General features: G+C 36.8%; 2 protein-coding genes and 1 pseudogene across 13 annotated transcripts; 1 reads left to right on the forward strand and 2 right to left on the reverse strand.

Annotated features, from left to right (window-relative positions):
• Positions 1–28390: 28390 nt before the first annotated feature.
• Positions 28391–99066, reverse strand: SGCE (sarcoglycan epsilon). 11 transcript variants are annotated; one of them, XM_030822098.1, is made up of 12 exons: positions 98847–99066; positions 72546–72668; positions 71033–71190; positions 66128–66200; positions 61562–61760; positions 46355–46517; positions 43762–43973; positions 42813–42839; positions 41893–42081; positions 31830–31873; positions 30924–30958; positions 28391–28683 (listed from the first exon to the last, which is right to left on the reverse strand). In XM_030822098.1, the coding sequence occupies exons 1-12, from the start codon at positions 98953–98955 to the stop codon at positions 28633–28635; spliced, it is 1383 nt and encodes a 460-aa protein (XP_030677958.1). In that variant the 5' UTR covers positions 98956–99066; the 3' UTR covers positions 28391–28632. The 11 variants fall into 11 exon arrangements, with proteins under 11 accessions (XP_030677958.1, XP_030677965.1, XP_030677959.1 ...); XM_030822105.1 differs by lacking the exon at positions 61562–61760 and having other exon boundaries at positions 46355–46494; XM_030822099.1 differs by lacking the exon at positions 42813–42839.
• A 100-nt stretch (positions 99067–99166) lies between these two features.
• PEG10 (paternally expressed 10) lies at positions 99167–112397 on the forward strand. 2 transcript variants are annotated; one of them, NM_001291095.1, is given in 2 exon segments: positions 99167–99449; positions 106035–112397. In NM_001291095.1, coding segments are annotated over 2 exon segments (2355 nt in total). In that variant the 5' UTR covers positions 99167–99444; the 3' UTR covers positions 108384–112397.
• Positions 112398–140816: 28419 nt separating this feature from the next.
• On the reverse strand, positions 140817–141617 carry LOC100601291 (annotated as a pseudogene).
• Between the last annotated feature and the right edge of the window lie 2562 nt (positions 141618–144179).

A 144179-nucleotide genomic window follows, 5' to 3' on the forward strand; every position in this document is an offset into this window, starting at 1 on the left:
AATAGAGGAATATTTCTTGGACAGAAATGTGTGTTCTTTCCTTTTCTCTCTTCTTTTGCCCTTACTTAATCTTTTGACATTTCCCAGATAGACAATTGTAATGATTCATTGCTCTGCCTCCTAGACTGCAGCCTTATAAGTAGAGAATAGTATAGTTATAAATCAAAAACTTCCAAGTACTGTGATCACATTATTCTTGTTCATGTAGCTTGCCAATGAGTAGAGTGCATTTTAATTTAGCTTGTAAGTTTTATCACCTGAAAAAGATTCTTCTTGATGAAACAATTGAAAAAGAAAGATGACCAGTCTCCCTGTGTATTTTTGGAAGCACTTATGTCTTCAGTAGTGATGCCCAAGTGAATATATGCTTTTCTCTCCTATTTGAACTGAAGCCTAAAACTTACCTGGTGAGCCCTGTTTCTTCATCACATATTCTTATTTAATATAAAGCACTATTTTTTACATATAATTATATAATAATTTGTATAATTTAAAAATAATTTATTTGTAGTTAAAAATATATTTTATATTTGATTTTCTTAATTAGTCTTAAAAGGTTATTGTGGAAGTTGCCACAATGATAGCACCTATATATATGGTAAATATCTTAATATTTTCTGCATCGACTCAGATACTGACCAGTTGCATTACTCAGTCATACCATTCTTTAGAATAAGATTTTTAACAAGATGTTTAGATATGCTAAAGTTGAGATAAAACTACAGAGGTTCTCTAAATTCATATTTTCTGTAATAGAAATCACAGTCAGAAATCTACCATCTGGCTTTAAAAGGTACTTGCTTGACTGAATTCTACCTCAATCGTTCCTCCTTTCCTTTGCCAAAACTTCCCATTTTTGTGGATAGCCAATAGAAGCATTAAACATTCAGCCCACCTAAATTAATGATGTTTTACAAGGATGTGGAACCCAAGTTCATTTATTATTCTATTCTCGAATGACTTTATACTAAAACCTTAAAAAGGGAATGCATCCTAGATATAGTCAATTGATATCATAAACTGGATGTGTTCCATGGCTTGCATTGCAGACAATTCAGTGTTTTGTGTAATGAATTGGATGTACCACATGGGAGTCTGCTGTATAACAGGAGATTAGGTAGTATTGTACTTACAGATTTTTGGAACAGTTGAAAGAAATTCAATTCTTCACATCATTAAAGAGAAAAATTACCTTTTTAGCTTAATAGTGAAGACTGAAATAAAGATTGACAATTTTGGTTGGCAGTTCAATCCATCTTACCACTTTGAATATTTCTCTGCAAAGACATTCAAAAATGATTGCATACATTTATGACTTAATTTGTTCATTCTTAGAATAATTGTGATTTGGGGAAACTTATTTGGCAAGGTGTATTCTGGCTCATTTTCTTATACTAAAAATGGTTTCCAGAAAAGGAAGTGGTGGTCCAAACTATATTCCCAAAATTGTGGTGTTTGATGACTGATTTCCAGAATAGATTTCTGATTTTATTTAATGAATGAATGAATTTTTTGAGGCAGGGTCTTACTCTGTCACCCAGGCTGGAGTGCAGTGGCGTGATCTTGGCTTACGGCAACCTCTGCCTCCCGGGTTCAAGCAATTCTCCTACCTCAGCCTCCTGAGTAGCTGGTATTACAGGTGCCTGCCACCATACCTGGCTAATTTTTGTATTTTTAATAGAGTTGGGGTTGGTTTCACCATGTTGGCCAAGCTGGTCTCCAATTCCTGGCCTCAAGTGATCCACCCACCTCAGCTTCCCAAAGTGCTAGGATTACAGGCGTGAGCCACTGTGCCTGGCCTGATTTTCTGATTTTAAATCTTACAAAAATTTAATGGCACTATTTGTTGTGCCTTTCCATATTAATAGTCATAGTAGAAACAAGGAGACACAAATGGAAGCTATTTAACTGGCATTCAATATGGTACCAGAACCTAAATATAACAATATTAGAATACCCAAATTCTGTATATATGTCTGTGTATATATATATGTGTGTGTATACATATATACACATATATACATATATACACATATACACAGACATACACAGAATTCGTGTGTGTGTGTATATACATGTATATATATGGAATAATTTCTTTTAAAATTATGCAAATACATATATGTATACATACATATATATACATATATACATATATATACACATATACATATATACACACATATACATATATACACATATATATACACAGACATATATACAGAATTTGTGTGTGTGTATATATGTATATATATGGAATAATTTCTTTTAAAATTATGCAAATATTTATGTTCAAAAGTAACCATTATGAACAATTTGGGGGCAATAAGAAATTGAATAAAATACCCTTTGTCTTTCAGGGATTCAGCAGTAAAATTGCCCTGAACATCTGACATTTCACATCTTAGTAAAAAAGATATTAAAATTGTTTTACTTTTGTTTTGTTTTGTTTTGTTTTGAGAGGCAGTCTCGCTCTATTGCCCAGGCTGGAGTGCAATGGCGCAGTCTCGGCTCACTGCATCCTCTGCCTCCCAGGTTCAAGCAATTCTCCTGCCTCAGCTTCCCAAGTAGCTGGGATTACAAGTGTGCACCACCACTCCTGGCTAATTTTTATATTTTTAGTAGAGATGGGGTTTCGCCATATTGACCAGGCTGTTGTCGAATTCCTGACCTCAGGTGATCCACCTTCCTCGGTCTCCCAAAATGCTAGGATATAGGCGTGAGCCACTGTGCCCAGCCAAAAATGTATTAAAATTCTTATTTGGAATTCAAAGTAAAACTAAGAAAAATGTCATAATTAAATATATTTTCCCTTTATTTTCAAATTAAGATATCTTCAATATTATACATGCCTGTGTTATATTAAAAGCTTATACGATCATTCAGTAAAAATAAAGCTTGATTCTATATCTGGCAGTTTTGTTGGTTTGTTTGGTTGTTTTAATTCTTAGGCTTTGTCTTTCTCCTTTCTATCCATCCTTAGTACTTGATTTTTGACTGTAGCCCTTTCATGAGTAGGCTAGTATTTGTTTTGTTTTGTTTTGTTTTTAACAAGTCACAGGGTCAAAGTCCTGCTGATAGACGGAATGAATATGCCTTCCTTCATAAGACTAGACTAGAGACTAGACAGGTTTTTGAAGATAACTAATATTGGGAGTGGCATGATGTGTTTTTCTTAGGTTATTCAGGAGAAAATAGTGGCAGTTATTTCTGGTGTTGAGAGAAAACTAGAACTAAGAATTCAGCACTTTCTTTCCTTGACCCCTTCCATTTTATCCCCACCTCTAGACCCTGTCATTGGGAGAGACAAAGTGATGGAAGAACATTTAGTTGAAGTCTGAGGAATCCAGTACTTTCAAAGTATGTAATGCATAAGGCACATGGAACTGGAGCCCTTTCTCAGAGACTGCAAAATTTAAAATGGAAACTATAAAGAAGTAATACCTGGGCCAGAATATCCAGGAAAAGTTTTAGAGTAACGGGAGAAGTGGGATTTCTAAAGTTGTATATTTGGATATATTATTAAGTTACACTAATATCAGTGTGGAATGGATGCAAGAATATATAGATTAATGGATAGAATCAGAAGCATAAAAACAGATTTTATCAAAAGATATTAGAATAAGGTAATGGTTTGATTTCACATTACTGGGGAAACGTAGAAATATTCTTTAAATAGCCCTGGGACTATTGCTTAATTGAGGGGTGAGAGTGATAAATTCCCATTCTTACTCTGTATACCAAAAGAAATGTAAAATGATTAATAGGTTTAAAGACATGTAATATAAACAGTAGAAAATATAGGTGAACATCTCATTCTTCGATGAGAAATGACCCATTAAGGCTAAAAGGTAAAACCAGAATTGCTACATCTATTACATGAAAATTAAAAATTTCAGTATGCCAAAAAACATAATAGAAAAAATACAAGTGGGAACATTTTAGAACATTAATATTTGATAAAAATTTAATGTCCTGGTTCATGACCAGCCTGGCCAATATGGCAAAACCCTATCTCTACTAAAAATACAAAAAATTAGCCAGGCGTGGTGGTGGGGGCCTGTAATTCCAGCTATGTGGGAGGCTGAGGCAGGAGAATCGTCTGAACCCAGGAGGCGGAAGTTGCAATGAGCCGAGATCACACTATTGCACTCCAGCCTGGGCAACAAGAGCGAAACTCCGCCTCAAAAAAAATTAATATCCTGGGTATATAGAGAGCTCTTATAGTTTAGAAACACCAAGCTGTTTTCCAAATTTCAGTTGGTTCCTAATTCTATACAGAAGGTCACTTCATTCAAATACCTCAATATTCATTACATAAATAATTTAACTTGGAAGAACATCAGGAAACCACAGTACTCAAAGTTAGGCTTTCTATGGATGCTTTTTGGGAATTGCAGGGAGGGGAAAGATTTTTTAATGGCCACTGTTTAGTTATGCCTTCCTTAAACATTTTCCAGACTAAAATTAATTAAGACTAGGTTATATTGAGCAGAACTTTGGAACCTAAATGGCCCATCTGTCTGTCTGAGAGCACAGATTCAATTTTTTTTTTTTTTTCCTAAAGAGAACCTCGGTCAAACTCTAGAGTGTTCTCTCAGAAACTACTGATTATTAAACTCAAGTTTGCCTAAAAGATGTCACTCCTACACCAGCTTAATGTCTCATTAAGACTGTTTTTCCTAGAACCCTAGGGTGGCTGAACTCCAGTCATGAACCCTCAGCTAGCTAATATCTATCTTCTATGGGTTTGACTGTGGTTAACAGTATTTATAAAGGAATATTAGGGATTTGCTTTTTATCACTTCCTCAGATACTTTAGAATGTACCTGATAATTAAGTCTGGCAAGCACCTAGCAAAGACCGCCTGGACAGTAACTTCCTGACTTACCCCTAGAATTTCTCTTGAGTTTGAAGCCATTGGTTAGCATTGTGGGACATTCTATAAACAATTCTATGAAACTCATTGTGTCAACTGTAGGAATGTTGATTACATCACACAATGGGCTCTTTTTGTGGAGTCTGAAGTTATTTCATTCTGACCTTACTGTAATATTTGCACCTCTTCTAAACAGTTCATTTGCTACTATCTTAGGTACATTGTGAGTTGGCTTTTTATGTTTGCTGATAAGAAGCAAGAGCTAAATTTGTGCTCCATCCAGAAAACAGGGTACTTTGGTATTATTTATATTAGTCTCATTCTTGATCCCTTTTTCCTTCTCATATACTTCAGATGATATTATTTGGCTATATTTTGCCTAGCCTTGTAAGCCATCTTACATTCTTTTTTGAAATGAGGCAGTCTGGTAGTCCTAAGTGTTTCTTCAGACCACACCAGTCAGGATGATCAAGAGTCATAGTATATACAAATAGTAGTAGTAATATTTTTGCCTTACTGGTTATGTTTGAAAATCCTAGTCTTCTAAGTCATTTATCTCCTCATTAGGGTCCCTGAGTTGCTCATGAAATGTCCCTATACAAATGTTCGCAGTTCTCTGCAATTCTCTTTATGAAAATAAGGCTGAAAGTTCTCCTTATCCTGTTCACCTCATGTGTTTCTTTTCAGCCAATACCGTTTCCTTTTTTTTTCTTTGAGATTACCAAAAATTCCAATGGTAGCCATGCCATTTCCTTCTCTAACTGCCAGTTGTTGCCTCTTTTGAAATTGCTGGTCTGTGGACCAGATGTCAGGCTGCAAACTCAAGATGTTGGTACACACTTGCCCTTATGACGTAGCAGTAACTTCTTCTGTAGATGCTTCTTACTGCCATGTCAACATGTTGCAGTCTGGGTGTGGTTTCATTTTAGACCAGATGGTCTCCTACTGGGATGTAGTCTCAGCTGACCCCTTTTTCTTTTATGCCAGAGAATGCTGGAGGATTCAGGAAAATTCCTGTATTTTACAGCTTAGTTTTCCTGGCCCTTCAGAAAAATATGAGACACTGAAACAACCTGATATGATGGTGCCTAGAAGGAGTAAGGTCTTCCTTATGCTCAACCCTATCTTACATACAAAGGCCTTTGTAGAAACAGCAGTATCACCTTTAGGGGGGCTCTATGCTATGAATTTCCAATGATGTATGACAAAGTGAGTAGTGACCAAATTGCTAGAGCAATGAGTAGCAAGAAGGAACATGGAACTTGAAGACGTTGAGTGGACCACGCAAGAAAAGAGGTTATACTACCTCCCTCCTTACCCCCTTTTCCAAATATCCTAGATGGAGGCAATATTAAAGAGGCGTCTTTCATGCAAGGGTCAGAAAAGGCCTCTGTGGAGATAATAGTTAAGCTCTGGAAAACTCTTATACATAGCTAAGGAATTTGAGGAAAAACAATTTTTTTGGTGGTTTGGCCAATTAGAGAATGAAGCCATAACTAATTACTTGCCATTTTCAATTTTTTTCTTAAAATGCCTGCTTATTTTTTTTTATCCTTATGCAACTTAAGGGTTTGTCTTTTTCTTGGTAATTTAGAAGTATTCCTTGTGTAATAAAGATGACAACTCTGTCTAATTTTGCAAACACTTTTCCCAGTTGCCACTTGTCTTCTGTTTTGACTGTTATTTCTTACATTTTTTGTTGTATCAAATCCATACATTTTTCATTAATAGCATAACCCTTATTTAGCCCCCCTCCCCCGCACCCCCACTAAAAGCTGTCTACCATTTTTATCTTTTGGTATGTGTCCAGAGCAGTATCCCTAAAGTGTGGAATGTGTTGCCCCCAGAACCCAAAGAGCCTACCAGGCACTAGGAGCTTCTTTATTTGCAGTAGGGAATACAAGATGCAGCAATGTGTTTTTTATTTTGATGGACATGTCTTGTCATAGGCCTGACTGCTGGACTCTTAAAAAGTGTAAGTGGCAAGACTACTAGTCTTTTAATGACTCATTTCCCATACTCTAGAGTACATGTGTCTCACCAGGACCTCCAGTGTGATAACCAGTTTATGAGCATGATGTCCTCAACATAATCAACATAATATCCTATGGGATGTTTAGATAGTTTAGATCTCTTCAGACTATTTTATGACACACAGCAAAAGAGTTACCATAGTGAAGAAGCAAATGAGTATTTTTGTCTCTTTCATGTGAATGCAGACAATTTCTGATTAGAACGGAAAGAACACATTCATTAAGCCAGTAGACATGTACCTGAGGCCTTACTACTCTGCTCTAGCGATGAAACTGTGTCTGGCACAACAGTTGCAGTCCAGGCTACTGCTTGGTTGAGTTTGTTGTAGTGTACTGATATTCCTCAAGATCCATCTGGTTTCTACAGGGCCAGACTAATGAATTAAAGTGATATGATAGGGACCACTATCCTTGCATTCTTTGGATCTTTAATGGTTGCACTAATACCTTCCATCACCCCTGGAATAAGAAATTGTAATTTACCATCTTTGGCAGTTGGGGAGGCAGTTTCAAAGTCTTCCACTTGGCCTTCGTCTTCTATGATAGCTCTTGCCCCTCAGGCAAAGGACCCAATTGAGGCTAACTTCAATTTTCAAGTATGTAAATTCCAATTATACATTCAGGAAATGACCACAGGGTCCTGGCTAAAGTAGTAGTAAATGGGGTGCATGGTCCAACAGGTTGGATCCATGGACGTAGTGAACCTACTTTGGCCAGAACCCCATTTACTACTTAGTCTTTGCGTGTGCCCACTCTGAAGGCCATGAAAATACTTTTGGTCTCCATGTATCAATGTCAAATAGTTATCAAAATGGCTGGTTACTCTCCTTTTAACAGCAACAATCACATTAGTAAATGTCTGTAAATCTATGAGGGAAGAACTGAAGAAAGCTTTGCAGTACTGTATATATTTGTCATTGCATCACAGGGTTCTTTCTCTTGGGAAATTGGCTAACTCTTTAGGTAATGGGTTCCAGATCTGAACATAGTCTCAGATCTGGGAAATCAGCAAGGAATTGCAGTGTTTCATTGGGCTACAGCTCTCAGCCTCCTGCTCCTCTATTCTTGCCTTCTGGTTGTATATGTTAAGTAACACAGTGATTCCCTGCCCATCTATTTTTCCCCTAGAGACACCATATTCTATTATCTATACTACTCCTTGCTGTTAAGACCCTTTAGCTACCCCCAAGACTCTAATGGTAAAGCAACTCTGACAATTATGTGCCACTACCTGGCCTCCATTGTTTTGGGGCCTATCAACCCATTGTGAATAACAAGACTAGTTCTGTGTATATTCCCAACCCATGTTTCAGAGTCCCAGGCTTCACATAAGGGTCCTAAATTTAGCATAATAGACCTGCCTTGGCTGAGCATTTAAACATCTCTGGTGCTCTGTAACCCTAGTTATTAAATCCTGAACTTACTTCCTACTGAAGGTATAGTTCCTCTTTGTAAGCATCCTGAAAGATCCTGTGGCTATAAAACTTAGCTTATGTCTGTTAACTGCCTTCAGCTTCTCATCCTCCATCTACAGGACAGTCATACAACTGAGCGATAACCCATTGACTTAACTGTCCCTGTAGGTGCTGTTCCTCCCAAAACCTTCAAATGCCTCAATTGTCACATTAGTAAGGGTGCTTCCCTCCACCAGGACATTTTCCCAGGTCACCACTAATGGAAATTTCAGCAATTAAGCTATCACCTATGCCAAGGACTTCATGATTCACATTCTGCTTAATAAGGGCTTTTCGTTGCCTGCCGAGCATGAGTGAGCCAGTCTCCTAACCTCATCTTACCATATACATTCTCAGACCATTCCAGGTACCAACTGTGTCACTTTGGGTTCCCTAGAAGCAGACAGAATCATATGGGCAATCCATTTACTTAGGAAAATACTTGTGAAGGATAAAGGGGAAAGGTACCAGAGGTGGTCAGAGAATTGGGTAAGAAGAGCTTCAGAATGCAATGCAGCTTCAAGAAAGTCTTGGCTAGGATGATGGGGAGCTCCAAAACCAAGATTACCATTGGAGGTGTCAATCATTGAGTGGGAATGAGCTGGCTCTAGTACCGCTTCCATGCCCAGTCATTGGCTGGGATCAGCAGCCCAGGGAGAGCCAGGACTTCCTCACAATAGGTTTTTTGAAGGGAGAGTTGAGCGGCACATTTTCACGTCAACCACAAAGAATGAGGTGAGCATTTATAGTTAATAACAAATAAATGCAGAAATTTACAGTTAAATTCATGGGCTTCATCAAAACGTCAGAAATAAAACTAGGAATAGAATCATATGTGAAAATTCTTAGTACAGTGTACATAGAATTTTAAGCAAGGAAAGAAGGGAAACAAAATATAATTTAATTTTTATCTAATTTCTGATACGGAAAGAATAGCTCAAGCATATAAACAAAAGAAAGCAAAATGAATGTGATTATAATACTTATAAAAAAGAAATATTTCTTAGTCAAAAGAAATGCTGCAAACAAAATTGAGTCAAATTGAAAAAAAAATTGACAAATAGACCACTTTTAACAAGAACTCTTACAATTTTTTTTTTAAACACAGGTTTTCTCCAACTTATGGCTGTTTCATAGTTTATGATTCCATATAGTACTTTAATTCCGTTACTTTGGTCTCCATTACATAAATAGTTTAGCTTGGAGGGTGCATCAGGAAGCAACACTGCTTAAAGCTAGGCATTCTAATGGAAGCTTTATTGAGTTTTCTCTCTGTTTTTTTCAAATGTGCCATAGTGGGCTTTTGGTTACACCTTCCTTAAACATTTAACAGAGTAAAATTTATGAGTCTGTGCTATATGGAGCAGAAATCTGGGCCCTCAATTGACCATTTGTTTGTGATTAAGAGCAAATTCAGTTTCTTCCTGAGGAGAACCTTAGCCAGGTCTTAACTACCCCTCGGCTCATCATGGTGTGGCAGTATGATGGCTCTTCTGGTTAGGCTTTTTAGCATGTAGAAATATTTCTCCTAACCCTGGGGGATCCTCTAGCAGTTTATACTTCAATTTGTACTCTCAATCATCCAAACAGAATAGCTATACTCCAGATATTTACCACGGGTGTTATACACTTTCACATTTATTCTGCTAACTGTGATGTTTAGTCTTACTGCTTCCATCCTTTTTTTTTTAAATCTTTCTGTTACAGATTTATTTCCTATTGGAACCAAGTCTGTGAGTTCACACCCACATGCCAGATTTTGCTTCATGATTGTCAGAGGCTAGTACTCATCCATCTTGTTTTATATGTATTTTTTGTTGACTGCTCTTTATTATAGTGATTTATTTTTCTCTTTTCTAACATGTTGAAATGGCCTAGTTTTTATTTATTTTCTATTGATTTGAGCCTCCTATACCCTGCTTCTGTCATACCAGTGGTTACCTTATCTTTCTTCAGAATCTTAATATTATCTGAGTAGGGCCATGTAAAAGAAAGACATATTATTGAAACAAAAATGAAAATTGCCATGAGCCCATTTTTTACCTCATGAAGCATGTGTACACTTCATTTTTGGCAAGGTACTAGCCTTGAAAATACCAATGCAGTAAGGGGATTTCAGAAAGAAGACACCAGAGAGTTTGTAAGCCCCTCTCTCTCAACATTCTGGTCATCTTTAAAATACCAGGGAGGCTATGTGGAGAGAACCGAAATAGTAATGTCTACTATTGCCAGCCTATGCCTGCTAGCTGCTTTTTTCAAAGGCAAGGTCCTTTATTATTTCCTTGTTATATATGTATTTTGAATAGGGAATATATTTAGATGGTTCAAAAATAAAATATTAAGGGCAGATAGTGAAAAGTTTTATTTTTCCTCTAGAATTCCTCATCTGCCTAGTTCCCATGACTGCTACTCCCCAACTACACATAGCCAGTCTTACTATCTTTTTATGTATTCTTACAGAGTTCCTTTATACATTATAAGGAAATGGAAATATATATTCCTTTAACATTTATCCTAAATTAACTTATAAAGTTCATGTGATTCCAACATGAATATTGATAGGTTTTTAAAGAAATAAGCTTATTCTGAATTATATTTGGAAAAATAAGAATTGCAAGAAAACCTCTGATTTAAAAGAAGAGCAGTATGGGAGGGTACTTTCACCAGAAATAAAAATGTATTATTTTATAACATTGTGTGACATAATATAATAGAAAGCCTCTCTAATTAAAACTGTGTGAAGCTGATGCATGCATAGCTAGTGATACAGAGTAAAAAGTACATAAATCGTCCCATACATGTCTATGAATTTAGTATATGCTGTAGGTAGTAACTCAAGTCAGTTGCAAAAAGATGGATTGTTTAATTAATAATACTGGCAAGAAGGTTGTCATTTTAAACAAAATTAAGTTGGATCCCTACCATACATCATAGAAGTATAGAAAAACTACAAATGATATCCTGTATTACTTTGGAATGATAAAGTATTCTTTATTCAAAAACTATTCAAAATCCAGAAGTCATAAAAGATTGACAAAATCTGCTATATTAGAAAAAATTTTTTTGCAAAGCAAAAACAAGTAAATCCAAAGATAGACTGAGGAAAGGCATTTGTATCTTATAGACAAAAGGCTAATCTCCCCAAAATACAAAGACTTCCTAGGCATTGATGAGAAAAGAACAAACGACAGATAAGTGAAGTGGGTGCTATGGTCTGAATGTGTATGAATTAGTATGTTGAAACCTAATCACCAATGTGATGGTATTTGGAGATGGGGCCTTTGGGAGATGATTAGGTCATGAGGGCAAACCCTCATGAATGGGATTATTGCCCTTATAAAACAAGCCCCAGGGAGTTTCCTTGCCCCTTCCACCGTGTGTGGACACAGAAAATGGCCATCTAGGAATCAGGAAATGGACCCTTTCCAGACATCAACTCTACCAGCACTTTGATCTTGTACTTCCTAGCCTTCCATACTGTGAGAAATAAATTTCTGTTGTTCATAAGCTACCCAGTCTCTGGTATATATTATAGCAGCCCAAATGGACTAAGACAGAGGGGAAGCAGTATAAGCAAACTGTTCACAGAAAGGGAAATATTAATGCCTTTTAAATGTATGACAAGATACAAGTTGATAAGACACTGTGTTGAGTGAAGGTTATGGCAGGACAGCACAGATGCATTGCTGTGGGAATATAAATTCCTAGGGTCCCTATGGAGGGCATTCTAGATATACATATTAAAATAAAAAATGCATATACCACATCTGGTAACTTATACTCATATTGGTGGAAAAGGGTATATAAATAAGGTCATTCACTGCAGTATTACTTGTAACTGATTGTACAATTGATAATTGTAATTGGAACTAATATCATCAATAAAGGAATAGTGGATTGATGATGTGGTAACCATAACTATATAACACCATGTAGTGGTAACAAAGAATGGGGAGATTATGGGAAATTTCCTAGGGAAAAATCCCAAGGAATATTGCTAAGTGAAAAAAAAATTTCAGAAATCTGAGTATATTTTGTTTTTAAGAAGAGAGGGTCTCACTCACTCTGTCACCCAGGCTGGAGAGCAGTGGTGCAATTTTGGCTCACTGCAGCCTCAACCTCCTGGGCTCAAGTAATCCTCCTGTCTCAGCCTCCCAAGTAGTTTGGCACCTCTGTGCTGGGCTAGTTTTTGAATTTTTTGTATAGACAGGAGTCTATCTATGTTGTCCAGACTGGTCTCAAACTCCAGGCCTCAAGTGGTCCTCCCACCTCAGCCTCCCAAAGTACTAGGATTACAGGTGCGAGCCACCACACCAGGCATGAAGTGTGTCTCTTGTAGACAGCATATAGTTGGATCATTAAAAAAACTCCATTCTACCAATCTCTGACTTTTTTTTTTCTTTTTTGAGATGGAGTCTTACTCTGTCGCCCAGGCTGGAGTGCAGTGGTGTGATCTCGGCTCACTGCAAGGTCTGCCTCCTGGGTTCATAACCATTCTTCTGTCTCAGCCTCCCAAGTAGCTGGGACTACGGGTGCCCGCCACCATGCCCAGCTAATTTTTTGTATTTTTAGTAGAGACAGGGTTTCACCATGTTAGACAGGATGGTCTTGATCTCCTGACCTTGTGATCCACCTGCCTCAGCCTCCCAAAGTGCTGGGATTACAGGCGTGAGCCACCGCACCTGGCCCAATCTCTGACTTTTCATTGCAAAGTTTAATCCATTTAAAATACAAGGATTTACTTCTGCCATTTTATTAATTATTTTCTGCCTGTCTTATTATTTTTTTTGTCCCCTATTTCCTCCACTACTGCCTCTTTTCATGTTTAGTTGATTTTTCTGTAGTGAAAGGTTTTGATTCCCTTCTCACTTATTTTTGTGTACCTTCTATAATTATTTTCTTTGTTATTACTATGGAACTCATTTAACATCCTAAATTTGAATTGATAACTACAATAGCATACAAAATCTCTGCTTCTATACAGCTGCATCCCCTTTTATGTTATTGATGTCACAAATTACATTTTTATGCATTGTGTGTCCAATAATATAGATTTATGTTTTACACATTTGTCTTTTTTTTGGGCGGGGATGGAGTCTCCCTCTGTCACCCAGGCTGGAGTGCAGTGGCGTGATCTCGGCTCACTGCAACATCCACCTCCTAGGTTCAAGCAATTCTCCTGCCCCAGCCTCCTGAGTAGCTGGGACTACAGACGTGCACCACCATGCCCAGTTAATTTTTCTATTTTTAGTGGAGACGGGGTTTCACCATGTTGGCCAGGCTGATCTCCAACTCTGGACCTCAGGCGATCCAACCACCTTGGCCTCCCAAAGTGCTGGGATTACAGGAATGAGTCACCATGTCCAGCCCACGTTTGTCTTTTAAATCATGTAGAAAATAAAAAGTGGAGATATAAAGCAAAATTACAATAGTATCAGCTTTTTTATTTGCTGATGTATTTAACTTTACTGGAGATCTTTATTTCTTTATATGGCTTTGAGTTACTGTTGAGTGTCCTTTACCCTGAAGTACTACCTTGAGCAGTTCTTGTAGGACAGGTCTATTGGTAAGAGAATGCTTCAGCTTTTCTTTATCTGGAAATATCTTCAATTCTCCTTTTTTTTTTTTTTTTTTTTTTTTTTGAGACAGAGTCTCACTGTGTCACCCAGGCTGGAAAGCAATAGTGCAATCACAGCTCACTGCAGTCTTGACCTCCCAGGCTTAAGTGATCCTCCTACTGCAGCCTCCCAAGTAGCTGGTACCACAGGCCCATGCCACCATGCCTGGCTAATTGTTTAATTTTTGTAGAGACAAGGTCTCCCTATGTAGCCCAGGCTGATCTTGAACTCCTGGGCTCAAGCAATCCTCCTGCTTCAGCCTCCCAAAGTACTGGGATTACAGGCATGAGCCACCATGTCCAGTCACACACTTCCCATCCCCATTTTTGAAGGACAGTTTGCCAGACATAGAATTCTTAGTTGACAGGTTCCCCACTGCCCCCACCCCTGCAGGATGTAATAACTATGAGGATCTTGATCCAGAAAACCTAAACTGCCTTGAACTTATTTTTAGTAGAAATTTAGATTTTAAGGGTGCTGCCAGTGAGGGCTCAAAAGAAAATAAGAAACAGTATTTGAACCTGCGTGAAAGGAGGTTCTTGTGATATAGTGGTAGAAAGCTTAGGGAAATTGTTTCCTGGAAATAGAACTCACAAATGATAAACTTAGATATGTAGTTAAGGATATTTCCAAGCAAGATATTGAAGATATGCCTGGTTTGCTTACAGTAAAAAGTGAGAGAAAGGAGACAAAAAGTAACCAAGACTGTATGACTTTTAAAATTCCAGCTTCTCTGTGTAGCAAAATAAGCCTAGAATCAGAAATGGCTGCCAAAAGTGTGGCACAAAAAGATGGTCGAGTGTATGACTGTACAACCTTTTACTAAAACCTGAAAAAAAAAATGGTCAGAAGATGAAGTTGTATAAATGACACTTACAAGAGATTAAGGTTGTGCCTTACAGATCTTCCCAAAGTAGGGGGCTTCTAGGAAACATAAAAGTGGTGTCCCTCATCAGGAGGCCAAAATAGAGAAGGAATTCTCTCAGAAACATCTGGGATTGTGGCTTTTGTCTAATGAAGTTAATATCCATGGGATGCCCTTAACATTTTTTCTTTCATTTTGACCTTGGAGAATCTGATGATTATGTGTCTTGGGGTTGATCTTCTCCTGGAGTATTTTACTGGGACTCTCTAGATTTCCTAAATTTGAATGAGATTACAGGCATGGACCACCATGCCTGGCTAATAATTTTTATCTTAAAGTTTATTTTTCTGATATCATATTCCAGCTTTCTTTTGGTCAACATTTTTCTGGAATATCTTTTCTTCTGTAATTTCACTTTCAACTTATTTGAGTCTCTGAATCTCAATTGTGTCTCTTGAAGACAACATATAGTTGGATTATGTTTTTTTGTTGACTTGGCTTGGTTGTTGGTGGTATATAGGAATGCTAGTGATTTTTGTACATTGATCATTTCTCTATTGATCAGTGATATTGAACTTTTCTTCATATGCTTGGCCACATGTATGTCTTCTTTTGAAAAGTGTCAATTTATGTCCTTTGCCCACTTTTTAATGGGGTTGTTTGTTTTTCTGTTGTAAATTTGTTTACGTTCCTTATTGATGCTGGATATTAGACCTTTGTTAGATGCATAGTTTGCAAGTATTTTCTCCCGTTCTGTAGGTTGTCTGTTCACTTTGTTGACAGTTTCTTTTGCTGTGAAGAAGCTCTTAAGTTTAATTAGATCCCATTTGTCAATTTTTTGCTTTTGTTTTGATTGCTTTTGGTGTCTTTGTCATGAAATCTTTGTCCATTCCTATGCCCAGGATGGTATTGCCTAGGTTGTCTTTCAGGGTTTTTATAATTTGGGGTTTTATATTTAAGCCTTTAGCCCATCTTGAGTTGATTTTTTATATGGTGTAAGGAAGGAGACAAATTCCAATCTTCTGCACATGGCTAGCCAGTTATCCTAGCACCATTTGTTGAATAGGGAGTCTTTTCCCCATTGTATGTTTTGTCAGCTTTGTTGAAGATCAGATGGTCATAGGAGTGCAGGCTTATATCCTCTGTTCTGTTCCATTGGCCTATGTTCCTGTTTTTGTACCAGCACCATGCTGTTTTGGTTACTGTAGCACTGTAGTATAGTTTGAGGTGTCAGGTAACACAGTGCCTCCAGCACCGTTCTTTGTGCTTAGGACTGCTTTGGCTATTCAGGCTCTTTTTTGGTTCCATATGAATTTTAAAATAGTTTTTTTTCTAGTTCTGTGAAGAGTGTCATTGGTAGTTTGATGAGAATAGCATTGAATCTGTAAATTGCGTTGGGCATTATGCCCATTTTAATAATATTGGTTCTTCCCATCCTTGAGCATGGGAAGTTTTTTTTTTTTTTTTTTTTTTTTTTTTTTTTTTTTTTTTTTTTTTTTCATTCTCTTGAGCATGGAAGTTTTTCCATTTGTGTTGTTTAAGGGCTTGAGAGCCACAGAACCAATGGTAAAGATTCCAGTTGAAGTCTGAAAGCCTGAGAACCAGGAGCGTCAAGGGCAGGAGGTTGATATCCCAGCTTAAGCACTCAGGCAGAGAGAGAATTTAACCTTCCTTCATGGTTTTCCTATTGAGTTCCTCAGTGAACTGGATGATGTCCACCTTGGGGAAGGCCATCTACTTTACTCAGTTCACCAATTCGTTTGTGTCTTCTCTGATTTCTTTGAGCAGTGTTTTGTAATTCTCATTGTAGAGATCTTTCACCTCCCTGATTAGCTGTATCTTAGGTATTTTATCCTTTTTCTGGCAATTGTGAATGGAATTGCCTTTCTGATTTGGCTCGTGGCTTGGCTGTTTTTGGTGTATAGGAATGCTAGTGATTTTCGTACATTGATTTTGCATCCTGAAACTGCTGTAGTTGCTTATTAGTGAAAGGAGCTTTTGGGCTGAGACTATGGGGTTTTTCAGGATGTAGAATCATGTTTGTCTGCAAACAGAATAGTTTGATTTCCACTTTTCCTGTTTGGATGCCCTTTATTTCTTTCTCTTTCTTGATTGTTCTTGCTAGGACTTCCAGTACTATGTTGAATAGGAGTGATGAGAGAGGGCATTCTTGTCTTGTACTGATTTTTAAGGAGAATGCTTTCAGCTTTTGCCCATTCAGTATAATGTTGGCTGTGGGTTTGTCATAGATGGCTCTCATTATTTTGAAGTATGTTCCTTCAATACGTAGTTTATTGGGAGTTTTTAATATGAAGTGGTGTTGAATTTTATCGAAAGCCTTTTCTGCATCTATTAAGATAACCATATGGTTTTTGTCTGCACTTTTGTTTATGTGATTAATCACATTTATTGATTTGTGTATGTTGAACCAACTTTGAATCCCAGGATGAAACCACCTTGATTGCGGTGGATTAGCTTTTTGATGTGCTGCTGGATTCAGTTTGCAAGTATTTTGTTGAGGATTTTTGCATCAATATTCATCAAGGATATTGGCCTGCAGTTTTCTTTTTTGTTTTATGTCTCTGACAGGTTTTGGTATCAGGATTATGCTGGCCTCATAGAATGAGTTGAGGAGGAGTCCCATCTCCTTAATTTTTTGGAATAATTTCTATAGGAATGATACCAGCTCTTCTTTGTACATCTGATAGAATTTGACTGTGAATCCATCAGGTCCAGGTCTTTTTTTGGTTGGTAGGCTACTTACTACTGATTCAGTTTTGGAGCTTGTTATTAGTCTGTTCAGGGAATCAATTTCTTCCTGATTCAGTCTTGGGAGGATATATGTGTCCAAGAATTTATCCATCTCTTCTACATTTTCTAGTTTGTGTGCATAGAGGTATTCATAGTAGTTTCTGATGGTTATTTTTATTTCTTTGTGGTCAGTGGTAACATTCCCATCATCATTTCTGATTGTTTTATTTGGATCTTCTCTCTTTTCTCCTTTATTAGTCCAGCTAGCAACCATCTATCTTAATGATTTAAAAAAAAAAAAAAAAAAAAAAAAAAAAAAAAAAAAGCAGTTCCTGGGCCAGGTGTGGTGGCTCATGTTTGTAATCCCAGGACTTTAGGAGGCCGAGGCGGGCGGATCACGAGTTCAGGAGATCAAGACCATCCTGGCTAACACGGTGAAACCCCGTCTCTACTAAAAATACAAAAAATTAGCCAGGCGTGGCAGCGGTTCCCTGTAGTCCCAGCTACTCAGGAAGCTGAGGCAGGAGAATGGCATGAACCCGGGAGGCAGAGCTTGCAGTGAGCCAAAATCACGCCACTGCACTCCAGCCTGTGTGACAGAGGGAGACTCCATCTCAAAACAAACAAACAAACACCCCAATTCCTGGATTTGTTGATCTTTGGTTTTTCATGTCTCAGTCTCCTTCAGTTCAGCTCTAATTTTGGTTGTTTCTTGTCTTCTGCTAGCTTTGGGGTTGATTTGTTCTTGCGTCTTGAATTCTTTCAGTTGTAATGTTAAGTTGTTAATTTAAGATCTTCCCAACTTTTTGATTTGGGCATTTAGTGCTATGAATTTGCCTCTTAACACTGCCTTAGCTGTGTCCCAGAGATTCTGGTATGTTTTATCTTTGTTTTAATTATTTTTAAAGAATTTCTTGATTTCTGCCTTAATTTCATTATTTACCCAAAAGTCGTTAAGGAGCATGTTGTTTAATTTCCATGTAATTGCATGGTTTTGAGTGATTCTCTTAGTCTTAACATCTGTTTCTTTGTGCTCTGGTCCCAGAGAGTGTTTGGTATGATTTCCATTCTTTTGCATTTGCTGAGGATTGTTGTATGTTCAATTATATGGTCAATTTTAGAGTATGTGCCATGTAGTGATGAGAGTGCATACTCTGTTTTTTTGGGTGGAGAGTTCTGTAGAGGTCCATCAGATCCATTTGGTCCAATGTTGAGTTCGTGTCCTGAATATTCTTGTTAATTTTCTGCCTCAGTGATCTGTCTAATACTGTCAGTAGGACTCCCTTTAATATTTCTGGTAGGGCAGGCTTTCTGGCATTTTTTTAGTTTGTGTTTATCTGGAAATGTCTTAAATTCTTCTTCAGTTTTTCAAAATAAGTTTGCTGGATATAAAATCTTTGGTTGATGATTTTTTTCTCCCAAGGACTTTGAATATGTCATCCCACTGCCTTCTTGCCTACATGGTTTCTGATGAGAAATCTACTGTTAATCTTGTTGAGGAGCCCTTGCACATATTGAATTACATTTTTCTTGCTGCTTTCAAGAGTCTGTCTTTGTCTTTGTCTTTCAATAGTTAGATCATCATGTGTCTAAGTGTGGATCTCTGAATTTGTACTTCTTGGAGTTCATTGAGCTCTTGAATGTGTAATGTTTTTCATCAAAGTTTTAGAAGTTTTGGCCATTGTTTCTTGATGTATTCTTCCTGTCTGTCTCTTGCTCTCTCTCTCTTCTCCTTCTGAGATTCCCATTATGCATATGATGATATGCTTATGGAGTAAGACAGGTCTCTCAAGCTCTATTTATTTACTTTCATTCTTTTTTCGTTTTATTCCTCAGACTGGATAACCTCAATTGTCCCATATTCAAGTTTGCTGATTCTTTCTGCTGCCTGCTCAAATCTGCTGTTAAATCTTTGGGCAGGAGGATTGGGTTGCTCAAATCTTATACATTTCAAAGAAATGTTTATCTTCAGGCCTGGCCATTGGCTGGCCCCTGGAAGGTAGCCTGTGAGCCCTTGGAATATTCTTCCTGATACGAGTTTCTGTATGCCAAAAGCCCTGAACCATGCTGTATTTATGGTATTTATTGTAAACATCTGTTTTTGTATGATTAAGCCCTTGGGCTACACTGTACCAGTTTGACTGGATAAGTTTATCCTAGAAAATTGATTTATGATGAATGCCTGGTTTTGCTCTGTGGTGAAGACTGGATGGAGTCTGAGTAGCTGAGGTCATTCATATGGGCACTGCATGCCTACGTGACTGACCCCCAACAAAAACTCTGGATACCAAGGCTTAGGTGAGCTTTCCTAGCAACACTTCACATGTGTAGTCACACATTCCTGCTGGAACAATTAAGGGCATCCCCTCCACTGGGAGGGGATACTTGGAAGTTTGAACCTGATTTCTCCTGGACTTAATCCATGTAACTGCTCCCTCTGTCAACTGTGATATATCTTTTTGCTGTAATAAACTGTAACCATGAATATGGCAGTGTCTGAGTTCTGTGAGTCTTTCCAGTGAATCATTGAACCTGAGTATGGTATTGAAAATTCCCAATACAGCCCCTGTAGTGAAGTTTTCATCTCAGTTATTTTCCTGTTTCAGAATTTCTGTTTCTTATAATTTATATCTTTTTATTGATATTCTCTATTTGTTGGGATATTAGTCTCATACTTGCATTTAGTTCTTTAGACACAGTTTCCTTTGGTTCTCTAGATATATTTAAAATAACTGATTTAAAGTACTTGCCTAGTAGGTCCAACTTCTATGTTTCCTGGGCAGTTTCAATTCATTGATTTATTTCCCATGTATGGACCATGCTTTCTTGATTCTTTGCACATTTATATGTGGTTTTGTGTGTTTTTGAAAACTGGATCTTTTAAGTAATATGGTGATCCTGGAAATCAGATTATCCTCCCCACTTCTGCTCCCCAAAGCATTGTTTTGTGACTTTTGTAAACTAATCCTATAAAGTCCATATTCTTTGTCATGTGTAGCCACTGAAGTCTCCGCTTAGTTATCTTAGTGGTCAGCTAATAATTAAGCACATATTTTCTTACATGCCTTTGCAAAGGAGTTCTGTGTGAATGTTGGGGAATGCTTTAAAAACTGAGACAGGCAGTTGATAGCTCTGTGTTAGCATTCACTGTCTGATTGCACAGAGACTCAGGGTTATCCCAAGGTGAGAGAGCATAGGGCTTTCTTAGGTCTTTACTGAGCAGTCACACAGCCCTACACATTCATGTGTAGATTCCAAAAAGATAATGAAACTTTTCAAAGCCTCTATGGAAATCTCATTCCCTAAGCTTTTCCTGATACGTTCTTTGGTTAATCAATTGTTTGTCCCAGCTGTTATCCACAATTTTAGGCAGCTGGAAAGTTTATAAATTGCCTGTGTTTTCAAAAATACCCCAGGGAGAGCTCTGAGTCAGGTCAAATAAAGACAACTTTGCAAGTGGGTCATCAAGGGAACTACCAGACAGGTAAAATGACAGTTCTCTTCATTAGAGGCTTAGAAGGAACTCTACCTTTGTTCCGTCTCTTTTGGGAGCTACCAAACCGCTGCTTTTCACCATGATTGCAGAATGTTTTCAAAGCTACTATGGTGCTGGAGAGGGAAAGATGAGAATAGGGCCAGGTAAAGTGCCATGAAGCTTGCCGTTCTTACCAAGATTCTACTGTTTTTCCTGAATAAACCCACCCTGGATTGCTAAAAGTGTAGCAAAGTTTGGTTAACTTCTAGAGTTTTACATTTTTTAGTGCTGACAATTTTTACCAGTTTTTTTATTGCATGTTATTTTTCTACTTCAAATGCTTTATTTCCAATGTTTTTAGAATAAAATCCGAACTCCACAGTCAAAGTCTATAAGACTAACAGGACTCTGTTTACATCTCCAGAATCATCTTTAATCCCACTTCCCCCTCATCAGTATGTTCCAACAACACAGAGATCCTTCATGTTCTTGAGAGTCAAGTGTTACCTAACCCAGCTGCCTGTAGTATATAAATAATTGGTTTCTGACCATTCTGTTGGTCCTCCACTTTTTTTCTGTTGGCCTTATTTTCACCCCAAATTCAAGTATATTGGATAAGAGCCCCCCACTCATTTGCCAGTCTCAGTAAAATTAAATTATATCTCACAGGTCCTACTGAGTCAAAGGTCTAAACCCTGACCAGAGAGAGGCAGTGTTCTGATTAGCCAGACCTGAGATCTGGTGCAAGGTGTGGAGTCACCTTAAATGGAAGTACCTGGCTGGAAATTAGAGCAGAAATGTTTGTGTAGAGAAAAAATGTAAAGTTGCTAGAAGGGTAAGTTGATACTGGGCAGAAACCACAACCACCTGTTTTCATTACATTGCCTTTGGGTCTGTGCCCATGCTGTTTCCTCTGACCAGAATGCAAAGCATGAGTGGCACATGATTAGTCTTCAAATCATGTCTTAAATATTTTCTCTTTAGATAGACCTATTCTGATCATTTAATCCAGGTAGCTTCCTTTCCTCATTCTCTATTACAACACTTTTTTTTAACCTTCATAACTTTTATATTAGACATTAGGTTAATTCTGTCAACAAATATTTACTTAGCACCAACTAGTACCAGATAGTGTACTAGACTTTGTTCATTATCTTCCATAATACACTATGTTTTATTCACCAGTGCATAGTTCAATGCCTAGAACACAAAAGGTCCTAAGTCAGTATTCACTCAATGAATGAATGAAAGGGCCCTGATACTCAATCCAATAACATTTTTAAATGTTAAAAAAAAAAAAAGGAAAGGGGGTATGTTATTCTACTAGGCCAGTTATCTCAATCTTTCTTCATTGTCTTAACATTTAATTTGCTTTAGGCACATGCATGGACTCCCAAATTAAGGTAATAAGAATCTTAATCACATAAAAATTAAACATAATATGAAAACTACATGATAAACTGCCTAAAATGAACTGCACCCTATTAATTGAATGCAAAGTGAGATGATCTGATCACAGAAATCCTTGGAGCAAATGAACAACCTTTAAAAATGTAAGATTTATTAAGAAAGTAATAAAATTTGTACAAAAATAATAAGTAACGTATTTTAATTTTGTGAAATGTCAATAAAATACCATCTCAGACTTTCTCTGATCGTTAGATTCTGGCAAATATCCAACTTCATGTACCTTATCGTTTTTGCTATTGGAGAAATAGTTGCGACACACTTTAGCTGCTGCATGAATGTTCAGATGACAAAATGAGCACCAGTTTTCTCATCAGATCCTGTGGTTTCAGTAAAAACCCATATCCAGATGACTTACCAATCATAGCACCAGTCTGAACCTCTACTCTGAGTTTCAAATTCATATATTCAATTGCCTACTAATTTTGGTTTTCTCAGAGGTACCTCAAGTTCACTTTGCATAAAACTAAGCTCATATCGTTTCCTCAATCCTGATTCTCATCCACTATTGTCTATTATCTATCACAATTGCCACCATTTGACCAAGAAAAACCCACACATCAGAATTGGCTCCTCTCTGTTCCTCAACACTATTTCCAAAGAATCAATGTAGCAACAACTGCTGCCTTTTTACCTCCTAAATAGCTCTTGAGTCTCCCACCACTATCCTAGTCAAAGCTACCATTTCTCCAATTATATCTACAATAGATTTCAGACTGGTATAACCACACCCATTCTGCCCAACTGCTCTATCTGTTCCCTATATTATTGTTGGATTATTTGTACATATAAAAAGGTCAAATATGACCACATCCCATTTTTCATTCTTAACATCCTTCGGACTTTATTTTTCTCCTTTAGGTTCATGCATGGTTTTGGCCTACCTTGGGTCTCGCCTTCCCCTATACTTCACCATCTCTTGCCTAGTCTTCATTACTGTGGCTACATTGGACTTTCTAACGGAACTCTAGACTCACTAGGATCTCTTCTTCCAAAAGGGCTTAAATAATTCTCTTCTATCTGCCTCAAATATTTTTTCTTATTCTTCATCATCTTAGCATTTTCTTCCTTTGACATTTCCTTAAATTTTTATTGAAGATTTTCTAATTACTCAAGTAAGATATGAATACATTCTTCCTTACAAAAAATTAAAACATTGCAAATAAAGTCAGGATATAACTTTCCTAATCTTAGCACCATCACAAGTTCAGTTAGTTTTGTTTTTCTAAAATCACCTTTGTTCCAACTGATGGCCTTAGAACTCTTGAGTCACTTGTCACCTGAGGCTACTCATCTTAGGCTGCAAAGCCACCAATTATTTCACAATGCACATAGTGTTTACTCCTGCCCTGCCCTTTTGCTCATACTTGGAATACTTCTTCGCATACCAGCACTGAAACATATCATTCTCTTAGTTTCTTTTCAAATAAACTATATTTTGTGTTGCAGTTTGAATTAACAGGGAGTAATCAGCCAAGGTGTTGCAAAGGATATCAATTGCATCATTGTCAAGAGTCCTCTCCAGGGAACACTCATTCCTTCAATTAACCATAGTCCATGGGCTGGCTTTTGGTATTACAGGATCAAAAGCCTGATTTTGCCAAAATCCCATAAGGAAAGCTACCATTTAGGGGTAGACTCACATTAGACACATAGACTCATAGGCCAATTTTTAAATATATAGTGAAAAATATCACTTTCCTAGTGCCATGACCAGTGCTGTGTCTCCTCAAAAGAGATAAACATGAGAATCCAAACTTAAATTAGAAATTGCTTGGTGCATATGAAATCAAGCTTAAAGGCTCTTAGAACATATCGTCAAGTCTCTTCCCGGGAAAGTGGTACCAACTTAAAATCTCACTGGCTGTATATCCATGCCAATTTTAATACACCGCCCAACACTAGTTGTCAGGCAGACTTCCATTCTCATTCTTTCAATTGACATCAAATGACATTTTTTTAATTTCATTTCCAACTTTTAAGCTCGGGTACATGTGCAGGATGTGCAGGTTTCTTATATGGGTAAACGTGTGCCATATGGTTTGCCGCACAGATCATCCCATCACCCAGGTATTAAGCCCAGCACCTACCAGATATTCTTCCTGATCCTCTCTGTCCTCCCATCTCCTGCCCTCCAACAGGTCCCAGTGTGTGTTGTTACCCCGCCATGTGTCCGTGTGTTCTCATTATTTAGCTCTCACTTATGAGAACATGTGGTATTTTGTTTTCTGTTTCTACGTTAGTTTGCTAAGGATAATGGCCTCCAGCCCCATCCATGTCCCTGCAAAGGATATGATCTCATTCCTTTTTATGGCTGCATAGTAGTTCATGGTGTATATGTACCACATTTTCTTTATGCAGTCTGTCATTGATGGGCATTTAGGTTGATTCTCTCTCTCTGCTGTTGTGAATAGTGCTGCAGTGAACATACACGTGCGTGTATCTTTATAATAGAATAATTTATACTCCTTTGCGTATATACCCAGCAATGGGATTGCTGGGTTGAATGGTATTTCTGTCTCCAGGTCTTTGAGGAACCACCACAGTGTCTTCCACAACGGTTGAACTAATTTACACTCCCACCAACAGTGTAAAAGCATTCCTATTTCTCCACAACCTTGCTAACATCTGTTATTTTTTGACTTTTTTGTAATAATAGCCATTCTGACTGGTGTGAGATGGTATCTCATTGTGGTTTTGATTTGCATTTCTCTAACAATCAGTGATGTTGAGCTTTTCTCGCCCTGTTGCCCAGACTGGAGTGCAGTGGCATGATCTTGGCTCACTGCAACTTCCATCTCCTGGGTTTAAGTGATTCTCTTGCCTCAGCCTCCCAAGTAGCTTGGATTACAGGTGCCTGCCACCATGGCCAGCTAATTTTTGTATTTTTAGTAGAGATGGGGTTTTACCATGTTGGCCAGGCTGGTCTTGAACTCCTGACTACCCCTCAAGTGATCTGCCCGCCTCGGCCTCCCAAAGAGCTGCGATTACAGGCTTGAGCCACTGCACCTGGCCAGCTTTTTTTCATGTTTGTTGGCTACATGTACGTCATCTTTTGACAATTGTCTATTCATGTCCTTTGCCCACTTTTTAATTTTTTTTTCTAGTAAATTTAAGTTCCTTATAGATGCTGGATATTAGACCTTTGTCAGATGTATAGATTGCAAAAATTTTCTCCCATTCTGTAGGTTGTCTGTTTACTCTGTTGATAGTTTCATCTTAGCATTTACTACTCATTCTTTTGGTATCAACCGAACTTTAGGGAAGCTTCTCTGACCTTGCTGACTAGGTCAAGTCCTGCTGTGATAAACTTTTATACCATCAATTACATTCCCTCATAGCATTTATCACTATTACGGTTGTATTTTTTTTTTACATTTATTTGTACGATGACTTAATATCTGTCTTTTCCAGTAGAATGCAAACTCCTCAGGAACAAGCCTATGTCTAATTTGGCTCACCATTGCATCCTTAGAACACTCTCTGACTTATAGTAACATATTAGGCATTCAGTAAGTAAGCAAATGGTAGCGGTGTTTCATAGGAAATTCTGAAATGCAAATTTTTGAAGCTGCCCTATTTTTGGATGGCTTGCTTAAAGGCTTTTATTCATCCTTAATTGGTATGGTCGAGATATGAGAATAGCTGAGATCTTGGACCATTGATCCCAAGTGTCACTCACCTCACCTGTTTGCTATGTATGTACTTGGAGGCACTGACCTTGATGTTATTTTCTATTTAATTTTCTTCTAAGTATTCTCTTAGCCTCAAATTTAGCCTTAATAGCTTTACTTAGTGCTCTTTTCTGTCATCAGTGTAGACTTACAGATGTGAATTTTTAATGCATATTTTGACCTAAATAAATGTTTAGGGGCTTTCAATTTCATTACTGCCATTGGCACTTCTGTCTAAAGATCAACAATTCCTTGTTGCCCACTGCCCAGTACCATTACTGATGTAGCCTCCAAGTACTGAAGGGGGATAGAAATAAACACACAAGTTTGGTGGGAGAAGGCCTTACTAAGGTCAATGTTTAAAAGAATCATGGTCCCTTAGTCAATTCTAAAGAATCAATTTATAGACATGGAACCTGTGGAACCTGGAACCTGGGAAATCTCGTAACCTTAGGTACACACCATGTGGAAATTGAACCTAGACCTTCCTCAAAGAGACGCTGTCATGTATATGGGTAAATATACCCTGGAGGATGGAAAAGCCACAAACTTTTAGGAGTTATTTGGAATCTAAATCTGAGTTTACTTGAATTCCTGAAAATGTAGAGAACCACTATAGTCAGTATTTTAGGGCAAGGGATTATGCTGGCTAACTGAAAAGGTGTTTTAAGTTTACCATCAGGACCCAAAACTTACCATATAGTCATTTTCCCACTAGGAGAGTATAGTTGGGATAGAAAAGAAATCCTCAGCATGTGGCAGAATCCTCACTTTGTTAAAACAACAACAACAACAACAAAAAACCTTAATAGTCCTTAAGGTTGATGCTATTAGGGTAGCATCAACCAAGGGGAAATTATCTGGACTCTTTTCCCCATCAAAATATTAAGTCAGAAGCAAGATCACTTTTTCATGGGGAACTGCAGCGATTAAAGCTATTATTAAAGATTTGTAAGATGCTGGCCAATGATTTCTCTCCCCATTCAATACCTCAATATGGTCAGTGCAAAAACCAATGCTAACTCCAACTGCACTTTGCAATCTCCAAATGGCTTCTTTACCAGAATAGATGAATAAAGTTCCTGATTTCTTATCTATAGTCCATGATATGTCGATCGTGCATTACTTTATTCTTGCTCACTTGGACTATTAGAAGCAGTTTGATTTCACCTGGCAAGAGCAACAGTTTGTTTACTCTGCGTCTGTGCCAAAATCTGGTCCTCTGGAGCCTTGACAACATTGCATTCCTCCTAGGCCATGACTCTGATGCAATACATTTACAACCTCAAGCTGATTACTCCTGGAGAACAGCAAGTGGCAACGCCTTAGTTAACTTAGGAAGAAATTAGAGTAAGAGATACATCTTTAAGAAATAAGAGAACCTACATCCTCTGTCCTAGAAAGAAGAGGGAGGTTCTAATGTCAACGATATGACAGACCATTCTCCCTAAGTGGAAAACAAGTTACGGTACCTAACATTAACAGGGAATCTTTCTGGATTTCGGAATTTTTGTGACCTCTGGCCACCTAATAGGTGACACAAAAATTTGCCCAAAGTAGATTAAGAGAAGGTTTTCCAGCTAGTCCAGTCTGCAAGGAAAGCTGTCCTGTCAGGTGATGTGATAGCCACACTGATCCAGTAGTATTCAAGATGTGTGAAGCCGGCCAAAACTATAGAGCCTTGAACATAAAAGAGTTACTGCAAGGTACTCTGGGGTTTTGGAGCTAACTGATGTCACATTAGCAGTAACTATTCTCTTTTTGTGTAACAGCTCCTATCTTGCTTCTAGATCCAAATATCCTCCCATTCCAGTAGGTGTAGCTAAAGAAAAAACAAACCACCAAATATCTGATTATGAAGTCAGGTAAGTATGCAACCTGGGCTGCCCTGAGTGATTGGGTGTCATCAGTTTCACAATCCATAAAACTAGGTTTATTCGAAAACACTCCAAGTGGTATATAAAACGACAGGATTTACAGGCCACAAGAGTTAAAGTATTATTTAAATAGGTTGCTCAACTGGAACACTGAGGCATAGGCATTTTATATATTTATAGGAAGCACTAAATAAAGTCTTGTGGAATGAGAATGAACACATAAACCTGTTTCTAGCGATTAAAAGATTTCTACTAAATAGGAAGCAAATACTTTATTGCAGTAAATTTCACCAGTAATTAGGCTTCATTAATAATATTTATTTTAAAGATCAGCTTTTATTGTAACAAATATAAAGTCATCAGTGTTTTACAAATTGTCAAAAATGCTTTAAGTACAAAAAAAATACATTAGTAAAATGAAAGTTATATTGTATTATTTGGTATACACTTAATACTGCCAACATGCATAACATATGCCAGAAAAGCTCATGCATTATTGGAAGAGAAAAGAAATGTGATATAACTGCTATATTGTCTGATTATAAATTCATTGCTTCAGTCAGTTTTCTTTCTTCAGGGATACCATTTACCTGCAATGTGTAAGAATGAATATGGGCAGGAGTTAGTCAGGGCATGGATACTTTTAGATTTTGAGCAAAGCAAATTATGGCAAGGAGAAAGTTTCCATCTTCTTAATACAATGTAAAATAATTACATTGCATTATTTCTCTGTATTTGGTTTTTTTAAAAAACAGAAAACAAAAGAAAAAATTCTAAATCAGTCTTCTTCTTGGACCAGAGCTATAATATTTTGTATTTCCCAAAAGGTACAGTCTGAAAATTCCTCCCACAATAAACAAAAAGAATGGAAGTTGACTGCAGGATGTATAACTGTACCTTTTAATCATGGCTTTTAAAAAAAATATCACGTGGGCTGCTAGGGCAGAGAAAATGAGAAAACCTGAAGGGGCATCAAACCTAATGGTTTGGGCCTAGTCCAAAAGTTAGTGCGATTGTCAGCTTTTAACTGCTCTATTATCCCAGCTAGTGCTCAAGTCCAGGAACACAACACCAGCAGCTAGTTCATTTCTTAAAGCTTTGATGGGAATTTCAAAGAAAACAAGGAACTAAATGAAAAAAAAAAAAAAAACTTCAGGATATACTTTCCCCTGATAAATTCCATATAGGTAGCTACAAATGAAATTACTTGATATCCAAGATGCAAACTCTTGTGCCTAAATTACCTTCATAAAGAAAACTGACATGGGCATAATGTTCTGTGGTACTTGGAAAACTCCAGTTACTGTTTGATGATAATCATGCATAAATGTAGCTGCCTCTTTGCAGTATTAGGATAATCAGGGTAAAAGAAAAGAAAAGTTGCCGTACTCACAAAAATATATAAACAGCACTGAATCCGTGCATTTGCAGATAGAAGAATTTAGAAATTGAGAAATAAACTTTTTCATTTAAATGAACAGAATGGAAATAAGGAATGTAAACTGCCCATTAGCCCTTCTCTCCAGGAGGCATGCCTCCATTTAGTTTTTTTTTTTTTTTTTTTTTTTTTTTCAGAGTCTCACTCTGTTGCCCAGGCTGGAGTACAATGGCACAGTCTTGGCTCACTGCAACCTCCACCTCCCAGGTTCAAGTGATTTTTCTGCCTCAGCCTCCCAAGTAGCTGGGATTACAGGTGTATGCCACCATGCCCAGCTAATTTTTGTATTTTTTTAGTAGAGATGGGGCTTCGCCATGTCGGGCAGGCTGGTCTTGAACTCCTGACCTCAGGTGATCCACCTGCCTTGGCCTCCCAAAGTGCTGGGATTACAGGCGTAAGCCATCGCACCCAGCCTCCATTTAGTTTTAAATGTACCAGAGGCACAAACACACCAATCTTTCATAATTATAAAAAAAATGCTAGGGTGGTCTCTCTCCCTTTGGCACTTAAGATATTTTGGGGACTCACTAAAAAAACAATAACAACAAAACAACCAAGAGGAGATAGTGTACTTTAGTCAATAATATGATCCAAATTGCAGAAAAATGTAAGAAAACAAGAAGGTAATAGGCTCTAGTATTAACTAAAAAGGAGAGCAAGGCTTTCTTCACTCAAGCAAAATACCTGCTCCCTAAAAATCTGTTTCAGAAAAATAATTTTATAAATTTGGTTAAACAACCTTAAAATCCCCTAGGAAAACTCTTTGGCTCTTATATTTATTTAGGCATAAATTGTCCTTGTATTTGGAAATGCTCTGTATTACTAAAATGTAGCAAGTTAACAAGAGTACTTGCTAAAAAATCTATGTGACTACTAAACAAATTGCCCTACTATCATCTACTCAAGTTTCCTAATTCCCCTAGTGGGTAAGTAAGTAATATCTGGATTTTTAAATACTCAAAATAAATATTTACTGTTTTTCTAGAAATTGCCTCCTTCCTACTCACTCCATGCCTGAAATAATTAAGAATCAGAAGATAGACATCTTAGGAGAGATGGAAGCTACAAGGTTAATAACGAAGAAGTTCTATCATTTCTATCATAGAAGTATTCTTTTAGAAATTTTCCTTTAAAAAAATAGCCGTGAAATTAGTGATAGTAGGGATTCATTTATCTTTTTTCTCTCTTTAGGTGACTCATTTTTATAACAAAGTCTGTTCCTTCATCAATCTTCTGAATGCTTACAAAGTAGCACCAACACATCAATATATTGAACAGTCTTGTTGAAACATGTTAGCATTTAATTAAAACAAGTAATCAAAATTGTAGGGAAAAATTCTGATAAACATTATCTTGTAATTAAAATCTGATGAACAATTTCATTATACTTGCCTCAAATCTTTGAAAAGTTGTCAAACGAAAATCTCCTTAAATTCACGAAAGCAGTAATAGAGAAGATAATTTCTGAATGAAAACATCCAATACATTTCTGTATGTGCCTGAAGTTTTTAAGAGACTTACTTAATAGTTTCCCTACCACAATGCCACTATTCATACTCAGAATTCCACACCCAACTTAGATTTTTAAAACTTCTCTTGCTTTTCCAAAAGAGCTACAAAGGCATTAATGGTTGCCTGGCAATTAGAACTAGGAATCGACCACTAATTAGAAGACAATCATGAATAAGTTATCTACTCAGTATATAGATGAATGAAATAATTGGCTGTGGAAAATTTTTAGGGACACTTGAAAGAAATAAAGAAAGCAAGTCTTAGGGAAATAGAATAATCCAAGGAGAATTGTCCGCCATCTTGTTGTCATTGGTCATGTTATAACAGCTTTTTAAAGCGGCTTTAAAACCAGGCCAGCCATTTCTCATTTATCCCCCTGAAGCCTCAGTGATTAGCCACAATGGTTTCCTTTTGTGAGAGTCAGTTTCAAGCTGCTCACTTACTGAGACAAATCCTGGATGCATCCAAGCTAAGAATCTTTCATACCAAGGAGAAGAATAGGGAGCTTCACTGAAGGAAAGGGGTTTCATTCAGTCTTCCTTAATTAGACAGGACCTCCATGGATGCTTTTGCTCTAAGATCATTTACCCTGTGTTTATCATTCTGATGCCAATCTATGTAATAATCTAAGCTATTATTCTGAGGTTTTAAGTCTGATTAAGGAATGACACAAGTGTTTTGCCTTATTTGGTGAAGCTAAAGCTTCATAAATTATATACTGCCATAATTATCTTTTAATCTATTAGATTCATTCATAAACATCAATTTATTATTCTTAGCACTCACCTGTAGTCTGCTGTTGGGGAATCTGAGTCTGATGTGGCAAGTTCCTAGAAATGATGAACATTTTTGAGTAAAACTGTTTGTTTACACACTTGTAAATAGAGAGCAGACATACTAGAATGAAAAACTTTACGGGTAAACTATGACTCCAGTCATGTAATCCAGCACAATTCCCCTCCCCTTTCATGAGCTTACAGATGAGGAAACTGAGGTCTGAGGAGAATAAAAATTAACAATATTTGATAACATGCATGAAATTTTCACTACGGGCTATACTCTAAAGTACCTCACAACAACCCTAAGAGGTAGGTGTTAATATTTTTCCCATTTTATAGGTGAAGAAATAGCCTTGGAGATTCAGGGCCACATAGCTAGGACATGGTAGGTAAAGATGTGAACACAGTGGCTTGTGCTCTTAACCTATACACTTTCAGATCCAGATCACACATTTTCATGGAACAACATATATAACCATCTTCATTGACTATCCCAAACATCTGTGCTCTTTTATCTTCATGTCAGGAATGACACTGGCCATGCATCCAGATGCATTGGTGGAATGCAGAAGTCATCCTTGTTCCTTCCCTCTCCTTCAGTCCCCACATTCAACCACTTAGGGACTTTTGACATTTCTTTTTGTCTCATTTGGATCTGCCCCATTCTTCCCCATCTCCATTGCTAACTTGGTTGAAGCCATCATCATTTCTCACTTAGATCCTTGTAAGGGGATTGACTTGTTTCCTCATTTACATTCTTGTCCCCTTATAGTCCACTCTGCACATTGCTGTCAGAATGATCTTCTAAGGCAGGAGTCCCCAACCCCTGGGCCACGGAACTGGGCTGCACAGCAGGAGGTGAGTGGCCTCATCTGTATTTACAGGTGCTCCCCATCGCTCGCATTACCACCTGGGTTCTGCCTCCTGTCAGACCAGCGGCAGCAGTAGACAGTCATAGGAGTGTGAACCCTATTGTGAACTGCGTATGCGAGGGATCTAGGTTGTGCATTCCTTATGAGAATCTAATGCCTGATGATCTGTCACTGTCCCCCATCACCCCCTGATGGTACTGTCTAGTTGAAGGAAAACAAGCTCAGGGCTCTCAGTGATTCTACATTATGGTGAGTTATATAATATTTCATTATATATTACAATGTAATAATAGAAATAAAGTGCATAAAAAATGCAATGCACTTGGATCACCCCAAACCATCCCCCACTTCTAGTCTGACATGAAACCAGTTCCTGGTGCCAAAAAGGTTGGGGACCACTGTTCTAAGACACAAATCTGATTATGTCATTTAAATAGCACACATTTCAATATTTCCTTGTATCTATCTGCAGATTAAATTTCAGATTTCTTAATGTGGCCTGGAAAGCCACAATATATCTCACTCCTACATGGAGTGCCCCATGTCTGCTTGAAGCCAACAACCAACCACCATGGCTACTACCATGTCCTGTACCCAATCAGCTCCCATTTGTTCTTACAAACTCAACTCAGAACTTGTTACAGCATACAGGTATTACTCTTATAATTTAAAAATTCCCATAAGAAATGTTATTAAAATTTTTTACATATTATTTTTAACTAAAAAAATCTCAAGAACCACCTTCCTATGCATCCTCACTCTCTAAGCAACCCACAATTAGGTTACCATTTAGCATGCTTTCATTCACATGCTGATTGTCATTGTATTCTCTGTACGTAATATTTAATTGCCCTAAAGTATATTAACAATAAGAACCATCATATTTTGTTTAGTATCCTCAGCAGTAAGCATTATAAAGTATATACATTTATTAACTTACAGATTCAGTTTCACATTTTGATACTAAAATTAGTTTATGAAAATCTACAATTTAGGTTCTGTACGGAAGAAACTCTAGGAGTCAGTCCTTTGTAATAAAGTTTGATCCAAGCTGGGGATTTTCGGTTTTTTGTTTTCTCTTTAGCATTGGGATGCCTCTTAATTGAAACCCTAAGCAGAACTGTGATGTACAAAAGAGATAAATGTGAGGTTGCCTGGGTTGAAACAAGGGAGTTAGGAATCCTGTCCGCTTTGTTTTCTTTGTCCCTCATGCTGGCCCCTACAGCAATTCTAAGAAATCTGTAAAAAACAGTTTGAAAACCACTGATATGAATTATTTCAGCCAGGCAAATCTTATGTTCCAAATACAACAACCTAAAGTGGAAAACAGTGCATGCTAGTTAAATACTGTTTAAACTCTTAATTTAATCTATAGGTAACACCTTTGAGCGATTTTTTTTAATGTTTCAGTTCCACTTTAAAGATATTACCAGGGAAATAATAAACTCAACTCTAACACAATTTGAGGAAGTTACTTAATAATTCATCCCAATGATTATATTCTTTTTTATTGTTACTTATCAGCCTTATCCTTGTGTAGGCGAGAGTAGTATTTCTTTTTGAGCTTGTTTGTTCTTTCAGAATTTCACACAATGTATTTATATTGGTTTTGGTCACAAAAGTAAAAAGATCAATTTATAAACTACAAAGAGGGAATAAGTTCTACATTTAAAGATGGCAAGGCAAACATCTTTACTACAGAAGTCAAAATGCAATTAGATGGGCATCTCACACAGGGTGGGAGGATGTCTTTTATTTTACCTACTCAGGTATAACTGATCTGGGTCTTATTCTACACTCAAAATGAACACAGTGCACCTTCTACACATAGGCACACACCACACACAAGCACTTCCTCGTTCCTTACCGTCTCTAGCTCTACCTAGCCTGTTGGCAGATTGAATCAACACATTTTGACAAAATACAAAAATTAAACAGGATAAAGAAAGTATAGAATGTAGGTGTTCTAACATAGGTAGTGGTTAGTAAACAAAGACACATGTTTTCCGAAAGCACTAGATTAAAGATCCTCCAAATTCAAAATCAGCATTTGGATGAGGTAGTTGGATGCCCCCCACTTCCCTTGTTGGCCCTCCCAACTGACCTTTCTGTGGAATTTAGCTTGGAAACCACTGATCAAAGTCAACCTATGCCCTGTCATTTCTTTTCTAGCCTCCGTTTTTTCCTCTTTTGCTACATTGCTAAACTTTCTAAATCACAATGGGCTGGGCTAGGTGAAAAGAGATGGCTGGTTGAGAAAAATGCCACACACAAACTAGCAAGAAATTTGGAGAAGATGCATAAGAAAGCAACTGTGTGTCTTACATTGATTTAGGGACTGAAAATATAGTGCGTGTTCTGAGTGGTTGTGTTTGAACAATGCACATGCACTCCTTGCAATTTCAAAGGAAACTTAGATGAGTTATATTAAAAGTGCTTATGTGTGCAAAAAGGTGCTCAACCAAAAAAATACTGAGATTCAACTTCCCCTGATTGGGTACAATCTATCTCCTGTTTTGAAGGAGACCCTTGAGTCTCCAAGATGTGTGCACATAGCTCTGTTTTTGTGGCTTCCCAAACTTGTAACTAAATGCGAACCTGTAAGTATTAAAGTGTGAATACATCTATGATAGGCATATTTAAAACTGTGTATTTCATTTAAGAGTTGAAGGGACATACTTTGTAATAGCGCTGCTTCAGGCATATTGGAAAAATGCCTTCAACCCCAACTCTGCTAGTTAAGATGCAGAGAATGCAGGAAGAAAGTGGCGAATTCTCATCTTTGGTGAGAGCAGGCTGCTAAAGGCAATTATACAGGAGGCGGGGGTCGACTTCAAATAGAGGCCCTATAATCCTTCCAAGGAAGGACCTTAATAAAGTCATAAAACAATTTAGTGATTATTAGACTAAGTGAAAAATTATTATGTATAAACTGCATTATGTAGAAATTTAAGAAAACTGTAACTAAATTATTAGCATTAATTATTTTCTCAGTTTATGGTCATTAATTTCATGCATTTAAATAGAAAATTGTGTTAGTTATTGCACAAACTTCATTCTTTAAGAATGTAAGAGTAATAACTTGCAAATTAATAAATAAGTGAGTTGGGGGGAGTACACAATTATTTCTTATTTGTACAACCATTTTAAAGTAACTTGACATTCTTGGATACCCTATACCATAATTCTGTGAGTAAGGTTGATGATTATCAACTGATTATATTGCTACTTGTTTCAGACTAAAAAGCAAAATGATGATTTGCATAAAGCCACAGAATCCATGCCAGAGTTGAAAGAAAATGACATTAGTAGTGTGAAATACAAAACATTTCTCTTTTCAGTTAGTATGGTGACATCATTTAACAATAACAAATAGGTATATATTTTTGGAAAACAATGGCTCTGAGATATTCTTGGCTGCTTGATACTTCTCAACAGGACACCATAATCTTAGTCCCCTGAAACATTGTCTTCAACTGATATTAACTTTTATTAAAACTTAATTTTTATTTATGGAATTTTACCATAAAGTTAGTTGTCATTGTGACCAAAAGCAGGACAAATGGAAAAACATTTAAATAAAAGCTAAAATGATTAGATACTGTCTTCAATTAGAAGACTTAATTCTACTTTTATACTTGTTAATTTTCAAAAGATTAAGTATAACCTATCTCCTGTTTTGAGAGAGACCCAATTATCCTGGATTAGGAATTATGTTTAGAATAATGAATAAGGAAAATTTTTGTGTAGCAAATTAATATCTTCCTGAAAAATGTGTGGAGTACTATCCCCAATTATTCATTACCTAAGGGGCCTCATGAAGATGCCTACCACTCCAGAAAAATCAATTGGTATTGATGTTGGCATAAGAAAAGAATAGTGAAGAGGCAGATCTTTCCCCAAAAGACAGCATACCTCACGACAGATTTAATAATAAATTATTTTTTAGAAAATCAAATATTTGGGATCCTTCAGTCAATGTCCCTTTCCCCAAGCCTAAGACTACAAAATAACATTTTTTCAATGGCTTTTAGCTGTTCCAGGCACTGTTTTCTGATTAGCTCTCATCTCGCAACCTCTCCACACCATTTTCCTCAGGCAGTTTAGGGAGGTATGGAAGAGTCTAGAGGCTGAGAAGTATAAACTCCCAAACAGCTCCAACCTCCTAGACAATGTGCATGGACTGCTCCTCTTTCAGTTTCACATGGGAGAATTTAGGAAAAACTGTTCCCCTTTTAAAACTCCATGTAGAGGAATGTGAATAACAACCCTTCTTACTCAGAGCTCTGGATTTTCCAATCCTGAAACTTAAGTCTTTTGATTATTAAGCCAGGAATTCTCAGTCTTTGTTGAGAAGCTCTCTGCAGGAGCTCTACCATAACATACACTCCCAACAGACTCCAAATTCCCATACTCAGAGCCCCGGAATGTGTACTGTAAAAGCTCTATGGTGATTCTGACACAACGTGGTTTGGGAACAAGGCTAGACTCTCTCTTGACATTCCTTTGATGACCTAAAATGTTATTACTTGGAATTAAATTTTTTTCATTTAAATAATTACAAAGGGCAATCATTGAGGTACACCGGTCAAATATGTAATAGATTTTTGATGTGAAGTCTTTGGTCACAAACATAACCCCAGTCACAACGATTCTTTGGGCAAAGTCAATTTACTTTCAAGAATTACTTTACAATGTGATTTCCAGGAATGAATTGTAATAAATAAGACGAATGTCTATAGGGGAAAAATTATTCCTGCTATTAATGGCAATACTTATTCACTAGGCTACAAAGATAACTAAGTACAGATGCAGAAAAACTTACTATATGAGGGCATGAGGGACATACTACGCAATACCTGGCTATAGCTTCTCATGACTGTTGAGGTCATGGGACGCAAGAAAGGTCTAAGAAAATGCCCAGACCTGAGGAGGCTAAGGAGACATAGTGATTATTGTGTCCTAGATGGAATCCTAGAACAGAAAAAGGACATTAGTGGAAAAACGAATGACATCTGAAAAAAGTCTGAAGTCTAGGTAACAGTAAAGTACCGATACTGGGTTCCTCATTGTGACAAATGTACCATGGTACTATAAGATGTTAACAACGGGAGAAACTGGTTGAGGTGTACCTGGGAACTCTCTATTATCTTTGTAACTTTCCTGTACCTCTACAATCATTCCAAAATAAAAAGTTTATTAAAGAATAAATACATTAGCCAAGATCAAATTAAGTTGGCCTTACATTTCTAGACTGTGATAGTTTTAACAGCCTATTTATATTGTCTCTGTAATTTGAAAAGCAAAAGAAACACAGTACAAAATGAAACACCTCATTTCTAGGCATGTGCTACATCTCCAGGTTCTGCTCCAGCTTCCCTTTCCACTGCCTCTTTATTCATTTTGCTTATAACCTGAATCAGAGATCCTTCTGAGGTCAATGACCGACACTATCTATCCCTGCCTAGATATCAGGATAGGTAAATAATCTAATCTCAGTTCTGACCTAATTTAACTTGGTTTCTTATCAGTGTCTCAAATTTATCATCTGAAAGTGATTAAACATTTTTTCTTACTGACTAATTTATGGTGCCAGTCTAGAGCTCTGTGAAACATTCTACCAAAAAGAAAATATTACTATGTAATTGATAATGGTGGCAGCCATTCATTACATAACATTGTGAGTTCTCTATACCTCTGATGTAAATTGACTTGTTTAAAGGAACAAACTAGTTTTATGCAGTTTTGAAAGAAAGCTTTGAATATTCTTGAGTCTTTGCTTAGAAGCCAATATAAACCTTTAGCCATATCCATGTCTGAATATTTCCGGTATCAATCTGAAGAATAAACATGAAATCCTTTGGCTAGCTAAAAATTGTTTATGAATGATAAATTCAGTACACTTAGTATGAATGTGAAGATGAAATGCATGCCCTTATAGGAAGGGTAAATTAATAAGTACAAGGCAGCATTATCCAAGTATATACCTGGTTATTGAGTACTGTAATGCCTCCCCAAATATAATATCGCATTTTAATCTTGAGAATTCATTTCAATCCAAATGACCAAAATATTTGTGTGTGTCTACTCAGTGATGAAGTAAAACTTTTAAAACATGGCTGTTTTTCTGGTAAAAAGTAGAAGTTGAATTTGCATAAAGGACAGCTACGATGAACCCCATACAATAAATTCCCTATTATCTGGCATGGTTGGAAAATGAGGTTAATCACATATTCTGGCTTATAGGGAGTTACCATAGAGACTGTGCACATATTATCCATTTCTAAGAATAAAAGAAAGATAATATACACTCAACACTGAAACGACACCGAATGTAATTTAATTTTCCTCTGATGAGTCAGACGCACTTGATGATCCTGCAGTGCCTCAGAATAATCATTGTGAACATCATCAATTATCTATGTACCCTATTTATATAGAAGTGCTAGTTAATGGAGCTTTTCCATTAGCAGAAATCTGAATAATGTGCAGGTTTTCTGGACTTAAAAATACGTATGTGTTTAAATTATTGCAAGTTCAATATAATAGCCTATTGCATTTGCAAGTAGAGAGATCTGATCAACCTAATGACAGTCTTGAGGGGTTATGGAAGGACCAGAAAGATCCATTTGGTGTAAACTAGATAGAAAATTTTATTTTGCTTGTATATTAGTAGCAACATTGCAAAATTCTAACCACAGGGAATCAAAATACTTTTTAAGGAGCTATTCTTATTTTCAATATATATGGTTAGAAAGGGTTATCTTAAAATGACAGCAACCTTTTTCCTCTCTTAAATTTCACTAGCAATAGAGTTTTATTGATTTACAAACATATTCAAGTTCCCCTAGTCATTATAACTAGTTTTCTACTCTAAAATTCTACAGCATTGTTACATTATCAATAGAAGCATTTCTCAAACTGTGTTCTTTGAAGAGTTACCTATTCTGAACTTTTCCTATCACAAAGTGTATCAGCACACTAAGGGACTGAAGACTGTTGTAGCTTAAAAAGCAGAGAAATAAAACCTTTACATTACAGTACTCGATAACCAGGTATATGCTTGGATAATGCTGCCTTGTACTTACTAATTAACCCTTCTTAAAAGGGCATGCATTTCATCTTCACATTCATACTAAGTATACTGAATTTATCATTCATAAACAGTTTGGTTAGCTACAGGATTTGTTTCATGTTAGAATTCTGCAATGGTGCTACTACTTTTTTCCAAGTGTATTTGACCATTCCATTTTTGAAGGATATCTGTCAACATTTCACTGGCACGCTAGGGTAAACAATATCAGAAATAATAACCTTAAAGAATAAGTACAAATTCTTTTCATTTTGAAAATGAATGACAAAGCCATTTCATAATTTTCATCTAAAAAAGGGTAAGAGGTTGTTAAATTGTGAATTATTACAATATTCTTGAAATTTTACCAATTTTTCTCATCAGTATCTAATCCTGGTAAACTGGGTTTTATGATGACCCATAATAGGTGGGCTGCTGACCACCAGAGAGCATAGAAACCCATCCGTTGCATTCAGTACAACTAAATTTTGTAGACTTTAATATTTATATCCCTGATATATTAATGTTTCAAAAATTCAAAATTCTAAACATATGCAATTTCACCCATTTCTTAAATTACCCACTACCCATTACTTACTCTCTCACACACACATGCACATAAACAGGCACCTTAGTCTGTATGACCCTAAGTGATGTTAGAGAACTTTAGAAAAATATTCATAATACTTTTGGGTTTCTAAAGTATTCTGGATAAACTTATCTAGTCTATCTATACTACTTATATTAATTATTATTTAATCTTCAAATTACCACATGCATTCTACCTGGTTACAAAACAAGCACTCAATGGGAAAAATGTACCCAGCAGAGTTCCCAGGTAAATGTGTTCACTTTAATATTATATCCTAAGGGGTGTGTATGTGTCTGTGTGTGTGTGTGAGAGAGAGAGAGAGAGACTGAGAGAGTGAGAAAGAGATTTTTCTGCATAGCCATTCCATCTATAAAAGTAAAGTGAAAAAGAGGAGGACCTCAAAAGCCAACTTCATGACTTCTAGTGCTTGGGGCAATTGAATTCAACTCATTTTAACATATGATTAAAAAGAAAAAAGGCCGGGCATGGTGGCTCACACCTGTAATCCCAGTACTTTGGAGGCCGAGGCAGGCGGATCACCTAGGCCAGGATTTCAAGACCAGCCTGGCCAACATGGTGAAACCCCGTCTCTACTAAAAATATAAAAATTAGCTGGGCATGGTGGCAGGTGCCTATAATCTGAGCTACTTGGGAGGCTGAGGCAGGAGAATCACTTGAACCTGGGAGGCAGAGGTTGCAGTGAGCCAAGATCGCGCCATTGCACTCCAGCCTGGACAACAGGAGCGAAACTCCGTCTTAAAAAAAAAAAAAAAGGAAAAAAAGAGACATGTTCTTATAAATAACCGTTTTACCCATCATCCCCTTATATAAAAATGTGGCCACTAGGCTACATTATATCAGCAATATATGATGTAGCATAATGCTGCATTACAGCATTATATAGCATGGTCTCCCAAATGCAACTGTACAATATCCTCACCCCTCACCCTTATCTACTCCTTACAAAGTCCTTCCAGGCTTTCTAACCCTGATCCCTATAGCACTAGACAAGGTTTGCACTAATAAAATAGGTGTTTATAGCCCAAATTGGAGCTGCTTGCTCTGATGTACAAGCAGATCATAAAAAACAACCCAAACACCCTTAATTCTGAGGCAAAAATTTAGATTACAAAGGTCTATGGTAATAACATTTCAATAGGTTTAAACCAAATAATTTTAACATCTCTAAAAATAATCAATTTGAAATGCTTAGGATATGGTTCTTTTTTTTATAATTAACTCATCTTTGAGCAAACATGTAATGTTGAGTTTAGTATCAGTGTCAATTTCTTAAATATTAAGGTATATGTAGTCTTGTTTGGATTAGTGGAGGGAAAAAAAGCGCATTTCCTAAAAGTAATTGTATTGTATATGTCAGGAGAGTAGGGGTGGGATTTACACAATTAATGTCCTTTTGTTATTTTCTCTTCCAGTTATAAACAAACAAATGCAACAACAGAAAGCTCTGTTCTTTACAGATATTAGTAAAAATATACATGCATATTAATAATTGTGGCTCTAAGTGGACACTTACTGCTGCGTTTGCATCAATGGCATGTTTGTGCTATCATAGTTGTCTGTGTGTAAAGGAGGTATGATTTCCCCAGTCACAGGGTGGAACACAGGAAGCGTTGACAGGGGCCATGCTATCTCTCTATTCTTGGACATGTCTCGAAGCTCCTTGGTAGATTTCTGAATAGCACTGTGATGGACCAGTTGGATGCTAGGTCAAAAAGAAATAAAACAATATATATTTAAAATCATATATTAGCCTGGTGGGTCATCAATTTGAAAAAGTTATGAAGTATTTTTATCTTTTAAAATAACGACATTATTGCACTTTGGGCATTCAATAAACTATTTCAGAAAGTCATACATCTCACATACTTTTAATATAACAAAACTGAAAATTATAAACCGATTTTAAAATACATAGGTGTTTTATTAAACTAAGCTATGAAGCATTGTATTAATATTACTGTCCTAAGTAACAAACTAGTTTTCTATTTATTTTCTATGATTTAAGATAAAACTACCATAGCTTTTATATTTTTGCTTCTGGTGGGGCATTTATAAATACTCACAGAAGTTTCATTTTATGGTAGGTAATTACTGTAGATTCTGGAAAACTTGTATGAAAGGTCTTTTCATCTGTTCTCTGGTTTATAGAAATGCAGATTGGAAATCACATAATATAAATGGTAAGTTAATATTCTGAATCTGAAATATTTTAGGTTTAATTTTTATCTGTGTAATCTTAGTTTTCAAACCCTTTTTAGTTTTAGTTTCTACCCCTCCTAAATATCTCTATTTAGAAAGCAGCTTTCACATTTATGAAATAAACTATGAAAGATGACGAATGAAAAAAAGCTTGACACACATGTATGGAGCATGATGGGCAACTGAGAGGTGGGAAAAAATGATGAAGAAAATAACAGGAAAGAAGACACTTACTCTGGTGTTTGCATGTTTCTCTTTTCCCTAGAAACAAAACAAAATTTATGAATTAAATAATAGCATTGATATTTGGAACATTAAGACTATATGCTCATGGGATCTTGCATGATGTGGAAATGCTGACATTGTCCCTATTAAATGCAACCAGGCAGCGTTTGCCACCAGGTTTATGACATTACTTGGATGAGTACACATAGAGCGATGGAATACTGATGAGAAACACATAGAAAAATGAAAAAAATGGAGATTAAGAATCAAGGCCTTGATTGAAATAAATTCTGTGACATAATGAAATCAAGCTACATGTAAAAATGAAAGAATCTGTTACTTGCTGCTTTATTAATTTTTTTATCCTTTGCTTTGTTGCCCTGACTTCCAGATAATCTTGGGAGATTACCTTAATTGACGTAGATGTCCTGAAGGTACTAACTAATCATGAAGTGAAGACTCGTTACTCAAATTATACCTTATTTTCATTAATTTACTGCTAAGTTGGGTTTTAAAAATATATTTTAAACATTAAATGTGTTACCCTGTTTGACAGCAGAATGATTTCAAGAGTTTTGACCATTACTTCTGATCAAACTAACACAATTTTTTTAAGTGCAATTACCGTGTCGGTAGATTCTGCAGTTTCTGCTCATACAAGATGGCTTGTATAACCAAAATATCTAGCCTCAATTATTCTTGGGACTGTTTTGCCAGTGCGAATTTACATCTAGCCTTAATAATTTTTGAATAAAGTAATTATATCCCCTAATTTGATTTACTAGACTCAAAACTATTTTAATTCATTTTAAAGGAATAAAGTATTGCAGTTTGGACACAATTTCAGTTCATTTACAAAGTATTTTATGAACTAAATGAAACTTCGCTTTTAATGGAATCTTCTATGTTGTTATCTTAGCAGGATCTCTAATTTTCTTATTAGTTTTAAAGTACTCACACGCCTTCCCGTCGGCAGCACATGATATAAGCAAGTATTAGAAAAAGGACCAGTGCTACTGCCGAGGGCACAGCCAGTGTAATTAGGAAATCCGTGTAATAGTCTCTGCTTTTCAAAGAATCAGAAGGGGGTTTGTATTCTCCACCATCAGGTAAAATCCCCTCTCCACGAATCACTTCCTGATAGGTGGACACTTGCTTTGTTTTATCAACCTGATACAAAAGAAGACAATTACACAACAAATTAATCGTTGCAAACATTATGAGATTTTAAGATCTGGATACACTAAAACATTCTTTGACAAATTATCTAAAAAGCCATCTTTTCCAATTACTTTATCACCTTGAATTTTCAAGTATTTATTGGAGGTAGGGAATGTAACAAATGAAAGTAATAAAGGCTTTACTTTGGTCTACTTTCTATGTTCTTCCTAAAACATGTATACATATACATTTATGTGTGTACATATTTAATGTGTGTGTGCCTATGCATGTAGTTGTTCTTTTTCAGTTTCCTTCCTCTAAAGCAGTAGTCCTTTACACTACCATGTAAGTGTCTTACTTCCTAGTGGCAAAGCTGAAGTGCAGATTTTACCAAACCTAAAACTGGCTGAAAACAGGTATGCACGTATGGTTTCTAAGTTTAGCGAAAGAGAAAAGGAAAAAAAAAAAAAAGAGGGACAATTTCCAAACGTGTTGTCCTTGATCTTTCTGCCTTCCAGCTGACAGAAGTAACTTCTATGTTAGATAGTCTAGGGAATATGGAACCTATCCCAGTCTTACTTAATTCTGTCCCAGTATCAAAAAAAAAAAAAAAAAAAAAAACTACAACAGTTGCACTATGTTAATTTACCTCCACATTAATTGAGCTGCTTTCACTGAGTTGCATTTAATTATGCTAAGGTTTTTATTGAAGGACACTAAAAATGTAGCCATGTGAAATTTGCTACTAAAATAAAATGCTGGGGAGAATTACTTGTAGCATTATTCAGTATCTTCTCCCAAAAAACTCCACTTGAAAAATTTTGTTAATAATACAGTGTTAGTAAAAACTTTTGTTTTCTGCCAAGGAATTGATGTGCCTCCTTTTTAAGAATGAGAACTAAATATGAATTTCATTTATTTGTGTCCTGCACATTAGGCGGCTTGTTGTCCAACACAGCCTTATGCTTATTTTTGGGGGGTGAAATTTAGGTCCTGATTTTCCATTTCTTTTATATTTTATTTATTATGTTTACTGTATGACTCTTATTTAACCTTCTGAAATCTTTTGTGGCAAGATGTGACATAAAAATAAATACATGTAAAATAAAAATTCCCAACCTTTCCACTTATAAAGCCTTAACAGATAAAAATCTTCAAGGCATATATCATTTTTTAACTTTTAGAGACTGGGTAATAGTCCTAAATATAAACTCATTTTCCAGAACAACCACAAGTAAAATGGCATTGTTAGGGTCTGCTGTCCACTGATGATGCTGGGAGAGGAATCTAAGTTATGGTTGCAGCTGCTTAGTCTCCTGCACCCTTGTATAGTTAGCACCATGATTGAAATATTGAGCAAATTTGCCTATAATAATAATTTTACTTGATTTAGGAAGGCAAAGAAGGCCATTTTTCTAAAGGCCATGAGACAAGAGGCATGAGAAGAGTTCAAGGCAAAAGGCCACAAGGAGTGCTAAGTGTTGCAATGTGAGTAATATGCTCTCCAGGATGCAGCTGGCTCTCTAACACATGAAGTGATAGTTGTGTTTATGTGTCAATAACTTTGTTCAGATGTCAACTTTAAACTTAGATCTAATTCACTAACCACCAATCATAAAGAATTGACAGAAGTTAAATCTAAAAGATCACTAAATAATGAAAACATCAGTTGGATACATTAATAGGTAAAGAAAAAAGAAAAAACAAAGAATTGAAACAACTCTCCTGCCTTTCAGATAACAGGATCAAAATATTATATACAGACATATAAAATATGCAAACATATATAAAATATTACACATATCTTACATATATTTGAAACTTTACATTTTCCTAAATCTGTTAACATGCAAATTAAAATGTGATTTGGAAAGAAATATTATGTTTATGAATTATGAGTAAGATTCTAACTTTCTTCACTTGGAATTGTCTCGTTTCTTGGACTTTCCCTATAATTTGAATTGTCAGAACATTAAATCATAGCACAATATTGCTTTATTTTCAGATTTATTATTGTACTCAATCCTCTCCTTCCAAAGTGGGTTAGTGGCAGAATATTTAAGAAGAATCTTTCTGCACACATCATACTAACTCCATTATCTGTGCTCATTAGCAGCTATATGGATGTCCAGGGGGTTCATTTGGACCACCTGCCAAGCTAATCCAGCCCCAGCAACTAATCAAGGATAGAATAAGTACCAAAGTGGATATATTCTTTCCTAAATGGATGCACTGTTAACGAGCTTACCAGATCCTTAATCTCAAGGGAAGTCAACTGCAGTTAAAGTAAACCCAGGATTTATTCCTAAAAGCAATTCAGGTTTTAGTCAAATGTTAATTCCAGCCACATCATTTTTAATTAAACTTGCAAAAACAAAATAAAAACTTACCAATGAAATTTTGCACCAGTCAATGTAAAATTGAGCACGAAATTTTTTATCACATGTTATTACAGGCTCCATTTCTTGACTACATCTCAGTTGATTCTGTGGATTTTCAACTTCTCGTAAACAAGAAGAAAACGGGACATCTGCACCAACCATGACATAAACACTGTAAAAATGTGAAACTCTCAGGTTATCCTTTAAGAAAATTGAAAACACTAAAAAACAATCTACCTTAAAAGCAGGATTTAGCCTTTTGAATTGAGAGATTAACTAGACTCATCCCTGAGTTAGGGGCCTAGGCTTTAAAAACAATGATTCATGTAGGGGCTTCCTTTCATTCATTCCTTTATTCAACCAATATTTACTGAGTGCTTTGGTATACCAGATACTCTCTCCATTCTATGTTAATTTCTAAAAACTTTCTTTCATCCCATTTATTTTCATTCAATATAAACATGCATCATATTCTGATTACTATATTTAGTAATTACTATATTTAGTAGACTATTTACATTAAAAACATTATCCTTAAGGTAAATTAGGAAATAACCCCACTACTACAATAATAAATAACTAAGTAATACATTTCACTTAATTTTCTTGTAATAAAACTCTTAAATTACATCCCTGGAGGTATGGAGCTTTGGGTAGACATTACTATTTTACCTATCAGTTCTGTTAGTTTTTCTACCACACAAACCCCTATATGCTTGGTCTCTCATTAGAAGGCCTTACAATCTTTTATCTAAGACATTAATATAAGAGTAAAACTATTGTTTGGTAAACACAAAGAGGCAAACAAAATCTATTTTGTTGGTGTGGGGGAATTATGGGGAAAGATCTCTACTTAACTGGCTAAAAATTAGATTTCACAACAGAAAATAGTGACAACAGTATTTAAATAATCTTGGAGCAGCTTGAGAAGATAGGAATCTCATTGGCCTTTCAAAAGAAAAGAGAAAACCAGGAAATACTACAAGTAAATACTATTCCTTTTCATAATTACAATGCTAAGAAAAAAATGACAATGTAAAATGAAATAAAACCATCAAAATTCCAGCTGCCTACTTTGCAGAAGTTGACTAACTGATCCTAAAATTCCTAAGGAAGTTCATAGCACCCAGAATAGCCACACACACACACACACACACACACAAATTTGGATAAGGAAAAACAAATTTGGAAAACTCACAATTCCCAATTTGAAAACTTACTCACAGCTACAGTAAGCAAGTCATCTGGTACGGGCATAGGGACAGACATACAGATCAATGGAATAGAACTCAGAATCCAGAAGTAAACTCTCACATTTAATAAACTGATTATTATCACAGGTACCAAGACAATTCAAAAAGGAAAGAATAGTTGTTATAACTAATGGTGCTGGAAAAACTGGATATCCACATATCCTGTCCTACCTAAGAAGGCAAATGAGAAGCATATGTGAAATTCATGGTCTTGAGGCATAGGCTCACTAAAAGATTGAAAACTAATCATAGAATTACAGAATTCTTCCCCTCCCACAACACCCGACCACCATATTACTAAAGGTCTACTTATGGTCATTCCTTTTACTCCATACATTAGTCCAGCTATCAAGAAAAAAATTATAAAATATACTATACAGCAAAAAACACAGTTTGAAAAGACTGAACAAGCATCACACCAGAATCAGATATGGCAGAGATGTTGAAATTATCAGATCAGAAATTTAAAACAACTATGACTAATATGCAGAGGGCTGTAATGAATAAAGTGAAACTACTTTGCAAGAAATGTTAAAATAACTTCTTTTGAGAGATGGAAAATGATATAGGTCAGAAACTCAGATCTACATAAAGAAAAGTAGAGCATCAGAGAAAGAGTAAGTGAAGATAAAATAAAACCTTTTATTTTTCTTAATTGATCTAACAGATAACTTGTTTAAAATAATAATAGCAACAATTTATTCACCATGTATCCATAAATGTATATATCTACATATATGTTTATATACACTTATAGATAAGCAAAATAAATGACAGCAATGATACAAGAGAGATGAGGGAGAGACGGGGATTATTTTGTCATAAGATACCTGCAATACCTAGGAAGTAGTGTAGTGTCATTTGAAAGTGAACTTGGATTGGTTATATATGTATATTGCAAACTCTAAGACAATCACTAAAAGACAGTTTAAAAAATACAACTGATATGTTAAAAGAGGAGAGAAAACAATCATAAAAAATGCTCAATGAAAACTATAAAAAGTGGGAAAAGAGTGGAAGACAAAAATAGAAACAAAAAACAAAGGCAACAAACAGAAAACAGTAACAAATATGGTAGATTTATTTTATTTTATATTTTATTTCATTTTATTTTTTTATTTTATTTTATTTTTGAGACAGAGTCTTGCCCTGTCACCCAGGCTGGAGTGCAGATCTCAGCTCACTGCAACCTCCGCCTCCTGGGTTCGATTCTCCTGCCTCAGCCTCCCAAGTAGCTGGGACTACAGGTGCCCACCACCACACCCAGCTAATTTTTGTATTTTCGGTAGAGATGGGTTTTCATCATGTTGGCTAGGCTGGTTTTGAACTCCTGACCTCAGGTGATCTGCCTGCCTCTGCCTCCCAAAGTGCTGGGATTACAGGCGTGAGCTACCATGGCTGGCCTCAATAATCACTTTAAACATCAATGGTCTAAATACCCCATTGAAAAGACAGAGACTGTCAGAGTGGATTGAAACACAAGATGCAACTTTACTCTGTTTACAAAAAATATCTACTTTAAATATGAAGACACATATACATTAAAAGGAAATGGGTGGAGAAAGATATACTATGCTAACAATAACTAAAAAGCAGGAGGAGCTATATTAATTTCAGACAGAGCCAACCTCACAGCAAGGAAACTTATCAGAGACAAAGAAAGGCATTACATAATGATAAAGAGTTCAATTCTTTAAGAACATAAATCACTCCTTAACGTGTATATGCCTCATAACAGTGCATCAAATTACATGAGGCAAGAGCTGATAGAAGTGCAAAGAGAAACATATGAATCCACTATTATAGTTGGACATTTCAACATCTCTCTATCAGAAATGGACACAACCAGCAGGCAGAAAATTGGTAAAGACATAGTGAAACTCAGTATCATCATCAGTCGACAGGTTTTAATAGACACTTAGAGACTACTTCATCCAAAAATAGCAGAATACACATTCTTCTTTAGTTCACATGAAACATTTAACAACATTCCAGACCATAAAAAATTAACAAATTTAAAGGAATGGAAATCATACACTGTCTGCTCTCAGACCCTGGTAGAATTAAACTGGAACTCAGTATCAAAAGATAACTGAAAAATCCCAAACTACTAGGAGACTAAACAACATACACATGGATTAAAGGAGAAATCTTGGATGAAACTTGAAAACATTCTGAATTAAATAAAAATGAAACCATAACTTACCAAAATGTTTACAAGTCAGCAAAAGCAATACTTAGAAGGAAATTCATAGCATTGAATGCATACATTAGAAAAGAAGAAAGATCTAAAATCAATCATTGTAACCTCCCCCCCAGGAAACTAGAAAAAGAAGAACAAATCAAATCCAAAGTAAGCAGAAGAAAAAAAAATTAAAATCAGATAATCTGCACAGGCCTATATGTAGTAGGGAAATTGAATCAATAATTAATAATCTTCTAAAACAGAAAGCATCAGCTCCAGATGGGTTCACTGTTGAATTCTACCAGACATTTAAAGGAGAAATTATTGCCAACTCTCTACAATATTTCTCAGAAGACAAAAGCCAAAAGAATACTTCCTATCTCATTCTATGAAACCAAAATTACCTTAATACCAAAACCGGAAAACAACATTACATGAAAAGAAACTACACACCACACCAGCATCGCTCATAAACACAGGTGCAAAAATCCTCAACAAAATATTAGCAAATCAGATTCAACAATGTATAAAAGGAATTATACACAATGATCAACTGGGACTTTCCCCAGTTATGCAAGGCTAGTTCAACATCCAAAAATCAGTTAATATCACATCAACAGGCTAAAGAAGAAAAATCACATGACAGCATCAACAGATGCAGGAAATGCATTTGACAAAATCCAATGGCAATTTGTGAAAAAAAAGTTCTCAGTAAACTAGGAATAGAGGGGAATTTCCTCAATTTGATACCTACAGCTAACATTACTCTACATGATGAGAAACTTGAAGTTTTCCCACTAGTATCAGGAAAAAGTTAAGAATGTTGCCTCTCATCACTGTTTTTTAACATCATACTGGAAGTCCTAACTAATGTAATAAAAGACAAAAAGAAAATAAAAAGTATACAGATTTGAAAGGATTAAATACTATCTTTCTCTGCAGATGATATGATTCAAAAGAATTGATTAAAAACTCCTAAAACTAGTAAGTGATTACAGCAAGGTTGCAGGAATCAGTAATAACCTTCCAAAACAGAAAGCATCAAAATACATGAGGCAAGAGCTGATAGAGCTGATACTAAGATTAATATACTAAAGTCAATCACTTTCCTATCTACCAGCATGAACAGGTAGAACTTGAAATTAAAAACACAGGCTGGGTGTGGTGGCTCACACCTGTAATCCCAGCAGTTTTGCAGGCCAAGGCAGGTGGGTCACCTGAGGTGAGAAGTTTGAGACCAGCCTGGCCAACATGGCAAAATCATCTCTACTAAAAATACAAAAGTTAGCTGGGTGTGGTGGCACACGCCTGTAGTCCCAGCTTCTCAGGAGGCTGAGCCAGGGGTTGAACCCAGGAGGCAGAGGTTGCAGTGAGCCGAGATTGTGCCACTGCACTCCAGCCTGGGCGACAGGGTACCCTCCAAAATAAAATACTTAAATATAAATATAAGTCTAATAAAATAGGTATAAGATCTGTATGAGGAAAACTACAAAACTGATGAAAGAAATCAAAGAAGACCTAAATAAATGGAGAGATACTCCATGTTTATGGATAGGAAGACTAAATATTGTCCATATGCCAGTTCTTCCCAAATTAATTATAGATTCAATGTAATCTCAATCATATTCTCAGGAAGTTAATTTGTGGATATTAACAAACTTATTCTAAAGTTTATGCGGAGAAACAGAAGACCCAGAATAGCCAAAACAATATTGAAGGAGAAGAACAAATTTTGAGGACTGACACTACCCAACATCAAGATTTACTATAAAGCTACAGCAATCAAGACAGTGTAGTATTGGGAAATAATTGACAAAATAAATCAATGAAACATAATACACATTTAGAAATAGACCCACATAAATCTATTCAACTAATCTGTGGCAAAGGAGCAAAGGCGATACAATGGAGGAAAGACAGTCTTTTGAACAAATGGTGTTGAAAAAACTAGACTTATACATGTAAAAAATGAATCTAGATACATATGCCCTTCACAAAAATTAATTCAAAATGCATCACGTATCTACATGCAAAATGCAAAACTATGAAACTCCTAGAAGATAATAGAGGAGAAAATCGAGATGACCTTGGATTTGATGATGACTTTTTAGTTACAACACCAAAGGCACAATCCATGAAAGAAAGAATTGACAAGATGGACTTAATTAAAATTAAAAATTTCTCTTCTGCAAAAGACACTGCCAGTAATACAAAAAGTCACAGACTACAAGGAAATATTTGCAAAATGCATATCTGATAAAGGACTGTTATCCAAAATATACAAAAAACACTTAAAACATAAACAATCCAATTAAAAATGGGCCAGAGGCCGGGTGCAGTGGCTCAAGCCTGTAATCTCAGCACTTTTGGAGGCTAAGGTGGGCAGATAACTTGAGGCCAGGAGTTTGAGACCAGCCTCGCCAACATGGCGAAACCTCATCTCTACTGAAAATACAAAAATTATCTGTGTAAGGTGGCATGCTCCTATAGTCCCAGCTACTTGACTTGGGAGGCTGAGGCATGAGAATCGCTTGAACCCAGGAGGCGGAGGCTGCAGTGAGCCAAGATCTCACCCCTGCACTCCAGCCTGGGTGACACAGTAAGACTCTGTCTAAACAACAACAACAACAAAAAGCCAAAGACCTTAACAGACACCTCACCATAGAAGTTATACTCGCGGTAAATATGCACATGAAAAGATGCTCCACTTTACATGTCATCATGGAAAGACAAATGAAAACAGTGAGATACACAACACACAGATTGGCCAAAATCCAGAACAGTGGCAATATCAAATGCTGGCAAGGATGTGAAGTAACAGCAACTTTTATTCATTGCTGGTGGGAATGCAAGATGGTGTAGCCAATTTGGAAGACAGCTTGGCAGTTTCTTACAAAATAACATACTTTACCATATGATCCAGCTATCACTCTCCCTATATTTACCCAAAGGAGTTAAAAACTTATTTCCATACAAAAGCCTGCACATGGATATCCATAGCAGCTTTGTTCATGACTGCCAAAATGTGGGGGCAACCAAGATGTCCTCCAGTAGGTGAATGATAATTAAACTGTGGTACATCCAGAAAATAGAATATTCAGTGCTAAAAAGGAATAAGCTATCTAGCCATGAAACGATATGGAAGAAACTTAAAAGCATATTACTAAGTGAAATAAGCCAATATGGAAAGGCTACAGACTATATGATTCCAATTATATGACATTCTGGAAGAAAAACGACTATGGAGACAGTAAAAACATCAATGATTGCCAGAAGTTGGGGGAAAGGAGGGATGAACAGGTGGAACACAGATGAATTTTAGAGCAGTGAAACTACTCTGTATGATACTATAATGGTGAAAACATGTTATTATACATTTGTCCAAACCCACAGAATATAAACCACCAAGAATGACACCTAATGTAAGGTAGGGACTTTGGGTGATAGTGATTTGTCAATGTAGGTTCATCATTTGTAACAAATGTACCACTCTGGTGGGGGATGTTGATAATCGGGGAGGCAATGCAAAAGTAATCTCTGCACCTTATGCTTAATTTTTCTATAAACCTAAAAATTATCTTAAAATAGTATATGCACAAAAAAATCAAACACTTTAAGAGCTAAAACTATTAAACTCTGAGACGAAAACAGGCGTAAATATGACCTTGGATTAGGCAATGATTTTTAAAATATGACACCAAAAGCTCCAGCAGTAAGTAAATTGAACTCTATCAAAATAAAAAAGTTCTGTGCTTCAAAGAACACCATTAAGAAAAGTGAAGACAATCCATGGAATGGGAGAAAATATCTGCAAATCATGTATTTAATAAAGTCTTGTATATAGAACATATAAAAGACTCTTACAACTTAATCAAAAGATGAATAATTCAATTAAAAATGGCAGAGGATATGAATAGACCTATTTCCAAAAATGATATACGGATATCTAATACGCATATGAAGAGATGCTCAACATCACTGGCCATCAGCAAAATAGAAATCAAAACCACAATGAGATACCACTTCACTTTCACTAGGATGGCTGTAATCAAAAAGACAGATAATAGCTAGTGATGGTGAAGATACGGAAAAGCTGGAACTCTCCTATTTTGCTGGTGGAAATGTAAAATGCTTCTGCTTTGGAAAACAGTCTGGCAATTCCTCAAAATGTTAAATACAGAGTTACCATATGACCCAGCAACTCGATTCCTAGGGATATACTTAAGAAAAATGAAAATATATGTCTACACAAAGACTTGTACATGAATGTTCACAATGACATCATTCATAATAGTCAACAAGTGAAAACAACCCAAATGCTCATCAACTTATAAATGGATAAACAAAAGGTGGCATATCCATAAAATAGAATATTATTCCATGATTTAAAATGAAATACTAATTTATTCTACAACATAGATGAAACTTGAAAATGTTATACAAAGTAAAAGAAGCCAGTCACAGAAGACCACATATTATATAATTCCATTTATACAAAATGTCCAGAATAGGCACATTTATAGAGAAAGCAAGTTCCTTAGTGGCTGCCTAGGGGTGGGGGTCGGGGTGACTTCTAATGGGTACGAGGGTAGGTGTGTGGTGTTGGGATAATAATAACTTTCTAAAATTGCTTATAATAACGATTGCATGACTTTGTGAATTTACTAAAAATCACGATTTAAAATTGTACATTTTAGATAGGTGCATTATATGATATGTGAATTATACCTCAATAAAGCTATTATTTTTAAAAAATGAAATGAAATAAAAGTACAGCACAAAAGTTCAAAGCTATGTAAATGTAAATATGAAGTCACGACCAAGCCTGAGATGACAACTGTGTTCGAGAATATGTTCACACAAATTCATTTGCTCTTACATCAAATTTATATTAGGATTTAAGACTCATTTGAAAGATTATCTTTTAAAAAACCTATCGTACCTTTGGGAAACAAATAGTAAATAATGGGCTAAAATTAAAGATCAAATTAAAAATTCAGAACAAAAGTAGATATGAGAAACCATTGGTATTTAGATGATCAGCGTATATAAACATATTCAATTTAAAACAAGTTACTACTTTTAAGCCTCGCATACATTCAGTTTCTATCCTCTTAGTAACTACAAAGGCAACACCATATTTTTCCTTGGTAATTGTGAAATATATTTGTAAGGACAGAGATTAAATGAATGTTTCTTACAACTGTTAATGGCCCTCTTGCTTAGACAAGACATTGATTTGTATTAGCAATTAGTAAGATTTTTAATTAATTCCTCTCAAGGTAACATAAATAGGCATAAGAGATTTTCATGCTTTGAAATGTTTTTTTCTTAAATTATAAAACCAATATAAAAACATTACAGAAAACCTGAGGTATAAAAACAAAACTCATTTATATTGCCAAAAGAACTATTCATTTTCCAATGTACCTTGCAGAATATTTTTCAAATGCATATATTTTAACCTAATTGCAATAATCTCTAAAATACAATTTTGTATACTTTTTCACTTATTGCATCATAAGCATATTCCACATTGTAATCTTTGTAATTATAGTTTTGTGGCAATATAATTTCTTTTTAAGTACACATGATGTATTCTGCAATTATTTCAGAGTTGGACAACTAAGTTGCTTCCAATTTTTTGAAGTTATAAATAATATTACAAAGACTATCTCTGCATATTCTTTAATGTGACTATCCTAAAAGGGAGGTCTAGAAGTGGAAACATTTTTATGACAGTTGACACATACTGCCAAATTACTTTCATCTCTACTTGGATGATCCATAAGCTTTTCAACTTAATATGTTCCAAACTGAGCTCATCATTACCCCACCCCACCTCCACCTGTTCCTCCTTCTATCTTCTTCTCTCTCAGTGATTGACATCCCCAAATGCTCAAGTCATGAACTCAAGCACCATCTCTTTGACTCCTCTCCTTCTCTCCACATATTCAATCCATCATCAGTCTCTGACATTTACCCTGAAATAACTCTCATACACACCTGTCCACTTTGTTTTGTCCCACTGCTACAACTGTAGTTCTAGTCACCATCACCTTCCACAGGGAGTGAAGGAACAGCCCCTTAATAGTGCTCCTTGAACCCAGTCTTTGCCACTGTCCTCAGGTAGCCTACTGGCTAAATGAATGCATGAATGAAAAGCATTATACCAGTTTAAAAACAAACGGAACACAAATGTCATGCTCAAAAGCAGGAGATATTGGATTTGTCTCATTAAGTTTTTTTAAAAAGCATATTTATGGCTTCTTTTGTAGAATCACTAAGTTTGAACATGCTGGCTTTTTAAAATATGTAATTTTGTCTGAGTCCATGTGTAATAATAATAACTATGCTACACATGCTAAAATTATGTTTTTCATAATCTGTTGTTTTCCTTTCAGCTAGTTGTTATGTCAAAATTTAAAATTTGTATGAAGTGAAAATGAGAATGATCTTTACCTTTATGACCCTAGCACATGTTTTCAAAATTTCAAATGTGTATAAACAGATGAGACAGGAGGCTATTATCAAATATAAGGCTCTCAATGAATGCTAACAAAGCCTGGTACTTCAAAAGATTAGAGACTGGAGTGCACTAGATAGAGTTCTTTCTTGTGAAGAATTTTTTTTCTTCCAATTTGAACAATTCAATTTCTCTTCTTTGAGGTAAAATGCATTTATTGAGGCCTTTAGATTTATAATGTGAAGAAACAAGTAATGGCAAATAATTTAAGTCAAAACTCCACCTTTTCCAGCAATAGCCAAATAAATGGATCCAATGATTGTATTTTTTCCTAATTGCCCAATTAATGAATATACCTTGTTATTTTATGTATATAGAAGATAAAAGACAGTTTAGAGAAGAATATGTCCATATATGTTACATGTTGCCTGGGAAATGTTGAGCTCTCAAAAGCAGCAGCACGAAACTTCCTGCCTTTTCCTCCACCCCACTTCTTTTTAATGTACATATCTGCAATTAATCAATCAAAAAATAAGATACAAAATAAAGAGTAAAAGATGTATGGGATTATAGCAAAACACATATAATAAAATAAACAAGTGAAAAAGTCACCAGAAATTAGGAAAACACTGAAAACTTGAAAGGACTAAATTCTCTGGCAAGCTAGAGCACTGCATTTGGCACTTAATTGTCTTGTACCCAAATTAAAATTAAAAAAAAAAACAACACAGTAAATGTCACAGTTCTCATCATTAGAGAGGGGAAAGCATGACTATTCCTTAGAGACCTAAATGTTTTATTGGCACTAAATTCTAAAAGAATTTTTTCATGTGTTCATGTTCCTCTTGTTCAGGTATCCTCTGGCAGTGGAAAATGGATGCTATTGGGTCCCCTAAAATCCCAGCACCTATATCCACACAGCATTTCCTCCATTCAGTGTTCCCTATTCTACAAGTGTGATCTCTCTAAAACAAAAATTTTAGTACCAACCATTTCCTGCACAGGTCCCTAATGCTTCAGGATGAAATCCAGATAACTTTTCCCAGAAGACAAGGTCTTACATGGTCTGGTCTTTGCCCCTTCTGGATCTATTTCTCCATTTCTACACTAAGTAGATTTCTGAATCCACTATGCTCTCTCCTACCTACGGTACTCGCCCAAGCCCTTTCCCCTGCATAGCATTCCCATTTCTCATTTTCTCAGCAGGCTAATTTGTACTTATATTTTCAACTCAGTCAGCCTTCAGCTCCTCTATAAACCTTTTCCAGCTGTAGACCTGTAGTGAGAGAGGAGCCCTCTCTGTGATGCCTCAATTGTGGTACTTAAAACACTGATTTTAGTTATCTGGTTATTTGCCTGCTCCCTAGTAGATTGCAATCCTAGATTGTGTTTTTAAAATCACTGTACTCCAAAGACTAATAAAATATTCTCCCATTAAAAAAAAAATAAATAAACCTTAAACTATAAAAGAAAAAATGATAGAACTCAGAAGAGTAGATATTAAACATATAGTTGCATTGACTTCGTTTTTTTGTTATAAAAATTGATACAGGTTTCCAATTTTATTAAAGCCATTTGCAAATATTTCTATATCACCACTGTTCCATAAAAGAAAGGATATTTGTACCAAAATTATAGGAGGGACATCATTTAAGAATAAAGGGCAATTTGGCCAGGCACGGTGGCTCATGCCTGTAATCCCAGCACTCTGGGAGGCCGAGGCGGGTGGATCACGTGGTCAGGAGTTCCAGACCAGCCTGGCCAACATGGTGAAACCCCATCTTTACTAAAAATACAAAAATTAGCCAGGCACAGTGGCAGGCGCCTGTAATCTCAGCTAATCAGGAGGCTGAGGCAGGAGAATCGCTTGAACCCAGGAGGCAGAGGTTGCAGTGAGTCGAGATCCCACCACTGCACTCTAGCCTGGGTGACAGAGCAAGACTCTGTCTCAAAATAAATAGATAGATAGATAGGTAGATAGATAGATAGACAGACAGACAGACAAAGGGCAATTCTGTAAGTTACCATAGATAGAGACAATTTCAGAACTCTACTGAAATTGGCCCAGGATCATGACTTTCCATCAGACCAATATTGGGCAGCCATTGACTTCCATTCTTTTCCTCAAGTATAACTTCTCACTGAGGCCTTTGACATACAGCAAAAAGCAGACAATCCGCGGGAGTACTTTGTGAGATGGTCTAGAGAATAAACTAGGATTCTCTGTTGTTGATTGAAACTGGATCCACATGCTTTGGTAACCAGAGGAAATAGTGGTAGGTTTGACAATCTCTTAGGAAAAGTGAGTATATTCTTTAATCCTCACACCCCATCATTCCCTTCATAGCCACCATTTACACTACATCACTCGCCTGTGGTTGGCAGCCATGACATGCCTGGAATGAAATATGAACCTACTCTTCTTCCCACCAGCTTTATCCCAGGCTAAATACATCCACGAGGCCTTAGCCTCTGGCTCAACATCAGGAGCAAAAGTAGCACCAAGACCATGCCCAGAAACAGCACAGTTGCCTTGGGGTTATCAGTCTGGCAAGTGAAAAGGAATCTTTTCAGAGGGCTCAGCCTTCCTTTGCAGGAGCTTATTCACTTTGAAGTAAATCTTCATAATCATTTTCTGTTTGATTTAGGAGAAGTTTGAAAGCTGTCAGTGAGTTCTGCAGAGATTTAAAAAAATGCTCATCAAGAAGGATGAGGAGCTGAGATGCTGCAGGTTGGGCTCTCGGGGACTGACACTTAATGACACTTCAGGCAGTAGAAGGGTAGTAGATTTACTCTGAGGGTCTACTACTGAGGGCTACTCTTGGTCATCTGCTGTTTAACTGACTACACATATCAAATATGAAAAAATTTGCACTCAGTACTTGTGGCTGACATGTGTAATAGGAAATAATTTCATGGAGATCTTTTTCTTAAATCTGGGACTAAGACTTATGCTAAGTATTACACAAAACACATTTATTAGGTGCCTAGTTAATACTTCTGAAGTGTATGAATATATTTTTAAACAAAAATTTTTAAAAGGGATATAATTCCTTTGCTAGCTCTGAACCTATTTCTTGATCTGTTTAATATTTCATTTTTAAAGGATTTATATAGCCTCTGATATTTTCAAAAGAATGTAAAAAGGCAGAAAGCATATTAAGTGAATTAAAAATCATAATATACACAGGTAAAAAGGAAAGAATTAGTTAAGCATTGGATTTTTTTTCTAAATTTAAGGCAACAGGGCTAAAAAATTGTTTCTATTACCATGATATTACATAACAACTAAAGAAAACATGCAAAATCATTTGCAGTGACAAACTTTTCTTTCGAATTATAACTCAAGTAAGATTTTATTTTATGAGTATTTGTATACAGACACTGGAGTAATAGAGTTGGCATTGTGTACAATTTATAGAAATGCTATTTTAAAAGACTCCATATGAATATTTTGTAAAGGTTAAGACTTAACATTAAATTAAAACTCATGGAAAGCATTTCAAGTTGGGAAGGGATCTGAGACAAGAGTCCAAATAAATGCCACGGGACTGATTCTCTCAAATATCTGACAGCATGTGCCACCCTCTAGCAGGTGTTGGGGGTCAGTCAGTTAGTGATTGAATTCTCAAACAAGTACTTGTAGGACAAAAATTCTGTTCTTAATATAGAGTCACATGCTCAGGCCCAGCCCTAGGCTCAAAGAATCAGTCTCTAGGGGGAACAAAGGCCAGGAACCTATCTATATTTTTAGTAATGTTCTATTGGCAATTTTCAGGCTAGATATAGTTGGAAAGCAGTGCTTTCGGTCACAGTTTGGTTTATGGAGTTACTTAGTTCAATTTAGTTTAGTTCAGGTTCTAAAAGTACCTCAACGGGTGGGACCTGCACTACTAACTGGAGAAAAAGTGAGACCAGAATAAAGCACAGCAATGAAAAACTCTACCAATGCCTTGTTTTTGTGCTGTTTCCTCCAACATTATTTGGTCATTGTTTTAACAATTGTGGAACACATTACCTTAAGAAAACTGTTTAAAAACCTCCATATTTGGAGAATGCCTTCAGGGAAGATTCATCTCATTCCACGGTTCTGCTTTAATTACTTTATAGGAAAGAGAACCATGTTGTGACTATGAAGTAAAAATTTAAGCTCTAGAATTATGTTTTCATATAGAAAGCCAACTAGCACATAGACAAGAGATAAAGCAACCATTTTCCTCAAAGGACTTCTATGTATGCTTGACTGATTTCCAAATCCATTGCTATAAAAAAGAAGATAAAATTTAATTCTGAAATTTTTAAGTTGGACTTTACAGCTCACTGTTTTTCCCCATTTGCCTTTTACCTACTCCCACAGACTGCATCCATGTGTACATAGTTCTCCTTTAAAGCTATCCTTAAATTTAATTCTTACTAATCCAGGTATTCTAGCTAATTCTAGATATCACCTGTATAAAAGTGTTTCCAGGATTATGGGTGAAGAAGTTGAAAGGAGAATATGCTATGCAAAATGTGATTTATTCCAGAGAGTATACTTTTATAGGATTGAGGGAGGAAAAGAAAATCTGCCTCAACCTACAGATTAAAAATTAAAGATCAAAGTTTGTCTTGATAATAACTTTACCCAGGCAGGATTGTTTCTTGACCTCTACAAGGTCAGAAGTCATGCTTTCTACCTGCACAGCTTGAGAACTGACAAATACCTTTCAAATGCATTATCTCACTTAATCATTATAACAACTCTGAGGCAGAACATAATCCCCACAGGTACGGATGAGGAAGTTGAGGCACTGAGGAGTTCAGGGTTTGCCCAGTGTCACCCAGCTTGTGAGTGACAAGGTCAGGCTTTAGGCCTTTGTGTCACAGGAATGGGTTTCAAATCCACCCCAGCCATCAGTCACCGACACATGGTGGAAAGAATGTTAAAGACGAAGAAATAGTTTCCTAGAATAAAGTTACAGCAGTCTGCGCATCCTTCTGCAGCTAATAACTGGGGCGTCAATTTCCTTTGAAATTCATGGCCCTAAATAATCAGCTTCTTTATGGAAGGTACAAAAGACTTAGTGCTATAATTTATGATGCTGATCCTCATCTACAATTAGATTTCACAGACCAGGAACTTGAGATATAAAAAACCATTAACACAACATCTTTGTCAATATAGAAAATTACTAGTATGTTCATATCTTTATAATATCTATTTCTTATTAAAAAGAAAAATGCAATAGGCCATCTTCCATCTATAATAAGTTTGATAAGATCACCATATTTAAAAATCTATATTTAAGGCAATGAGATAAAGGTCTGCTTACCCCTCCTTCAGGTCATTAATGGGAAGTGGCACCCTGCCACCCCTGTCTAGGGCCGATGTGATGTTTATGGCATTCAGGCGCTCTGGCTGCCACACATTTTTCACTGCCCCAAGAAAGTCTCCAAGAACCTCACTGGCCAACATTTCTTCTACATTCATATTCTTAATGAAGAATTCTGCTTGATATGGCAACGGGAAGTCTAATTTTGGTGAAAAAGGGCATGCATATCTTTAATGAAGTAGTCTTTTAAAAAGGAAATGAAAGAACAATTTGTAATTTGTTGAGTTCTGTCATAATCCTGGCAGCAGGAAGCAATATTAATACTGACTTTAAAGGCTTTCTGTATAACAGAGGATGTATCTAAAAACATAACCGACATTAGAAACAGAACTTTATCTACAATATAGTAAAATCCAAGGCTCACCAGAGGCTCATCAGGGCAATTTATAGTTATAGAATTTGGCAAAACAACTAAGAAAAGCTAAATCTGCATTTTAAATTTATAATATTACTAAAATATTACTTTTTCTGAAATAAAAATCAATTATATGTCCAAAAGGAATTCTAAAAACCAGAACAATTCCACAGTTTTTAATCACACTATAATTAGATATTCTAGAAAAATTATAAAGTTCTCATGGAATTCCACTTCACATTGTTGGAGATTTAGTGTTTTTTCCTCCGCAATGTGTCATCAAAATTTCCCTCTCGATATTTCATGATTAACATCTTAAAACAACCCCATGTCAAATTCAGCCTTTCAATATGAGAAACTTTAAGTAAATATAAAGATAATTTGTTACTCAAATGCTACTCAATTACAAATCATCACTCTCTATATTCTAATTGTTCTCTTATGATAAATAATAGCTTTCTGTTTATTTGATAATATTTCTGTAAGAATAAAGGTTAATTTTTTAAATGTATTTACTATGAGGCAGGCCAAGCTAGGGGACTTAGGCGAATTAGAACATTTAATTCTCACAACAAGAGGGTGAGTAGCTGCTTGTGTTTTTCATTGTACTTTCATATGTGAAAGCTTATCTTTAGAGAGGTCCAGAAGCTTATCTCATAATGTGAACTTACCTTGTATAATTTTTATCTATGCTAAAATAGACTGCATATATAAGGTGCTCAGCAGAGCTACCAAAACATAGTAGGAGCTCATAAAATATTAAATGTTAGCTCTAATTATAATAATATGAAAAGGTTGATTATCTGAATTTGTACTTTAAAAGGACAAGAAAATGTTTCTAGGTGCTACACAGATTTAAATTCCCCAGTAGTAATTACACTATGTATAGCCTCTCATTTATTTCAATAAAATACATGTATCTGTAAGATATTCCACTTTTATTTAATGAACAAAAAATAAAAATTACATTAAGTACCTGAAATCTTGGTTAACTTATTTCTTATGGAGCATCCTATTAAAGGACATTTGATGCCTGAGATGAAGTCAAAGAAGAAACTACAGCTTCAGAATTTTCAACAGAGTTTTCTAGAGTGTGGTCATCACTTTTTAAAGATTTAGTTTTTCAAAGCCCTAATCATAGAAAGTTCTTTGCTTATGTCCTATATTGTCACTTGTTCTGCTTACAATTTTGTTAGATTTGCTTAATGTACAGCCCATCTGCAATCTAAAATATATTTATTCTCATTTATGCAAATAAATTTCCTGTTTTATAGACATATTTCCTGTTTTATACAGATAAATAGCTTAATCATGCTACATTTATCTGCATACCTAGAAATAGTCATGCAGAAATGTGTTATGAGAAAGTTTCTTGGCAATAAATAATAAAATATTTATAAATAATACAAATACAGCTTTTGAATATGCCAGAAGTCTAAAATCTATTCATTTCATTCAATGTTTTTACATCCAGTTTTCTTAAAAAGTATCAACAACCTTTTTCTTATGATCAGTCCTACTTTTTGGAGAATTATTATCTGGCTTTTCCTGTTCCACGTGACCCCGCTTCATGGCTCCTTTTCTGAGACCTGCTGCAAAGCCTGTGGTTGCCACCACACCCCTCAGAGGCTTTGAGCTGGGCAGCTGCCTGCTATCTACCCATCCAAGAGCTGCTGCCAGGCCTCCCAGAGATGAGTCACAGCAGCTTTCTAACTCTGGGGAAATCCCATGCCTGCTATATTTGGAAATCACAGAGGCCAAGAGAACAGTAGGCCAACAGGTTGGTGGCAGGCCTCTGAGGCACTAAACCCAATTTAGAGAATCACTTTATGTACTCTCCTTGAGCTTCATGCGGTGTGAGTCTACATGACTAATTTCCCATTAGGTCTCTCAGAACAGGAGACAGCTGGGCAGGGAGTTGGACAGAGCATGACTACCCTGATACACAACTTTTGTTATTTCTTTTCCTAAGTCTAATCTGGGATAAATAACATGAGTGTAGGCCATGCTCAAACATGTACATCCTACTGCACATATACATTTCTGTCTAGACCAGCAAGGACAAATGCATGGACTTTAGTGCAGTGGTTCAAATAGGTTTGGGCCACTAACCCTACATAAAAAGCAGAGGAACAAGCACTGCCTGGAGTAAAGGTGGAGGCTTCTAAAACCTGTCTACTACTCCTTCTCACTAGCACACCTTCCAAACCCGTTATTTAGACAAAGAGCCCTGCTGCCAATTTTCAATCCTACAGTTGTCTAGCAGTCTTCCATTAGTATCTACTTGACCACGGGTCCTCATATATCAACAACAACATCTATTGAGATGCCTTGAGTAATCTGTATCTACAGCACTGAGACTAGATTTGAGAAGGAAGAAGTTCAAACTATAGACCAAGCTTTCAATTTGTAGGGACTTTTACACCTGACAGAGTTTCAAGTCCCTTTGAGAGCATGATGGTGAGGTGAGATGGTCCAAGGCCACTGTAGTATAACTTTATAACTATAATGATGAATTCCCAAGGAGGAAGGAAACTTTTCAATTATTCTGCTCATTAAGTGTATTCCAATTCTGCAGGGCCAGCTTAGACAGCATGTAAGCATCCAATCACCACTGCAGTCAAGAACGAAGTCTCCCTGATCCAAACATAAATACCTACCAAAAGCCTTTGGGGAGTGGGAGAGTGGACAGGGACTCTTCTGTCCAGGCCCACAGAACTGGCACTTGGACTTGCTTTTCATATATGAAGGTCATTTTAAATTTTAAACTTGCACATTTGTTGTCTACAATTGATACCGGTAAACACCTGGGGGAAAACATTCACTTAAGGGGGTTAAAGTCTTCAAGCAATCTCTCCATACATATGTTTAATTTTACAGAAATTCCTTCTTTCATATCATGTAAAAGTAATTTTTAACCCAGCCTTGACTGCATTATCATTAATGCTAAATTAGTAGATTCTGATAAAATGTTTGGTGTTTGCTCATTTGTTTTTAGTTGCACTAGTAAATAGAAGCAAAAATTCCCCTATCAAGAATGTACAACTGTTTTCTTGTTTTTAGAGGGAAAAAATTCTGAATCAGTTTCCCTCCTGTCATCCTCATAAATGATATCTAACATAGGGAGGATTATTTCATGATTTATACATTTCAACTACAGGCCAGGTGCGGTGGTTCGTGCCTGTAATCCCAGCACTTTGGAAGGCCAAGGCAGGTGGATCACATGAGGTCAGGAGTTTGAGACCAGCCTGGCCAACATGGTGAAACCCCATCTCCACTAAAAATACAAAAAATTAGCCGGGCGTGGTGGCAGGTGCCTATAATCCCACCTACTCGGGAGGCTGAGGCAGGAGAATCGCCTGAACCCAGGAGGCAGAGGTTGCAGTTAGCTGAGATGGTGCCATTGCACTCCGGCCTGGGTGACAAGAGCAAGACTCCATCTCAAAAATAAAAAAAAGAAAATTAACTACAAAGTATTTGGTGGCATTTTCCCAGTCGATTGATTAAAATACTTGAGAGTGTAATTCTGAGAATACTTCCTTATCCCTAACCTTCAAAATTCTTAGGAAATCACTTACAATCTGAGCATAAGAAACTTTAAATTGCTGAAAGACTCTACAAATTACTAATACACTATAAACTATTTAGGAAGGAAATTGTACCCTAAGTTATGGCTTATTTGTTTTCCAGAAACCCTATATTATCACATACACTTAGACTATTACCTACAGTAAATTTTTAAATAAAATAATAAAACTAGTTAGTAATTTTTTTTTTGAGACAGGTTCTCACCCTGTCAGCTAGGCTGGAGTGCAGTGCTCCAGCCTTAAATTGTGAATCCTTATCCCGTGAATCCTTATCCCATACCTATAAGAGAAATGCTATTGTTAGTCCCATTTTAAGGTAATGAAAAAGGCTTAGAGAAATAAGAGGACTATCTGTTTGGCTTCCTATCTGAGCTTTTCACCATCATAACACACCATAATATTTTATAACAAATTACATATTACTTAGTTTTCTTTCCTACATCTTATTTCATCAGTTATATTAGGTATGTGGCATTTTAAAATTCTTAACTATATTTTATGTAGTTATAAAACAATGAAATACTTCTTGTAAATAAGAAATGATCAACATATTTTCATACCTACCTTCTGCAGACATTATATTAATTATCAAATTATGCCTTGCAGTCTCAAAGGTGCGCCTATTGTAGGCAGTTATCTATTATAAAAGGAAAACCATATTAAAGAAGTGAAATGTTCTTTGTAAAATGAAATTCATTAAGGATTAAAATGAAAACAAATTGTCATTCTTTCCATTTTCATTATTTGTTGATATACTTACAAAATATTCCTTCTCTGGGCAATGAGAACTCAGAGCTTTTAGCAATATTATGGGAAAATAAATAATTAGTCAGGTGTATTTAATGTACTGAAACAAAAAGTTAAAATCAGAAAGACTCTTTCGTAGAAGGCCATTAAGCACTGGTAGCAATGCAGATGCATCATTAGTAAATGGATTAACCATTATGAATTACTTACCGGTGATGTTCTAAGATTTCAAAAAAAACCCAATAATTTTTGTACTTTTAAATGGAGTTTAAGAATTATAATGAAAAGTACACTTTAAAACAAGCACATCTTTGTGTTTTTTGCATTTAGTACTAAACTGCACCCCAATCAGTCAAAAAATGTCATAAATAACCCTTTGGAAATCATATCTCACTTACGATGGGAGTAAAGTAGTAAGGATCATAGTCCATGAAGCTTATGGAACATGCTCAAAAACACAAATCAATCTCTTCATACGGGCAAATATTAGTAAACATTTGCAGAGCCAATAGACTTACATCAAAGTCAATTCAGAAACAGCCAGTGCAAACAACACACAAAGCAAAGGCCAACAACAGGATATGGCTTCAAAACTTAAGGCCTATTTAACTTTATAACAGATATTAAATCATTCGGACACATCTGCAGTACCTCAAAAAAAAAAAAAAACAAATGATTGTGTCAAAATCTTAGAATCCCAGCACTAACCTTCTGGCAATGATTGCAGCTGGAGGTGACACTGAGACAAAAGAGTAGGATAAAACTGACTTCAACTAAAAATAAATATCTTGTGCATTTTAAAACAAATATCAAAGATTTTCATACATTACATGAGTGTCAAAAAAAATAAGTTGCAGTCATTGAAAATACTGAGTTAGAACAGTAAGAATTTTGAAATAAATAATTCCAAACCTTTAACAATGTTTAAAAGGTATATATTTTGAAAGGCATATTACTCCATAAAGTTAAAAGAACCTCCCTCTCCAGGATTTGTCAAATTTCCATCATATTTAATTATTTCCTTGCTGCTATCTGTTGGGACACATGATCAATTAATTTCACACCAGACATTAAAATTAAGAGTAGCCATTAAACAAACTAGGAACTTTTGCTCAAATGAAACATACAAAAAACGCAAAATGATTTTGTTTGAGAAACTTCATCATTTGAAAAGTTTACCCTGCAAAAAATTTAATCACATTTTCAATAAAAAGTATGATCCTCTACTATTTGTTACAATATCATGAAGCTTCAGCTCAGAAAAAAAAAATAGATTTTTTCAAATTAATAGCAATATTTTTATGGGTAGCCTTCCCTTAATCATCATAAATTTCATTATTATAAGTTTCATAAATTCCAATAAATGTCTTTATTTTTAAATAATGCAGACTACTGAAGGGAGTGAAGAATATTTCATATCAGGAGGAAGAATTTTATTATCTGATTTTATAGTTGATGCTTAATTTTAACAGCTACAACAGAATGTAGTCCTTCTATCATTTCCAATGAGACATTTAACTGCTGTAATATCCTCAGATTTTACTTATTATGATGATGTGAAGACCGTCAAAGCAGAAGAGTATGTGTGTGTCTATGTGTGCATGCTTTATTTTTGATTCCCCAATTTCTAAAACAGAGCTGATCTATTTTAGATACTTACAATCTAAATATTTCAGATAAACATCCACTGAATGAATGAAATAGTAGACTTATATGATTAAATATTATATATTTAAGATATAAAAATTCTTGACTAACTTAATAGAATATTTTAAAATACCATACCTGTTACTACACATGAATGTAAAAATGAGCTATTTACAGATAAGTCACTACATTATATGAAAGATATGGTAAACTTTCATTTTTATCTTTTTACTATATTTTTATACATATTCATAACACTGTATGTTAGTCATAAAGTATATCATGAATGCACTCACAATGAACTCTTATGAAACCAACTCAGTACATGTGTTTCTCTCCTAGCCTAAGCTTTTACCCCTCCCCAACCAGAAGTAGTCATTCTGGATTTGGTGTTTAACGATCCATTCATTTAAAATACAGTTTTATTATAATTGCATGAATGTTTAAAGCATATGGTTTAGTTTGCCTGTTTTTGAGCTCTACCAAAATGGCAAACTATTACATGTGGTCTTCTAGTACTTTTTTTTAAATTGAACATTGTGTTTAAAACATCCATATTGCTGGGCAAGCTTAAGTTCACTATTGCTCTGAACATTCACTGTGTGAATACACCAAGATTAATATATTCTCTTGCTGATAGACTTTTGGGTCTCTATTGTTTTGTGGCTTTCCAGTGTTGTGCTATACAAATGTTGCTTGATGAGCATGATTGTACATGCCTCCAGGAGGGCATTCGCAAGTACTTCTTTGGGGCATATTGCTAGAAGTAGGACTGCCAGATAATAAGGTACAGGGATACTCAACTATATGAGATATTCAGTACTGCTTTCCAAAGTAGTGATGCCAACTCCCACATCCACCTGCAATGCATTTTACTGATGGCAAAATTTTCATTGTGATCTCCATCTGAATATTCCTCATTACCCATAAGAGTAAGCTACTTAAGTTTATTAGCATTTATGTCTCCTCTTTAGCGAAATATCTGTTTCTTATTAAATTGCAGGATTTCTTTTTTATTTTAGATACTCTTAGTCAGCTATATGTGTTGAAAATATCTTCTCCCAGTTTGTGGCTTGTCTTTTTAAATCATGCTCTGGTTTAATGGTTGATAAACAGACATTCACAAATTTCATATAGTGAAATTGATAAATTTTTTCTCTTAAAAATATTTAGGTCTTACTTAACAAATCCTTCCCTATCCATAAGTCAAAAAGAGATTTTTCTACATTTTAATATCATTGTTTAAAAATTTGCATTTTACATGTAATCCCGAATCTACCTAGACTTGAGACCTGGCATATATTCTGTTAGATTTATTCCCAGTACCTCAACTTTTTGTTGCTATTAAAAATGGTATTTTTAAAAACGTGTATTTTCTCAATACATGCTATTCATGTATAGAAATGTAACAATAATTTATAATGATCTCACAGTTCACTGCTAGCCTTTCTTAAGGTTCTTAATAGTCTACAGACCATTTATATCATTGATGGTTTCCATTTCTTCTTTTTAAATCCTTAGGGATTTAATTTCTTTTTCTTTCTTTACTGTACGGGCTGGGACCTCCAATACATTCTGTAATAGATTTATCAGACAGAGTAATTCTTGTTTTGTTCCTGAATTTAAATGAAATTTCTCTAACATTTTACTGTGAAGAATGATGTTTGCTATTACTTTTGGTAAAAACTGGCAAATTAAGGAAATTCACTTCTATTCCTAGTTTGCCAAGAGCTATTTTTTCTTATCAAGAATAGGTAGTAAATTTTAATAAACACTTTTTCCATATCTATCATGACAATTATGCGTTTTTCCTTCTTTAATCTAATAATGTGGTAAATTACATTTATATATCTTTTATAACTTTTACTGAATATTTAAAAAAATTAATTTGACAATAGCTCAAACTAACTTGCTTCTTCTAAGTAACTGTCTATCTTATAGCGACACTGCCTTAAGGAATACAATTTATAGATAGAAATCACTGAACAGTTAATACAAACTTCAATTCCAACTGAATTGGCCAATATGGAAGCTCACATCCAGAGTACACGGCTGACTAACACTTTGGAGAAAAATTCATAGCATGTTATCCTCTGAAAGGACGTATTCTTTTAGTTTATACATCCATTCATTTTTTTTAAGGTATTGTATTAATTCCCACTAAAGATTCAATGTAACAACTGTTTCGTTTTTGTTAATTTCTAGTATCTCCCAGCTACAATGCTAGGTGCTGGTGAGGACCTGATGAATGGTAACATCACCATCACTTCTAGAATAAAGGCTAAACACACCAGGATGGCTTACAGAGCCCTCAAAGATCTGCCCCTACCAGCATCAACGCCTCCCATGTCCATCATTTGCCCACTGGGGTACATCCTATTCCAGCCACACTTATAGTTCTCTGAGACCATGTGACTTTTCTTATACCTCCAAGATTTTGATGTGTTGTTTCCTCTGCCCAAGATGGCCTTCCTTCTACTTTGTGAAGTAAATTCTTTACCTTCTTACAACTCTGCATCAAACAGCACCTTCTTACTATAGCAGTTATTACAGTGTTGGCTAAGTATTTGTTTGCATCCCAGTCCTCCAACCCCTGAATTGTAAGAAGACATGGCAAGATTCACCTGTTATTTATCATTCTATCCCTAAGCACCTATCACAATGCTTGGCACATAGTAGGGGTATATAAGATGTCTGTTGATGGCTATATTTCAATGAACATAAAACTTGAATTCAAAATACAGAGCAAATAAGTCTATCAAGTCTACAATTATTTTTTCAAATAGAATTCATATTATAATAATCTATTTCTTTTAAAGTCATATTTTTTTTCACAAATTTAGACTGTCATTTTTAATATAAAAGCTGAGACAAAAACTTTATAAACAGAAAAGAATGGCACATTTCCAAATGTTATCTACTGTGTTTCCATGCACAAAATATTAAAAACCACCATCAGGTAACTTTAGTTTCAACACTTAAAACTCAAATTACAATACACACACACACACACACACACACACACACACACACACACACATATATATAGTTTTGCTCTTTCTAGGTGTAAATTACCTCAATGATTGTTGGCTTCCCCACATTTTCAGCTGTTGGGGACCCATATAGGACTCCATCACTATATGGTGTCCTTTGGATATATCGAAGCCATCCAGGTCGGTCTGGGTAACCCATTAAATTTGTATTAAATGTTATGGGATCATTACTAATCTCGCCTAGATAAGAAACAGAGAATTAAGACATAAGACAGTTATTTTCACACATGTTGCTTTGGTAGTTTCAATCAAAACATTCTGTCTAAAATTTTTTTCTTACATTTGTAGCCAACTAAATACACACATACAAAACCCATCTGGGAATTTAAATTAGGGCACCACGTTAAAAAAAAATCCTTTTGGTTGTTTAATTTGTCTCAAAATCTGATGCAACAAAGAAAGCAGATTCATACAATTTTCTTGGAAATATATTTTTCGTCACCTAACAGTGAGATAGTTCTGCCAGTGAGACAACTATCTTTCAGGATAATTCCCTAATCATGCTGATGTACTCATTCTTTTGCAAAATATTCCATTCATGAAACTCTGGACACTATCATATGAGTATTAAAGATACTCCAAAATTATAAGTCTCATCAAAACAAAAATAATGTAATTTTAAAACACTGGAGGATAGGATGAAAAAGATGTTACAAATCCATAACAACTGTACTAATGACAGCATTTATTAATCACAAGCAATAATAACAGCATCATTTATTAGCACATCCTGGCCCTGTGTTAAATGCTTTACAAGCCGTATTTAATCTTCTTGAATACTATTAGGAACATGGCTAACTACATTGTGGGAGAGTTTTCAGGTACAGTATTCATCATATAATCTTCAAAAAGAATAGTTATATTAATTCTAATGCTAAAAACATTCTTATACAATATAATTTTCAGAAAATTCATTTTTATTTGCTGCTTAAGGAAGAGTTATAATGATATCTTTTCTCTTGCTATTCTTTGTATATCTTCATTAACTTGATGGCATTTATGATCATTCAAAATAACATATTTAAACCAATAGTGAATTAAATAAGACTTCATAATTGGTATCACTTAAAAGGAAAAATTAATCTCCATAATATTATTATGGAGTTATATAAAATCTCCTATTGTAAAAGCTTTTTAAAAGCTCTTACCTAATGCCATTTTTCATTCTCCTCTACAACATATGTATAGTTTTCCAAAAATTAATGTACTATGTGAGAATCTAGGTCTTAATATAGAAAATCATAAGTTTACAGCTATAATTATTTTCATGTGAATATAGGTAGGTCACTTGTCAGAGACATAAAACTCAAGACTGAGAATCCAGAAATATGCTTTCTTTAACATTCAAAAATAAATTATTTTTGTCTGTAATTAAATTCCTAATCTGAAAATGAGAAATGTCCTATAACAATTTATCACATATTTAGACCATTTGAAATAATGTTAATGATATTTTATCATATATGTCTAGATTGTGCAAATTAAACAAAAAATTTAGTATGTTAACTGCTTTTTTTTCCTCACAAAGAACATACCAGGTTTTGGGTAAGGTGGAAATTCCCCCTTAAAATATTCTCTTTCCAAAACATGAACAAAGAGGACACCTGCTGATGGGTATACATTCCGATCAGAGTGTACCTTGGAGAAAATACTGTACACTGAAAACGAAGAGGAAAGATAAGTGACAGAAAGACAAATAATGAGATACACCCTTGATAATTCAGCTTACACTGTTTATAAAGAGGGGTCTCACTATGTAGACATTTCTGGAAAAACTGAAGCAACATGCAAGGAAACCGTTAATAACAATTTGTTTTAAATGGAAGTGATTTCAGGACAAAATGAGAAAAAATTCTTTTGATTTGTGTTTACAGCCTTTTCAAACACTACATAGACAAAATTATGCACATTTAATATTTTAGACTGTTATTAAATAATGAAGCTATCCATAATATCTTTTTGGTAATTTCTTTTTATTTCAAGTTATTACCAACAAAATACATCATGAGAACTGACCAGCTACATAATTGCTACAGATTTTTTTCTTCTTTCCTTTTTTTTTTAAAGCAAAGTACATAGAGTAATTTTTAAGTGGTAAGAATCCATACTATACTAATTGTTTTCCAGACAAAGCATGTCAGACTATATAACACTATCAATACATGTAATGTAGTTTTTACGTATACTTATAAAAATGCATTGGATACTTTTTCTGGGTATTCATTCCTTGCATCTCTCATAGAAATGATTTATTCAATTTTCCCTGATCTTGATATTTAATAATTCAAACAATATAATCTATTATATTATGCTGCATCCTAAATAAGCAATAACAATTACATAATAAAATTCAGGCAAAATAATTTGTTTAAGTGAAATAAGCAAATTTCATGATTTACCAGTTACTTAAGACATATGATATGAGTACATTAAAATGGCCAATTGTTTTGATTAGTTTCCACTTGTTTTTGCTCTGATAGCATCTTCTCCACTAACACATTATTGCCATTACTCTTGTCACTTCTACAATCTCTTTTGGGATTCTATTTTCCTGATTGGCTAGTGGCTGCAATTTTTAGATAGATAAACCCTATCAGGCCAGTTCTTTCTTTTAAGTCATTAATGGATTTGTAAATATGGTAATTAACCTTATGAACCACAAGGCTGCTCACTCCAAGCTCACAACTTACTAAAAGTCTTGGATAGCAAGATCACTGAACTACATTTTTCAGCACAAAAATAAAAAATCCCACAAAATGTTTCTTTGTCTGTGAAAACTTGTTCCTGCAGTTCGGTGGATGGCTGCCAGAAAAGGGGGAACCGAGCTAAAATATTTGACTTGTAGCTTCACGTATCTACAGATTTACTGCTAAAAACATAACTTCAAAGGCAGTATAACAGAGGGAAGGAAGCTACAAGTTATGTTTAAACTAGGTATGTAGAGAGATCTATTCTTTCCTGATTTGTTTTGTACTAGTATTCATAAGTGATCTTCCCCTGTGGCATTTACAGTACCCAACTTCTACTCAAGAACAATGTACTTACCAGCAGGAATAATCCCATTCCCCAAAACAAGAATGAATGAATCACAGAAAAATAGTAAAGATGAGAATTTTATACTTTTTTTTTTTTACCAGTTTGATACCACAATGTACCCCGAATGTGAAGTGCTATGGGGAATATGAAGATGAAAGAGACCCAAGAGACCCTGCCACTGCCTTCCAGGAGTTCACCATCTGGTTTGGGAGACCAACATCCACCTAACTAGGTATTATCCCAGAGGTAAAACTGCTTTGGCAACACCTGGAAATACGGGAGGAGCAATTAAGGTTGGACAGATTCGGAAAAGATTTATGGAAGAAGTGGAATTCAATATGGCTCTTAAAGTACTACAGTAGTAGGATTCTGAAACTCAGAGATGTGGAATTTCAGCATTTCAGCAGTGAACATATGTGCAAGATACAATACTGGATACTGTGGGGGCCTTTCAGGGAAGGGAATTAAGTCAGTAATGCTGGATCCTGGGGTAAATTTAAGGTAGGGAGAGGCAAAACTGGGAAGAAAAGAAGAGTCAAAATAGGGAGTTTTGAACTCCTGCTAAGAAGTCATTTCACTCTGCATATCAAAGTATTTAAATTCAGGATCACAACCCTACATCCAAAGCAGAGAACATTTCAAATAATCTAAAGGAATCCCTTTGTAGTTTATCTAATTATCTAATTTATTCTTTCGAGAAATTAAAAATACCTTGAAGTACAGCACTAAGTTTTATTTACTTTGCTATTTTCTCGGCAGCTAGAAGAGAGTCTGGTATATTTGAATAATTGTATCAATGCCTATGGAATGGATGAGTACATTCTAATACAAAGTACAGCAGAGGTAAACACAAGTTTCCTATTAGTGAACTAAATATATATAATACTTAGAGGGGTAGCATTCTGTAGATTATCATCCTTCATTGACATTATAAACTAATAGTCTCCCTTAGTATTTGCTGCTATAAGGTGGTAAAAGCTAGCTAACAAAGCAAAATGAAAGGTTGTTCATATTAAATAATACTGAAATGATTCCATTTTCTACATTGCCCTCCACAGGTCCTGAAGTGGAACCATTAAAGAAAGGGTACCTACCACTCCATATCATCTCACTTCAAGAACTTGCATAGAACATCTCAGTTTCTGCTTTTATAAAAAACATTTCTGCATTCTACAGAACCAAGACACAATCTACCATGGCCCTCCTGGGTTTGAAGATGACAAGCACATTTCTTTATTCATGTGTACTCAATTGCCTTTCAGCAATCTGCTGAACTGCATACTTGCTGGTCAGTTACCTTGGCAACTCCACAGTAAAGGCTGCTTCACTTTAAGTATAGTATGCCATTCACTTTGAGAAAAACATGATACAGATGTATGACACATTCATCATCTAGAAATGGAAAATGACTAAGCCACTATGTTTTGTTTGTAAAAATAATACTTCCTTTCTGTAGCATCAGTTTAAATTACAGGCACCCACACAACATTTTAGAGCAGTGCCCTTTGCCTTTCCCTTTCGCATTTGTTACTTGCAAAACAAATAGCTCTTCAACAGAGGCAATTTGGGCAGTATTTACACCTATGCTTCCTTTCAAAAACAACAAATGCCACAGAGAATTCGAAGCTATAGGTTCTTGTTCTAAACATGAGCTATATAAAGCTGATTGGGGTCCACTCCAACACCCACAGAGGCTATTACTAACAGTTAACACATGTTGCACTCACATATGCCTAGGCAGCACTCACAAACCGTAAGCTTAAAGCATGTTGTTTTCCTTAAGAGCAAGTCTTGAAAATCAAATTTAAACACTCTAAGAATCCACAAGACTAAGATCTAATAATATCTGAAATATACATGTGTACAGTGCCATGCTAATCAAGCCAAGGTAACAGGGTCTGGCCTCTCTGTGTATCGCATGGTTTTGCAATCTTCTACGGCTGCAAATCCATTACCTCTGCAAACATAAGCCACTAGATATAAATGAAACTGGAAACCTATGGGTGGTTAAATCCATGCAATTCTATCACTATTAATGGGAAAAAAAATGAAAACCAAAAGTCCAACCCACAAGAGGTCAAAAACATCATCTCCAAATAGCAAGCATAGCTAGATTTACAAAGATTAAAAACTTCTGAAGACAGGTAGTCATAAGGAACAGAATTTTTTAAGTAATAATTACATATCTGAGTAGAGAAAGCCAAAGGGGTATGTAAGCCAGTAGCTGGGATCATTATCTCACTCTCCCTAAACATAGCTCCAATGTATCTCATCACCATGTTACCAAAACCTTGTTCACAAAACTGTTATCTGTATGTTTCATTCACAGGGTATAGAATCTGCAGCCATTTCAACAACTCTATATTATGTGACAGCACAGAGCCCAGAATCAAATAACAGACCATGAAAGCAGTAGCAAAAAAATTGGGACCTCATGCTAGCTAAACAATGTCTTGTTTTCCTTTACTAATAGTCCAGTAGAAACTTTCTCTCTCCATAATGAAGACGTAAGGGTGTGCATGTGTGCTTATTACAATTACCTTCAAAGCAAGTTTGAATGTATTTAGTAAACATTAAATTTTGAAAGTATTATGGTGGTACGTTGCCAATGAATCCACAGCATATAACTTCACAATTCTCACAATGATTATTCTTAATGGCATATGCATAAGCACAGGCACACACACAGCACCTTCGCTACAAAAATGTCCAGAGAACACTTGCCAGCCCTTTTTCTGCATCACCAAGAACAATTACATGGCTATAAAGATAAAATAACAACTGAGTATAAGACCCTGCAAGTTTGAGCTAGTTTTAAATGTTAAAGCCATCTCTCTTCTGAAATCTTTGAGAAGAAAGTCATAAAGTATTGTCAATATTTATGTCCAGGTGACTTTTATTAGGTACCCAGTATGTTTAGGTCTCTCTTATAGATGCTTTATTAATAAACTAATCACTTTAAAATGTCCATTTATATCATCATTTTCTAATTTTTAAGGTTTACAAGGATCTAATAAAATCTCAGTTTACCAGAACCACATGAAATGAATTGTTCCATGGAGCTGATGTTTCTGAAGTACTCTGCAGTTGATTCTTTTTCATGATGGTATAAGATCATCATTTTGGACATCAATTGTTGCACTCTGCTCTATTATACGGTGATACCCGTATGGACTGTTTGGTTGCCTTGTCATTTACGGATCACACTGTGGGTCCCAGTCTGCTAATGCTTTTTAAGGTTGTGTATTTTACAGATTTTGTTTTCTCTTCTGTAGACAAGTTGTCAGCTGTCATTTCTCATTGCTAGCAGTATGTTTCCCATAGCAGCTTCTCTATTCCCTCTAATTTGCTGTTATTAATCGGCTGCAGGTTTAGAAACCAGACTACCAAATGAGGCAGGGTTGCGCATTAAAGTAAAATCAAATGCGTGCTGTTTAACGCACATAGGGCTCTGCTAGATGTAAAAGACAGGAGCCTGCATTCGCATCATCTATTTTGGCTGCCGAAAGACTCTTTTGTGGCGTATTTCCTGGTTCTTAGTTGACGCAGTACACTTCTGAATAGATGATCTTACTATACTTGAGAGAGAGCCATTACTTAAGGCGATGGCAGCAGAAACTCTGTTATAAAATACATTCACAAATAAATAGGTGTACAATTGAAAGTCTTAATTCAACCCATATATTACATAACCATGAACTGTCAAATAAAAAATGGATTGAATGCATTGTATAAAATAATTACTTACATATTCGATATGTGGGAAAAACACACTGCACAATTTAAACAAAGAGATCTATGGATTAAATGATATATTGCCCTTAGTTATAGCTAAATCAGCCTAAGATACTATAACACAATATAATTAATAAGTAACATATTAATAAGCAATTAAAGTCTATTTCTAAAAGCATTTCAATTTTATCAATTTGTTTCTCACATGAAGAGTTTGAAGATGGAAGCTATTCATTGGGAAGCGTCGCAAAGGTGTTTTAACTAAGTTCAAATTATTTAAATATGATAGTATATATTTCACAGCTAGGAAACTAGTTGTTCAAGTAATTTGAACTTAGTTTAAGTATTGCCTTAACAGTAAGTATTATCTAAAAAAATGTTTTGGATAAGAATGATTAAGAAGGTTTTAAGGTATGTCGAGGATATAAAGAGAGTACTAAACAGCCACCTATCTGCTGTATCTTTTAAAATAAATCGTTGCCTAAGCAACTAGGTTTCATCATCCCTGATAATTAAAAATGTTAAGTACTGACAGAAAAATAATACTTCTTGTCTCATATTTTATAGTTTTAACATCTAAAAACTCTTTATGAGATTCAGAGTCCCTGTATACACAGGAATTGATTACAATAGGCAAATCTCACTTGCTGTCTCTGCATCAAAAGAACTCATTTCAAGGTTTGCATAGCCTGATACATTTATGGATTCCTTTCTAATTTATTTTTTAACATGTTGTTACTACAGTCAAATTGAAATTTAATTATTAAACCATGTAATTGCTGTAGAGAAATATTTTAAGAGATATCAATATCCAGCCAGTTAGACAACCTGTTTTTGTTTTTCTCACTAAGATTTACCTTGTGTTTTATCAATACAACTTTATGAATCTTGGCTTTGAATCAAAAGCTTTTCTCAGCAGTCTGCCCTTCACCTTTAATTCACTCAACATCAAAGTACTGCAGGCCATTCATCTGGCATTGGCCAGCTATTGTTTTTTTTCAGTCACAGATAGTTCATGCCTTGGCTGTGGAATCCATCACTGAGAAGGCATTACAGTGTCTTTGTAAGCTTCATTTCTCTAAGAGATATGGCCACTTTTCTTTACATGAAGTAGGAGAGGAAACCATTAATTGAATCTTCTACAAAAAAGCAGAAGAGTTTCTTCATGATATTTTTCCCAACTAAAACCACTTACTTTTAATTTTTCCAAAGTGAAACTAAACATCTTGATTATTGTGTGATTTCATGTGTGTGAGTTTTTTAAATGTCAGTTGGTAAAAGGTTGCAAACCATTGCTAATTGGTGATCAATAAGCTTAGTGTCATAGCATGCTACATTGAAAAGAGCTTTATATGTCATCCTGTCTGGGCATGCCAAATATTTTCTTTATTAAGAGACAGATCATAACATTATTTCCTACCTGCATATGGCCTCTGCCTCCTACTTAACCCAGGATTCCTGACAGTTACTAACAATCAGAGTTTGCATGCATTTGCTCTCCTGGAGAGTTCAGTCCATTTTATAGATAACAAAATTGAACATAGAGGGACTAAGTGACTGCTTCAAGCCTATAGACCCATAACTAGAAAATAGAAAAAAGGAAGAGTGGGTGTGTCAAAGAAGCTGATGGCCCTCAGCTTGCTCAAGTAGGTCTTCCTACTCCCATTCCAAGGAAAAAAAGAAGAGATTTCATAGTCCATACCTGGAGTATTCCTTATTACTTTTGTAACCACTTACTGGGTGCTGGGGTAGAATGTCAAAAGTGTTGTTCTAAGGCATTCAAATTCCTTGGAATCCTATTTACAGAAAAAGTACCATCCTACTGCTTTAGCTAAGAATTGGAATATTCTTTGCTGGGCCTGGCAGCTCACGCCTATAATCCCAGCACATTGGGAGGCCAAGGCGGGCAGATCACCTGAGGTCAGGAGTTCAAGACCAGCCTGGCCAACATGGTGAAGCCCCATCTCTACTAAAAATATAAAAAATTAGCAGGACATGGTGGTAGGTGCCTGTAATCCCAGCTACTCAGGAGGCAGGAGAATCGCTTGAACCCGGGAGGAGGAAGTTGCAGTGAGCTGAGATCATACCATTGCACTCCAGCCTAGGCAACAAGAGCGAAACTCCATCTCAAAAAAAAAAAAAAAAAAAAGCTACACAAAACATACATTTGTTAAATTTATTTTATATATAAATGATCCTATCATCTTTTGTGCTCTCTTGAAATTTTCAAAAAGAGATGACTGGGATTCATGGTCAAGAACATCTCAAAGAACATTCTATATCTGAGACAGCATTTAAAATGGCCTTGCCATACAAGCTACTAGTATTTGTTATTATAATTTTAAAAGTGATGAAACAATTCTCCTCATACAGTTGACAAAACTTACTCCCTGTATAAGGTATCTTGATAATTCAGAACTATAATGGTAGGATATAAATAGGATGAGAAGAAAGAAAAATAATCTAAAGGATGAGATCAAGCTAAACTGAAGAAATAAGAAAATGTGATAATCTAAACTCGTTACCTCCGTAGATTCAAGATGGAGTGATCATTTCTATTCTCTTGTGTCCCAAGGAGAAAATCAGTGTGAGGTTCAATGACACTGTGAAGTTTGAAACAGGAAGAGACTGGCGTCTCTTAGAGATTCTAGATGACACTATATGTCAAGGTCTTGAAATGCATTTCCCTGAGAACAGCACCATAATAGATGACTCTGCTGAGTGTAGCAGCTGTTGAGAGAGTATTTTTTTTTGGCAAATCAAACAACAAGAGGAGAGAGAGGCATGCTCAGAGAGGATAGAGCTTCCAAGGATCAATGCTAAAGAGAAAAGACTGAAGAAAAGGGATGACTGCAGTCTAGTGAAAAATGATGTGAAGTCTAGAGGAAGAGTCTTCAGAGATCGTAGGTGAGGGACAAGGAACCAGCACATGTCCCAAGTCCTTTGGAGATGACAGAGCAGAAGTGCAGTGCAGATTGCAACAGTGAAGGACACTGAGGACCCATAACCAGAAAATAGATTAGAAAAAAGGAAGAGTGACTGTGTCAAAGAAGCCGATGGCCCTCAGCTTGCTCAAGAAACCAGCCAGATAAGGGTGTAATCAGGGGTGATTCCCTTGAGGGAACTTGGGAGAATCTGATGGCAATATCTAAAGAGAATGTGGGGAAAAGAACTATGAGATCATGGGCCTGTGTCCTGGAAAAAGTGCGTCTAGTGATTTTTAAAACAAATTTTTGTGATCTTTTCATGAGAAGTTACTTGTATGAAACTCTATGTATGTTTTCTTACAGATCTTAGCAATGAAAATTCCTTTAAAATACACAAGTATTTGTAGGTTTGTTTCAAAGTCACTTGGGAAAGAAGATGTTGGGAAACTGTCCCATTGTGAAAGAGATCTGGGGGTAGAAGTGTCCAGCTGAAGAATAATTTGGCTCCAGCTATAAAAATGTTAGTGACGCCCAACTTCATTGATGTATGAAGAAAATGAAGTGAGCCAGGAATCAATCCTACAAGTACCCAGCAGGTTTCATCTGGCATTATCATCTTATCACATAAAATTACTGTTCTTTTGAAAACATTGTAACATTACTATTATTTTTATAGACATTTTGGTTGCTCCAAAGTTAGAGAAACTACTATTCTGCTGATGTTCATGAACACATATAGTTAATATTCTGTGTGAAGGATCATAAAGCCAAAAAAAAAGATATATTAAGTGCAAGTTCATAATGGTAACTGGTATTTTGAAAACAACTAATATTTTGACTGTTAAGTAATGCCTTTTCTCCCTAATGAAATGCATTATTTCAAAGGTCCTGGAATATTGCTGATGGTCACATTTATAGATACTGAAGAAAAATTTAGAAGGATCAATCAATCATTTACAGGTCAAGCCATTTTCCCAATAGAAAACAAGTGCCACTAAGTAATAGCAAAACATATCAATTTGGTTTTGCAACAGGAATCATCCAAAATTAACCGAAATATGATTATTTTTCCAAGGTTACATACATGCTATTTAAAATGATACATGTTAAATGCACGTTTTTCAATATTATAAATAACTTGTTATAGTAACCACAGTAGGACAATTTTTATAAGTGGCAAGCTAGTGACTGGATAAAAGTTAGCTTAAAAACATAGGAATGGTTTTTAGTTTTTCTTTAAAAAGGGCAAAGCTACAGCCAAGGAAAAGGACTTGAAAAATAATGGATTAAGAATACAGAGGATCAGAAGTTTTAGAAGATTAGGAAAACAAAATTTTATTTTTTCAGACTTACTAACAACAACAAAAAAAAGCCACACATGACTAAAAAAGCAAAGAGACTATTGGAAGCAGACATTTAATTGGCTCCCCCAAAGGGATTTAGATTTACAACCTAAACTCACCATCTTTCATCCCAGCAGCCATTTTTCTGCTGATAATAAAATTGTTGGCCTGTCTGGTCTTCCAGTTAACTGTTCCATTTATGCCATCAGCACAGCTTAATAAAAAAGCTTTTCAGAATAAAACAAATGTACAAAAAAATAAAATTAATGTCATGTTAAAATGACTGTCACAGATCACCTACAATTAACTGGGATCAGATTCCTTCCAGCCCAGCTAACTGTTTAATTCTAGTCAGCAAATTTTTGTTGTATGTCGATACAAGGAGTATGTGGGGATACAAGACAACCAAGGCATAGTTCCTGCCCCTGAAGGAGCTTACAATCTATGGGGATTGGCAACTCATGTACATATACATATACATACATACACATATATATACACACACACATATATAATAAATCATACTAATTATACACACAAGTGGTAGAAAGCATACGTGCTATAAGAACGCTAATGGGGAAGCAATTATCTCTGGCTAGGAATGTTGTGTTAAGTTTAAATAGCTTTTAAATTCACAGTTGAATTTTCCTTACACTGGCAGCAATGACTAGGATAGGGGTTAAGGAATACTAAATAGGGGCTACTGCAAGAGTATCAGATAGCAGTCAGGGTGAAGCACAAGGAAACAAAAAGTGGTGCCAATTACAAGACAACATGGAGATAATACTGACAATACTTTTTCAAATTGCTAGGTGTAGGGATAAAAGGAGAATCAAAGACGCCTTTGAATATTTTATCTAGAATGACACAGAATAGCAATACGTTAGGAACCTCAGAAAAGTCAGTTTCAAGAGAAAGATGATTAATTTGATTCATGATATGTTAAACTTAGGGTACTAGTTGGACATCTAGGTGAAACTATCTGAAAAGAAGAAGATAATGTAATGCGGCTTCACATACAGATTTAAAGTTCTTCTCCAGAGAAATGATTATTGAAGCCAAAGCCCTAGTGTGATTCCTTAAAGATACCATGTCCCTGGTTACACATACATCAGGCTCTTACATAGAAAGTGATCTGGAGCAAATATATGTTCCTGTTCTTGACCCATTCATCGATCCTGTTTTTCATCATCCAAACTGCCAATCTGCTGTCTACTTTCTGATTTTTCACCCTTACATTTTAGACATGATAGATGTGGGCACCATTTTTTCTGATTACAATATTGGCTCTCTATCCTATTCTCCCTTGGGCTACTTTAGGTAAGTCCCTTGTGGATTCAGCTCAGCCCAAGAATTGCCCATGGGATTTGTCCTAGCTTCTGTGTGTTTGTTTTTTTGTGTTTTTTGTTTTTGTTTTTGTTTTTTTTGAGATGGAGTCTCGCTCTGTTGCCCAGGCTGGCATGCAGTGGTGCAATCTCGGCTCACTGCAACCTCTGCCTCCTGGGTTCAAGAGATTCTCCGGCCTCAACCTCTGGAGTAGCTGGGACTACAGGCGTGCACCATCATGCCTGGCTAATTTTTGTATTTTTGATAGAGACGGGGTTTCACCATGTTGGGCAGGCTGGTCTCAAACTCCAGGCCTCAGGTGATCCACCCACCTCGGCCTCCCAAAATGCTGGGATTACAGGTGTGGGCCACCGCACCCAGCCTGTCCTAACTTCTGGACCTGAAATGCAGTAAGAAAGAATGCTCAAAAGGTAAGAGGGACAGCAAAAGCAAAACAACGTTAATAAATACATTAACATATCAAAAGCAGAGGATGATTCAGCAAAGAAAGAAGAGAGAAGCAGTCGCAGAGGTTGAAAAATGAAGTCTGAAGAGTCACATAAGCCAAGGGAAGAGAGATGTCAAGAAGCAGAGTGTGATCAACATCCTCACTTACTGCAAAAAGGTCAAAGAGGATGAGAGCTTAGAAAAGACTGCTAGATTTGAAAAGTGAGAAGTTACTGGTGACTCCTTGAAAGTGGGGTTCCGATAAAGTGGTGAGAGTAGAAGCCAAGCTGCAAAAGGTCAAGGTGTAGATGCAGAAATTACAGTTAATCTTTCAAGAACACTGGTCAGAATAGGGAAGCAAAAAGATCAAATGATAGACTGAAGAGTAGCAAGGTGGACAGAAGGTTGGTTATTTTAGTAGGGATGACATGTTTTGTATCTAAATAGAGGAAAAGATGTAAGGAGGGGAAGAGATTAAGGATAAAGAACAGGACCATAACTGGTAAGATACAATCCAAGAAAAGGTAGAATGGGTAGGACCAAGCATGTGGAAGTAAGGAAAACACTTTGGGCATGAGAAAAGGAAAGGAAAGTGAAGACAGCAACAGTTAGTGGGGTACGGCAAACTTAACTTTAAAAGAGCTCCCCACCTTAATAAATCAGAAATAAAAGGCATATTTCCTTTTCAAACTGAATTTTCAGTAAAAATCTGAACTTAAACTATGAAAAATCCAACCCTTCAAAATGAGAAAAGAATACAATTCAAAACCCAGATTATTACTATTATTAGTAGTAGTAGTAGTGTTTTTAGAGATGGGGTCCACTATGTTGCCCAGGCTGGACTAGAACTCCTGGGCTCAAGCAATCATCCTACCTCAGCTTCCCAAGCAGCTAGGACTACAACCACTGCTGGGACCACTGCAGCCGGCTAAAACCGAGGTTACTGATTTAATCATTACACACTGTATGCTTGTATCAAAATGTCACAGGTGCCCTTTATATATGTACAACTATTACATATCCATAATTAAAATTTTAAAAAGTTGTTAAACCCAGGTTATTAAAAACAAAACCTCAGGTGATCATGTCAGTGACACCTAGGAGTACAAATCAAAATCCACAGCACCCCCCAAAATAAGCTACTTAATTTGTATTCAATTTAAAAAATATGTCAAATTAAGAATATTAATTTTATCTACTAAATGACCAATCTTATGAATTTCTCTAATAAACGGTTTATTTAATAACTAGTTATGTATTTTTAAATCTAGATGAATAATACAGGAGGCATTTCCCAATAATTTAAGCTAAAACAGGATCAGAAATGCTAATAGTCTCTTGTGGCAAAACACTCCACCCCCAGGGTTTTCCTGATGGCTATGTTCCAAAAGCAACATGCTGGTTACATAGGAATCACGTAGGCAGCTCCCCCAAAATACATATTCACATGTACCCCCAAAATATACATAGTAAAAAATTCTAAAACACATATTCAGGACTCCACCATGGAGAGTCTAGGTAGGTGGGTTACACAATTCCATCAGGTAATTCACACACAAAACTGTGAACTCTAGAAGACAGAGGAGCCATTACAGAACCCAAAGAAATATAAACTATTACCTAAAAACCCTACCCATTCCAACCTCCAGCTGATTTACAGATACAACCAATTTGTAAAAACATGCAAGACCTTGCTGGATAGTGGAATATCCCAACTAGAAGGACAAGAAACAGGTGGCCAAATTCTTCTCTACAATGTTCCAAAGAACAATGTATGTGTGGATATGACAAGCAACATTTAGATTTAACTGCTTCCCATCACCAGCTCCTGAGCAAGGTGCTTTCACATATACTGTCTAACTCAATCCTTACAAAACCAAATCATCTATTAATGTGTCTGAAGATTATAGGGGCTTAATCTTAAAGCATAATGAAGTAAATCCTGCAGGCAAGCAGACACTCTATAGAACTCTCCATTTCTCCATGAACTGGGTAGTTACCATAAAGAAAGAATGGGTTGAGTGCCCAGACAGCTTCTCTTTTGTTCCTTCCTTTATTCTAGCTCAGGAGTTCTCAGACTATGTTGTGCATAAGAATTACTGTTCAGAGTTTTATACACAAAACTACATATATTATACCTTATGGGCGATTTAAAGGATTTACTAGGATAACTTTAGGTCTATGGAATTTTTTCTTACACTCTTGCTTTTAAAATCCGACTAACCCAGCATAAGATTTAACACCACTACATGTCCTTGGCTAGTGAATCAATGCATCATTGCTCATACTTTCCAGGTCCTGTATAAGGGCAGTCTAGTTGGCTGTTACAGGATTCAAAAAGCAAATTGAAATGGTGTCTCAATTGTTTAAACAGAGTGGCAGGGTAGAATAGTTTAAACACAACACACAGATGTTGCTCTATTTCAAGGCCAGCACTGCTTTTGAGCACATTCATTTTTTAAAAGTTTGTATTGATCCAGATGAAGTCCTACTTTGACCACAGAAGACTGAAGTCCAATAAATCTCAATAAAAGGACAATGTTTTATGGCTCTACTCCCCAGGCAATATCACTAAAGGCAAGACACGATGCCACGAATGACGTGCTTAAACCAAGTCCCACATATTGAGGGAGAAACTTTAATAATAGGAAATAACTACTTATTTTTAATTGTATGTCCAATATCATGGATCTACTTGACTAACTTCTCGTATAGAAAAGTATTATATTCTGTACATTGACAAGTACAGAATACTCATTGAAAAAGGCTAGTATTTTAAAGTTTAATTTTCATTAGAAAAGGAACAATGCATTTTTTTAATGTGAGAATGAATTTCTCCAGGACGGAAAAATATGACTCAATATTTAAAATATTTATCCTACCTACAAATTTTCAAGATTAAATCTAATGTGTCAAGATATGTCAACCTTGTAGAGACTGGTTCTTGGACTTCCTCCAAAGACACTGGACTATCCTCAGGAATCTAAAAAGGAAGAGAATGCCACTGTGCTCACCAGGTTCATGGTAATCTACGTTACAATTATATCTGGGTGTGAGTTTAATTCTAGTTCATAAACACAAAAACAAAAAATCATATGCATCTTGCATTTACAAAGCCCAAGCTAAGAAGGCATTCACACAATTAGCCAGGATATCACTGTACATAATTTAATCATCTTTTCAATGTTCCCCCTTCAAAATCATCAAAGCCTAAATTAATCCAAAGGTGGCTGGCATGCCTTCACCTTCCCTAGAAACCATACGACAGTTAAAGTTTGTCTTAAGATTCCATGATTCCTTTTGAGTCTTCTAGCAGCATGACTACATTTCATCTGGCCTGGGGCAAGCACTCTCTGAAGAGATATTACTGTTTCCCAAACCTGAATAATTTGCTGACTGGGGGAGGAGAGGATTGCTATTTAATAAAAGTAATTGAAGAGCTGTGAATAGTGACTGATTGCTGATGAGCTAATCAGAATATCAAGGAATGGAAATAATAAATAATAACTTATTCAGACATCACTGTCCAAGTAAACAACCGGATATGCCAAATGAAATTTCATCTGATTATCATACTCACCTTAAAACCAAACTGTCAAGTCTTTCTCTGTCCACTACTTCATTTGTCTCTTTCATATTCCACTGTAAGGGGGATGGAAGACTTTGTTTTCAGAAGTTGGTTATATAGCTCACGTGTCCGGCCTCCCTTCCCTTCTCTTACCATCCCCATCCAAGTTGTTACGCTGCTCCCTGACCCTCTACATTTTTCTCTTCCCTTCTTTTATGCAATTCTCCTTATTTCTCTTAAAATTGTTTCCTACATCAAAACATTGTTTTTACATTTTTCCCTCTAAAAAATGTAAGTTGACCATTACTTCTCTTCTTTAGCTACAATGTCTTAAATACTAAGTGCTGGCTACTACACCAAGGGTTGTACACACATTAACTAATGTAATCCTTACAATGACTATGTGAAGTAGGTAGTATTCACTATATTTTACAATGAGACTACCAAGTTTAAGGAAACTATGTTAACTCACCCCAGGTCTTATGTTTACTAAGTGGCAGAGTTGAATTTTGAACCCATTTCGTGGCTGACTGCAAAGTCTATGTCATGAACACATCAATACTACCCCCAAATACAGTCATGCATTGCTTAATAATGGGGATACTTTTTGAGATATGCATTGTTAGGTGATTTTGTTGTTGTGCAATCAAAGAATGTACTTACACAAAATGATACACACATTTTTATTTATATATTTTTTTCATATAGAAAACCAAAGTTCCCATCACCATTACTATGCTATTTCTGTGCAGTGGAAATTAATCTCATGCACTATGGGCACCAAAACAAGAACAAAAACAATTTGGTGAAAGAAGAAAGCTTTAAGTTTTGGAACCTACGGGGCAAAAAAATGGCTTTACTGAGGAGGACTGTCTACCCCAACCTCTCAAAGGAGTTGGGAAAAGATAATCCTAAAAGAAATGTTACAGCAAGGCTTTAAATGAAGAATGCCAGAAGAAGCTAAAAAAAAATAGATATAAGAGACTTTAGGGTGAAATAAAACTGTAGTGCAGAAAGGTAGTGTTTAACATCAGTCTTTACAGACAGAGTGTCTGGGTTCAAATCCTAATTTTTGTCCATTGGGCAAGTTACTCAATGTTTCTGTGCCTCATCTGGAATAGAATAGTACCCATATCAGTGACATACTGTTGAGTATTAAATGACATAATGTATTTAAGAACTTTAGAAGAATGCCTAGCATATAATGATGTCCCCCCAAAATGCAAACTATTATTACATTTACTCTTCAACTAATTTGAATAAAATTTTGGATTTCTTTAAATACAATCATTTTTAAAAATATATCTTCAAATGAAAAAAAACTGTCATCACTACAGGTGGCATTATATAATAATACTGCACTCTCACTTTTTTCCACAATAATGACACATATGAAAAATGATATTCTATAGAAATATATAGTACAGTCAACTGTAGAGGCTACTCAGAAGAGGCAACAGCCATACCCAACTCCACTACATGGTTGCCCAAGGACTAAAAAAGATGGCATCTCAGCCAGTCCTCATTCTCTGCACTCAGCCAAGTTGAGGGCTGCAGTTTAACCCTTTTGAGGGAAGCCTGATGTAATAAGAAATGAATTACATCGATATTTACATTCTGACTCTCATAAGTTTTTAGATATTTATTCAGAGGAAACAATGCAACAAAAGCAAAAAGTTATGTGTGAGCAAGACTCAACTGCATTAAACACAATATCACAATTGAGTGGAAAGTTAAACGTTAAATATAACAAGTTTTGGTTTGACAGAATAGTTAATGGGGAAGGGAAGGTTACTAACTTATCTTGGTATTTTCTGCTCCTTTGCTCAAATAGCCTGAGAAGATAAGTTTGGGTTTCCACTCATGGGAACAGAACTATATATCTCAGGTGAAACAGGAACACCAGTGGGAACTTTAACAAAAACAATGTATACAAGCAACAGTTATATGCACCATTACAATTTAATGTCCTCACTTGCACAATGTTGGACTATTGTGAAAATAATAAAATTAGTGAAAAGCAGAATACAAAACAGTATACAGGCAATGTAAAATCTAGTGTAATAGTGCAATCTAGTAGAAAAGGATTAAAAAGCCAAGTGTATGAGCTATTGGGTTAGGGACGTAAAGCTGCAGGAAAAATTTCTGTTCACAATAAAAAATATAACAACGCTCACATGATATTTCCAACTAAGTAACCTCTAAAAAAGAAATATTCTTATATTGTATGTTTGCTTTAATTTGTTATTAATTTCCTTAATTATAAAAATCCATACATTCTCATTGTATTATGATACTTTCCAATAGTATAACCAGGAGGATACAAAATATAAACGTTCTCTCTCATATCCCTGTTGCCATCCCACCAATGCCACTGCCTAGCATATCTACCCTTAATCATCTTGGCATCATTCCATATTCTATGTGTGTACACACAAAAACACATACCATGCTCTTTTTTGCATAATATGATCACATTTTTTCACTTAGAATATATCTTGAACATGTTTACATGATAGCACATTTTAAGGCTACATCATTTTCTGCTATGTGTCTCAATCATAATTTATTTATCATCACCTCAAACTAAGCTTGTCCAAACTAGGACCCATAATCTTTCCCTTAAAAACTGATCCTATTCCAGCCTTCTTCATCCCGTGTGTGGTACCACCATCTGTCCTCATGTAGATGAAAGAAATCTGGAAATCATCCTTGAAATCTCCTCCCAAGAAACTTAGCACCAAATTCAATGCAACACTCACTCCTGTTGGTTTTTACCCCCTAAAATATCCCTCCTATCTTCATCTCCCCATCCCCACCCTAGCCCACAAGGTCATCATCTCTATCCTCAGTTACTAAAGGAGCTAACTTGTCTGCTGCAAGCTATTCTGACCCCTCCAACCTTTTCCTCACAAACAGCTAAAGTGCTCTTTTTGAAATGCAGATCTGATCATGTCCTGGTTAAATCCCTGCAAAGATTTTCCCATTGCTCTTAGTATAAAGATTAAACCCTTTAAGGTTGTCTACCAGGTCCTGCAAAAGTTGTTCCCTGACCTACTCTCTAGCCTCATTTAACATTGTGCTCACCCTTTTTCTGCTCCAACTCCACTGGACTTCTTTTAGCGCTTTCTGTTTACCATATTCAACCTGCCCCAGGGCCTCTACAGAGGTCTTCCTTTTACCTCATATATACCGCCCCTCCTTACTAATATTTACTCATCCTTAAGATCTGAGTACTTTCTTGGAAAAGCCTTCCTTAAACCCCCTATCTGGCCAAATCCTCTACTTACAAGTTCTAGTCAGGTTCGTAGCACTTACCATAGTTTTAAGGGCACATTTATATGTGTAATTGTTTGATTAATCAAACAATCTTGAAAAAAACCCTGTTCTTTGTCAACCCCACTAGCGTAAAAAGTTCCACGACAGCCGAGCTGTGTATTCCCTAGCATCCAGCATGGGGTCTCAAAACTAGTCAACACTCAAAAAAATGAATGAATAAAGGAATTACTGGCAGGGTGTGGTGGCTCACACCTGTAATCCCAACACTTTGGGAGGCTGAGGTGGGAGGATCACCTGAGGTCAGGAGTTCAAGACCAGCCTGGCCAACATGGTGAAACTCCATCTCTACTAAAAATACAAAAAAATTAGCTGGGCTTGGTGGTGGGTGCCTGTAATCCTAGCTATTTGGGAGGCTGAGGCAGGAGAATCACTTGAACCCAGGAGACGCAGGTTGCAGTGAGCCAAGACCTCATCATTGTACTCCAGCCTGGGCAAGAAGAACAAAACTCTGTCTCAAAAAAAAAAAAAAAAAAAAAAAAAAGAATTACTAATTAGTAAAGATGACCAGGATTTTTTCTAGTTTTTTAATTATGATTATCAATACTATAATAAAAATCCTTATCTGTATCTTTGAGCACCTTCACCATTATATCTGTAAGCTAGACTTCTAGCACTAAAATGGTTAGACAAAAAATAATACTGTACATTTCAAATTCTGATAAGCACATGTAGTAATCTGTTCTTCTGTTTCTACTTCTGCAGTACTGGTCTTTCATGAGAATCAACCCTGTAACTACAGAAAATGAAAGATGTTAAAAGTGCTACACTGATTAACTATTTCATAGAAGAGAAAAGCCAATGTCATTTTACTGCACAGCAAGAAACATGAATTTGCTAAGAAGGAGAAGCAAAAAACCTCAGGGCTATTTTTTCTCTTACTTTGCTTTCCAAGGTAAAAGAGCAACTATACTTCCATGCATACTGCTGAAGAAATAGGTAACAAATATTCCACTTTAACTGCTGTAAGAAAATTACTATGATCCCTTCTTTCAAATTTGCAGCGAACCCCAAATCTCCATAATAATCAAAGTGGTGACCAGATAAGGAAGTGAAAAGCTAAAGAATGGGAAAGAATTCATACCAGAGCTGCCTAACTCCTATACATTTTTTTAAATGAGCGGCTTCATTTATCAGAAAAGAAAGTCTGCGTACATGTCACAACAGATGCCGTGGCGATTCCCGTGGTACAGGATGCCAAAGATCTATTCCAAAAAATTGATTAGTCTAAGACAATTAGATACAAAGTGAAATGTGCTAAACACGAGTGGTTTCTAAATAATAAAATGCACTTAAACTGCTATTGCATAAACATTGCATAAAAATTCTTACATGAAGATACAAAAAAAAAAAAATTCTACCAAAGAGTGACCAAAGAAGAAAACAGCACTGTAGCTTTTACGAACATATTATTTCCAAGAATATAACAATAATCATGCCAGCAACTAATGTTTTGAGGCTACCTATTTATTTCCCAAGGTAACATCTTTAAGTTTTAAAATGTAGACACTGGGGATTATTACTTCCAAAGCAGGGGAGCCGGAGCCAGAGCAAGCAAGCACTGCATTCAAGGAATTACAAGTAGCGGCCTGTAGATCAGCTGAGCGTTGACAAGCCAGAAACTCATCTTTGAGCTTTTCTGTCTTGGAAATATGATCTCAGCCCAAGAACGCCTGTGGCATCTTCAACAACAGGGATGCAAGCCATCGCATATTGCTGTTTGCATTATTACAATCCCACAAAAGTGCACGGGGCCCTTTTATAAAAGACAGAATAAGGAAAAGAGAAAGTTGTTCAACATTAGAAATATACTTCATACAGCCAGAGTGAAAGTGACTGCATTTCTGACCTAACAACTGGAGTGGAGGAGAAAGTTCTAAGTATGAGGCAGAAGTGAAAGCTGCAGGGAAAAGTTAGAAAATATGACAGAAGAATTTTTCTATTATTTCTTCACCTCTCTCATTGGACTTCTTAGTTTGCAAGAACTAATAACTCCATATATATAAAAATAGCTTCTGTAGAATCCGAAACTACTCACAAAAGGGGTCCTGTAAGGAAGCCCTATATACTCCACAAATTCATTTTAAGAAATCATATTTTCAAAGTTTGATATACTAACCAAAATAAACAATCAATAGGCAGATCACCATACAGGAAAGAAAAATCTGCCTTAAGACATGTTTGAGACAGTAAGAATGTGCCCTTAAGCCAGGCAGAAACCAGGCTAACCTGAAATGGACAGAAGTTAAAAACATTTGATAAAAATATTTTATTTTGCTATGTAAAAGCTAAAAATTGTAACTGTTAAATTTTGTAGGGAGATACATCACAAGGGAGGGGAGGTTGCAGAAGGGACCCTATTTCCCCCTGGAGAAGAGGCAGCTGAGCTCCAGCAGCCAGTCTGCCCCCTCTAGCCCTAGGTACCCTCGGCATCCATGGCCACTCAGCCCCAGTAGCCTGCTCGGACAGAGCAAGAAATTCCAGGAAAGAGTAATTCTAGGAAGCAAACTAAGCAAGTTAAGACACTTTGCAGGGGGAAAAGGAATCTTTCATTTTCTTCTCAGGTTTTCATGTTTGAAACAGAATGGGAGAGAGAGGAGGGTGTGTGTTAAATTACCCTGTTGCAGCTATTTTCAAGCTGTAAGAAATGAACTTGTAACACATAGGGCTATTTAGACAGTTTATCAGAAAAAATAAAATGTTCTCATCACAATTATCTTTCAGGTCTACACTAAAATGTTATCAAGGTCTTCAAGTTAAATATTCATTGCAAGAAAGGTGAATACTTCTGATATTTAAAGAACAGAATAAATAAAGTTGATTGTTTTGTTGAGCTGCAATGTTAGGAAGGCCTCATGTTGAAATCTATCTGTACCTTTAACCCACCGATGCTAGTTCTACTTTCCGAAGCAAACATCAGAGAGTTCATGTTGACTGTTTAGTCTTCTCAAGTTAAACACTTCCAGACCCTGTGAGGATACCTCCTATGACAGGATTGCCAGACCCTTCAACATCCCCATGGACTGCTCTGGAAGTTGTCTAATTTGTCAAAATCTCTCTTTAAATGTGACAGCCAGAAATGGACACAATACTACAGATGTGCTTGATTACAGCAGGGTACTATTAATTTTTGTGACATATGGACACTATGCTACTACCAGAACCTAACTAATTTTTTTTTCTTTTGCAACCATATCATGCCACTGGTTCACATTAACCTTCATTTTCCTAAAGAACTGCCACCATACAAAGTCATCTCCATACTTCCATACCAATGAATTATGATGCATTTACTACTATAAAATATTTTTTGCTTTCAGCACAGCATTGCAGCCCACTTAAAAACCATGTTAACTCTAAATTGTTATCTATTTCTAACAGCTATCCCTTTTCAATTCATCCATGGATTTTAAAGCAAGCCTCTTAGATCTTCATCAAAGTCATTCGTACAAATGCTGAGGAAGAGAAAACTCAGGGCAAAGGCTTATGATCCTTAACCAGGGACAATACCCTGACCCAAACCCAAGAACGTATACACCTCGCCGGTGCTGGTTCAGTCTGCCTCCCGCTCACACAGCAATACTGCTAATTAATCTGCACACCACCTCATACACAAGAGCATCCTGCATCCTTGACAAATGCTTTGCAGAAAGCAGGATTAACCTACCTTTCAAAACAAAGTGTAAGAAATCTATACATATTAAAATTATAATTATATAAAAATATTTATGTACACAGAACAAAGACTAGAAGGGATACAACATTAATGGAAATGGTTGCTCCAGAGTCAAGCTGTGGAAACTGGAGATTTGTTTTTTACTTAATACTGTCTTTAATAGGTTACATTGTTTACAGAATTTAAAACACTGGGAATTATGAAGAGAGAACTTGGCTTGGAAGAAATCCATGTGAAACAGCATTTAAGAGCATTGAGACTCTATCTGATCCTATCAACCTGAAAACTTGAATCAGAAACATATTCACTTGAAAAGACTTGTTGATACCTAGAAACATTGGCTTTTTCTTCTTTATTTTTTTTGTTTCTCGTACTGCTACTTTAGGCTTAATATTTCCGGAAATCAGGGAGATAACAGACTGGAGAACTGGATTCCGAAGTTTAGAAAAAGCCTAAATGGAGTGTGCGTTAGTCTATGTATGCCCCTCACATCTGTTTGTCTGTCTGTCTCTGCTGGGGAGGTTGAGAGGGATAGAAAGAAAACAGCCATCATATTGACATTTCTGTGAAGCTATGGACTAAGCGGTCTCCCCTCCAGCCCAAGAATTTCTAACGAACACATAGACCCATATCATCAATTCCCCTAGAGTCATTTTTTTTACACTGGAGGTAGGAAATAAGTGTTAGAATATGCATTTAGGTGTTTACAGAATATTGAAGGGTGAGTTTTAAGGAAAGGATTTGGGTAGAGTATGGATAATTAGCAAAAAAGAAAAAGGAAGAAGGTGGCTGGGTATTTTGGAGAAAATGTGATCTATAATTACTGCACTTATTAGAATCAGAAACAATCTGAATATTTGACTTGGGAATTTTTTTAACAAGTCAGGATTTCTTCACTACTTCAATATTTTGTGTACTGCATGATTTTCACCAGTGGAAAACTAATGTTAGAAATTGGATACAAGTTATCTTTATTTCTTTGAGGTTGTCGCTAGTGTTAGAAACTGGATACATGTTATCTTTATTTCTTTGAGGTTGTCGCTAACCAGTTTTTTCTGGTGTTGTCCCTTATTTTCAATGTCTGTGAGACAAGTGAAAATGCCACTTTGCTTAGAAATGCAATTTATCTACCATACTATAGGTTAAGTAAAATATATGAAGCAAATCAACAGCTTTTAGATTTATGGCAAACTGTTGTAAAAAAGATAAAATGTTCAATACAAAGTCCACTTACTCTTTGACAACTGGAAATTCTACTTTGCTTAGAAATAAATTTTCCCTACCATACCAGAACTTAAGCCAAATACAGGTGGTAAGTCAGCAGGTTCATAAATCCATAGCAATTGTCATTAAAAATGAATAAGGTGTCGAAATAGAAAGTCCAGTTATTATTTGACAACTGAAAATTTTACTTTGCTTAGAAATATATTTTCTCTATATTAGAAATTAAGCCAAATATATGTGGTAAGTCAGCAGATTCATAGATCTATAGCAAATTGTCATTAAAAAGGGATAAAATGTCCAAATAGAAAGTACAATTACTATTTTACTAGTGAAAATTCCAGTTTGTTTTGAAATCGTTTTTCTAAAACCCTGGAACTTAAGCTAAATACATAAGGTAAATTCAACAGCTTTATAAATACATGGCAAATTTTCATTAAATGGGTAAAATGTCCAAAGAGAAAGTCTAGTTATTATCTAACAAGAGAAAATCCCACTTTGTTTTGAAATACAATTTTCTTACCATACTAGAAGTTAAATATAGGTGTTAAATCAACAGCTTCGTAGATCTACAGCAAACTCTCATAAAGATAGATAAAATGTCTAAATACAAAGCCCAGTTATTATTTGATAAAATAAATAATACACATTAACTCCTCTTAGCTGTATATGCAACCGTGTGCAAAATGGGCAGAAATAGTCAACACCAGAAATAAATATCTGAGAAAATCCAAAATTCGCATAGATATTAAATATCCAAAATATGTTTAAAGTTCTTATCTGTTAATTTTCTTTTGGTTTTGAAAATTTTTGTTGTTCTAGACAACACAAAAATGTTACCTAAAGTATTATTGCTCTATTAATGTTATCTCTGTTTTATTTTTAATATTGTTTTGTTTTTTGGATAACAAAAAGGTTTTATCTAAATTACTTACATACTGATGCTGTTTTTTCCCTTAGAAAATTCTATTTCTAAGCAAAGTGAACATATTTTCATATGTAGAGGAATAAAAAGCTACAATATGTTAGAATAGTGAGATGAGAGAAAATTCCTCTCAGTTTTCTGGTTTTAAATATTTAGGTACTAAGGTCGTTCATTTAAAATTTTAATTAAAAAATTAATTAATATTATTTCCTTTAAAGAAAGCGCTGCAAACTTAATGTTATTTAACATTTAAAGGCTCTTTGGAAAGAAAACAATCGAGGAGAATTAATTTGATCTTGTTTTTAACTTTTAGAAAGTATTTAACTGCAATCCTATGAAAAATATTTATTGTATAGCTACCTATACATGCGTAGAGAATGTCTGAAAAAGCAGACTCTATAATGTTTACTGGTGTTATTGCAGGGTGAATAGGTTACAGGTGACCTTTTCTTTAGAGTTTTCTAGGGTTTTCTCTCCTGAATTTTGTACAATGACCTGAAATTACTTTTATTATGGTAAAATACTAATTATGTTTTTTTAAAAAGTCCTGGTTAGCATTTTGAAATGAAAAAATCAAATTGGTTCAAACTTGTTCAAACTTTTAAAGTCTTAAGATGGATTTTAGAACTTTAATTTGTCCTACTTTTCATCTATACTGGTTTTAAATCTCAATTTTTAGAAAAATAATGTCTCAGTTAACTAGGTGAAGTAACTTTCGAATTTAAACAAACAAACAAAACTGGTAAGAATTTGACAGCGGTCACCAGAACAGTATTCTACCAAGCATAAGAAATCCTGGAATTATTCTATCTTGTAGAAGAGGGTGAACATCCTAAAAATTAAATTAAAAGGCACTTCTAAAAAGTATAATTGTGTTCACCCAACTTCCTAGGGAAATGTCTTTGTTAAAAAGCTGCATTTCATTCATTCGTATTCCAGATAGTGGGTATTTTATCTCTAATAAAAAATAAAATCTCAGTAAATGGGCTACAGTTTTGTTTATTCCTAGAAAGGCTCGCTTTTAAAGTGCGGGTGTCTCCAACGTTGTTATGACAATAAGTCAAATTCTTATTGATATTCCAAGTATAAAATAATCCGTACCAATGTTACTAAAATGTGCTCAATTTTGCTCTTCAAATATGAAGGGGTTTCATCTGTGTTTCCGAAACCTAACTCAGCTGTAGACAATTTGGTTTTCCCTTTTAACTTAAACTTGTTTTACTAAGATCATCAACAGATTGTCAGTTTCCCAAGCGCCTAACACTGAGGCGCTTAGATGGGAATCCGCGTTAAGGTTTTATTTAGCATCCTTCCTCATCAGAATTTTAGCGTCTTATCAGCCACTGCAATTTTCCCCGACATAAAATATATATGTTCATAGTACAAATACACGCAAATATTTGTGGCCGAATCTCGGCAACCCGCTGGAAGGGATTAAACGTGCGGTTGCCGTGACTAAACGCATTCATTCACCCTACAAGATTTAGAAAAATGTAACGTTGCAAGGGAAGCAAGGTCTCTGTGTAAACCTCGTAATCGCCACCAAAAGTCCGTAGCTGGGAGCCTTCAAAGCCCGCCAAACACACTGGAAGCATCCACAGCTGTTTTAAATTGGTTTTGGTTTCTGGAAACAGCGCACTCGGTACGGCAGCATCTCTGGCCTCCAGCCGGGGTTAACCCTGACCTGGACGCCCTGTTTAGCTCCCAGCATTTCATGATTCCGCTTCCCTGCTCCGTAAAACCGAAGAAAACCGAGATTTCCGCCACCGAGAAATGCACTTAGCAAGAGGGGGAAATTTGGTGTTTTAAATGTCACATTTTTGTGTTCTCTATCACTATCAAGAAAAGGAAAAAAGATGTGTTTGTGTAGCGGGGACGCAGCTTGACACCCATTTCCTTTGGCTCGCATCCCGGCCGCAGAGCCCAATCGCGGGGAAACGGGCCCCCCAGAAAAACATGCAACGACCCCCAGCTCTTTGCTGCAGGGATCGGGAGAGGACTACCCTGGGGCTGGGCGGGGAGGAGGATGTTGGGAACAGGAATTGGAGATGGAATTTCTGCGCCCGCAGAGCAGGGAGGGGCCCGCGGGGGCGCGGAGAGAAAAAAAAAAAAGGCCAGGGGTCAAGCCTGGGGAGAGAGAAGCTGGGCCGGGGAAATGGGGTACAGGGTGTACTGAAGGAGGGGTACGGTGGGGTCCGGGACAGAAAGAGAGGCTGGTGCCCGGAACCCGAGCGGGGGAGGGGGAGGCGGCGGCCTGTTGGCCCCGGGACCACCACGTCGCGCGCAGACCACTAACCTGTCAGCAAGAATGTGCCAGTGGTCGCGGGGCTCATCCTGCGTGTCCCCCGACCCTGTCCCGTCCAAGCACAGGGGTCTCCCAGCTCCCACCACCGGGGCAATTGCATTCTTGGCCTGGCTAGGCCGTCCGTCCTCGATTCTCCCCTCCCCTCCCTTTCTTCTTCCCTCCCAGCTTGGCCAGTTCAGCATCAGCATCCCGCACCCCCTCGGTAATCCCGTACTCCCTCTAGCGGCGGGCCACTGTAGCGTGGCCACCGCCCCCACCCCCATCCCCCATCCCCCGCACCCCCCTCCACCCCCTAGCCCGCGGAGCACGCTGGGATTTGGCGCCCCCCTCCTCGGTGCAACCTATATAAGGCTCGCAGTCTGCGCTCCTGGTACACGCGCTTCAACTTCGGTTGGTGTGTGTCGAAGAAATCTGACTGCGCCCTGAGGAGAACAGCGGAGAAGGTCCACCGAGCCTGGCGAAAGGTCCGCTGAGCGGGCTGTCGTCCGGAGCCACTCCAGGCTGCGGAGCACCCAGTTGAGACCGCGCCTGGCTCAGGTGTGGGACCCCATCCTTCCTGTCTTCGCAGAGGAGTCCTCGCGTGGTGAGTATGCGGTGAGGACGTTTTTTTTTTAAAGATCATGTTCATTCCCTGTGCTTATCGGGAGCTGCGGGAGATGGAGTAGCACCCCAGAATGTCTCCACGCAAATCTTGTCACGCCTTCACTGGCTGTACCCCCCAAAAAATGGGGAAACCAAGCCTTCAAGGCTTGGGTTTCCAGGACCAAGTCCAGATATGGACTGTAGACAGAGATGAGCTGCAGACAGTGATGAGCTGCAGACGGTCAGGAGCTACAGATCGACTTGCAATTTGCTCTTCGAATGCGCTACCAAGTGCCATGCTTTACAAACTGATAAGCGCTTCAAATGCGCTACAAACTGGCGCTTCAGATGCGCTACAAGCACGCTTCACGCGGGCGACAAACTGATGGGCGCTACAACTGGCGCTTCATTGCGCTATGAACTGATGGGCGCTTTATGTGCCACAAACTGACGGATGGGCGCTTCAGTGGTGCTACAATCCAGAACGAGGAGCAGCGATATAGGAGCTGCAGACAGAAAACTGAATTGCGCTTTACACGCGCTGCAAAATCTGAGCTGCAGAAGAGTAGCACTACAAAAACGCTACAAAAACGATGCGATTAGCCAGCCCGACAACAGCGCTTCATTGCGCTCTGAGGCACATGAACTGCAGAGGTACATGAGCTGCGGAACAATTAACACCTAAGATGCACTACAAAGTGGTAAGAGCTGCAGAGGTACAGGAGCTGCAGACTGTTTGCGCTACAAATAAAGCAGCCGTAGTGGGACATGAGCTGCAGAGTACAATTCCTCTGTTTTCTTGGAGCAGGACCCCACCCTTTCACCTTTTGGAATGGCTCCCACTCTATTTTTCTGCAGGACGGTTCTCTGCATGATGGTGCTGGTAGACAAAATGGAGCCCCGGGCAAAAATTAGTGTTTAACATTCTGCCCACACCATTCCCGCTATAGCAGTGGAGTGGAGGGGCGCTGATTCAAGTGGAAACGGGAATCTTTTTGGTGATGGCAGAGCAGCCTGCCTGCCTACTTGTGCTTGATTGAAGTGGCGGTGTAGTTGTGGTGGCGCGAATCAGAGTCCAGCAACAGTTTGTGGAAACTGTGGGTTTGCTGAGTATGGCGGGGGAATTGGATCTGTTGATTGCTCTTGCTGCATGAAATGAATCTGGCTTTGGCGGCTGGTGGGAGGGGTTTGGGAGGGGGGATTCTGGCGCAGGGGGGCGTGCAGATACTCTGCAGCCCTGTAGCAGCCAGTCTCAGGCCTGCCCCGCCCATCCTAGCGTGCCTTCTCTGCGGTGCTTAGCGCCTCCTCCCACAGCGCCTCCTCAGAGCGCGCCTCCCCTGCAGCGCGCCTTCCCAGAGCGCGCCTTCTAGATGCGGCCTCCTCCGGCCCCTCCTCCCAGCTCCTTAGCGCCTGCCTGCCCAGGCCCCACCTCTCTCTGGCCACCTCATTCTGAGGTGAGCTGCTCAGGCCCCGCCTCTTCCAGGCCCACCTTTTCTGTGGTGAGCTGCCCAGGCCCCGCCTCTCCCAGGCCCACCTCCTCTGAGGTGGACTGTCCAGGCCCCGCCTCTCCCGGGCTGCCCCCCCTGGGAGGTGAACTGCCCAGGCCCCGCCTCTCCCAGGCCCACCTCCTCTGAGGTGAACTGCCCAGGCTCCGCCTCTCCCGGGCCCGCCTCCTCTGAGGTGAACTGCCCAGGCCCCGCCTCTCCTGGGCCCGCCTCCTCTGAAGTGAGCTCACCCTCCTCTGAGGTGAGCTCAACTAGATCCCGCCTCCTCAGGCCCACCTCCTCTGAGGTAGCCTGCTCAGGCCCCGCCTCTCCAAGGCGTGGCCCCTCCCTAAGCCTGCCTCTGCCGGGCTGGCCTATAGTCCCACCTCCCTCAGAGCCCGCTAGCACACATGCGCAGTGTGAACCCTCAGCCCCTCCCTTCAGGCCCGGGTCCTCTGCACCTGCGCACTTTTCTTGCCTGAGCCCTGGCTGTACAGCCCCGCCCCCCTGCGGTTTCTCTGCTGTGTGGGTTTTGCTTTTTGGCTGCTGGAGTCTAATAGAATAATAAATAAAACAATAATAATTATAACTGGAATTTATGAGCACTTTTAATATGTTCTTTGCATATATTCAATAACATAATCCCACAATTTAAACTCCTGATAGTGGCTTATGAAGGGACCCTGTAAACTGACATGGCTAGTGCCTCTAAAGGCAATTTAGCCAAATGTTTTTACTGCAAATGAAAACCAAAACTTAACAATTTATTTTTAAAAACTTTAAAACTATTTTCACATTTAAGGTTTTTTTAGAGGCACTAGTGGACCTTTTGGAATCGGATGTTTTGGTGGATACAAAATTGATGCTGTTGGTTTGGCCTCTGAGTGAGGATAAGGCTGTTATTTGCGTGCCTATGAAGCTAGGTGTTTTCTTTGGATCTCTAGGTGATTAACCCTAGCCTATTTGCCTATGTATAATAAATTGTGCCTGCACATGGTAGGCATTCATTAAATATGTGTTAAATGACCAGAGTAAATAGGTTTATTCAGTGTCTTGCTTGGTGTCTGTAGGTCTTTTCTGATTTGCTCCTTTCCTATGGTGCTTTGCTGTCCTGGGTTGCCTTGTTTGCGTTATCTCTCACATATAACAGAATAAAAAAAAAGTGTATGTGTTTTTAAACTCCAATAATATAAGCTGTAATTATAATACAAAACAACTAAATTAATTTAAATTATTCCAAATAATTAGCTTTTTTCATAAAAAGCTAGTTATTCCAAATATTAGCTTTTTTCATGAAAAGCTACTTATTCCAAATAATTAGCTTTTTTCATAAAAAGCTAGTTATTCCAAATAATTAGCTTTTTTCATAAAAAGCTAGTTATTCCAAATAATTAGCTTTTTTCATAAAAAGCTAGTTATTCCAAATAATTAGCTTTTTTCATAAAAAGCTAATTTAAATTTGGGGCAAGCGGATTATTAATGGAACATATTGGTATTAAAGTTTGTGTAATGTAACATAAAGTCACATTACAAAATATAGATTGTTTCAGCTTGCATAATTAAACATCTGTATAAAACAAATTTATAACTGATTGCCAGTAAGATGTACCATGTAAGAATTGTGTTTCTAGCTGAATGAAGAAATTTTAAAACCTGGTTCCATATATTACAAATCATGAGCCAGGACTTTGGTAGGGGAGGAATTGGGGGCTTTGGCTCCCAAAAATCTCTGTCACGTACCCCCTCCCCACCAGAAGTACACAATCTATGGAAAATTTGTGCTTATCATAATTACAGCTTTAAGTAATTCCCCCTCCTCTTTGTATATTGTATATTTGCATATTAAAGAGGTTCAAAACAACGGTAATAACATGCATATTAAGAGAATTTGCATTTCATAAATAGTACAAGATAGTACTAAAAAATTGGACATTTGAAAATATGAAGCAACTAAGAGTTGCTTAATGAGATGTCATTTCCTAATGGGATGTTTATTTATGGTTTTTGGCTACTATTGCTCTTTGGTGTGTTTGTGGAATAGAAATTATTCCAAGCTATTGTGAATAATCAGTAATTAACCAAATGTATTTAATTCCTAAAAAGACTAAAACTGAAATTATTATCATGTAAAGATGGCATCTGTCCTAGGCAGCTTGGCTTTATGCAGTTTGTCCTTTCAGTTTTCAGGAATGAGACCTTTTGACCCCTCCCCTCCAGTGCAGCCCCTACTAAGGGGGAGTTTAAGGAGCCATACATAGTTCTATAATTCAAATCAAGTAAACATGCTTCTTGTGCCAGGTTAACCTGTGCTACCTCAGTCGCTGTTTAAACATTTTTATACACACTGTTAAGCTGCCTGCCCATTACCCTATTACTTTTAATGGATAAACTACTGTTCCCTGAGCAGTTGTCTCTTTTAACGTCCCACCCTAAACTTGCCAACCCTCATATGAAGGCCTCAGGCTTGTTATTGGCAAAGGTCAGAAGTCTTAAGCTAGTGACCTTGCAGGCTAAAGCAGGCCTTGAATTTGTTTGACCAGCACTACATTAAAAAATAAAAAAGAATGAAATGTCTGGTGGGGGGGATGGTAAGGGGGAGGGCATGCACCCCCAGTTTCATTGTTGCAGCCCCTCCCATCTTAACTCTGGTCTCTTTTCACTTTTAAATTACCTTCCTTATATACCAAAGGTATTTGACTTTTTAACCCTTATTGATCTTTTATTTCCCTAAACCATGTAGTAATTATTTGCTGATTTCCTAATGTATTGTATTTCTGTCCCATCACTGTTTTTTGCAGATAATAAAACCATCAGACCTGGGCTTCAATAAAGCCCCCCTTAGTGGCTGTGATTGACAAGTGGTCAGGCTGCACCAGGCCATGCTGTGAATGCTCTTTAGAAGTCCTGTCTCAAGGTTTTGAAGGTATTAATGTCTAGATGACAAAAGTGGTACCTTAGTCACCTTACTTATGCTTATTAGTTTTTCGTTAATGGGACATGAAAACTCCTAATTTAATAAGGAAAAATTGCATTATGTTGTGATGTTATATTGTCAGGGTCACCAATACAATTGTCTTTAAGGAGTTGGAAATGATACTGAATGTCATGGGTTATGATGTGTTTATTGTGTTTTCTCATTTTTTCTAAACTTGAATATTTTATCTTGAATGTCAATTATTTGTTGTTTTTGTAGCCTAAGTTACTAAAGTAATTAAGTAGTGGTGTTAAAACTGTTAAAATGTCACACTACTCCCTGTCTCTTAAAGACCCTGCTTGCTGTATAGCCACTCCTTGGAGAGCCTACACCAACTGCAAAGGACACAGGGATACTATCTGTGGGTGGTGACATTGGGGCATGGGAAGTACCTAAAGGGTTTAGGAGTTGGAGAGGAAGGAGCATTTCTTTACAGCCAGGGGCTGGGCATCATGTTTAATTACCACTTTCTTTTTTTTTTTTTTTTTCTTGTACTCCATTGGTTGAAAATAGTAACTATTTTTCACCTAACTTCTCTAATTACCAACTGTGTATCTTTTTGGCCTTATTCTATGTAATTTATTTGGCATCCATTTTTGCAGGTAAATCACATAGTGAGTATCCAGAGAGGACCAAGTTACGTATTTAAACTTTTATTTATTTAAAAGTTTTATAAACTTTTTAAACTTTCTTTAAAAGTTTTAAACTTTTTAAAGTTTTTAAAACTTTTTTAAACTTTTACATATTATGTTTTAAACTTTTTATATATTTAAATTTTCCAAATATGGGACTTGAGATTATTAATAAAATTTAAAATAATTAAATCATTCTAAATGCATTTAACCGTATTTTCAGGAAGTACACGGGCAGACACTGTGTCAGGATTTTTTATGTGTGTGATTTATTGTCATTACACTCATAATTAGAATGTTTAAACACATGCCCTACCCCCACCTCCCCACACACATCCACTCACCCCCTAGGAGTGCAGCCCTGTCCCACCTTAATATTACAAACCTTCATTTGGGACTGTGCTGACAAATCTTGGTTAAAAACTATGGATTGCAAACTGGTGACCTGCAAGACAAATAAGGCCTTGAATTTGTTTGACCAACACAATATTTTTAAAAAAGTAAATATCTTCAGGTGGGAAATGCATGCCCATGTTGCTATAGTTGCAGCCCCTCCCTCTTTTAATCCCAATCTCTTTACACAGATAGTCACCTTTCTATTTTCTAATTAATAATTTGTTAATATCAGCTAACCGTTGTTGAATACTCACTACATAATTTACCTGCACTATTTAATTAAGTCCTCATAATTAGTTTGAGGTATACTATTATTGGGCTTCTTTGAATGTCCCGTTTTATAGCTTTTCCTAGGAGGCATCAATTAGTATTTCTTGAATGACTGCATAATGACAAGGGAAACTGACATACACATATTGCTGCTTAGTGCCATTTCTGTCCCATAGATAATTTTCTTTGGGGATTTAAATTATGGTCAGAAAAGTAATTTAGGCAGTCCTGTGGTTTTTGTGGTGGTGACTGTTCGATTTGATAACCAGTTACCTTCTCTGTGGCAGTGGAATTAGGGTTGTGACAGTTGGCCAGAGTACCCTCCTGCCCACAGGGCTGATGAATACATGCATTGTGATTTTAATACTCCCCTCTTGCTTTAATGAGATTCTATTAGTTGTAGTATTAACTATTTTTGGCCTAGCTTCTTTAATAACAAAAGTTATTATTTTGGCTTTAATTTGCATAATTGATTTGCTATCCATGTTTGCCTTGAAGTTTCTTGCTGTGTTTGAATACAAAACTACTTGTTTAGAGGGTTTCAACATTCTTTTATAGTTTATAAAGGTAAGCATGCTGTTGATAATGTATTGTTGAATCATAATGAACAGGTGGCCTTTGAGGAAGACAAGGTCATTTGAACATCAAAAAGTAGTTTGCTTTTTGTTATCTATGGTGCTGATTAATAACTTTCTCTTGAGAGTTTATTTTCTTTGTTCACTAATTATTAATGTAACCACATAGAGCAAGGGATAATTTAAATACCAAATCCTTTGTGTCTGCATTTTGCTACTTTGAATGTATAAGTTGGATTTATACATACATTTATCTTTATTTACAGAAATAAGCGGGTTTTGAAAACAAAAAAAAGAAGGAGTGGAAGAGGGGGCCAGGATCCAGGCCTCCATCCCCACAGAAGTGAAGCTACAGCTGGGAGGTCTCCTCCCACCCCAACCGTCACCCTGGGTCCCGACTGCCCACCTCCTCCTCCTCCCCCTCCCCCCAACAACAACAACAACAACAACTCCAAGCACACCGGCCATAAGAGTGCGTGTGTCCCCAACATGACCGAACGAAGAAGGGACGAGCTCTCTGAAGAGATCAACAACTTAAGAGAGAAGGTCATGAAGCAGTCGGAGGAGAACAACAACCTGCAGAGCCAGGTGCAGAAGCTCACAGAGGAGAACACCACCCTTCGAGAGCAAGTGGAACCCACCCCTGAGGATGAAGATGATGACATCGAGCTCCGCGGTGCTGCAGCAGCTGCTGCCCCACCCCCTCCAATAGAGGAAGAGTGCCCAGAAGACCTCCCAGAGAAGTTTGATGGCAACCCAGACATGCTGGCTCCTTTCATGGCCCAGTGCCAGATCTTCATGGAAAAGAGCACCAGGGATTTCTCAGTTGATCGTGTCCGTGTCTGCTTCGTGACAAGCATGATGACCGGCCGTGCTGCCCGTTGGGCCTCAGCAAAGCTGGAGCGCTCCCACTACCTGATGCACAACTATCCAGCTTTTATGATGGAAATGAAGCATGTCTTTGAAGACCCTCAGAGGCGAGAGGTTGCCAAACGCAAGATCAGACGCCTGCGCCAAGGCATGGGGTCTGTCATCGACTACTCCAATGCTTTCCAGATGATTGCCCAGGACCTGGATTGGAACGAGCCTGCGCTGATTGACCAGTACCACGAGGGCCTCAGCGACCACATTCAGGAGGAGCTCTCCCACCTTGAGGTCGCCAAGTCGCTGTCTGCTCTGATTGGGCAGTGCATTCACATTGAGAGAAGGCTGGCCAGGGCTGCTGCAGCTCGCAAGCCACGCTCGCCACCCCGGGCGCTGGTGTTGCCTCACATTGCAAGCCACCACCAGGTAGATCCAACCGAGCCGGTGGGAGGTGCCCGCATGCGCCTGACCCAGGAAGAAAAAGAAAGACGCAGAAAGCTGAACCTGTGCCTCTACTGTGGAACAGGAGGTCACTACGCTGACAACTGTCCTGCCAAGGCCTCAAAGTCTTCGCCGGCGGGAAACTCCCCGGCCCCGCTGTAGAGGGACCTTCAGCGACCGGGCCAGAAATAATAAGGTCCCCACAAGATGATGCCTCATCTCCACACTTGCAAGTGATGCTCCAGATTCATCTTCCGGGCAGACACACCCTGTTCGTCCGAGCCATGATCGATTCTGGTGCTTCTGGCAACTTCATTGATCACGAATATGTTGCTCAAAATGGAATTCCTCTAAGAATCAAGGACTGGCCAATACTTGTGGAAGCAATTGATGGGCGCCCCATAGCATCGGGCCCAGTTGTCCACGAAACTCACGACCTGATAGTTGACCTGGGAGATCACCGTGAGGTGCTGTCATTTGATGTGACTCAGTCTCCATTCTTCCCTGTCGTCCTAGGGGTTCGCTGGCTGAGCACACATGATCCCAACATCACATGGAGCAGTCGATCTATCGTCTTTGATTCTGAATACTGCCGCTACCACTGCCGGATGTATTCTCCAATACCACCATCGCTCCCACCACCAGCACCACAACCGCCACTCTATTATCCAGTAGATGGATACAGAGTTTACCAACCAGTGAGGTATTACTATGTCCAGAATGTGTACACTCCGGTAGATGAGCACGTCTACCCAGATCACCGCCTGGTTGACCCTCACATAGAAATGATACCTGGAGCACACAGTATTCCCAGCGGACATGTGTATTCACTGTCCGAACCTGAAATGGCAGCTCTTCGAGATTTTGTGGCAAGAAATGTAAAAGATGGGCTAATTACTCCAACGATTGCACCTAATGGAGCCCAAGTTCTCCAAGTGAAGAGGGGGTGGAAACTGCAAGTTTCTTATGATTGCCGAGCTCCAAACAATTTTACTATCCAGAATCAGTATCCTCGCCTATCTATTCCAAATTTAGAAGACCAAGCACACCTGGCAACGTACACTGAATTCGTACCTCAAATACCTGGATACCAAACATACCCCACATATGCCGCGTACCCGACCTACCCAGTAGGATTCGCCTGGTACCCAGTGGGACGAGACGGACAAGGAAGATCACTATATGTACCTGTGATGATCACTTGGAATCCACACTGGTACCGCCAGCCTCCAGTACCACAGTACCCGCCGCCACAGCCGCCGCCTCCACCACCACCACCGCCGCCGCCTCCATCTTACAGTACCCTGTAAATACCTGTCATGTCTTTCAGGATCTCTGCCCTCAAAATTTATTCCTGTTCAGCTTTTCAATCAGTGACTGTGTGCTAAATTTTAGGCTACTGTATCTTCAGGCCACCTGAGGCACATCCTCTCTGAAACGGCTATAGAAGGTCAGGGCCACCCTGGACTGGCACACATCCTAAAGCACCAAAAGACCTTCAACATTTTCTGAGAGCAACAGAGTATTTGCCAATAAATGATCTCTCATTTTTCCACCTTGACTGCCAATCTAACTAAAATAATTAGTAAGTTTACTTTCCAGCCAGTCCTGGAAGTCTGGGTTTTACCTGCCAAAACCTCTATCACCATCTAAATTATAGGCTGCCAAATTTGCTGTTTAACATTTACAGAGAAGCTGATACAAACGCAGGAAATGCTGATTTCTTTATGGAGGGGGAGACAAGGAGGAGGAGGACATGACTTTTCTTGCGGTTTCGGTACCCTCTTTAGATCACTGGAGGACCGAGGCCTTATTAAGGAAGCCAAAATTATCGGTGCAGTGTGGAAAGGCTTCCGTGATCCTCTCGCTGCACCCTTAGAAACTTCACCATCTTCAAACTCCATTTCCATGGTTCTGTTAATTCTCAAGGAGCAGCAACTCAACTGGTTCTCCCAGGAGCAGGCAAAACCCTTGTGACATGAAACATCTCAGGCCTGAAAAGAAAGTGCTCTCTCAGATGGACTCTTGCATGTTAAGACTGTGTCTTCACATCGTGGTGCAAATCACATGTACCCAATGACTCCGGCTTTGACACAACACCTTACCATCATCATGCCATGATGGCTTCCACAAAGCATTAAACCTGGTAACCAGAGATTACTGGTGGCTCCAGGGGTGTTAGATGTTCATGAAATGTGACCACCTCTCAATCACCTTCGAGGGCTAAAGAGTAGCAGATCAAAAGGACTCCAAAATCCCATACCCAACTCTTAAGAGATTTGTCCTGGTACTTCAGAAAGAATTTTCATGAGTGTTGTTAATTGGCTGGAAAAGCACCAGCTGACGTTTTGGAAGAATCTATCCATGTGTCTGCCTCCATATGCATCTGGGCATTTCACCTTCAGTCCCCTCATTAGACTGTAGCATTAGGATGTGTGGAGAGAGGAGAAATGATTTAGCACCCAGATTCACACTCCTATGCCTGGAAGGGACATCTTTGAAGAAGAGGAATTAGGGCTGTGGACACTGTCTTGAGGATGTGGACTTCCTTAGTGAGCTCCACATTACTTGATGGTAACCACTTCAAAAGGATTAGAATCCACATAATGAGAAAGGTCCCTCTAGAGGATGGAGCTAATGTGAAGCTGCCAATGGATGAAAAGCCTCAGAAAGCAACTCAAAGGACTCAAAGCAACGGGCAACACAAGAGTTGTCTTCAGCCCAGTGACACCTCTGGTGCCCCCTGGAAGCTTTGTGCTAACCTGGTACTGCCTGACTTCCTTTAGCCTGGTCCCTTGCTACTACCTTGAACTGTTTTGTCTAACCTCTCTTTTTCTGTTTAATTCTTTACTACTGCCATTGACCCTGCTGCAGGATTTGTGTCATTTTCCTGCCTGGTTGCTGAGACTCCATTTTGCTGCCACACACAGAGATGTAAGAGGCAGGCTTTAATTGCCAAAACACAGTTTGAGCAGTAGAAAACAACGTGGTGTACATCTCAAATTGCCTGACATGAAGAGGAGTCTAACGGTGAAGTTTCACTTTTCATCAGCATCATCTTTCACACGTTCATTATCATCCGCTCGTATTCTTGCATGTTTAAATACTTAAAATGTTTAGTATAATTTTTAGTGTAAGTGTTTTGAAGTGGTGACTCGGCTTTCAAAAATTTCCATTGAATTACAAAGTACTATCCAGTTCTTATTGTTAGAGCTAAACTAAGTAAAAATGATAAGTAACATAGTGTAAAATATTCCTTTACTGTGAACTTCTTACAACGCTGTGAATGAGAGGCTCCTCAGAACTGGAGCATTTGTATAATAGTTCATCCTGTTCATCGTCAATTTTAACATCATATATAATTTCAATTCTATCAATTGGGCCTTTAAAAATCATATAAAAGGATACAAAATTTCAAAAGAGAAACCTACTTGCTTATTTAGTCCAAAACAACTTTTTTTTCCTTCAATGGAATCAGAAAGCTTGTCAATCACTCGTGTTTTAATTACTTTTAAAATGGTGCATTTGTGCTTCTGAACTATTTTGAAGCGTCACTTCTGTTTACCTCAAGTATCAATTCATCCTCCATACATTTGAATTCGAGTTGTTTTGTGTCAAATTTACAGTTGTCAATTGATCTTCAAGCTGCAGGGTGCCTAGAAATGGGCCGTTGTCTGTAGCCCTGGCATGTGCACACGGACATTTGCCACCACTGCAAGCAAAAGTCTAGAGAAGTTTGCCAACGACAAGAATGACCAGGGAAAATACGCTGCTGTGGGTTAACAACTCAGAAAGTCCCTGATCCACATTTGGCTGTTTACTAAAGCTTGTGATTAACTTTTTGGCAGTGTGTACTATGCTCTATTGCTATATATGCTATCTATAAATATAGATGTTAAGGATAAGTAATTCTAAATTTATTATTCTATAGTTTTGAAGTTTGGTTAAGTTTCCTTTCACTCAATTGATTTATTTTGTTGTTAATCAAATTTATGTTAATTGGATCCTTTAAATTTTTTTGGCATTTTCCAACAAAAATGGCTTTATTCATAAGAAAGGAAAAAATCAATGGAATTTGATATCTAAAGAAGTTAGAAAGGGAGCAAAATAAAAAACGTTAAGGATATAGATGAATTATTAAGCAAAATCAGTAGTCGAGTTTTTCAAACTGGCAAAATTAATTAATTGACTTTTGGCCCAAATTTACATTGTTAATTAAATCAAGAAGGAAGAAGATCTAAGAGCTCTCATTGATAGGCAAGCCTAGAGAGAACTAGCTAAATTTATCATGCTAGGATATTGAAACAGAGAAAGTTTACATACATTTCTGAAGGGTCATTTTAGTTTGGAGAGTGAGGTATTTGTCTTAGATAGTGGAAAAAAGGAGAATTAGTCTGATCAAATCGTGAAGTAATACAGTGAACTTGCAGGTGCACAAAATAAGAGGGCCACATCTATATGGTGCAGTCTGGAATTCTGTTTAAGTTTGCAGGTACCTCTTGGACTTCTGAATTGATCCAGTTGTCATCCACCACAGACATCTCACATCAGATACAGACAGTTCCAAGATTGACAACAGAGAACAACCTGCTGGAAAGACCCGGGCAGAAATGGAGAGCCCTGCGGGAACCATGCTACATTTTCATCTAAAGAGAGAACGCACATCTGATGAGACTGAAAGTTCTTTGTTGTTTTAGATTGTAGGATGGTATTGAATTGGTCTGTGGAAAATTGCATTGCTTTTATTTCTTTGTGTAATCAAGTTTAAGTAATAGGGGATATATAATCATGAGCATTTTAGGGTGGGAGGGACTATTAAGTAATTTTAAGTGGGTGGGGTTATTTAGAATGTTAGAATAATATCATGTATTAGATATCGCTATAAGTGAACATGTGTACTTACCTGTGACCCTTTACCCTATAATTGCTATCTCCTTAAAGATTTCAAATAAACTCGGAGGGAACTGCAGGGAGACCAACTTATTTAGAGCGAATTGGACATGGATAAAAACCCTAGTGGGAGAAAGTTCAAAGGTGATTAGATTAATAATTTAATAGAGGATGAGTGCCCTCTGATAAATTACTGCTAGAATGAGCTTGTCAACGATGGATGGTAAATTTTCATGGAAGTTATAAAAGTGATAAATGAAAACCCTCGCTTTTACCCCTGTCAGTAGCCCTCCTTCTACCACTGAACCCCATTACCCCTACCCCTCATTCAACTTTATTGCTGTATTCTCTTCACTCTATATTGCTCTCTATTTGCTAATATTGCATTGCTGTTACAATAAAAATTCAATAAACATTTAGTGGTTAAGTGCAAACTGTGTCCTGATCATTTCAGCATCTACTAGCATCGAGGGAATGGGGTGGGGTAGGGGTAATGAGAGAGTAGGGAGAGTGGGAGAGGCTAAGAGTGGGGACACTAGAGTAGGGTGGAGCTGTGGGGAGGGTGGGATTGTGGGAAGGGTAGGGAGGTAGGGAGGTGGAAGGTAGGAGGGTGGATAGGGTAGGGGTGGAATTGAGTTTGGGATAGTGGGGGGGTGGTATAAAGACATTATTGATTACAACCTAGTATGAATTACATAGCCAGAATACTCCAGGAAATCAGTTATTCCAGCTGCAAAAGTTTAACATATAAAATAAAGATACACAATTAATAGCAACTCTGGTTGCTATTATCACAAACTTTAACATCAGTTTTACTTTAAATACTTGAGATTCATTAATAGAAAATTATGAAGTATTAGGACATAGAAGAAGAGTTTCAAAGGGTTGCTGGGTTCATATGACATGATAGTCACATAAATATGACTGTTTATTGGGAAGATAGTGACTAAAAGGAAAAATCTAGAACCAATGAAAACACACAACTAAAAACTGTCTACCCTCAGAAGCAGGCTACCAGAGTAGCTATCCATCAAGCAGAGCTTGCAAACTCCAATTGTGTGCAGAGTGGTGGGTGGGTTTGAAGAATTGGGAGTGAGGGTCCTCGGCCAAGAACTACTGAGTTATTAAGTACCTGCCCTGGGGGTTTCTTACAATTTAACCTGATACAAAAGTGATTAGCCAAATCAAGTTGAAAGAAAATGGAAACATCTTATTCCAATTTGTTACACCTAGACTCCTCCCCATCTGGGCCCCACTTCTTTCCATAATCCTTGTGATTAAACAAAAACAAAAAAAAAGGTGCTCAGCCTCAAGATTATGTTAAGTTATGCAGCTGTATGACAAAGCTAGTCCAGAACAATAAACTTATTTACATAACAATTGCAATATTTTTTTGAAACCTTTTATGAAATGAATAAAGACTCCCTCTTATCTAGTGTAGTGGAAGCTAGCAATTAATCAAAACAACTAATTACAATCAAAACAATTGCAATCAAAACAATTGTTTAGAATGATGACCACACTATGTTAACTTAAAACACAAATGTACATTCATTTGGTCAAACTTCAAAGAGGTCCATATTCCACCGATTGGAGCTCTGAATTGCCCTTTTGAATAAATCATCAGTACAAAATGTTATACAACAGTGGGAAAATAAACAACTTTTAAAAACATAAAGGCAATTAAATATTCATGACGATAAGAATCACTCTTGATCCATACCTCAAAAAATACACTAACGAATTGCATAAGGACTATCAGAAGGAAGAAGAACTTATTGGTATAAGGAGGGTAAACTAATACATCTAAGATGAATTAAATTAATAAAGATAACATGCACAACAGAATAGAAACATATTTGGTACATACCTATAAATGATTTGATAATGAATTCATTACCCAAACCACCTCATATTTTCCTGGAAAAATTAAGTAAACACCCAATCCCCACCCTTTATTCCTTATCCTCGGGTTCCACATCTACAGATTCAACCAACCTCAGATGGAAAATACTCAGAAAAAAAAAGTAAAAAAAATACAACGATAAAAATAAAAATAATATAATACAACTATTTACATAGAATTTACATTGCATTAGGTATTACAAGTAATCTGGAGATTAAAGTATACAGGAGGGTGTGCATAAGTTATATGCAAATACTATGGATTTTATATAAGGGACTTAAGCATCTTCAGATTTTACTATTGGCAGGGAGGGACGTCCTAGAACCTATTACCTTCATACACCAAGGGACAACTGTACATGAAGAAGAATCTGGAAGGACGGATAAATAAAATAAGAAAGAGAGCGTATGTGTGTGTGGTATGTTCCATAAAAATTTATTAATTTCTTTCAGTGTTCAAGGCAGTAGGCTAGGTCTGGGGGAATGCAACTCAGGGCACAGACCTTGGACTGCAACACCTAGTGCGGTTGAAGGGTGAGCACCCAAGGGTTCTCTAGCTAGGGGTCTTAGTCCATTTTCGTTGTTATAAAAGAATACCTGAGACTGAGTAGTCAATAAAGAAAAATAGTTTATTAAGCTCACAGTTCTGCAGGCTGAGAAGTTCAAGGGCATGGTCCTGGCTTCTGGCAAGGACTTTCAAGCTTTGTCACAACATGGCTGAGAAGTCAAAGGGGAAGCAGACATATGCAAATGAAAAAACCTGAGGGGCATCCTGGCTTTATAACAACCCACTCTTGAGGAAACTAATCCAGTCACTACCTCAAGAACAGCAACAAGCCATTCATGAGGCATCTGCCTCCATATCCCAAACACCTCCTACTAGCTCCACGCCCATCAACACTGCCACATTGGGGATCAAATTTCAACACGAGTTTTGGTAAGGACAAACAAACCATATCCAAATAATAGCACCCGAGTACCCCAACTGCTCTTAGGCACCATAGTTGCCCAAGTCATTTGTGAGTAGGCACTGTTTAATTATCATTTAGTGCAGACAAAGGATATTTGACATTTAAGATTTTTTTCTAGAATACATTAAATTTCTTAAATATTTATTTTTACTAATGTTTTTCAATTGGAGATTAGAAAGAATGAACAAGAGAAATGATTCCTCCCTCCCAAACTGACCTCCCAAGCAACCCTTTTTGTGGGAGGGAAGGCAGACAATTTAGTTCATAACAAATATGTATTATAAGAATTAACTATATATGTAAGTATGGAATTAATCAACATTTAGAAATTCTACATAGACTGGGTGTGGTGACTCATGCCTATAATCCCAGCACTTTGGGAGGCCGAGGCGGGCAGATCACTTGAGTTCGGGAGTTTGCGACCAGCCAGGCCAATGTGGTGAAACTCCGTCTCCACTAAAAATACAAAAATTAGCTGAGCATTGTGGCAGGTGCCTATAATCCCAGCTACTTGGGAGGCTGAGGCAGGAGAATCACTTGAACCTGGGAAATGGAGCTTGCAGTGAGCCAAGATCACACCACCACACTCCAGCCTGGGTGATAGAGTGAGACTTCATCTTAAAAAAAAAAAAATCCTACATAAAACTAAACCGGCTAAACTACACTTTCCTATTTATAATAAAAATAACTCACACATTCCTTTGGAGTAGGTATAGAACACCACCTTTTAACCTCTAGGTGGGTGTCTGTGATGGTTCATTTATCATCTCGTAGGTAGGAATGTGTCTTCTTCAAAGTGATCCTTTAGGCTATCACTGTGGATTGGAATCACTGTGAGGACTCTCATCACTGTGAAGTCCAGGGTATTAGGTCAGAGACTTGATCTTTCAATGTCAGGGGAACAAAGGACAGCAGGTCCTCTGAAGCAGGAACAAGTGTCATCAAGCTCTTAATCAGGATTTTTATATATCAATATATATATTGAAGCTCTGACCCCCAGTGTGACCTATTTGGAGAAAGGGCCTTTAAGGAAGTAATTAAGATTAAATGAGTGCATAAGGGTGGGGTCCTAATCAAATAGAACTAGTGTTTTAAAAAAAAGAACCACCAGGAACACCCGCACAGAGGAAAGGTCATGTGAGGACATAGCAAAAAGGTAGCTATCTGCAAGCCAAACACAAGGGTCTCACCAGACAACAACTCTGGCAGTACGTTGATCTTAGAATTCTGACATCCAGAACAGGGAGAAAATTAATGTTTGTTATTTTATCCAACCAGCCTATGGTATTTTGATACAGCACCCCCAGCAGACTAATACAATATTGTATTTTGTATTCTATAAATTTTCTATTTATTATGATATAATATAGAGGAGTATAACATATAATATAACATAAGAATACTAAATATTAGTATATATTATATCATATATTATATAGTTATTTAATGTTTTATAATAGTATAATATAGTATAATAGATGTAGGTAAAATAAGCATAAATATATTATTATATGTTATATAGTATTGCCTAAAGACAGGGATATATTCTGAAAAATGTGTCAGGCAATTTTGTCATTGTGTGAACATTATAGAGTGTACTTACATAAACCTAGATGGTATAGCCTACTACACACCTAGGGATATGGCTATTGCTTCTAGGCTACAAGCCTGTATAGCATGTTACTCTACTAAACATTATAGATAATTGTAACACAATGGTCAATATTTCTGTAGAAAAGTTACAGTAAAAATACAGTATAAAAGATAAAAAATAGGCAAGGCGCAGTGGCTCATGCTTGTAATCCCAGCACTTTGGGAGGCCAAGGCAAGCAGTGATCACAAGGTCAGGAGTTTAAGATCAGCCTGGCCAACATAGTAAAATGCCATCTCTACTAAAAACATAAAAAATTAGCCAGGAGTGGTGGCGGGCACCTGTAATCCCAGCTACTCGGGAGGCTGAGACAGGAGAATTGCTTGAACCTGGGAGGAGGAGGTTGCGGTGAGCTGAGATCATGCCATTGCACTCCAGCCCAGGCGACGGTGCGAGACTCCGTCTTGAAAAAAAAAAAAAAAAAGATAAAGAAAGAGTACACCTATAGAGGGGACATACAATAAGTAGAGTTTATAGGACTGGAAGTTGCTCTGGGTGAGTCAATGAATGAGTCATGAATGAATATGAGGGCCTAGGACATTATTATATATGACTGTAGACTTTATAAACATAGTATACTTAGGCTACACTAAATTTATTTAAAAATTTTTCTTTTTTCAATAATAAATTAACTTTACCTTACTGTAATTTTTAGCTTCATAAACTTTTTAATTTTTTTAGCTTTTTGACTATTGTAACATAGCTTAAGACAGAGATATTGTACAGTTGTATAAAAATATTTTCTGTTTTTATATCCTTATTCTATAAGCTTCTTTCTATTTTTTTATTTTTATAGATTTAGGGAGTACAAGTATAAATTTTTTCACATGGATATATTTTATGGTGGTGAAGTCTGGGCTTTCCGTGTAACTGTCACCCAAATAGTGTATGTTGTACCCAATAGGTAATTTCACATCCCTTATTCCTTTCTCTCCCTCCTACCTTTTGGACTCTCCAGTGTCTGTTATTCCACTCTCTATGTCCATGTGTACACATTTATTAGCTCCCACTTATAAGGGAGAACATGTGGGATTTGCCTTTGTTTCTGAGTTATTTCCACTGAAGAAATACACACATAGTGAGGCATATACACACTGAAGGTATATACACACATACACCATAAAATACTACTCACATTTTCTTTATCCAATCATCCATTGAGGGACACTTAGATTGATTCCATGACTGTGCTACTGTGAATAGTGTGGTGATGAACATACAAGTGCAGATTTCTTGTTCATACAATGATTTATTTTCCTATGGGTAGATACCCAGTAGTGGGATTTCTGGATCAAACAGTAGTTTCTGTTTAGTTCTTTGAGATATTTCCATACAGTTTTCCATCCATAAATGTTGTACTAATTTACATTCGTACCAACAGCGTATTAGCATTATCGTTTCTCCGCATCCTCACCAACATCTGTTGTTTTGTTCTTGTCAATCATTTTAAGCTCCCTCAAAACATGGGAATCTGTTGTTTTTTGACTTTTTAATAATAGCCATTCTGACTGTTGTGAGATGGTATGTCACTGTGGTTTCATTGGCATGTCCCTGATGATTAGTGATATTGAGCATCTTTTCACATTTGTTGGCCACTGGACAATTCTCATTCTGGTCAGTTATTCATTTGATCTTGTGAATGTCATGGTGAAAGGAACACCATAGTTACCAGATGAAATGAAAACACTCACAGGCATCATAGACACAGAAATTTGTCACAAGATGGAAAAGACATTGATTCCACTTTGAACCAAAGTTTATAGAACACTATTAATGGAAATTAGTGGAAATGGCTGCTAAAGTAAAAGTTAAGGTGAATGATCTAATCTGACTTGATTTATTGAATCCAGAACCTTTATGCTAAATCCCCCTGGTAATATAAACTAAATAAAAATCCCTTTATACCACTACTTAGTAAGTTAGTAAAGGTGTGCTACTCATTAGATGCTAATCTCACTTACTGAGGAATGCAGAATTGCATACTGTTTCCACAGTTCAGCCAGTACACCCTAATCTCAGTCTATAACTCCCTACCATTCTTCCCTGCTAATCAACCCACTGTCTTCCAAAAGAGCCCATGGCAATAAAAAAGAAGCCAAGTTCCCATGTCCTTAAAGAAAATTAAGCCCAGGAATCACCTCCCCCATTCCTATCTGGAGTATAAGATTAGAATAAAAACCCACAGTATTACCAGTGTATTATTTGGCCACTTTTTAATGGGGTTGTTTGTTTTCTTGTTGAGTTGTTTTAGTTTCTTGTAGGTTCTGGATATTAGTCCTTCATCAGATGCATAGTTTGCAAATATTTCTCCCATTCTGTAGGTTGTGTGTTCACTCTCTTGATTGTTTCTTTTGCTGTGCACAAGCTTTTCAGTTTAAGTCCCATTTGTCTATTTTTGTTTTTGTTGCCTTTGCTTTTGAGTCATAAATTCTTTGTCTGGGTCAATGTCCAGAAGTTTTTCTTTGTGCTTAGGATTGCTTTGTCTAGTCAGGCTTTGTTTTTGTTTCCATATGAATTTTAGGATTGTTTTTTCTAATTATGTGGAAAATCATATTGGTAATTTGATAGGAATTGCATTGAATCTGTAGATTTCTTTGGGCAGTATGATCATTTTAACAACAGTGATTCTTCCAATCTATAAGCATGGAATGTTTTTCCATTTGTTTGTGGAAAGAATACTGATAGAAGAATCTACAATTTCTTCCATCAATATTTTTTAGTTCTCCTCATAGAGATCTTTCACCACCTTGGTTAAATGTATTCCTAGGTATTTTCTGTGTTTTTTTTAGTAGCTATTGTAAATAGTATTGAGTTTGTGATTTGGTTTTCGGCTTGATCTTTATTAGTGTATAGAAATGCTACCGTTTTTTGTATGGTGATTTTGTATCCTGAAATTTTACTGAGTCATTTATTAAATCTAGGAGTCTTTGGAGGAGTCTTTCAGATTTTTTAGGTATAAGATTATATCATCAGCAAACAGATAATTTGACTTCCTCTTTTCCAATTTGGATTTCTTTTATTTCTTTCTCTTGCCTGATTGCTCTATTTAGGACTGCCAGTACTATGTTGAATAGGAGTGATTAAAGTAGGCATCCTTGACTCGTTCCAGTTCTTAGGGGGAATGCTTTCAACTTTTCCCTATTCAGTATGATGTTGTCTGTGGGTTTGGCATATATGGCTTTTATTATTTTGAGGTATGCTCCTTTGATGCTTGGTTTTCTGAGGGTTTTTAACATGAAGGGGTGCTAAATTTTATCAAATGCTTTGTCTGCATCTATTGAGATGATTGTATAGTTTTTGTTTTAAATTGTATTTATATGGTGAATCACATTTATTGGTTTGCAAATGTTGAGCCATGCTTACATCCCTGGAATAAAACCCACTTGATAGTGGTGAATTATCTTTTTGATATGTGTTGTGGATTTTTGAATCTATGTTCATCAGGGATATTGGCCTGTAGTTTCTGTTGTTGCTGTTGTTTGCTTGCCTGGCTTTGGTATCAGGGTGATACTGGCTTTGCAGAACAAGTTAGGGAGGAGTCCCTTCTCGATTTTTTAGAACCAGTTCTTCTTTGTACATCTATCAGAATTCAGCTGTGAATCTGACTGGTCGTTTATTATTATTACTATTACTGATTCAATCTCAGTACTCATTATTGCTCTGATCAAGATTTCTATTTCTTCCTGGTTTCATCTTGGGAGGTAGTATGTTTCCAGGAATTTATCCATTTCCTCTAGATTTTCTAGTTCGTGTGCATAGAGATGCTCATAGTAGTCTCTGATGATCTTTTGCATTTCTATGTAATCAGTTGTAATGTGTCCTTTTTCATTCAATTGTACTCATTTGAGTCTTGTTTTTTCTGGGTTACTTTAGCTAGTGATCTATCAACTTTGTTTATCTTTTGAAAGAACCAATTTTCACTTTGTTGAGCCTTTGTATTGTTTCTTGGGGTCTAAATTTCCTTTATTTATCCTCTGATCTTTGTTACTTTTTCTCTTCTGACAGCTTAGCTTCTTTCTTTTTAAAATTTTTTATTTTCTTTTTACTGTTAAACTTTTGGTTAACAACTAAGACACAAACACACACATTAGCCTAGGCTTACACAGGATCAGGAGCATTAATAGCATTGTCTTCTACCTCCACATCACGTCCCACTGGAAGGTCATTAGCAGCAATAACACACATGAAGCCGTCATCTCCTATGATTACTGTGCCTTCTTCTGAATACCTCCTAAAGGATCTGCCTGAGGCTGCTTTACAGTTAACTTTATTTTCTATAAGTAGAAGAAGTACATTGTAAAATAATGATAAAAAGTATCTTATAGTAAATACATAAACCAGTAATACAGTCATTTGTTATCATTAGAAATATCTACTCTACATAATTGTATGTGCTATACTTTTACACAACTGACAGTGAAGTAGGTTTGTTTATACCAGCTAACCACAAACACATGAATAATGCATTGCACTACAATGCTGTGATAGATATGACAACACTAGGCAATAAGAATTTTTCAGCTCCACTATAATCTTATATGCAGGCAGTTATTGACCAAAATGTAACCATGAGATGTATGACTGTATGTGCATATGTATTTGGTATTTATTATAGTAAAATAAATACAAGTAATCTCAACAGGTTATTATATTAAAACCAGTGGAATGTCTGTAGTGTATTCACTACACTTAGAATCCCCTGTAATTCTACAGCCTTGCTTTTGACTCTGACACAGGAGGTCTTGGAATTCAAGAGCTCTAGAGTGATGTAATGGAAAGCATTATGTTGGCAGAAAGCCTCAGTAAGAAAGTGCAAATGCAATGTGATGGACCTTGAAGGAGCATTCATCATCACCTACATCTCCTTGATGCTCCAGGGAAGAGAAGAGGAAACTTTCCTTACTGAAATTCCTCTGAGAGTCTGAGTTCTTGTTACATGGGCCATAGTATGAAAGCAGGATGAGACAAAGAATGATTTCCCTCTATTTACTCCAGCTCCTCATTCTATTAACTGGTTGGGTTTCACAGCCAAGGCTGTACGGTGTGGTGGGGGTGGCCATCACTCTTGGAGAAGAGGCCACCAGTACCTTGTCAAGGCAGGCCCACACCTACCCTTGAGGCAACTCCCCCAAAACATGCACTGCTCCTTTCATTTAAGACCAGTGATGGGCAGTTCAGCTTTTATTCCCAGAAACTTCTGAAATGGATCATAATAGAATATTCGTTAATTTCAAAAGTACTTCATAGTCTAGGCCAAAATTTTATCCCATTTACTATTTCAGTCTCAAATTATGCCCAGGAAGGCACAAATGAAATTCCTAGACAAATTTAGAAATCTATATGATATGGAGGCCATGTTAGAATGTATGAAACTCCTACTACTATAAAAGTCTCTGAAGTTAAAGCTAAAAGTCAAAGTTCAAATTTTTGCATTAAGTCAAAGTTCAAAATTTTGCCCACACTAGTTTCTTATTCCACTGTTTAACTCAGAAGGGTGTCACAGCTGTTCAGCTGGAGTATTGTTGCCTTAAGCTTGGGCTATTTGGTGCTGAAGGGATGATGCTACTTTCTTCATCATATCCAAACTGAATTAAACTAATCCAAGTCTCTCATGTGTCCCACTTTTTTAGAAAAACAGATCGTGGAACACATAAGAATATTACAGTTGCATGCACAGACACACACACACACAGACACACACTGTCCCCTTACCCCTTAAAGATTTTAACCAAGCAAAATGATGTTTCTAAGCCCTAGTATATGGTTTGAATCAGTTAGTTTTAACTGCATATAAAAGAAAACCTCAAAGTGACAGTGGCTAAAGTAAGACAGAAGTTATTCCTCTCTCAAATACTAGAAGACCAAGAAGAAATAGTCCACGGCTAGTGAAGTTGTTCTCCAGTATCACCAGATACCTAGATTCTGATCTTTCCATCCTACCAACTTCTAGTCTAAGATTGTTGCTGGTCAAAAGCAGTAAAGGCAAAAAAGCAAAATGGGTCCTGCTATGCTGAGTCAGGTCTCTTTAAGCTAAAACCCAACATTCTTTGCTTAGATTTCATTACTGAGAACTCAGTTATGAGTGGGAGTATAGCGGGATGGGAAATGTAACATTTCACTTTAAATGTTTCTCTTCCCAGCTAAAATCTACGATCCATCCCTAAGGAAAAAGGAAAGAACAATGATGTTAGAATAGACAACTCAATTTCTACCACATAGTACAATCCAGATCCACATTGTTTTTGACCTACTTATGTATTGGTCTGTTCTCACGCTCTTAATAAAGACGTACCAGAGACTGGGTAATTTATAAAGGAAAGAAATTTAATGGACTCACATTTCCACATGGCTGGGGAGGCCTCATAATCATGGTGGAAGACAAAGAGCAAAGGGACATCTTACATGTCGGCAGGCAAGAGGGCACGTGCAGCGGGACTCCCCTTTATAAAACCATCAGATCTCATGAGACTGATTCACTATCATGACAACAGCATGGGAAAAACCACCCCCATGGTTTAATTACCTCCCACGTGGCCCCTCCTACAACACTTGGGGATGATTACAATTCAAAGTGAGATTTGGGTCAGGACACAGAGCCAAACCATATCAACTTGTATTGAGGGAAGGAAGGTAAATGAAAGGAATCATGAGAAAAAAGAGGAAATGGTATTGATTTAGATCTTGACTGTATGGCAGTAGTGAATTTAGAACATGCTATTCTGAGTCCCAAACCTATTAAATTCACCTCAGTTATAAGTATAAAATTGAGGAGTATATCTTGCAGATATCAACAATATAAATATATTGTTAAGATTATTAACATAAATGTTATTACAGCCAGATAGGCAAGGAGTCATAAACCAATAGAGAAATGAAATGCAGAAATATGAATATGTGGAAATTTAAAATGTGTGAAAAAGATGGCATTGAAGATGAGTGGAGAAAGAATGGACTTTTTAATGGGTGTTGTGGCAGATTTTATTTTCAAAGATGACTGCACTAAATATATATCACAGCCCACATGCTCTTCTCATACTGTGACACCAACATACCTCCCCCTGAGGTATGTGGAGTCTGTGTTCCCTTCCCTTGAACCTAAGCAGACCTTTGTAACTGTCTTAACTAATAAATAACAGTGGTAATGACAGTTCATGACTTCTGAGGCTAGGTCATAAAAGGCATTTTATCTTCTGTCTTTGTCTCTGAAATGTTTCCTTTGGGAGAATCCAGCCTTCATGCTATGAAGACAATCAAGCAACCCTTTTGAGAGGCTCATGCGAAGAGAAACTAAGGCCCCTGGTAATGGCGAACATCATTTTGCCAGCCATGTGAATGAGATACCTTTGAAGTCGATGTCCTAGCCCTAGGTAAGACAGGTTTCCAGATTAATGCAGCCCCAGAAGACATACGACTGAAACTGCATGAAAGACCTCAAGTGAGAAATGTTCAGTGGACCTTTTCTCAACATTTTTGACCCACAGCAACCATGAGAGATAAATAAGTATTGTTGTTCTAAACCATTAATTTTAGGGTGATTTGTTATATCGATAATTAACATAGGTGTTGATAAATTTGCTTATTCATAAGGAAAAAAAGCAAAAATCAAAACTGAGTTTCTGCCTCCTGCTATACACAAAAGTCACATTCAAGTGAATAAATGCCTTTAATTTGAAAAGCAAACTTTAGAATTCTAGAAGTTTTAGAAGAAAATATGAAAAAATATCTGTATGATATCAGGATAGGGAAAAAATTCTTAAAACATAAAAATGCTAACAATAGAGAAAACGTTGATCCATGACTATATTAAAATCTTTCATCAAAACATACCCTAAAGAAAGTAAAATGATGAGCCACAATTGGGGCTGCATCATAGTTAGACTTCTACCTCTTCCCAGTCCTCTACTTCCTTCTCCTCCTTTCCAGAGGGGCTGATGCCAAGCACACTAAATTCAATCTCAGATTTTATGTTTCATAGAGCCAATGATTTAAAATGTCATGTTTATCATTTCCATGAATGTTTCTATAGAATAACTACATATGTACAGATTCAACATTAAGAGTATATTATACCTGTTCCAAGTATTGTTTGAATTATATCACAGCTTGCATTATTGTGGTAAAATGTACATGTAGTTCCACTCCACCTATTTTAACAGGTACATGGTATTCTGTCTCAGTGATTCATACATTTCTACTTTGGTGTCCTGTTACAGCAAAACATCTCAACACTTGCTGTTCTCACCCTTCCACTGTATCCCTTTCTTGCCTGCAAGGAGCAGGCTGATCTTTTACTTCCCCTTCTCATTTTCCCTGCATCTTCCTCTTTTCCAAATCTAATTCAGAGCTTTACCTAAATGGCAGATGTTAGATAAGGAGGAAATATTTTATTGGTAAGAGGACACAAACTGGTAAGTATTTAAAAAATAATACTCTGCTACACTGTTGACAAAAGAAATTCATATTTACTAAGAAAATTTGTAGAGGCAGGGGCCATAGTTTATTTCACTAACCTTCTTTTAAGTTTCCTCCAGGCAGGAAGGCCTGCTGGAATGAATCCTGAAAGATTTGCTTGTCAAAATGTATGTGAAGAAATGAATCTGAGAAATGCAAGAGATGGACTGTGATGGACATGGAGTAGTCCTATACTCAAACTCTCCATTACCTTATTCGCACTTTTCTCCCCACACTTCTGTACAAAACTTCATGATAGCCAACTGAATCTCATCAGTTTCCTCAGCATATCCTATCATCATTCCTCATGGTCTTCATTTAAGCCTTTAAGTCCAATTTGAAAAGATTTTCCCTTTAGTTATTTGAATATGTGTTTTTTAGAGTTTTCTTTTTTATTATTTTTTCTTGTTTGTTTTTGCTTTTTTGAGATGGAGTCTCGCTCTGTCGCCAGGCTGGAGTGCAGTGGCGTGATCTCAGCTCACTGCAACCTCCGCCTCCAAGGTTCAAGTGATTCCCCTGCCTCAGCCTCCAGAGTAGCTGGGACTACAGGTGCGTGCCACCATGCCCAGATAATTTTTTTTTTTTTTGTATTTTAGTAGAGACAGGGTTTCACCATGTTGGCCAGGATGTTCTCCATCTCCTGACCTCATGATCCACCTGCCTTGGCCTCCCAAAGTGCTGGGATTACAGGAATGAGCCACCGCACCCAGCCATGTTTTGTAGCTGAAGAAAATTTAGACTCATGGTTAACAACAGAGCATAGATTTGAATCACATAGTATTTGAATACTATTTCTTTTTCCCTTCTTCCCCCCTTCCTCTCTCCCTTCTTACTTTTTTCCTTCTTTTCTTTCTTTTAACATTTTAGCGGATTTTTCTCTAAGTAATACAAAAGTAATACATTCTTCCTTTTGTTCTTCTGCAAGGCTTGCCCCTAGGAGTAACAATAGTTGCTTTCTGAATTTTCTAAGCATACATACATACTCACAAACACATATCACATGCATATACACATACTTTTTAAATTTAGTAAGATCATATAACTTGTCTTTTTCTTTTCATTTTTCTTTTTCTTTTTCTTTTTTTTTGAGGCAGAGTCTCACTCTGTTGTCCAGGCTGGAGTGCAGTTACACGATCTTGGCTCCCTGCAGCCTTTGCCTCCTGGGTTCAAGAGATTCTCCTGCCTCAGCCTCCCAAGTAGCTGGGACTACAGGTGTGTGCCACCACAACTGGCTAATTTTTGTATTTTTAGTAGAGATGGAATAGGGCAGGACCACTTTCTATTAGAGTTCCATCTGATTTAGGAGCTGAATGATGTTGAACAATAGGTGTCTAATTTATTTTACCATTGTATTTAAATTGGTGCCTTTTTTTTTTTCTTGAGACAAGGTCTTGCTCTGTCGCCCAAGCTGGAGTGCAGTGGTGCTATCTCAGCTTATTGCAAACTCCGCCTCCTGGTCTCAGGTGATCCTCCTGCCTCAACCACCCGAGTAGCTAGAACTACAGGCACACAACACTACACTCGGCTCATTTTTGTATTTTTAGTAGAGACAGGGTTTCACCATATTGGCCATGCTGGTCTCAAACTCCTGACTTCAAGTCATCCAACTGCCTCGGCCTCCCAAAGTGCTGGAATTACAGGCATGAACCACCGCGCCCGGCCAGGTGCCTATTTTATTATTATAAATAATGCTGCACTGAATTAGTAATTCTGTAGGACTAAATCTTAAAGTAGCAATCAAGGGGTGGGTTGAGCGAGTGACAATGAGCAGTCAGCCCTAACTGGGAGACGTGTTTTATTACTGAAATTGCTTAGAATTGCTGGTGCATACTGGTAATACAAAGAAGAATAACTTTTGGTTGGTTTTAATCTTATTTTTTTTAACTCTCTACAAACTCCTTGATTACCTATATCCTGGGCAGATCTTCCCACTGACCTGCCCCTGGTGGGCCACTGGGCTTTTAAAATGGGTATTAATTGTTTCAAAAAGTACACACATTTGAAATTGATGATACCCTTTCCTTAGTCCTCTCACCCTCAAGAGGTCATAAAAATTTGCAACCCCAACAATAGTATGAGAGAGTGGCAGATTTATTATACCTTCAAAAATGCTAGATATTATTGCAGCCATCAAAAGGAAAGAGATCGTGTCCTTTGCAGGCACATGGATGGAACTGGAAGCCATTATCCTCAGCAAACTAACACAGGAACAGAAAACCAAACACTGCATGTTCTCACTTATAAGTGGGACCTGAATAATGAGAACACGAACACAGGAACACACACTGGGGCCTGTCGAGGGGGCGGACAGAGGGAGAGTATCTGGATAAATAGCTAATGCATGTGGGGCTTAATACCTAGTTGATATGTTGATATGTGCCGCAAACCACCATGGTACATATTTACCTATGTAAAAAAACCTGCATGTCCTACACATGTATCAGGAACTTAAAATAAAATAAAATTTTTTTAAAAAAACCAGAAATTTCTGCTTACAAATGCTGGATATTATCAGTGTGATTTATTTTTACCAATTCAGTAGACAAAAATATAAAATAATTGCTGTTTTAATTTTTTTAATTATTGGAGAGTTTGAGCTGCTGGTATTATTGGTCTTTTGTGTTTCTTCTTTGGATAGCTTATTTTATGGTCACACATTTTTCCACTTATTGATGGTCTCTATACTATATAACAAGCTCAGAAAGTTCTGTCCCATTCCAAAATTAAAACATACTTCAATATGTTTCTCTATTTATTTTGCAATTTTTAAAAATATTGATACTTTTGACCATTCTAGAACCTTTTAAAATTATGATGTTACTTAAGAATCATTTATTTTAGATTGTTAGTCATTTTTCTATCATAATTTACTGAGCAGACCAGTAACATCCATGGGTTCCCCAAGAGATCCACAGATTCAGGGCAAATCTGTGAATCTGAATGGAAAAAGATTACCTTTTATTTTCACTAACATCTAATTGATATTTATACTTTCCTTCAATGATGAATAGAGGAAACAAACTACAGTAGCAATAGCAGTATCCCTGACTTGGCTACCAATAGAAATCAGAGATTTTTATATCAAATTGCAATTACAGATATCTAAAAATATTGTTTTTAGTCATTATTACTTAGAAATTATTGCAGTTAATAAACTTAGCACATCATATTTTGGCCAAAGTAATTATATCAGGAAGTAAGGTTTATATTCTTTGCTCAGATGGAGCTCCCATGATGTTTGATAATGTCTCTAGTTTTTACTACTTTTAGGGAAAAGAAAGTGCTTCACATCATCATTTAACAAGTTCATGTACTCACAACAAAACTCTTCCTACAGTTTTAAAATAAGTTTTGTCAACAGCCATAAAACTCATTAACTTTATCAGAAAAAGGTATATGAATCATTACATTTAAAAATTTTTGTCAAGGAATGGGCAAAGGATATAATAATCACCACCAAACAGAAGTTTGCTGGCTTTTAAGAGAATAAATCTTGCTATGATTGTTGAGGCATAAGTTGTACATTTTATGAAACAATAAGAACAAAAAATACTTTTTGAACATTGTCTTTGTCCAGTTTGAGCTGCTATAACAAAATACCTTAGACTGGGTAATTTATAAACAACATAAATTGGTTGGTTACAATTCTGGATGCTGTAGTTCAAGATAAAACCAGAAGATTTCAAGTTTAAGATAAATTCAAGATAAAATAAGCAGATTTCATGTCTGGTGAGTATCCAGTCTCTGCTTCAAAGATGGCACTTTCTAGCTGTGTCCTCATATGGCAGAAGGGCAAACAGGCTCCCTCAAGCCTTTATAAAAGCACTAATCTAATTTATAAGGTCTCCACTTCCCAAAGGCCCCCAGTTTGCCTCCTAAAGGCCTCATCTCTCAATACCTCTTGCACTGGAGGTTAGATTTCAACATATGAATTTTGGTGGTAAAACCATATTCAGATCATAGCATTTCACCCTGATTCCCCCAAATTCATGTTCTTGTCACATGCAAAATACATTGATTCCATTCCAATAGTCCCCAAAGTCTTACCTTATTCCAGCACCAACTCAAAAGCCTGAAGTCCAGAGTCTCATCTAAATGTCATCAAGATCAGAAATTGTTGAGACTCAAATGTGTGATTCATCCTGAGGCAAATTTCTCTCCAGCTGTGAGCCTATGAAATCAAAGAAGTCATGTCCTTCCAAAATACAATGTTGGGGTAGGCATAAGATTGACATTCTCATTCCAAAAGAGAGAACTAGAAAGGAACAAAAGAGTAATTGATTCAAAGTCCAAAACCCAACAGGGCTAATAACATTAAATCTTAAGGCTTGAGAATAATATCCTTTGACTTGATGTCCTGCCTTCTGTACACACCGGGGCACAACCAAGCTTTGGGAGTGGGGCCTTTGAGGATCAGGCAGCCCCACCCCTAAGGCTTGGCTGGGTGCACGCCACACAGTACCTCTCATACATTGGAATCACATGCCTGCAGCTCTCCCAGGCTGCAGTTGCATCATTCTGGAGTCTCAGAGCCTACTCCCACAACAACACTAAACGTTGTGATGCTCTCTGTGATGACCCCAACCTATGCCTCTGCTGGGCATTGCCCTCATGGGGACTCTCTGCAGTGGCCCCACCTCTGTGGCAGTTCTCTGTCTGGATACAGAGGCTTTCAAGAGCATCTTCTGAAATCTAGCTGGAGATAGCCATAGCCACACAGTTCATGAACTCTGTGGACCTGTGGAGGTGGCACTGTGTAGACACTGCCACACGGTTTACCACCTGTGCCTTCTGGAGGGCCCACCAAAGTTATACCTGGGCCTGGTTAAGCCGCAGCTGGGATGACCAAGGATCACTGCACATGAATGAAGTGAGTGGAGCCTTAAAATTGTTCTCTCCTCAAGCTTCTGACATTCTGGGCCTATGATAGGTGCGGCATCTCCTATTGTGGAAGATCTCCACAATGACTTTGGTGTCATTCTTCCATTGTCTTAATGAATAGCACCTGGCTTCTAGCCATACTAATCTTATTTAACAGTCACTTGGCCACAACATTGGTGTTCTCTCCAAAACTTGCTTTTTCATTCTTTACTGCCATGCTTAGAATTTTCCTAACCTTGAAAAATGGAAGTTCTGCTTCCATTTTTATTATAAATTCTATCTTGAACTCATTTCTCTCTTCCTACACTTTACTATAAGCAGTTAAGAAAGGATATGCCACACCTTCAACACTTGGCTTAGATATTTCTTTCACCAAATATCTTATTTCATTACTCACAAGTTGTACCTTCCACAAAACACTAGGACCGTAGGACATGAACACAGTTCAGCCAAATTACCACTTTATAACAAGGATTGCCTTTCCTCCAGTTTTGAATGACATGTTCCTCATTTGTGTCTGAGACCTCATTAGAATGGCCTTTACTGTTTGTATTTCTACCAACCTTCTAATGGCTACCATTTAGGCAATCACTAGAAGGCTGAGGCTTCCCTACAGCTCTTCTCTTTTTCCTGGTTCTCACAAGAATCATGTTTTATGGTCCATTCATGGGAATGTACTTCAAAGCCCTTCTAGCTGCTACCTATCACCCAATTCCAAAGCTGTTTCCACATTTTCAGATATTTGTTAAAGCAGCCCCCACTCTCATTACCAATTTTTATCTGAGATTGTTTGAGCTACTATAATAAAATACCTTAGACTGGGTAATTTATAAGCAGGATAAATTTATTGTTTACAGTTCTGGAGGCTAGGAAGTCCAAGATCCAGGTACCAGCAGATTCAGTGTCTGGTGAGGGTTCATTCCTTTCTTCAAATTTAGCATCTTTTAGCTGTGTCCTCATATAGCAGGAAGGCAAACAGGCTCCCTCAATCTTCCTTCTTAAGAATATTAATCCTATTCATGAAAGCAGAGCCCTCATGACCTAATCACCTCCTAAAGGTCCCACCTGTCAATACCATTGCTTTCGGGTTATATTTTTCAACGTATGAATTTGGGGGAGACACTGACATTTAGACTATAGCAAAGACGATGAAAGAAATTATTTTATGACCGTGTGAGTCTGCTTGCACATATTTTAAAACATATGAAATAATTAAGTCTTTCAATGAAAGATCCTAAATAATTAACATGATTGCTACAGAAAAAATTACACGTTTTCTTGGATAAGCTGCTGATATGGAAGAAGAGATTTGAGGCACATCCTGGTAAATTTTTAAATTCTGGAAGACGAATTCTACCAAGATACAATATTATTGGTAAAATGTTCTCAAAAAAATCTGAATATACCTGGAAACACTTTAAAAGTCCTCCAAAGTTAGTCTTTCTTGATGACAGTAAGGCTTATTAATTATATTTTCATAAATTATGCTTTTTATGATATAACTACAAGCTCATTGCCATCAGAAGGTCACCTATACTTTTTTCTAGAAGTTTTATAGTTTTGTATTTTATTTTGAGATCTGTTATCTATTTTGAATTTTTGAAAACTCAGAAACATTTTGTAAAAGATCAATGTCTAGATTTATTTTTTTGCATGTGAATGTCCAGTTGTTCAATCAACATTTATTGAAAAAACTACTCTTTCTACATTGTATTGCCTTTGCTCCCTTGCAACTTTGTCGAACCAATTGACAATATTTTCTGGATCTATTTCTGAATTCCCTATTCTGTTTCACTGAACTATATGTCTATTATTTTACCAACATCACACTATTCTGATCACTGAAATTTACACTAAGTCCTAAAATCAAACAGTGTTAGACCTCTAACTCTGTTCTTTTTCTTCAGAATTGTGTTGGCTGTTCAAGGTCTGTTGCCTTTTGACAAAAACTTCAGGATCAGTTTGTCAATACCTACAAAGTGACTTGCTACCATTAGGTTGGAATTGTGTTAAATCATAGATCAAGCTGGGAAGAATAGAAACCTTAACAAAATTAAATCTTTTAATTCAGGAACTTGGAATATCTCTTCATTCATTTAGATATTCTTCGATCTCATTCATCAGAATTTTTCTGCATATAAATCTTGTATAAAATTTGTTAGATTTATACCCAAGTATTTCATTTGGGGGGTGCTATTTTAGGTTGTATCGCTTTAAATTTCAATTGTAATTATTTGTTGCTGGTATTGATAAAAACAATCAAACTTATAAGATTAATTGTATATTAATCTTGTATCCTATAGTCTTGCTATATATGCTTATTAGTTTCAGGTGTTTTACGTTGATTCTTTGGATTTTCTATATAGCCAATCAAGTCATCTGCAAACAGGTTTTTTTCTTCCTTCGCAATCTGTATACTGCTTATTTCCTTTTTTATTTTCTTATTTATACATAATATCTGTACATTTTCATGGGATATATGTGACATTTTATTACATACATAGACTGTGTAATGATCAGGTCATGGTATTTGGGGTGTCCATTACCTCAAGTACTTATTTTTATATGTTGGGAATGTTTCAAGGCCTCTCTTATAGCTATTTTGAAATATACAACACATTGCTGTCAACTATAATCGCCCTACTCTGCCATCAAACATTAGAACTTATTCTATCTGTATAATTGTATGTTTGTACCCATTAAGCAAGCTCTCTTTCTTCCAACCTCCAACCCAGGAAACCTTCCCATCCTTTGGTATCTATCATTCTACTGTCTACCTCCATGAGATCAACATTTTTAGCTCCCACATATGATAAAGAATATGCAATATTTATCTATTTGTGACTGACTTATTTCACTTAATGTAATAAACTTCAGTTTCATCCATGTTGCTGCAAATGACAGGATTTTATTCTTTATAGCCAAATAACATTCTATTGTGTATATATACCATATTTTCCTCATCCATTCATCTGTTGATGGGCATTTAGGTGGATTCCATATTTTCACTATTGTGAATAGTGGTGTAATAAACATGAGAGTGCAGGTATCCCTTTGATATACTGATAGACTTTCCTTTGGATAAATACCTAGTAGTAGGATTGCTGGATTATATGATACTTCTATTTTTTATTTTTTTGAGAAATCTCAGTACTGTTTTCCATAGTGGCTGTACTAATTTACAACCCTATCAACAGTGTATAAGAGATCCCTTTTCTCTGCCTCCTCTCCAGCATCTGTACTTTGTTTGTCTTTTTACTAATCGCCATTCTAACTGGGGTAAGATGAGGTCTCATTGTGGTTATGATTTGCATTTCCCTGATGATTAGTGATGTTGAGCTTTTTTTTCATATACCTATTGGCCATTTCTCTGCCTTCTTTTGATAAATGTCTATTCGTGATCTTTGCCCACTTTTTAATGGAATTGTTTCTTTTCCTGTTGAGTTGTCTGAGTTCCGTGTATTTTCTGGGCATTAGTCCCTTGTCAGATGAATAGTTTGAAAATATGTTCTCCCATTCAACATGTTGTCTCTTCACTCTGTTAATTGTTTCCTTTGCTTTGCAGAAACTTTTAAGTTTAATATAATTCCATTTGCCTATTTTTGTTTCTGTTGCCTTTGTTTTTGAGGTCTTAGCTATAAAATCTTTGCCCAGATTAATGTCCTGAAGTGTTTCCCCTATGTTTTCTTCTAGGGGTTTTATAGTTTCTTGTCTTACATTTACATATTTAATCCATCTTGAGTTAATTTTTTTATATGGTGAGTGACAGGGGTCCAGTTTCATTTTTCTGCATATGGCTATCTAATTTTCTCAGCACCATTTGTTGAATAAGGTTTCCATTCCCCAGTGTATATTTTTGTTGGCTGTGTCAAAGATCAGTTGGTTGTAGGTATGTGACTTTAATTCTGGGTTCCCTATTCTGTTCCATTGATCTACATGTCCATATTTATACCAGTACCATGCTGTTTGGTTACTGTAGCCTTGCAGTGTAATTTGAAGTCAGATAATGTAATGTCTCTAGCTTTGTTCTTTTTGTTTAGAATTGTTTTGGCTGGTCAGGCTCTTTTTTGTTTCCATATGAATTTTAGGATTGTTTTTTCTAATTATGTGAAAAACGATGTTGATAATATGATAGGAATTGCACTGAATCTGAAGATTTCCTTGGGTAGTATTAATAATACTACTAATTAGTATTATTAATTAATACTAATGTGATACATTAGTATTATGTATTAATATATTAGTATGAACACTATTAATTAGAATATTAATTAATATAATTTTAACACTATTAATTCATCCAATCAATGAGCATGGGATATCTTTCCATTTATTTGTGTCCTCTTCAATTTCTTTCATCGGTGTTTTTCGTAGTTTTGCTTGTGGAGGTATTTTACCTCATTGGTTAAATTTATTCCCGGGTTTTTCTTTTTTTAGCTATTGCAAATAGGATTGCCTTCCAAATATCATTTCTGCTAGCTCATTATTGGTATATAGAAACAGTACTGATTTTTATATGTTGATTTTGTACTCTGCAACTTTATTAAATTTATTGATCATATCTAAGAGTTTTTTGGCAGAGTCTATGGGTTTTTCTAAATATAAGATCATGTCATCTGCAAAGAGGGACAACCTGCCTTCCTCTTTTCCAATTTGGATGTCTTTTATTTCATTCACTTTCCTGATTTCCTTGGCTAGAATTTCCAGTACCATGTTGAATAGGAGTGGTAAAACTGGACATTTTCATCTTGTTCCAGTTCTTAGGAGGAAAGGTTTTCAGCTTTCCCCCACTCAGTATGATGTTGGCCACAAATGTGTCATATATGGCTTTTATAATGTTGAGGTATATTTCTTCTATGCCTAGTTTGTTGAAAGTTTTTATCATGAAGAGATGTTGAATTTTTATTGCATGCTGATTTCCTTCTATTAATTTGAGGTTTGGTTTTTTCTTGCTTTCTAGGTCCTTGAGGTGCATCATTAGATTGTTGATTTGGAATCTTTCTACTTTTTAATGTAGGCATTTAATGCTATAAATGTCCCCCTTCATACTGCTTTTGCTGTGTCCCATAGGTTTTGGTATGTTTTTATTTTCATTAGTTTCAGGAAACGTTTTGATTTCCATCTGAATTTTTTCCTTGACCCAGTGGTCATCCAGGAGTATGTTGTTTAATTTCTATGTACTTTTACAGTCTCCAAAGTGTCTCTTGTTATTGATATGTAGTTTTATTCTATTGTGTTCTGGCAAGATGTTTAATATAATTTTTATTTTTACAAATTTGTTAATAATACTGGTTTTGTGTACTAATACATGGTCTATTCTGGAGAACATTCCATGCACTGATGAAAATAATGTGTATTCTTTAGCTGTTGCATAAAATATTCTGTAAATACCTATCATGGCCCCTTTAGTCTAATGTATTGTTTAAATCCAATGTTTCTCTGTAATTTTCTGTCTAGATGATGTCTAATCTTGAGAATGGGGTTTTTAAGTCCCCAACCATTATTATGTTGAAGTGTATCTCTTCCTTTAGAGCTAATAATATTTGCTTTATACAGCTGGGTGTTCTGATATTGGGTTCGTATATGTTTAGAACTGTTATATCCTCTGCTGAATAGATCCCTTTGTCGTTATATAATGACATTCCTTATTTCTTTTTACTGTTTTTGCTTGCAGTCTCTTATTTGATAGAAGTGTAGCTGTTCCTGCTCACTTGTGGGTTTTGTTTGCATGGACTGTCTTTTTCATCCCTTTACTTTCAGACTGTATGTGTCTATACAGATGAGATCAATTCCCTATGTGCAACACATATTTGGGCCATGTTTTTGTATTTATTCAGTTGGTATATATCTTTTAAGTGAAACATTTACTCTGTTAATATTATTATTGATATGTGAGGGATTATTCCTGTCATTTTATTGATTTCTGATTGTTTTGTATATTCCTTGCTCCTTTCTTCCTCTCTAATTGTTTATCATTGTGGTTTGTTGGTTTTCTGCAATGGTAACATTTGATTTGTTTCTCTTCATTATTTGTATATTTGTTCTACCAGTGGGTTTTATACTTCTGTGTGTTTCTGTGTGTTTTCATGATGGTAGCTATCAACCTTTCACTTCCAGGTACAGAATTTCCTTAAGCATTTCTTATAGGGCTGATCTAGTAGTGATGAATTCTCTTAACTTTTGCTTGTCTGGGAAAGACTTTATTTCTCCTTATTTATGAGGATAAATTTGCTCAGTATAGTATTCTTGGCTGACAGGGTTTTTAATTTTTTTTTTGTTTGTTTGTTTTTTTTTAGCATTTTGAATGCATCGTCCCATTCTCTCCTGGCCTAAGATGTTTCTACTGATAAATCTGCTGTTAGTCTGATAGGGGTTCCCTTATAAGTTACTAGATGCTTTTCTCTTGCTGTTTTAAGAATTTTCTCTGTCTTTGATATTTTACCTTTTGACTATAATGTGCTATGGGGAAGATATTTCTGAATTGTATATGTTTGAGCTTTCTCTGAGCTTCCTGTGTCTGGATGCCTAAACCTGTTGCTAGATTTGGGAAGCTTTCAGCTATTATTTCATTAAATAGGTGTCCCGTCCCTTTAGTTTTCTCCTCACCTGCAGAGACGCCAAAAATTCAATGATGAGGTTGCTTTAAGGTGTCCCATATGTCATGTAGGTTTCTTTTTCCTTTGTCTACTTTGTTACTTTGAAAGACCTGTCTTCAAGTTTTTAAATTCTTTCTTCTGCTTGATCTAGTCTATTGTTAAAGTTATTGAATATATTTTGTATTTCATTCATTAAATTCTGTTCAAAATTTCTGTTTGGCTCTTTTTTATGAGATCTCTTTGGTGAATTTCTCCATCATATACTGAATTATGTTTCTGATTTCCTTGCATTGTTTTTCTGTATTCTCTTGCACCTCATTATTTTTCTGGGATTTCATAAATCTCTTTGTGATTGGAATCTGTTGCTGGAGAAAATTGTGTTACTATGAAGACGTCATATTTCCTTGCTTTTTTGTGTTTCCTTTTTATTTTTTTCTTTTTTCTTTCTTTGTTTATTTTTTTTTTTTTTTGAGACACAGTCTCACTCTGTCACCCAGGCTGGAGTGCAGTGGCATGATATCTGCTCACTGCACCCTCTGCCTCCTGGGTTCAAGTGATTCTCATGCCTCACCCTCCCAAGTAGCTGGGACTACAGGTGCACACTACCATGCCCAGCTAATTTTTTGTGTTTTTAGTAGAGATGGGGTTTTGCCATGTTGGCCAGGCTGGTCTCAAACTCCTAGCCTCATGTGATCTGAACATCTTGGCCTCCCAAAGTGCTAGCTGTGGGCCACCACACCCAGTCGTGTTTGTTGTATTCTTATGCTGATTTCTGTGCATCAGGGTCAATAATCAGTTCTCCCATTTTTTTGAATTTGCTTTCATAGCAGGGGACATTTTCTTGAAGGTGTATCTATGGTGTGGGTTGAGTAGGGCACTTTGGCTGTGATTCTGGATGTGTGCAGTAGTGTAGTCTCAGCATTTCTTTGACTGTAAACAACATCAATGGTGTTTGTGATTTCTTCAGTGGCTTAGGGTGCAGTTGTTTGTGGCTGTGGTGAAGTTTTGCTGAGAATAAGGATATCAGGTGGGCCTATCTGTGGGCTCCAGTGGTGGCAGCATTGGGCCAAGTGTACCTATCCTTGATCCTCCAGGCAGTATATGCTGGCACCAGTGTTAGTGGGTCCAGGTGGACCAGTTATTGGGCCTCCATGTAGCTTGTTCAGGTGCTGGTAATGGCAGCAGTGGGGCAGGCCGATGGGAGGGCTCTTGAGTCCAAAGCAGTGTACCTATGGCACACATGATGGCGGAGCAGTGGCATGACAATCTTTTGGCTCCCAAGCAGTCTATCTTGATATTGCTTGTGACTATGAAGGGCTGGGCAGGACAGTTTCCAGGTGCACATGTGGCATTTGCAGGTGGATGCTAGCTGTGGTGATAATGGCAGGTTGAGTGGACTTGACCTCAGGCTCCCGGGATAAGTGCTCAGGTGCCAAGAATGGTGTGCTGGGCTGGGCAATTTCAGGACTTCGGATGGTATGCATGGGTACTTGGTGGGTTGCAGCTGGGTGGTGTGGACGTGTCATCCGGCCCTCTGGTGGTGCATGTAGGTGCTGGTTGTGGTAGGCAGGGGCAGGGTGATTCCTAGGCCCTTCACAGAATGTTCAGGTGGATTGGCAGTAGTTGTGCTACAGCTCTGCTATTAGGGAAGGTGTGGTTGTTTTCAGTGGCAGCAACCATATGCAAGTAGCCAGGAGTGTGTCCTTCAGACTGCATATATGGTGGCTGTATGTGTGTGTTGGGGGTGGGGTTTCTTTGTCCTCAGGGTGCATGAAAATGCATGACAGCTTTGTTGCTTGGGGCAGTGGGGTCATTGCCAATAGTTTGCACTTTTGCCCTAATGGCAGTGGCTATGGGTGGTGAATGTCAATGGGGCTCCAAGGATGTGGACATACAAGGGCTATTGGGCCCCCAGGCAGGATACAGCCTGTTGGAAGTTTGGCTTTCAAAATGGCACCTTGTGAGACCCAGCATGAGCTCCCACTCTGGAGAAATACCTTTGCACAGTCTCCGGGCAGTTCCCTGTTAGTCTTAGGGCCCTTGAGGGTCTAGGGGTTCTCCTTAAAGGGCCCTGTTAGGATTGTAGGAGTCTGTGATGGAAATGTGGACCATTGAGGGTCTCTCGCTTACCCTTTCTGTGTGTTAGGGAGCCTCTCTGGGCTCCCAGATGATCCTGGCCAAACAGACTGTCTCATTTCCCCCTCTTCTTGTGTTAGATGTTTCCTGTCACTTCTCTGTAGATGATCTACTCAAAGTGTGATTATCTACTCATTATTTTTGTTCTTCTTTGTGGAGGAAGCAAGTACTAGATGCCTCCAGTAATCCACTTTGAAGCCCTCCTTTTCTTGTCTTATTTCACTAAGACTTACAGTATGACACTGAATAGGACTGGTGAGAGGAAACATTCTTTTTTGTTCTGGATCTTTCTGGGAAAGCATCCAGTGTCTCACCATTAAGTATGATGTTAGTTGTAGGTTTCTGTAGATATTCTTTATTAAATATAGGAAGTTCCCCCTCTATTCCTACTTTGTTGACAGATTTTATCATAAATAGGTAATAAATTTTGTCAAGTGATTTTTCTCCCTCAATTGACGTGATCAAGAAATTTTTCTTCTTTAGCTACTGATGGCTGATTATATTAATCAGTTTTTGAATGTTGAATCAGTGTGCAGAACTGGAATAAATCCTACTTGGTTGTGTTTTATAATTATTCTCATAGATTTTTTTCAATTTGCTGATTTATTTTTGAGAATTTGTCATCTCTGTACTGAGAGATTGTGATTTGTAGTTTTTTACTGAAAGCTATCTTTTATAATATTTTTATTTTGTTTAGGTATTAGGATAATGCTGGCCTCATACAGTGAGTTAGAATGTGTTCCTCTGGTTCTGTTTTCTGGAAGAGATTGTAGAGAATTCATATAATTTCTTCTTTAATTGTTCAATAAGATTCACTGGTGAAATCATCTGGAACTGATGTGTTTTATGGAAGGTTATTAATGATTAATTAATTTTCTTAATAGACATACAGTCATTTAGATTATTTATTTCTCCTTGTGTGAGTTTTGGGAGTTTGTATCTTTCAGGGAATTGGCCCAGTACTGATAATAATCAGTAGTGATGGCCCTGTTTTTATGTCTGATATTGGTAACTTGTGTCTTTTTCTTGTTATCTTGATTAGAAGTTTACCAAATTTACCGATTTTTTTTTAAAGAGCTTTTGGCTTTACTGATTTTTTCTATTACTTTATTCTTTTCAATGTCATTGCTTTCTGCTTTCAATTTTAGTATTTATTTCCTTCTGATTTCTTTAGGTATAAATTGCTCTCCTTTGTCTAGTTTCCTGAGCTTGGATTATTGATTTTAGGTTTTCTTCTTTTCTAATAAAGGCATTTAAATTTCCTTCTAAACACTGCTTTTTCTGCATTCCACAAATTTGAAAAAATTTTCATTTTCATTTCATTTCGTTCTAAATAATTTTATAATTTTTATTGAAGTTTCTTTGTTATTCTTTTGTTATTTATTTATTTATTTAGAGATGGAGTCTCGCTCTGTCACCCAGGCTGGAGTGCAGTGGTACAATCTCAGCTCACTGCAACCTCCGCCTCCTGGGTTCAAGGGATTCTCCTGCCTCAGCCTCCTGAGTAGCCAGGACTACAGGTGCATGCCACCATGACTGGCTAATTTTTTGTATTTTTAGTAGAGACAGGGTTTCACCATGTTAGCCAGGATGGTCTCAATCTCCTGACCTCACGATCTGCCTGCCTCGACCAATCATGTGTTATTTAGATGTTTAATCTCCAAACATTTGGGAATTTTCCAGTTATTTCTCTTTTACTGATCTAGTTGAATTCTATCATGGTCTGAGAACATATTTCGTATGATTTCTATTCTTTACAAGTTTTTAAGGTGGTGTTTTATGACCCAGATTGTGGTCCACCTTGGCAAATGTTCTATGTGAACTTGAGAAGAATGTATATTTAGCTGTTATTAGATAGAGTATCCTGTAATTGTTAGTTAGATCACATTGATTGATAGTGCTACTCTCATCAATTATAGTCTTACTAATTTTCAACCTGCTTGATCTATGCATTATTAAACTTCTGCTAACAGATGAATTCTCCACATCTAATGGTGGATCTATCTATTTCTTTTTACAGTTCTATCAGTTTTTGCCTAATATACTTTGATGGTCTGTTCTTAGCTGCACACACACCGATTGTTATGTCTTTTTAGAGAATTGATGCCTTTACCATTGCATAATGCATGCCTTTATTCCTAATAATTTTTTTCTGAAGGCTACTTTTTTCCTGAAATCAAAATAACTACTCTAGCTTTTCCTTTTTTCTTTCTTTTTTTTTTTTTCCACAAATAGCACTTTTTATTTGCCACTATTTGAAGTCTGAACTTTAAACAGATTCTTGGACTGGTGGTTCATATCCCTCAGCTCGTTCAACTTTAGCACCTGTCTCGTCCCCAGTGGCTTTTCCAGAACTACTGCTTTCACCATGAAGCTCCATGAGCTTTCCCAATTCAAACTTGGGCTTCTTCAGCATTTTTACTTTTCTAACGAAGGCATCGTGGAGAGGATAAATAGATTAGCAAGTCTTTTCTATGTCTTTTCCAATGCTGTCTGGAATCCATTTATTGACCACTTTTTTCAAGTCATTTGTCTGCACCTCTCAGGTCATGATTTCCATCATATTCTTCCGGATTTGGCAGACCTGTTGGTGCTGAGCATAAGAGGTCTTCTGTATCTGATTGTTGCATTTTTTAGTAAAACCAATGCAGAACAGACGAAGCAAGTAATCATTGGTAGTCTTGACATCAACATAAGCTTCAATCATTGTCTGCCATTTTTTGACAATGGAACACATATTGTCATGCGTAAGATCCATCCATGGAAGTTAGTCAGGCAGTTTTTGCCCTGAACATCTTCAGTAATCAGCTTGAATTTTCTAAATGCAACTTCATCATTCTGCAAATCAGCAAGACTCACTTCAAACACACGACCCTTGAGACAATCAGATGCAATTTTGGTTTCTTGGGTCCTGGTAATGAGCGTCTTTCCAATATTTCTTATATTGAACATAGCAGGTGCTTTCACATCATACCAATCCTTCTTAGAATATGGATCAACCACTTTCTTCTTGGATCCCTTTTTGCTGCCTTTTGTAAAGCCCTTGTTCTTGCCAACTGCCATGGTGCTGGTGCTGGTCAGAGAGCCAAAAGGCTTTTTTACTTTTTTAGACAGAGTCTTGTTGTCTGCAGTGCAGTGGCACAATCATGGCTCATGGTAGCCTCAACTTTCTGAGCTTAAGTGATCCTCTCACTTCAGCCTCCCAAGTAGCTGGGAACACAGGCGCACACCAATATGCCTGGCTGATTTTTAAATATTTTACAGAGACATGGTCTCCCTGTATTCCCCAAGCTGGTCTTGCACTTCTGGGCTCAAGGAATCCTCCCACCTTGGCCCTCCTAAAGTGCAGCCTTCTTTTCATTAGTGTTAGCATAGTCCACCTTTCTTATTATTTTAGTTTTACTCTATCTGTGTCTTCGTATTTAAGGTGGCTTTCTGGTAAGCAGTGTTTAGTTGGGTTTTGATATTTTATCCACTCTGACATATCTGTCTTTTAATTGGTGTATTTAGACCATTTGCATTTAAAATGGTTACTGATATAGTTTGGCTAACATCTACCTTGTTTATAATTGTTTTCTATTTATTCCACTTATTTTTTGTTCCCTTCTCTTCCCTCTTTTTCTGTCTTGTTTGGTTTTAATTGAGCATTTTATAATTCTCCATTATCTCATCCTTTAGCATATTAATTATACTTCTTTGTAAAAATAGTTTAGTAAGGACTGCCCTAGAGGTTTCAATATTAATTTTTAACTAATGAAATTTACCTTTAAATAACAAGAGAGATGGGGAAGACAACTTTCTGGCCTCTATCTTGGTGAGACTCATAAGATGAGAAATTTTTCAAACATAGAAAGGATGTTCAAAATTGCTGAGCAGCCACAAAGAACACAAAATCTACTACATATTTTTCTTAACTACTTTTTCTCCTATTTTTCACCTCTTTGCTTAGTTCGTAAAACAGTTCATTTCTTTCTACTTTGTCTTCCAGTCATTAAGTCATTCTACAAACACGTCATTTATCTTCAGTCCAACAACTGAGTTCTTTTTCAAAAATATCCTTGTGTCATGTTTTTGATTTCTAAGAATGCTCTCTTTTTCTGATAGTTCCATTTTTTGTATGCAATAATCTTTCAAATCTATTTGAAGATATGAATTACAAATTATTTAAGGAATATGTTTCTTTTTTTCTCTGTATTTTTGTATTCATTTTAGTGTCCCTCACTAAAATTTGCTCTTGGTTTTCCTCAAATGCCTGGCAAATTTTGTATTCACATTTATAAATGAAAGACTTGCCTCACCATTGTGGGTGTCATGGGGCTCCCTGGCCATTTTCAAGCCTTCTTTGCTATAGAGAACTACCCCTCGAAAGAGAGTTGTAACTTTAGAGCTCCATAAGTGTGACAGGGAAAAACTTATAGGAATGCTTCTTGCCAGGAGAAAAAAGGGCAGCTGTTTTTGAAAGGCCCATAGATAAAAAGCAAAGAGATAATCTACTGATTTTCCTCAAATGGTGAAATAAGAAAACTATGAGTGTGGCCCATCTCTTAGCATGGAGCTGCAATGTCCTTGTCATTTTGTTGATGTCCATTCTAAGGGTCAAATTTTACCTTTTTGCCTTACTCCAGTTCAGGAGTTCATGCTAAGGCTTCATTTTCTGAGTCAAAAATTCTACTTTATTTAATTCTTCTAACATGATTTAGCCTGCAGGCTAAAGAATAGTCAAGTTGGGACTGGCCCAACTGTTGCACAATTCTTCAGTGAATTGGCTCACTATTTGACCCATGACCAGCTCCCATTACTAACCCTGCTGACTCAATGCTTTGCATTTCACTATGGTTTCTAGCACTAATCCTGCTAACTACTGTATGTTTTTAAGAAATTTCTCCAATTTTAAGTATGATAATGACACTCTGCTTTGTCTCCAGTGCTGCTATAGATTTTTTTATTCATGAATCACTTCTGTTTTTCAAGGTGATTTTATGAATAAAAGGAAATACTGTATCATCTTTTTTGGTGACAACATTTGTCTTTTTCTACCACACAGTGGATGAATAACCCACTGGGTAAAATGGTAATTTTCAGGCTAGCTGAGACTAAATAAAATAAACAATGATGCATTGCTGTGATCAAAAACTCAGCTTTTTCATTGGTATATTTGGAATCTGTGTTTGTGCAAGTGAATCCTTAGGCATAGGCATTTTTACCATGATACTTTAAAAATGCAAATTGTTATGTGATGTTTGTACAATTCATTTCAGTACTTCTGCTTAGAAATTGTTTTCTTAGGCCTTTTCTGAATGAGATATATGTCCATTAACATTAAAACATACATTATCATAAATATATATTTTCATATGAAGATAAAAATATTAATATGGTTATTCCAGAAGGTAGAATTTAGAGCGATGTTGATATTTTTGCTTTTAGATTGTGTTTTCTAAATTTTCTACAATAAACATGTATGTAACTTGAAGGAAGACTTTTAAAAATTAATGTATTTGCTTTTTTTTCGGCTTGCTAGACAAATATTATACCATGCCCATGGCTACCAAGAGAAGTAGTCACAAAGAGCAGCAAATTTAAGAAGCAAAAGTAAAAAAGCATCAACAGCCTTATGTATACTGA

This window comes from Nomascus leucogenys, chromosome 11 (assembly GCF_006542625.1).
Source record: "Nomascus leucogenys isolate Asia chromosome 11, Asia_NLE_v1, whole genome shotgun sequence".
Taxonomy (NCBI): domain Eukaryota; kingdom Metazoa; phylum Chordata; class Mammalia; order Primates; family Hylobatidae; genus Nomascus; species Nomascus leucogenys.

Bases quoted from the DNA above. Each gene is read 5' to 3' on its own strand.
- SGCE (XM_030822098.1), bottom strand. From the start codon at position 98,955: ATGCAATTGCCCCGGTGGTGGGAGCTGGGAGACCCCTGTGCTTGGACG. The intron at 61,761-66,127 runs GTAGGTATGAAA...CACCAAAATTAG, and splicing joins TAATATAATGTCTGCAGAAG to ACTTCCCGTTGCCATATCAA. The intron at 42,840-43,761 runs GTGAGTACTTTA...TTTTGTTTCTAG, and splicing joins TGCTGCCGACGGGAAGGCGT to GGAAAAGAGAAACATGCAAA.